The sequence below is a fragment of the Erinaceus europaeus genome, chromosome 7 (assembly GCF_950295315.1).
Source record: "Erinaceus europaeus chromosome 7, mEriEur2.1, whole genome shotgun sequence".
Lineage (NCBI taxonomy): Eukaryota > Metazoa > Chordata > Mammalia > Eulipotyphla > Erinaceidae > Erinaceus > Erinaceus europaeus.
In genome coordinates, this window is record NC_080168.1 from 76,760,883 (window position 1) to 76,905,061 (window position 144,179).

The window sequence follows — 144,179 nt, forward strand, 5'->3', positions numbered from 1 at the left end:
TGCAAGTGTCTATCTTTCTCTCCCCCTCTCTTGTCTTCCCCATCTCTCTCGACTTCTCTCTGTCCTATCCAACAACAATGACAGCAACAATAACAACAATGATAAACAAAACAAGGGCAACATAGGGGAAAACATAGCCTCTAGGAGCAGTGGATTCATAGTGTAGACTATCCCAGCAATAACCCTGGAGGCAAAAAAAAAAAAAAGACATCCAACTGGTAATAAATGCCTTTATTTATTTTTGCCATTAGAGTTATTGCTGGGGCTCTGTGCCAATACTGCAAATCTACTGATCTTAGCAGCCTTTTTTTTTTTTTCATTTTTTCTATTTTATTCAATAAGACAGAGAGGCATTAAGAATGGAGGGGAAAATGGAGAGATAGATACCTGCAGACCTGCTTCAAAGTGTCCCTGCTATAGGTGGGGGGGTGTTGGTTCAAAGCTGGGTCCTTGGACATAGTACTATGTGCATTAACTGGATGTGCCACCCAGCACCCCTAATAAATGTCTTCTTCCAGCTATTGCCCCGTTTCTCAGTTCTGTTTATAGTAAAACTCTAAATAATTATTTAATATAATTCACTAGGAAACATTCTGGTCTGAAATTTCCTACCTACTCTCAGGATCTACTCCAATCTACCTTTCTGATGTACCAAACCAGTGAAACTTCTTTTAAGTTAGCCTGATTCCTCTGAGTAGCCAAATCTACATATTGGGTTGGTTGTGGCATGTTCTTCTATGCAAAAAAGCATACTGACATTTCCAACAATCCAATACATTTTAGGTTATTTTATCTAACAGTACAACAGCAGCTATGTTCCCATGTTGAAAAAACACTTTTCTTCACTTGGTTCTCCTTTCCCAATTTCCCTACTGACCAATTTCAAAAGTTCTCAAGTGCCAGGTTTCACTCCTCACCAATATTTTGTTTCCTCTTCCTCTCAAGATCATTTTGATCTCAAATTAAATAGTATCTCTAGTCTTCCATAAATTTCAGAATAATATAACTGTCCATTCTAACTGTTTGACTTATATGTCAAACTGGCATTTCAAAGATGAACATGTCCAAAAGCAAGCGTTTGGTTTCTACTCCATATGTCTTTCATAGGCTTCATCTAAGTAAATGAAAACTCTTCCTTTTCAATGGTAGTTGAATACCTAGTGATCACCCTTAACTTTCTTTCTCTTGTACTACAGCATTTAGTCAACAAATGCTGTTTATAAAGATACTTGAGAAAAGCTGTGTGATCTAAAATGTGAAAGGTGACGTCTGAGTAATGTTCTAAGCACAAAAACATACAAAAAAAAAATGAAACTGGCAGATACCAGGAATATTTAGGGTACATGAAAAAAGAAGACCTATTATTATTATTTTTTTGTAGCTATCACTAGAGTAAAAAGCTGAAGAATAATAGTCAGAAACACTGATTTGGAGAATATAAAAGTCCAGAAGAAATCCTAGGTAAAAGATAACATGTGTTTAAATGGATGTTGCCTATAAAATTAAGGTGGCACAAAATGATTATGGTTGGCATTGAGATAATTTATTATTATTATTATTGCCTCACTAATGCACGACACTGCTGCTCCCAGGTCAAATTCTATTCTTTTAATTTCAGATAGAGAGATTAAGAGAAAGGAACAGAGAAAAAAAGATATCACAGCATCACTCTAGTGCCTATGGAGCTTCCTCCAATACTGTGATGCTCCCCTATGATACTGAGGTTTAAACCCAGGGTCTCACATATGGCAAGGTCTGTGCTCTACTGGATGAGCTATTTCTAGGTCCTATTGGAAAGGACATTTTAAAGGATGCAAATGAACAGTTAGATAAAGAGAAAAGGAGGCTGATATCAGACAGGGTCTCAAGCACAGGGGCAAGTCTTCCTGTTCTAGGAAGTTTAGAGGGTATATGTGGATTTAAAATTTTTTATTAGTAAATTAATAATGTTTTACAGAATTATAAAATCGCAGAGGTAGAGTTCCACACCACACCTACCACTAAAATTCTGTGCCCCCAGCTCCAACTATAACCACCATAGTATTCATAAGTCTTAGAGATAAGCTAATTCATACTCCTCCCTTCCCAGTTCACATATATTACAATTCTCTATATTCCATATATGAGTAAAACCAATGGCTGTGTTTTTGCTCAGCAAACTGAAGTTCTTTTTTATTTGATAGAACAGGGAGAAACTGAGAGGGAGTGGGGAGACAGACACCTGCAATACTGCTTCACTGCTCATGAAGCACCCCATCTGCAGGTGGGGACCAGAGGCTTGAACCTGGGCCCCTGCACATGGTGACATGTGTACTTCAATCAGGTGAGACCAACCACCAGTTGGTCTCCTGAAGCTCTCTAAACCTCATAGTTTAATAAAAAAATTTTTAAAAATCACTTAATTGAGTAAATGTTCATTTCTAGGACTCTTGTGGCCAGGGGACTACAGTTCCACATGTTCCCAAGACAGGTGTCTGCACACCCACAAGTATCAACTACCATAGGCATTCCAGATCTGGTAACAGTATTTTGTTCATTTGATTTTTTTTATATTTATTTATTTATTTTCTTTTTTGTTGCCCTTTTATTGTTGTCATAGTTATTACTGTTGTTGTTACTGATGTCGTCGTTGTTGGATAGGAGAGAAATGGAGAGAGGAGGGGAAGACAGAGAGGGGGAGAGAAAGATAGACACCTGCAGACCTGCTTCACCACCTGTGAAGGGACTCCCCTGCAGGTGGGGAGCCGGGGGCTCGAACCAGGATCCTTACGCAGGTCCTTGTGCTTGGCGCCATGTGTGCTTAACCCGCAGTGCTACTGCCTGACTCCCATAACAGTATTTTAAACAGTATTTTAGAGGAAACTCAAGTGACACACACACACACACACACACACACACACACTTTTCCTATGCCCTCAGGAAAAATACTTAAATCCAATAATTTATCAAATAAATATGATCACCCTTCCAGAGCCTGCCTGCCTCATGTACCTTCCTCTAAGAGATTCAGAAAAGATATCCTGAAGCCAGGCTTTCTGACAAGAAAGACACTCTACTCAAAATAAAAACATCACTCTGCTTTTTCACATATGCATTATTAAACAGCCCACAAACCAGTTGTTGTCCTGTTCAGCTTACCAGAGTCAGTGACTGCCACAACATTCGGTTGGTCTGCATTCATCACAGGTGGACCTTTAGGTTTTGAATCACACAAGTGGTGGCCTGAGCCAGTGGAAGCTTTCTGCTCAGCATGATCATTTTTCCATTTGTGATGTTTGCCGGGACTTCTGGTCTTTGCCATCTGTGAATGTCTGGACATTCCCTTCATCTTGCTAAAGTGAGTGAGAGAGACAGAGACAGAGAGAGAAAGAGAGAGAGAAGTAATTCTTAATCCAAGACACTGACCTCTCAAGAAAAAAACTGAAATATGTGGTAGATCATTAAAAGATTATAGTGTACTTTATCAATTTCAAAATGCATGTTTCATATGTTAACCTCTCTGAACTTGGACCATACCATATAAGCAATAGCTAGTGAATATAACTGGCAGTATTCTTTCTAGTGTACATGAAATTCACTTTATAAAATAGGGTGTGAATTTTTTAAAAAATATTTTATTTATTAATGAAAAAGATAAGTGGAGAAAAGAACCAGACATCACTCTGGTACATGTGCTGCGAGGGACTGAACCTGGGACCTCATGCTTGAGAGTCCAGTGCCTTACCTACTGTGCCATCTCCTGGACCATGGGTGTGAACTCTTGTCTACTCATTTTTAAGGATACTTAAATGTTGTTGTTGTCATTGGATAGGACAGGGAGAAATGGAGAGAGGAAGGGAAGATAGTGAGGGGATGAGACAGACACCTGTAGACCTGATTCACCACTTGTGAAGCGACTTCTCTGCAGGTGGGGAGCCGGGGGCTCAAACCAGGATCCTTTTGCTGGTCCTTGCGCTTTGTGCCATGTATGCCTATCCCGCTGAGCTACCACCGAAGCCCCTAGGGGCAGGTAATTTTAAAGAGACATGTCTTGATAACTTTATTTAATATAATAATAACTTTATAATAACTTTATTTAATACACACACACACACACATATGGCATTACGTACTTTCAGAATTGGAAATGTAAAGATTTTTGAAGTGTACTTTTTATTTGTAAACATTTTTGCTTAAAATAGCGTCAAGGGGCCTGGGAGATAACTCAAATTTTGACAACGGGAGTTGTAGGACTGAGGTAACAGAGGGCCTAGATTTAATCCCTGGCACCACCATATGCCAGAACTGAGTGGTGCTCTGATCAGTTTCTCTCTCAGAAAATAAATAAATAGAAATTTTAAAATAATACTTAGAATGTGAGCAATGTAAGGAAACTTACCCATACTGTGTTGTTGACAATACTGCTCCACTTTTTTCCTTTTCAATTTTTAATTTTTTTTTCCTTTCAATATTTGCTATAGTTGGGTAGTTTCTACAAAACAAACAAAACATTTTACAATTATTAATATTTTAGAATACAACTTTAATTATTAAATCAATAAACTTAGGCATTTAGCAATTTTTGTTCTACTAACAACTAAATCATTAAGTGATTCTAAACCCTTAACTGCTTCTAGAATTTTTCAAAGAGGGAAAAAGAAGACTATATAGTGCTATTACAAATGATGGGCTATCAGTCTGTGAACTTTGTTAGCATTCTGTGACTATCTAAGAGGCTGAGACTTGAATTTTAAATTATATAGTGTCCTCAAACTGATTTAATTCATCCATTTGATGTGTACCTGTAAATATTATACACTACAGGAAAAAAGATAAACTATGAAATTATTTATGCAAATATATACTAGGCAAATCCAAAGTTATCAATGTGAGGAAAAAATGGCTCTCTAAAACAGATACAGTCCACTGGAAAGGATAAAAAAAAAACCACACAAAAATAGGTATAACAAAGGTTAAGTTATAATAAGCAATCTCAAAGAGTACAAAGATTAAGAGATAGAAAGATTGTATCTCACTGGAAAAATCTAGAAAGAAAGAAATAAGAAAGAATAAGCTGTGAATAATATTAACAAAAATCAAATGGAGAAGTTTTAGAGTATTTGGAGTAGAACAAACAAATTAAGGCCTTGGAAATTGTGAGTGGTATCCAAGGAATGACAAATGGGTCATTTTTCAAAAAATATAATATAATCATATAAGAAATCAGACCAGAAAGAAAGACTGAAGCCAAAATGTCCCTTGAATGCCAGAATAAAAAGCATATATATAAGGGGCTGGACAGTAGTGCAGCAGGTTAAGTGCACATGATACGAAGTACAAGGACCCATCTAAGGATCCCGATTCGAGCCCCTGGTTCCCCACCTGCAGGGGGGTCGCTTCGCAAGAGGTGAAGCAGGTGTGCAGGTGTCTATCTTTCTCTTCCCCTCTCTGTCTTCCTCTCCTCTCTTGATTTCTCTCTTTCCTGTCCAACAACAATGGCAACGGTAATAGTTATGGCAACAATATAAAAAGGGGGGAGGACTGGCCTCCAGGAGTAGTGGATTCATGGTGCAGGCTGAGCCCTAGTGATAAGCCTGGAGGGAAATAAAAAAAAAAAAAAACCATAGTCCAGCAGTTGTGGGGAGCCACTAAAAATTATGAGCAGAAAAACATATATGCAAAGTAATGATTAAGATGAAATCTGACAGCAGTGTGCAAGATAAATTGTTCTGACAAGGCTTTCTTTGTTCTTAGCACAGTTGTGTGGAGATACAGGCCCAACTCTGGTGGTGAGGGAGAAAGAGAAGAGGGCATACAACCTCAGTACTCAGTCTGGCTGTTCACTAGTAAATTCTGAGAAATGGTAACAAACTGTATTTCTACAACACTGTTTCTGCTAGTTCTCTAGCAGAAACAGTGTTGTAGAAATGTCTGTCTGCATTAACTTGAATAGCAGGCAATATGAAGTCTATGAGTTAGCCAAACTGGATGACAACAATGGAAATGGCATTAAGTAAGTGGTGAAGCAGTCAGAAAAAAGGGCAATGAATTTCATTCAATGAGGACAGTGCAAAGCGATCTAGTCAGCCAAGAAAAATAAATTCCATAAATAAAAGATGATGCATATGCAGTTATAAATAAACATAAGAGGAAAAGAGCAAGGTCACATACATAAAAAATCTGACAGCCAACTCAATACTATATGACTATACTTTTGGAAAGCAAACAATCTAATTTTATATGAAATGAAATCTGGCATATGTATAACTCTAAAGTCCTCCTCTAATGAGACTTAAGTGTGGTAAAAAAAGAACAAACAAAAAAAGGCCTTGTGTCAAATATTGTATATTTAAACCAAAAAGGGAATGTTGAAGAAAAGTAAAGTTCTGGAGGGATCCAGAAAAAACTCAAAAGATAATTAGCAGGATGAACAACAAAAACTTCTGAAGAAAGATGAAAGGAATGGACAGTATTTATAGCTTTGAAAAGAGGAAGAAAAGTGATAATAAATGATTGTGCAGAGATGATGGCAGCCAGCTGTTCTTAGCCTGAAGATAGAAAATGCAGAAGCAGAAAAGATGAGTCAAAAGTGTTGACTGCCAGAAGCTCCACAATATCTAAGCATGTAACTCACAACTACTCAATACCTTCTACCTCTGTCACATTCATTTATTCCTATAAGTTGCATTTATTTATTCACTGAACATCTTGTACTAAGTACAGCAGAACCTTAATATGTTAGACCACGTGCTAAATATAAGACCTGACACTATATTGCGACCAAGCAGTGGCACACCTGGTTAAGCACACACATTACAGTGCACAAGGTTCTGGGTTTAAGTCCCCAGTCCTCACCTGCAGGGGGAAAGCTTCACAAACAGCAAAGCAGTGCTGTAGATGTCTTTCCCTCTCTATCCCCCTTCCTCTCAATTTATCTCTGTCTTATTAAAATTAAACAAAGTTTTTAAAAAATTAAAAAAAAAAAGATCTGACACTTTAGTGTACCATGTATAAGCAAGAAAAAGCTATATAAGTGCTTCCTTAATGGTAAAGAATAGTGACAAGTGAACTCTAGAGGGGTTGGGCAGTGGCGCACCTGGTTAAGCACACACATTACAGTGCGTAAGAATCCCATTTAAGCCTGTAGGTGAAAAGCTTCATGACTAGTGATACAGTGCTGTGGGTGTTTCTCTTTCCCTCTCAATCTCTCTGTTTCTATTCAATAAGTAAACACAAAAAATCTTAAGAATATAAAGCTATTTAAAAAAATTTTTTTTAATATTTATTTTATTTATTTATTACCTTTTGTTGCCCTTGTTGTTTTATTGTTGTAGTTATTATTGTTGTTGCTGTAGGATAGGACAGAGAGAAATGGAGAGAGGGAGGGGAAGACAGAGAGGAGGAGAGAAAGACAGACACCTGCAGACCTGCTTCACCGCCTGTGAAGCAACTCCCCTGCAGGTGGGGAGCTGGGGTTTGAACCGGGATCCTTATGCCGGTCCTTGTGCTTTGTGCCACCTGCACGTAGCCCGCTGCACTACAGCCCGACTCCCAAAGCTATTTTTTTAAAAAGTGAATTTTATGTAAAATATAAAAAGGATTTCTTATGTACGACAGCAAAGATGTGAGAGCTTCTTTGATAGAATTCTGTTGTTACAGTCCCCACATCCCTGGATTTATCACTGGAGCTCTGTGCCTGCACAATTCCACTGAGCCTAAAGGATCCTCCCCTTCTCCCTCCCTCTCCCTTTCTTTCTTTTTTCCTCCAGGGTTATTGCTGAGGCTCAGTGCCTGCACTACAAATCCACTGCTCCTAGAGGCTATTTTTCCCATTTTGTTGCACTTGTTGTAGTTGTTATTGTTGTCAAAGCTGTTGTTGTTGGGTAGGACAGAGAAACTGAGAGGAGGGGAAGACACAGAGGAGAGAAAGATAGACACCTGCAGACTTGTCTGCGAAGTGACTCTGCAGGTGGGGAGTGGGGGGCTCGAACTGGGATCCTTAAGCTGACTCTAGCGCTTTGCTCCATGTGCACTTACCCCACTGTGCTACCAGCCAGCCCCTCTTTTCTTTTTAAATAGATAAGAGACAGAGAAGGAAAGAAAGAAGGAGGGAGAAAGAGAGAGGAGACATAACAGTGCTCTGCAGCTTGTGAAGCTCTCCCCCTGCTTGCAATTGCTCCCATGTGGGCTTGATTCTGGGTCCTCTCACATGGTAAAGTGTGCAGCTCTACCAAGTGAGCTATCTCCTGGTCCCTGATGGAAATCTGTAAATTATCACAAATAAGGTCAGTCAGAAACACAATGCCAAGCTACAAATATATCACCAGTCAGGATCTGCCTTCCCCCACTCCCAGCAGTATTTACCAGGGATAAGAGGAAAGGACAAATCTGGAGCCTGAATAAAGGACACTGTTTAAATTCCTAAAGTATACTTGAAACAACAAATACAAAGGAAAAAAAAGAACAGTATTTTACAGTGCACAGTTGCATCCAGGTAAAACTTAATCCAACATCTGCTGCTATGGAATGAATGTTATGAGTGAAAAGGAAAGGTAAGTGGTATGTCCACAACTGAATTCATTGGTTTCTCTGTATCTATATCTGCCAATATTACTTTTCTCTCTATATTTCCACCTCCCTTCAATATCTCAGGGGGAAAAAAATGGCATGGGACCATATGCCCACTTTCCTTCTTTCTTCTTTCTCTTTCATTTCTTACTTCATCGGTGCTTTCCCCTTGTCTATTCTATAAGCCTTCAATGACAGTCAATGAGTTAGGAAAAACTGTGCCAACCATTCTTCAAGTACAGATCATTCTGGTTACACTGTACTTCTCTTTAATTCTTTCCTATCATCAAATCATCAACCCATTTATTGACTATTTCCTAGGCTTGCTCTTCCCTGGGGCCAGATGGTGGCACACTCAGTAGAACGCACACATTACAAAGTGCAAGGTTCAAGCCTCTAGTTCCCCTGCAGGGGGGGAAGCTTCATGAGCAGTTACTGCTGCAGCTGTCTCTTTCATTGTCTCCGTTTATCTCCCACTTCCCTCTCGAATTCTATCTCTATCCAAAATACATAAATAAAAATTAATTAAGACAAATACCTAAGTTCTCTTTACCAGCAATGAGCTACATACCACTGTTTGTACTGAAACAGTTTCAAATCTTTCTGAATTTCAAAAAGATGTAATAGCTTTCTTTAGGAGCAACTCCCCTGCAGCCCTGTTCTAAAAGAACTGGAGGCACAATTTAGAAAGTATTTCTTCTGAGCCACAATACTATTAAAACAAACACCACAAAACCACTCCACCTAGTGGACTTCCAATGTATTGTGAAATATATTTCATCATTCTTAAAATAAAGGCTTTGCAGACTTCCCTGGACAGACAATCCCACCAACGTGTCCTGGAGCTCCACTTCCCCAGAGCCCTTCCCCACTAGGGAAAGAGAGAGACAGGCTGGAAGTATGGATCGAACTGTCAACACCCATGTTCAGCAGGGAAGCAATTACAGAAGCCAGACCTTCCATCTCTGCATCCCACAATGACCTTGGGTCCATACTCCCAGAGGTTTAAAGAATAGGAAAGCTATCAGGGAAGGGAATGGGATACAGAGTTCTGGTGGTGGGAATTGTGTGGGGTTTTATACGTCTTATCCTATGGTTTAGTCAAAGTTTCCTTTTTATAAATAAAAAATTTTAAAAAAAAAGAACTACAAAAAGGGAAAAGAATAAAGGGATGGGCAAATTAAAATGAATCAATTATATAGTGAAGAATAAAAAAAATAAAAAATAAATAAAGGCTTTGCAAATAACCCCTTACTATTTATTTTCCTTAATGCCAAATCTCATAGCATTGTACTTCAATAGGAATTGAGGGGGGGAAGAGAAACCTCTATATTTGCAGGGGAAGGGGCAGTGATGTGAGGGTTTTCTTTTTTTCCTTTTTTGGCAAGTCTTAACTTTTTCATTAAACAGAGGGACACTTCTGTGAAGATAAAAGAATAGAAGTCAAGATAAATGAGCAATATACCATGAAAATGTTTAGAACTTTCTTCCAAGGGTTTCTAGTCACAGAAGCTTCCTTGCTGTGACCTAGTCAGCCCTCAACACATGAGTAAAAGAGTGAGAGAAAGCATTTACAGAAAGATTTTATACATACTTCTGCATGTCAAAGACTTATTATAGCATCCCCAGAAAGAATGTTAGACACATAAGAAAAAAATTCAAGACATAAGGACTATTCTGCAATATTAGTATGAGTTTAAATAACTACATTTTTAAGAATGAGACATATTTGTAAGTAAATATATTTTCAAAAGTCCCCTCCCAGATGGGATACGGAGTTCTAGTGGTGGGAAATGTGTGGAGTTGTACCCCTCTTATCCTACGGTTTTTGTCAGTGTTTCCTTTTTATAAATAAAAATTTTAAAAGAAAGTCCTCTCCCACACACAACCCCTACTCCAGAGAGGGAGGGAAAAACACCACAGTACTAAAGCCTCCACCAATTTTGTGGGGGTCAGGCTCGAGTCTGGGTAATGTGCATAGCAAAGCTATCCAGGTGAACTATTTTGCCCCCCTCCCCAAGTTTAAAACAAAACAAGACTGCTAGGGAATGTGTTTAAGAAACCTATCAAATGCACCAAAGGAAGTGTTTCCCATATTTTTCATTAATGAAGTTTACATATAGAAATAATGTGTAAACACTTTAAATATGTTTAAGAATTTAAAAGGAAAAGATATGGAAGAATTTCAGATAAATTCAGAAAAAAAAATAATTTCAAAATACTTTATTACAACGCAACAACAGGTATTCATCTAATACTACTATCCTCATCCAATTTCCTCATTTTAGTGACCTTGGTCATATATTATAAAATCTTTGTCTTTTCAAACACTGACTGTATACCTGAAAAAATTTAAATTAAACCATTATTTAAAAAGTTGCAGGGACCAGGCAGTAGCACACTGGGGTTAAGTGCATATGGCACAAAGTACAAGGACCAGCAATGGATCCCGGTTCGAGTCCCTGGCTCCCCACCTGCAGGGGGGTCACTTCAAAAGCAGTGAAACAGGTCTGCAGGTATCTATCTTTCTCTCTCTCACTCTGTCTTCCCCATCTCTCTTGATTTCTCTCTGTCCTATCCAACAACAATAGCAATGGCAACAATAACAATAAGGGCAACAAAATGGGAAAAAGAGCCTCCAGGAGCAGTGGATTTGTGTAGGCACTGAGCCCCAGTAATAACCCTTGAGGAAAAAAAAAAAAAAAAAAAGAAAAGAAAGTTGCTTGCATGGGTGGGAGAGAGAGCATAACGGCCATGCAAAGAGACACGCATGCCTGAGGATACAAAGTTCTTGTTTCAATACCACTCTGGGCAATGCACTAGAGTTTAGCATGTTCTGGCTAACACAAAGAAAATAAACAAAAAAGCAACACAAATGTGTGGAATCAATATGTAATTATGGGGGAAATTCTTTTTGTATTTAAAGAGCACTCATTGCTCAACAATTTGTTTGGCTTTGTATGTTAACTCTCTTTTCAGCCACCAGGTTCCAAATGCTAGCATGATGCCAACCAGACTTCCCTGGACAGACGACCCCACCAATGTGTCCTGGAGCTCCACTTCCCCAGAGCCCCACCCTACCAGGGAAAGAGAGAGATAGGCTGGGAGTATGGATCGACCAGTGTACACCCATGTTCAGCAGGGAAGCAATAACAGAAGCCAGACCTTCCACCTTCTGCATCCCACAATGACCTTGGGTCCGTGCTCCCAGGGGGAAAAAGAATAGGAAAGCTATCAGGGGAGAGGATGGGATACCTAGTTCTGGTGGTGGGAATTGTGTGGAGTTGTATCCCTCTTATCCTATGGTTTTGTTAATGTCTCCTTTTTTAAATAAGTTAAAAAATTAATAAAAATATTAAATAAATAAAGAGCACTCATTATACAAAACCACAAGAGGGCACAGTTCATATGGGGAAAGTTGCTTTTGAAAGCTGACACATTCAGCCCCAGCAATAATCCTGAAGACAAAAAAAAAAAAAAGTTGACATATTCACTGATTCCCCCCACCCGCAGAAAGCTTTGTGAGAGGTGTGGCAGTGTTGCAGGTGTTTCCCTAACTACCTCCCTCTCTATCTCCCCCTTCCCTCTCAATTTCTGGCTGTCTCTATCCAATAAATAAAGATAATAAAAACAAATTAAAAAAAGAAGAGTTAACATATTAACTTTCTTTAATAATAAAGTAAATACAGTTTAGTTTGGTTTTCTTTTTCTTTCTTTTTCTTTTTTTCTTTTGCCTCCAGGATTATCTCTAGGGCTCAGTGCCTGCACCATGAATCCACTGCTCCTGGAGGCTATTTTTCCCATTTTGTTACCCTCATTATTGCCCTTGCTATTGTTCTTGTTGAATAGGACAGAGAAATCTAGGGGTGGGAGGAGACAGAGAAGGGGAGAGAAAGACAGACACTTGCAGACCTGCTTCACCACTTGTGAAGCAACACCCTGCAGGTGGGGAGCCTGGGGCTTGAACTAGGATCCTTATGCCAGTCCTTGTGCTTAACCCACTGCACTACCACCCAGTCCCTCAGTTTGGCTTTCTCTGTAATGTTTTGTTCTATGTAGAAAGTATTTAATGATCAAAATCAAAAAAATTTAAGTATTATTACTAAGAAAAACATGGTGGTGTATACATTTTCAAGCTCCCAGTCCCCACTTGCAAGAAGGGAAGTTTCATGAGCAGTGAAACAGTACTGCATGTATATCTCTTTCTCCTCATTCCCTTTCCCTCTCAATTTCCACTTCTATCTAAAAAAAAAGAAATGTTTCAAAAATAAATAAATAAATCATGTAACAACTGGAGAAACCAAATAGGAAAAAATAGACAAGAAAAGAAAAAAGATGTGGCATATATAAATACATGCAGTGGAGCAGTGGGGGCATGGCCAGGGAGTAACAAGGACTGAACAATCATACTAGGGAACAAACCAGATAAAGCAGTAAAACAAACAACAACAACAAAAAAAAAAAACACTGGAACTTCTTATTACAACCTACAAAGTTTGAAGAAACCCATTGACAATTAGATTGGAACAAACAGGCACATGAAATGGGGCAGGAGGACACTGTGAGACAGGCAGCTCTAATAGGGAGCTATAGATGTACCCTGCAGGAAGGTAACGGGACAAACTGAAACTCTGACTCAGACTTGAGCTGCAGTAATAGCATGCAAACTTAGCTGAGACCGCAGCATAAGGCAGCCAGAAGCCAGAGTGCAGTGTGAAGCAGACAAACCCAGCTGAGGACTGAGTGAAGACAACAGCACTCCCTTGCTCCCACCATATCACCACATATAAACAATACAACCATAGTGCCACCTGCTGGTTAGACAGAAGAAACCACACTCAACTGAAAGATGGACAAATGCTCCAAATGCAAATGTCCAAAATCACAAAGACTTGGGGAAAAAAATTCACAAAGAGAACTCTGAAAGGAAATAAACTCTAGATAGCACTTGGGGCTTCTCTAAGAGGTCTTGTATCCAGAACAAATAAGCTTGAGGAAAGAACAGCAAGGCTCAAAGTTAAAAATCACCACACTCTTAAGAGTGTAAAACTGTTGAAGAAAGGTTTACAAAAAAATGAGTCATTTTTATGCAAAACAGCAGATTCCACTAGAAGAAAAAAATGTGAAAGTTATTGACATGCCTGAGGATGAAGAGAAGGAGAAAAGATGCAGAAGGCATATTTGAAGAAATTATGGCAGAAAACTTTTAACACCTGGACAATGGTGCAAATAGAGATACAGAGGAAGCTGAACAGAAACCAAAACTGCTGAATCCTAAACAGCCAATTTCAAGACATACAATAGTAACACTTTCCAAAAGTAAAGACAAGGAAGAAATATTGCAGGCTGCAAGGGAAAGGAAGAAACTGACATACAGAGGCAGAGCCATCATACTTTCACAGCACAAACCCAATAAGCAAGGGAATGGAATGACATAGCATTTAAGAGATAAGAATTGTCAGCTATGAATACTTTATCGTGACAAACTATCCTCTAAGAACGAAGGAGAAATCAAAATCTTCCCAAACACACAGAAACTGAAGGAATTCTCCATTACCAACCGCATCTTACAATAATTATTAAAAGGAGTCCTAGAGGAAAAGGAGCAAAGGAACTCTTAACTGCAAAGGAAGTAATCTGTGGTAGAACAGAAATGGGAACTCAAATAATAGCAACAAAATGAGTAAACATATAGGAAAAGGCAGGGCAAAAAGGATAGTGATATGACCAATGTTGGTGAACCCAGGGCAATTATCAAAGACCTAAACATATGAACAGAAACTCTAAAATTTTGGTCTTTGCTTCAACTTTGCTGGAAGCAGAAGGAAAAGTGTTGGGTGGGATAGATAAGGAAGAGAGGGGTGAATACCAGATGACTCCACAGGTAAGTGGAACTTGGGAGACAAGAGTTAGAAAGGGACAACACAGGATGAAACTTGAACTGAGGATAGTATACTGCACCAAAGCAAAGGACTCTGGGGAGGAATGGAATAGAGGGCCTGGGATCCTTGATGGGGAGTGGTGGTGGAAAGAAACAAGAGGATGTAGTTCTGTTCTGCAAACACAGGAAACCACACACATAAGACAAATGTGTTGTAATTAACCTCTCCCCAGAAAATAAAAAAATATACAGAAAATAAAATTAAAAAAAAAAAAAGACAAGAAAAAGAAGCCCAAATACTCAAAGAATGGAATTGTAAGGAAAAAAAGATCTGAAAAGAAGTTATCTAGCAAGGAGGTTCATATGAAATGCTTCAATTCTGGGGGTGGGGGGTGTTCGTCTAGAAATAGTAGTGCTATGATATCTCCACTCTCTGTCTCTCACTTCTTTTGCTCTCTAAAAAAAAGAATGAAAAAACTGGCTTTGGAAGTTACTTTTTTATGACCTAAATTATTATGAAGAATTTTTATTAAAGTTCCCCCAAACTACATTCACCAATAGACTCATAATACAGCTTTCATTCCTGCTTCCTACAACCAACATTATAAGGAAATTCAATGAACTAATACTAAATGAACAAAATTGCTTTTATTTTAAATTTAATTTTATTTATTTTCCCTTTTGTTGCCCTTGTTATTTTTATTGTTGTTGTAGTTATTGTTGTCGTCATTGTTAGGACAGAGAGGGAACAGCAGCAGATCGCTTTCTCTCTTCTCCTCCCCTTCCTTCCCCTCCCCTCCCCTCCTCTCCTCTCCTCTCCTCTCCTCTCCCGGATCAACTAGGAATACCAAAGGAGACCACCCAGGACCAAAACAAGAGAGGACTAGAATGACCACAGGAACCCAGTAAATCACCGGTGAGCACAAACACGTGTGGCTGGTGACAGAGAGGAGAGAGGAGTAAGGAGAGATTAAGAGACTGCTAACAGTCCAGCAGTTTATCAGTTGAGATACCACCTCCAGTCTGCTCCACCAACAAGGGGACAGCTGAAGGGAGGAGAGGACTCCCCAAGTGCAACTCTGAGTCTCCATTGCTACTACCCTGAGAATCTGGAGCAGCAACAGGGAGGGACACCAGGGGACAGAGATCTAACCAGGAAACTCAGGAGAAGACCTATACCTTGGTGGCATAGCTGAGGGGCTGTGAAAGTCTCTTTGCATAACCACTGGATTATCTCTGCCACACCCTGCTTTATCTCTTGGTCAGGAGTCAGTGATTAAGCTAAGAAGCCTATTGATAGCTTAAAAGCCCTCAGGCTCCCATAGCCTACAGGGAAGAAAAAAAAAAGGCTTTTAAACCACTGAGCTCCAACTCAGGGATTAAAATACTAGTGAAACAACTGTTAACTTCCACCACTGTGAACCCTTAAATTAACTTACTTAGACACAAGTCAATCCAGGCAATAGTGATCAGTAATTTGAAAAGTACTGAGAAAGGAAACTCATAATATATAGAATGGTTAAAACAACAAGAAGAAATATTGGAGACTCGAACCAGGACAAGAGTCCAGCTAAAAGTCCCCCAGAGGGTGAAGCACAAAATAACGAGTTCAATATCCAAATATTAGCTAAGGAAATAATCACAGGAGTGAGTAAAGAATTTGAAAAAATTGTAATCAGAAATACAGGAACAACAAATCAGACTATGAAAGAAAATACTAATTATCTCATGGTTATTAAGAGAGCTGAAAGCTGAAATCGCTGAGCTAAGAATGCAACTAGCTGAACAAGCTAAAACAGTATCAGAACAGGGCAACAAAATAGATGAACTCCAGAAAACAGTAGAAGGCAGAGAGAATAGAATCAGTGAGGCTGAAGACAGAATTAGCAAGATTGAGGATGAATTAGAGACAACTAAAAAAGAAGTAAGAGATCTCAAAAAGAGATTAAGAGATGCTGAAAACAACAACAGAGTCCTATGGGATGACTTCAAAAGAAACAATATACGCATTATTGGCATACCAGAGGAAGAAAGAGAAGGACAGGAAGAAAGCATTCTCCAGGCCATAATAGCTGAAAACTTCTCTAGTCTAGACAATATCAAAGATATAGAGATTCAAGAAGCCCAGAGGACAGAGAGAAATGGAGAGAGGAGGGGAAGACAGAGAGAGGGAGAGAAAGACATCTGCAGACCTGCTTCACCGCCTGTGAAGCAAATCCCAGGCAGGTGGGGAGCTGGGGTTTCGAACCGGGATCCTTATGCCAGTCCCTGCACTTCACACCACATGCGCTTAACCTGCTGCGCTAACGCCCAACTCCCTATTGCTTTTATTTTTATACAATCAAATTTCTTTTTCTTTCTTTTAATGCCACCAGACTTACTGACAGGGCTCAGTGCCTGCACTACAAATCCAACTCTCCTAGAGGCCTTTTTTTTTCTCCTTTTTTTTCTTTCTATTTTATTTGATAGGCAGAGAGAAACTGAGAGGGGAGATAGAAGTAGGAAGACAGAAGGGCAGATACCTGCAGACCTGCTTTACCACTCATGAAGCATCCCCCTCTCAGATAGGGAGTGGGGACTAGAACCTGGGTCCTTGCATTTGGTAATGTAAGCTTAACCTGGTGCACCACCACCTAACCCCTCTAAACCATCAATTAACAATACATATTGTTACCATATACCAATTATGATATTATATACAAATTATGAAGGACAACACAATTAAGACTAGTCATTTCAGTTGAATATTTTCTCTTTCTTTCTTTCTTTCTTTCTTTCTTTCTTTTCTTTCTTTTTTTTCATTAACTAGAGTACTGTTAAGCTCCAGCTTATGGCAGTGTTAGAGATTGAATCTGGGACCTTTGGTACCTCAAGTATGAAAAAATCTTTTTCCAGGGAGTTGGGCATTAAACAACAATGACATCAATTACAACAACAATAATAACTACAACATTAATAAAAAATGCAACAAAGGCAACAAAAAGGAAAATAAATGGAAAAAAAAGACTTAAAAAAAAAAAAAAAAGAAAATCTTTTTCTACAACCACTATGGTATTTCCCTAGTTAGCTGAACACTTGCAACATTACCAAAAGCTGTATTTCCTTTTTTCAAACTATCAACAGGGTCAAAATAGTCATCATATTGTATTATTATTATTATTATTATTATGCCTCCAGGATTATCACTGGGGCTCAGAAACTGCACTCGAATCCACTGCTCCTGGAGGCTATTTTTACCTTTTTGTTGCCGTTGTTGTTTATTATTGTTGTTGTTGTTATTGCTGTTGTTGTTGGATAGGACAGAGAGAAACCAAGAGAGGGAGGGAAGACAGAGCGGAGAGAGACAGCTAAGACACCTGTAGACCTGCTTCACTGCTTGTGAAGTGCTCCCCACTGCAGTTGGGGAGCAAAGGGCTGGAACCAGGATGCTTGAGCCAGTACTTGCGCTTTGTGCCATGTGCACTTAGCCCACTGTGCTATCGCCCGACCCACAATAGTCATTATTTTAAAGTGTTCAACCTTAAAGTAAAACAAAGTTATTTCACTAATTCTAAATTTTCTACTTACTTTTTTCTTTCTTCCCTCCATCTTGCAATATCCTCTGGTGTGTCTAACTTGATCTTCTTCATACCGGGAGCATGCATCTAGGGGGAAAAATCATCGTAAATATCAGGAAGCAGAGGATATGTTTTTGATTAATTTGAAACATGATGAGGAGTAAAAAAGACTTTGCCCAAAATAAAATTTATAAACAACGATCACTTTATTTTTCAGCTATGCAAACCTCAGTTTTAAGAATTACCTTCTTAGCTATTTATAAGTCTGGGGAGTGGCCCAGGAGGTGGCTTAGTAGTCGGTAGAGCACCTGAGTTTGATTCCTGCTATCATATGTGCCAGAGTAATGCACTAGTTCTCTTCTCTCTCCCTCTTCCCCACCCTCTCTTTTCACTTTTTATTTGCAATCAATAGTAGTTTACAAGACTGTGATACTGCAGGGTATACAGTTCCACACTATACCCATCACCAAAGTTCTGTCTCCCACTCTCCCAACATTAACCACAGAGTTCTCATAAAGTCTTAGAGAAAGTTTACTTTTTTTTTTTTTTTGCCTCCAGGGTTACCACTGGGGCTTGGTGACTGCACTATGAATCCACTGCTCCTGGAGGCCCTTTTTCCCATTTTTTGTTGCCCTTGTCGTTATTGCTGCTGTTGTTGTTGTTGGATAGAACAGAGAGAAATCAAGAGAGTAGGGGAGATAGAGAGGGGCAGAGAAAGATAAGATACCTACAGACCTGCTTCACCACCCGTGAAGTGACCCCCCCACCAAGCAGGTGGAGAGCCAGGGGCTTGAACCAGGATCCTTATGCTGGTCCCTGTGCTTCATGCCATGTGCGCTTAACCTGCTGTGCTACCACCCGCCCCGCCCCCACCCCCTTTATGTTACTTTGGTTCAGTTCTCTACATTCCACATATGAACGAAACCATCACCTCCCATTCCCATCTTTCCTCCCATCCTCCCTTCCTTTCCAAAGCACTGCTCAGTTATTGTTTATAGTATGTTGAGGATTGAACCTAGGACCTCTGTTGCCTTGGACATAAAACTCTTTTTGTATAACCACTATACTATCTCTTCAGCCCTGGACATGTCATTTCTTTTCTCATCTGACATTAATTTCTCAACTGAAACAAATATTCAAATGAATGCTCTCACAACCTAAAGAAGGTAGTGAAAGAAGTAATGAATATATGTTGTATTCAGAGAAAGCATGACATAATAAAACAGCATAAAACTTAAGAATCAAGACACTCAAGTGCAAAACTCAAGTTCTAAGGTTTTCAACAAATACTGGTTAAATATAGTCACTATTATTCTGTTTAACATGGTGGCTTGTGAGGACAAAATGGATAGATATACAAATTACAGAGTACAAATTACTCCATGAAAGTTATTTTTTTATTTTTGTTGCCTTTGGTGTTATTGCTGGGGCCTGCACTACAAATCCACTGCTTCTGGTGGCCATCTTTTTTCCATTGTTGTTATTGCTTTTATTGTTGTGCTGCTGCTGCTATTGTTGGATAGGACAGAGAGAAATTGAGAGAGGAGGGGAAGACAGAGAGGGGGAGAGAAAGATAGACACCTGCAGACCTGCTTCACTACTTGTGAAGCAACCCCAACTACAGGTGGGGAACCAGGGATCCTTGTGCTGGTCCTTCTGCTTTGGAAAGTTACTTATTATTATGTAAAGACAGAAGTATAAAGATAAGACATCAATGAAACAAAACTTAAAAAAATACTTACATTTCTCCAGTGAAACTGGACAATTTTCTCATGTGCAGTAAAAGAACAATCTGCTTCAGGACACTGTAAGAATTTTTTTAAACAGAGACTAATGTTTTCTATATTGAATTTTCCCAATACCACATATATAGACACATTCTAGTCATATTATATAGCCTTTTCATCTGTGTAGTGTTACCACTGCATAATGATATCAACAAAGTATACTCCAAAATACAGGGCTGCATTTTAAAAGAAATGCCACTTTCAAATATCCAGTACAGCAATACATATTATTTACTTCAACACTGAAGTGAAGCATGACAAGAACAATGCTGTAAAATAATCTTAATTCATAGATGAAAGACATTCCTTTTTCTTTTCTTTCTTTCTTCTTTTTTTTTTTTTTACGAGAGCACAGTTCAGCTCTGGCTTATGATGGTGTGGTCTCAGACATGAGTCACTTTGCATAATCACTATGCTATCTACCCCCACTCATGAAAGACATTCCTATCAAGTGACAGAAACATGGAACATTCTAGTTAATTTTTTTTTTTTTTTTTTACAAAACACTAATGAAGGTCCAGGGGAAAGAACTCACAAGGAGCAATAGAAAGGAAGAGGAAGCTAGTCCTCTTACACAGCTGAGGAGGTAAGTACATAGAAAGAACCAGGATGATTCTGCTCCGTCATCATACCATTTCTTAACTGAGTGGGCTTCCCATTCTAAAAACTGCAAATTCTAGGGTCATTGGCCTAATTTATCAAGTTGTCAAACAACATTTCTACAAAAACTACAAACTTTTAGTGGAAAAATTCAGAATTTCAACCAAGTATATTATATTCATTTTGCTAAATAAATTTTAGGACGGCTAAGAAAACCTACTTTTGTGTGTTCAGACATGTGTGTATCAAACTTTTCTTGATTTTTAAAACCACGGTCACAGGTATCACAAAAATAGTTAAACACTGGTTCCTTTCTTTTCTGTAAACAAAAAAGCAAAGAGGTATTAGGCATTTGGTTTTTTTTTTTAAAAAAAAAACTTTGATTACAAAAATATAACTGTTGTTTCCATAATACATACGGATATCTCACATTTCATTGGGAAAAACTACTGAATCAATCTTTCTTTTTGCTGCCAAGGTTATCACTGAGACTCAGTGCATGTACTATGAATCCACTAATCCCAGTGATCACTTTTTCCCTTTTTCTTTTCCTTTTCTTTTTATTTGATAGGAAAGAGAGAAACTGAGAGGGGAGCAGAGAAAGAAAGGGAGAGAAAAGAGAGACACCTCAAGTGCTGTTTCACATGTGTGCTCAATCAAGTGTGCCACCACTAGCCCTGAAACTGCTGACTGAATTCTAATTAAGAGATGGCTCTCTGGGGCAGATCTCTGGGGCAGATGACATCTGCCGCGCAACTCAGGCATTCAAGTTCGACATCCTCGAGGAAACACTCATGAAAGACATGTCTCTGATATCTGATTACTGTAAAAAATGGCGACTAATCCCTAGCACTGCAAAAACGGTATGTATCATCTGTTTTCCATCTACACCATGCCTTGGCCTCGCGTGAGCTTAATGTGCAGCTTGACGATACAAGAATCCGTCATGAAGCCCAGCCAGTCTATCTTGGTGTTACTCTCTATCGCACTCTGTCATTTCACAAACATCTCATAAAAACTGCAGCAAAGGTGGGCGCGAGGAATAACATCATTGCAAGACTGGCCAGCTCTTCATGAGGCGCGAGCGCTTCCACACTACAATCATCATCTCTGGCATTATGCTATTCCACTACAGAATACTGTGCCCCAGTATGGTTCTGTAGCCCCCATGTCCACTTGGTCGATTCCAAATTCTATTCCATCCGTTCCACCCCGGTTCCATGGCTGCCAGTTCTTAGCAACATCGCCCCGCCAGATATTCGTCGGGATGCGGCATCATCTAAGTTCATTTCCCACGTCTACGCTCGACCGGACCTGCCAATATACGCGGATATCTTCGCCCACCCTGTCCAATGCTTGACGTCTCTTCACCCAATCTGGCCCCCTACGCCTACACTGAACTTCTCTGTTCCAGACTCTTGGAAACAGAGTTGGCAGTCATCTGAGGTAAAGAACAAACACCTCATCACAGACCCCTGCAAGCGTCAACCCGGCTTTGACCTAGCACGTTATGATTGGGCCCTCCTCAATCGCTATCGAAGAGGCCATGGCCGGTGCGCTGCTATGTTCCATCGCTGGGGAGCCAGAGACGACCCGAACTGCCCCTGCGGCTACAGACAGGCTATGACCCACATAGTCAACGACTGCCACCTCTCCAGATTCAAAGGAGGTCTCGAAACTTTACATCAGGCTCAACCTGACGCTGTTGACTGGCTATGGAAGAAGGGCAAACGCTAGCTAGAAGAAGAAGGGGCAGATCGTGGTGCACCTGGTTGAGCATATATTACAGTGCATAAGGACCCAGGTCCCCACCTGCATGGGGGAAAGCTTTGTGAGTGGTGAAGCAGTTTTGCAGGTGTCTCTGTCTTTCTCCCTTTTTATCACCCCTTCCCTCTCAACTTGTCTGTATCCAATAAATAATTTTAAAAAATTAAAAAAAAAGAGAGATGACTCTCCCACTTTGAGCAAACATATTAGAAAAAGTCATTTGCCAATATTTAGCAAATAGTATTCTTAAATATTATTCCTTGATTTTTGACCAAAGCACTGCTCAGTTCTGGCTGATAGTGACACTGGGATTCATCTTGGAACTTTGACTCTCAGCATGAAAGTCTGTGTTCATTCCCTGGCCCTTTATGATAAAGAGTCAACTGTAAGGATAGTTCATATAAACTATGAGTAGTTCAGCTTAAGTCCTAATATAGCACATATCAAAATGACCTAAAAATAAGCACTTAATAAGCATTAAGCAAAATAAGCATTTTATTTTTATGTTTATTTATTTTGCCTCAAGGGTTATAGCTGGGGCTTGGTGCCTATACTACAAATCCACTGCTCCTACAGCCATTTTTTATTTTTTATTTTTTGGATAGGACAGAAAGAAACTGAGAAAGGAGGGGAAGATAGAGAAGGAGAAAGACAAGACACCTGTAGACCTCTTTCACTGCTTGTGAAACAACCTCCCTGCAGATAGGGAGCAGAGGGGAGCTTGCACTTAAATACTTTTAGAAAAAAGCTGTATCATATTTTTTTCAAACAACAGAGGAAAAATAAGTAAAGTCTTTTTATTGCAATTTGCCATTTTTATGCTTAAACATTAACGCAGAAAGATGACTAAAGCAATAAGCTCTATGGGAAATAGTCTCCAATTATTTAATGTTGAGATTATTTTAAAATTTATTTTAAAATATTTTAAAGCTTTATTTAGTTTGATAAAACAGAGAAATAGAGAGGGAAGGGGAATAGAGAGGCAACTGCACACTGCTTCACCACTTGTGACGCTTTTCCCTGTAGGTGGGGATGGGGGTGGGGGGTCTTGAATCTTGGTCCTTTCAAATGGTAACATGTGCACTTTACCAGGTGCACCATCACACAGCCCCCAATGTTGGAATTATTAATACATATTCTATACTAGCTGAATATTTTTTTAAAAAAATATTTATTTTCCCTTTTGTTGCCCTTGTTTCATTGTTGTAATTACTGATGTCATCATCGTTGGATAGGACAGAGAGAAATGGAGAGAGGAGGGGAAGACAGAGAGGGGGAAGAGAAAGACACCTGCAGACCTGCTTCACCGCCTGTGTAGTGACTCCCCTGCAAGTGGGGAGTCAGGGACTCGAACTGGGATCCTTATGCCAGTCCTTGAGCTTAACCCGCTGCACTACCACCTAACTCCTTAATTTTTTTTGTGTATTTTATTTATTTTCCCTTTTGTTGCCCTTGTTATTTTTTATTGTTGTTGTATTTATTATGGTTGTTATTATTGATGTTGTTGTTGTTAGATAGAACAGAGAGAAATAGAGAGGGGAGGGGAAGACAGAGAGGGAGAGAGAAAGTTAGACACCTGTAGACCTGCTTCACCGCCTGTGACGTGACACTCCTGCAGGTGGGGAGCCAGGGCTTCCAACCAGGATCCTTAGCAGGTCGTGTGCTTAACCCGCTGCGCTACTGCCGGACTCCCACTAGCTGAATATTAACTACAGTTTTCATGATGAGACAAAGGATACTAATTCTATGCTGTAGATATTCCACTAGTTCTCAGATATATATATCTGAAAATTAAAAAGACTAGATTGGTAAGCTCTTCAAAATGAGATTTGGTTTCTGAAGCATAGTTAACAGTTGCTCTTCACTTTAAAAACAAATTATTTTATTCTATCCTTGTCCCTCTAATTCACTAGTGACATATTTATATTTTCACTTTATCAAGGTTTAATAGCATTTATATTTATCTGTAACCATAATTCTCAAATACACTTATTACTCTTCACCGTACAGTGAAATGAACTGTGTTCTTTTTCTACAATTTCTTGTTAATCTCTCAAAAAGGCTGCACTTGAAGTGCTCGCTTATAGTTACGATCCTTAAAGATCCTTTTATTGCATGTTTTCCCCATTGTAAACAAAGCAAAAAAAAAATCTTTAAAAAATTTTTATTAATGGGGCCAAGTGGTGGCACACCTGGTTAAGCACACACATTACAGTGCTAAAGGACCCGGATTCAACCCCTGGTTCCCACCTGTAGGGGGAAAACTTCACAAGTGGTGAAGCAAGGCTGTAGGTGTCTCTGTTTCTTCCTCTATCTCCCTTCCCCTCTCAATTTCTCTGTCTCTATCAACGATTAATAATAAATAAAAAATAAAAATATTAAAAAAATTTTATTAGTGACTTAATATTGATTGACAAAATAACAGGTATAATTTCACACCTTTCCTCCCCACCAGTTTTGTGTCCCCAATCCTTCCATTGGAAACTATATCAGTTCTCCCAAGACCATAGATATGGGCCATTATTTCTACAACTATCTATATTTATATATATTTGCCCATTTTATTCTTTTTTTTTTTTTGCCTCCAGGGTTATGGCTGGGGCTCAGTGCCTGCACTATGAATCCACTGTTCCTGGAGGATTTTTTTTTTTTCCTTTTTGTTGCCCTTGTTGTTTATCATTGTTGTTGTTAGTGTTGTTACTGTCGTTGTTGGATAGGACAGAGTTAAATCGAGAGAGGAGAGGAAGATGGAGGGGGAGAGAAAGATAGACACCTGTAGACCTGCTTCACCACTTGTGAAGTCCCCTCCCCCTTACAGGTGGAGATCCAGAGACTTAAACCAGTCCTTGAGCTTCACTCTATGTGCACTTAACCCACTGAGCTACCCAGCCCCCTATATCTGCCCAATTTTTTCTATGGTCCTGCCTTCTCTTCCTTTCTAAATCACACCTATATCTATTATTACTTTTGAATGTCCATCCTTTTTTCCTCTTCTTTCTCTGGATTCTGATGGAATTCGAATTCAGAGCCCTCTGGTCATCTTCCCCTAACATTTTTTCCCCACTAGGAGTAAGGATCAAAATCCTTTTTGGGGTACAGGAGGGAGGTCTGGCTTCTGTAACTGCTTCTCTGTGGACATGGGTGTTGGGTTGATCCATACCCCCAATCTGTTTCTATCTTTCCCTAGTAGGGTAGGGTTCTGGAGAGGTGAAGTTCCAGGACACCTTGGTGAGGTCATCTGAAGTCAGGATGGAATCATCTGCAACTTGGTGGCTGAAAGGTGGTAAGATATGAAGCAGGACAAATGTCTAATAAATAGAAAACACAAAGTAGAAATAGAGCATATAAGAACAGAGATCTTAGGGAAGAAAGAAGCTAGGAAGTCTATTTTAGGCATATTCCATGGGACCCATGTAGTAAGCCCAGAGTAGGCTGCTATAGCTTGAAAGCTAACATGAAGGTAGAATGAAAACATTGTCTGGAGGGAGTCAGTCGGGTGGTAGTGCAGTGGGTTAAGCGAACGTGGCACAAAGCGCAAGTACCAGTGGAAAGATCCCGGTCGAGCCCCGGCTCCCCACCTGCAGGGGAGTCGCTTCACAGGTGATGGAGCAGGTCTGCAGGGGTCTATCTTTCTCTTCCCCTCTCTGTCTTCCCTTCCTCTCTCGATTTCTCTCTGTCCTGTCCAACAACGGCATCAACAACAATAATAATAACCACAACAAGGGCAACAAAGGGGGAAAAATAGGCTCCAGGAGCAGTGGATTCATGGTGTAGGCACTGAGCCCCAGCAATAACCCTGGAGGCAAAAAATATACATACATATATATATATTATATATATATTGTCTGGAAGTGGAAGGTGGTGTTAAATGTTGCGATTAGGGCTAGAAAGCTGTATTACAACAGAGTTGCTCCCAAATTTGAAGATAATATACAAACACAATTAACTCTTTACTCCATTGATCTGACCCAGAGTCCACATATATTCATATTTAGCGCAAGAGCTTGTGTAATCAATCTTTAAGTCCCTGTCAGTCTGAGCTCGCAATCCATGGTCCCAGCTGGAAACACTGTAGGCTGCACTAATTTCCAGACCAGTCTTCCTTGAGTGCAGAGTAGACTGACTCATCCTCCCTTGAGAGAATGGGGCAGTCCCTACGATCACTACTTTACAGTGAGGGTAAGGCCTTAGAGTGGCCCAGAAGAGGGCTTATGATGACGTTCCTGCTGGAAGTGACCAGTGATGATGAAGAGAGGGATCTATTAGCTAGAGAAATAACAGTCAACTCATATCTGTGATCTTGGGAGAACTAATGCAGTTTCCAATGGAGGGAATGGGGTCAAAGAACTCTGGTGGTGTGAAAGGTGTGGAATTAGGCCCCTATTATCTTATAATTCTGTAAATCAATATTAAATCATTTTTAAAAAAAAACTAGAACAAGGGGCTGGGGTGGGCACATGTTACAATGTACAAGGATACAGGTTCAAACCCTGCCTCCTCATCAGCAGGGAAGAAGCTTTACAAGTGGTAAAGCAGTGTTGCAAGTGTCTCTCTCTCTCTCCCTATTTCTCCCTTCCCTTTCAATTTCTATGTCTATCAGTAAATAAACACATATATATATTTAACAAACCAACTGACCAACCCAACACCAACACCACCAACAACAAAAATAAATTCTTAGACTTGGTGAAACACTTAGTGAGGGCTTTTTTGGCGTGATGGTACTGGAACTATGATTGTGGGTGTGGTCAGTCTTACACATGCACAGAGATGTAAAATTATATTCCCAAAATTTTGTAGCATTACAAATAAATGTTAAGTCAAATTTCAAAATCTGAACAATGAAAAAAAAAATAATAAAATACCTTTTTTTTCTGTTTTTTACCCGGAGAGTTGAAGGTAGTGAACTTAGCATCATGTTTTTGTGGAAAATAAGAATGTTTAACTAAAAGACAAAAAGAAAACCATAAACACTTGCAACTATAAAAATCAGTATTCAAGGTGTTATTTCCCACAGCATGCCACAAATACATGAGTAAAAATAGCTGTGAACTACCTCAGGAAGAATAGTAGCTCAAACAAATTAACAAAGGTTAAGATAGGCCTACCAAGTAAATATTTTTCAAATTAATGATTATTAGTAAACACACATGCTCATTGGTGACTTAGGCTTTTGAATAAAGGAATGGGCAAGTTAATCTGCTAAAATTCCTAGTAGTTATTTCCAACACTGTGAACCATAATTCCCTAGTACAGCTCTTTCAACAGCAAATTTACATCATGAAAATAAAACCTTGTTTTCAATTCTTTTCCTTATTGTTACAATTCAGCTCAAAAATCCTGGCCATCTCTTTGTATCACTGTGACAGCCACCAAATCTTCTTTCCCAACAAACACTGACACTTCCACATACTGTCAGTCTCACCAGAACAATACAGTCTTCAGAATGTATACTCAAACCTTCTTTGCCTTGACCTAAAAAATAGTTTCCCCTAAATATTAAACATCGTCCAAAAAACTTTCCCCAATTTCCTCTGTACTCTGAAATTGCCTTTTACTGTGACTAAGACCTATGGATTCATGTCACCAGACAGGGCTATCTTTTTTTTTTTTTTTTTTTGACACTAGAGCACTGCTCAGCTCTGGCTTATGGTGGTGTGAGGGACTGAACCTGGGACTTTGGAAACTCAGGCACAAGAGTCTCTTTGCATAATCATTATGCTAGCTACTGAAACCCTAGACAGGGCTGTCTTAAGCACAACCATATTCCCAGCATTTGTCACATGATAAATAGTGACTTGGAAGAAAATTTAATTTAAATTGAGTCTATTGCAAAGCTGCAGAATGGCTTTTAAGTGAGTAATCTCATGAATTTCATTGTGACCAATTATTTGGGGGGAAGGTTATTCCTTTTTTGTATCACAGCCCCCATCTGATCCTTCCTCCGATTAAACTGGCTATACCACAGCTTCAAACTAAAATTCAAGTACTCATCACTTCCTAAGCTCTATACTGGTCCAAGTTTCGCAGATCTCTCACTTAGATAATTACAACATCTTCCTCACCGGTCTTTGCTTCTAGTCAGTTTCCAGAGGGTTGGCAAATTAATCCATTCAAAACATAAATCTAATCCTGCTACTGTGTGTATCACAAAAGTACAAGTCAAAGACCAACATCTACAAAATTCTAGTAAGTGTGCCCTCTTCCCAATTTTCAACAATCTTACTTCATGTTCAGTTCTCTAGGCACACACTCACTGGCTTTCATTCGGATCTACAGCTCAAGCGTCAAGGTCCTTCTGCCTATATTCTTATAGTTCCTTCCTAATCCGCAGATGCATCCATGGCTCTCAACTCTCACTTCTCTAAAATTTCACCTTCTTTATGACTGACATCTAAAACTACACTATCATACTTTGCTTTTACTCTTTCTCCAACACCTTCTCAGACACGGATTTGTTTTGTTTCTTCCAATATAACAGGACATATCAAGTTCTATAAAAGTACATATTTTTATATGTTCTTTTCCCTGTTATATTATCCAGCTCCTGGTATACAAATGAAACTAAATAACTGAATAACTGCTAAACAGGTAGCAGTACATCTGTCAATCAAATTAGGCGATATTAATGACCAAATTGCAAAAGTGTAGAGCGGATTCTGAAACAGAAAGGAAAAAATTCGGAGAAAACGCAGATATTTAAGTTAAAAGGGGTACAGAGAAGGGTGACAACTTACCTGGAGTTTTGTGGGGCTGCTGATGCCAAGGGCGAACACCAGGAGATTGACCCCAGTACCATGATGTCGAAGCCTGGAAATGCCAGGAAGGCTGGCCATTGAATTGAGGGTGAGAGTCTTTGGGGGGCTGGGAGTCAAAGGGGGGCTGAGCACCGGGAAGAATCTGAGCGTCGAAGGGTGGCGGCGCCCCTGGGAGAGGTTGGGCCCCCGAAGAGGACTGTGCCCGCGAAGCGGATTCTGACCCAGGTGCGTGTGGAGATGGCAACGGTGGGGGTGGCGGCGGCGGCGGCATCATTGACCAGTACATCCAGTCGTTCGACAGCGGAGCACCATAACTTTGAGGTCCCACCGGGGGTCCTGGTTCCATGTTTGGAAACCACCCGGTGGAAGTCACAAAATCACCTGCTGATTCAGTCATGCCACCTTACCAGGTAAGGGAGCGTGCGTTCTGCAGTGGAACAAGATTTAAGCGTCATTTCCACTCTCGCGAAGTTTGCTTCTCAGCCAATCACAGACGAATACGTCATTGATCCGCGCCGGATAAACTTTAGTGTAGGTAGCGGCTCTCAGGCAGCCTTTTGGAGAGGCCTGTCTGTAAAACTATAGATTTGTTTATGTAACCAATTTCCGCCACTACTAATGGCGCGAGACTTAATCGGACCGGCACTACCGCCGGGCTTCAAGGCTCATGGGACAGCGGAAGACGAAGAGCGGGACTCCAGCCCAGGTAAGAGCGGCCTGAATCCTCGCCACTAGGCCCGCCCACGCTTTCCCTGGCCCGGCCCAGTTATTAGAGGAATGGTTTGAAGCCTGGGAAGCCGAAGAAAGTGGGACGTGGATGCGATTTCACTGAGTTAACTTTCCTTCCCAGGCCAAAAAAGGTAGCGAGGAGGCTGTCAGGAACTTCAGAAACGAGTTCTGACCCGACATTCATTATAAATGACGATGTAGTCCCATTTATTATTTAGTTGGCTGATTCCACGAGAAGAAAGAGAGGTCAGAGCAGCAGTGTGATCTACGTAGTACGGGGAACCGCATCCAAATGTTTCATGCGTGCAAGTCCTGGGCTTTGTCACTGAGCCATCTCCCTGACCATATCTATGCATTTTAATTTTAAGTAACTGAATTAGCTGATTAATTGCTTTGTTATCACTGGCATTTCACTGCTCCAGAACACACACAACAGCACAATAGCTTCCTTCAATGTGGTCAGGATAGAGATCAGGCTGAAACCTGAGTTATATACATGGCAGAGCAGTGCACTATTCAGGCGAGCTATTTTGCCAGCCCTAAGTAAGTTGAATTTAGAGTCCCATTTCCTTAGTGAAAGGTCTAAATAAAAATGTTCTCCACAATGCCTTAAAATTTTAACCATGCCAAAAGACAAATTATATGATTCTTTAAGCAATGGCCATAGCAAAGGAACAGAAAAATGTATTTTAGGAAGATCTTGCTTAAGAAAATCATTCTTGAACAAAAAAGAGCGGGAAAACTCTTTCTTTACTATTTAAACTCAAGAAGAAGGTGGGAAGAGTGAAATATAGTCCCCCAAATGCCTTCAAATTAAAGCTGTAATCTATTACCATTTTGGAAAAAGGAACAATTAAGGAAAGTTGTATTCTTCCCTTCTATCTGTATTCTAAAAGATGCTTTCTATGGGTGTTGAGAGTACAAAAAGAGAGACACTTGAAATGGATGATTAAGATCAGATATAATATCTACTATGTTTGGGGAACATTTGCATGAGACATTCCTTCTTCTTTTTTTTTTTTCTTTTTCCTCTCTTTTGTTGCCCTTGGTAGTTATTATTGACTTCGTCGTTCTTGGATAGAACAGAGAGAAATGGAGAGAGGAGGGGAAGAGAGGGGGAGAGAAAGACACCTGCACACCTGCTTCACCGCTTGTGAAGTGACTCCCCTACAGGTAGGGAGCCAGGGGCTCCAACTGGGATCCTTACACTGGTCCTTGCACTGCTTTACTACTCTTGAAGCTTTCCTCCTACAGGTGGGGACTGGGGGCTTGAACCTGGGTCCTTGTGCATTGTAACATATGCACTCAACCAGGTGTGCCACCACCTAGCCCCAACATACTATGTGATCAATTTTCTAATTCATACCTTTGATTCCCCCATCTATTGTCTCCACATGTTTTGTTTTGATTTGATATGTTTTGTTTTCTCTTATGGAGGTTGTAATTAAAATTCAAACTCTTTGGAACTAGGAGAATAACTCAACAGTAAGCACCTTCCTTGTATATGTGAGTCCCTAGGTTTGAGCTCCAGCACCATATGAGAGCAACAAAGACAAAAACCTCCATGGGTGGTGGAGCAGTGTTTTATTTTCTCCATCTCCATATCTCTCTCTCTCTCTCTCTCTCTCTTTCTCTCGTATATTAAAAATATAAAATGGAAGGTTGAGCCATGGAGGAGTCTCAAAGGTAGAACATACATATGAAATGCTGAGTTCACAATTTTAAAAAATAACATCCAAACTCTTTTTCATGCCTACACCAGCATTTATTGAGGGCTTATTGTATGCTCTGTTTTCTGTTAGTTGCTTTGCATTAATTTTCACAATAACCCTTTGATATATATATATTTTGTTGTTGTTGTTGTTTTTGTTTTGCCTCCTGAGTTATCGCTGGGGCTCAGTGCTTGCACCATGAATCCACTGCTTCTGGAGGCTATTTTTTTCCCTTTTGTTGCCCTGGTTGTTTTATCCTTGTTGTGGCTATTATTACTGTTGTTATTGATGTCATTTTGGATAGGACAGAGAGAATTCAAGAGAAGAGGAAAACAGAGAGAGGGAGAGAAAGATAGACACCTGCAGACCTGCTTCATCGCTTGTGAAATGAACCCCCTGCAGGTGGGGAGCTGGGGGCTTGGACTGGGATCCTGAAGCGGGTCTGAACACTTTCTGCCATGTGCACTTAACCGACTGCACTACCAGCTGACCCCCAACTCTGATTTTTCCAGCCCAAGAAAGTAATACAAGAAGGTTAAATGCATTCTAGTCATACAACTTGTAAATGGTTGAACTAGAATTCAAATCCAAAGGCTATTGTAAAGCACTCTGTGCTCTTTATACATTCAGCTTCATCTCGTCTTTCTACTTACCTTGCTTTACTCATTCAGATGCCTAGAACATCACATTTGTTCTTTTTGTATGAGTGGTGTTTTATTTATTCCTTTGTCTGCAATGTTCTTCCTTCAGTTTGGTGCTTAGTTATTGTCAGCTCATCACTTAAGTCTCCATATAGTTGTCTTCTCATAATGTCATCCCGAGTTCTGCCATTAAAATTACACTCCCTTGGCCCAAGGAGATCAGACCATCAGTAGCACAACAGACTGTCTTACCTCTGATGCCAGAGGTCACAGGTTTAACAACCAGCACCACCATAAGCCAGAGCTTATGGTGCTCTGATTAAAAAGAAAAAAATAAAAAGAAGAAAAAATTCCCTTATATGTACAGTCGCCTTTTCTTTATGTATCCCTAGATATGTTTCTCAATAAGTGTTTCTTGATAGATTTTGACTCTTTGATGAATGATATATCTAGTGTAGTGTTAAGGGTATAGGCTATAAGATGACTGGCTAAATAAGTTTTGGGATATATATTCCATGGAATACTACTCCACAATCAAAAAAGATGATATTGTGTCCTCTGGGACAAAATGGATGGAACTAGAGATGATCATGCTTAACAAAATAAGAGATGAAAGACCAGGTGGTTTTACTGTGGAATATAGAGATCTGATCCACATGAACATGCAAAACAGACAACACACAAAAAACACAGAAGCAAACAAACTGTTAAGACTTGTAAGAACTATGGTGTTTATCTTTGAAAGATGAGAATAAAGAATTTTGGTGGTGGGTGTGGTGTGGAACTATACATTGTAATCTTACAGTCTTGTAACATACTATTATTTTAATTTTTTTAATATTTATTTTCCCTTTTTTTGTCCTTGTTTTTTATTGTTGTAGTTATTATTGCTATAGATGTCGTCGTAGGACAGAGAGAAGTGGAAAGAGGAATGGAGGATAGAGAGGAGGAAAGATTGACACCGGCAGACCTGCTTCACTGCCTGTGAAGTGACTCCCCTGCAGATGGGGAGCCAGGGGTTCGAACCAGGATCCTTACGTTGGTCCTTCCACTTTGCGCCACATGTGCTTAACCCGCTGTGCTACCACCTGACTCCCACATACTATTAATAACAAATAAAAAAGTATATATGCTATGAAATCAGACTCCAGGGTTCATGTCCTAACTACTTTAAGTTTGTGGACTTAGACAAATTATTTTCTATATAATTTAAAATATATATTTTATTTATTTATTATTTGATAAAGGCAGAAGGAGATATATAGAGAAAGAGACACTTGTAGCCTTGCTTCACCCCTTGTCAAGCTTTCCCCCTGCAGGTGGGGACCAAGTGCTTAAACCTGAGTCTTTGTGCACTGTAATATGTGGGCTTAACCAGGTACACAACCGCCTGGCCCCCACAAATTATTTTCTGTACTTCACTTTATCTATAAAATACTGCCGGCCAGGTGATAGCGCAGCTGCTTAAGTGCACATGGTGCGAAGCTCAAGCACTGGTGTAAGGATCCTAGTTTGAGACCCTGGCTCCCGCCTGCAGTAGGGTCACTTCACAAGCAGTGAAGCAGGTCTGCAGGTGTCTATCTCTCTCCCCCCTTTGGATTTCTCTCTGTCTTATCCAACAATAATGACAATAATAACAACAATGACAACGACAAGGGCTTCAAAAGGGAAAAAATAGTCTCCAGAAGCAATGGATTTGGAGTGCTGGTACCTAGCCCCAGCGATAAACCTAGAGGCAAAATAATAATAATAATACTTTCTCTAACAGGGCTGTACTCAAAATTAAGTAGGTTAGTGCATGAAATATTTTTAAACAATACACAACACATCAGAATTCAAGACATATCTTTATTTGTCTTTATTATTGGATAGAGATAGAAATTGAAAAGGGAAGGGGGGCTAGAGAGTGAGAGAGACACCAGCAGCCCTTCTTTACTACTCATGAAGCTTTCTCCCTGTAGGTGAGGACCACGGGCTTGAACCTGGGTTCTTATGGACTGTAAAGTGTGCACTTAACCAGGTGTACCACCATTTGGCCCCTCTTATTTTTAAAAAGCTGCTGTTATTATTACTATTGAATGAACAGTATGCCTGGGAAGTTCTTTAGGTTAATCATGCCTCCAAGCCCTACCATAGGCCAGCTTAATTAGAATGTAGAGATGGTGCCTAGAAATCTTGTTGACATTCCTGGTACACATCCAGACTTGAGAACTCATGCAGTAGAATGTAATGTCACTACTCAGGGTTAGCAAAGACATTGTCTGTAACATCATGCAGTTCTTCTTCTAGTGTTTGCCCTTCTTCCGTAGCCAGTCAACAGCGTCAGGTTGAGCCTGATGTAAAGTTTTGAGACCTCCTTTGAATCTGGAGAGGTGGCAGTCACTGACTATGTGGGTCATAGTCTGTCTGTAGCCGCAGGGGCAGTTCGGGTCGTCTCTGGCTCCCCAGCGATGGAACATAGCGGCGCACCGGCCATGGCCTGTTCTATAGCGATTGAGGAGGGCCCAATCATAACGTGCTAGGTCAAAGCCGGGTTGACGCTTGCAGGGGTCTGTGATGAGGTGTTTGTTCTTTACCTCAGATGACTGCCAACTCTGTTTCCAAGAGTCTGGAACAGAGAAGTTCAGTGTAGGCGTAGGGGACCAGATTGGGTGACGAGACGTCAAGCGTTGGACAGGGTGGGCGAAGATATCCACATATATTGGCAGGTCCGGTCGAGCGTAGACGTGGGAAATGAACTTAGATGATGCCGCATCCCGACGAATATCTGGCGGGGCGATGTTGCTAAGAACTGGCAGCCATGGAACCGGGGTGGAACGGATGGTTCCAGAAATTATCCTCATGGAGGAATAGAATTTGGAATCAACCAAGTGGACATGGGGGCTACAGAACCATACTGGGGCACAGTATTCTGCAGTGGAATAGCATAATGCCAGAGATGATGATCGTAGTGTGGAAGCGCTCGCGCCCCATGAAGAGCTGGCCAGTCTTGCAATGATGTTATTCCTCGCGCCCACCTTTGCTGCAGTTTTTATGAGATGTTCGTGAAATGACAGGGTGCGATCGAGAGTAACGCCAAGATAGACTGGCTGGGCTTCATGCCGGATTCTCGTATCGTCAAGCTGCACATTAAGCTCACGCGAGGCCGAGGCATGGTGTAGATGGAAAACAGATGATACCGTTTTTGCAGTGCTAGGGATTAGTCGCCATTTTTTACAGTAATCAGATATCAGAGACATGTCTTTCGTGAGTGTTTCCCCGAGGATGTCGAACTTGGATGCCTGAGTTGCACAGCAGATGTTATTGGCGTAGATGAACTTCCTTGAAGAAGTTTCTGGGAGGTCATTGATGTAAATATTAAATAGCGTAGGAGCCAGAACGGAGCCCTGGGGGAGGCCACTTGAGACAAGTCTCCATCTGCTAGACTTGTCACCCAAATGCACCCAGAATCTTCTGTTTTGGAGAAGAAACGATATAGTGTTGGCCACCCATGGAGGCAGGCGTCTTGAGATCTTGACTAGGAGACCACGGTGCCAGACATCATGCAGTGACAGCAGATAAGACTTTGTAATTGTAATTGTGCTGAGATATCAAGTGAGGAACCCAGCAGGCATGCGCACACCACTGCATACTCATTTTCTTCTCTGTGTCTCTGCTAGTAAGCAGTAAATTTGGAAGTGGTGCATTTTGTTTCTCTTAAAAAAAGTAATTTTGAAAAGAAAGCTGAGAATTGTGATGGTGTCAGTAAAGATATCTTTACAAAATGGTGATTCTTAGAAACCAGAATGAAAAATTAATGTTTTTCATAGTTTGGGACAGGAAATGTTATTTGGGTAACTCTGATATATTGTCAGCAATATCCTATATGTAAGAAAAAATAGCATGAAACTTGACAGTTGCTCCAACCAAAATCACAAGTAACACAGAGATTGCTGTTGTTGTAGTTCTAAGATTGAGCATCAAAGTTTTTGTAACTCATGTTATGTGTAAAATTTGATTTCATCCTCCCTGAAGTTGGCATTGTACACATAACAGAAGCAAATAAGATTAGAGTTCATAATAAATTCACAGAAGAAGGTATAAAATTTCAATTGGGAATTTCATTAAAAACAGTTATGCTGTGGGGTGCTGGGTGGTAGCACAGCGGGTTAAGCGCACATGGCACAAAGCATAAGGACCCGGTTCGAACCGCAAGCTCCCCACCTGCAGGGGCGATCGCTTCACAGGCAGTGAAGCAGGTCTGCAAGTGTCTCTCTCCCATCTCTGTTTTACCCTATTCTCTTGATTTCTCTCTGTCCTATCCAACAACAAGAGCTATAACAACTATAAGGGCGGGAGTTGGGTGGTAGCACAGTGGGTTAAGTGCACATGGCGCAAAGCCCAAGGACCAGGATAAGAACTCGGTTAGAGCTCCTGGCTCCCCACCTGCAGGGGAGTCATTTTACAGGTGGTGAAGTAGGTCTGTAGTGTCTATCTTTCTCTCCCCCCCTCTGTCTTCCCCTCCCCTCTCCATTTCTCTCTCTCCTATCCAACAATGGCGGCATCATAACAACAATAATAACTTCAACAATAAAACAACAGGGGCAAGAAAAGGAAATAAAGAAAGAAAGAAACAGTTATGCCATCTACAAAACATTCTTCTCCAGTTGCAGGACCAGCTCTACCTCCTAATTATAAAGGCAGTAGTTCAGAGTCATCAGACAGTGATGAAGACAGTAGTTCTTCGGACGAAGGAGGAAATCAGGAATCTGAAGAAGATGACACTGGCCCAAGCTCAAGGTCAGTCACTTGAATTAAATAATAAACCAAGCTTTAAACTTAGTATACATTTATAGAAATAGACGAGTACTAAGGGGAAGTTCTTATCTCTATTTGTAGAATCCCGCTAGAAATTTCATATGGCACTTCCTCACAAACTGTTTCACAAATTTGTTCTAATAGTATTTTTTGTGGAAAGATCTTGGTTTTTAAACATATTCTCTTTAAAAAAATTATTTTTTGGTAGAGTTTTGAGCATGAATGGGTGTTGGATTTTGTCAAAGGCTTTCTCTGCATCTATTTAGATAATCATATGGTTGTTGACTTTGCTTTTATTGATGTGGTGAATGACATTGACTTATGTATGTTGAACCAGCCTAGCATTCCTGGGATAAATCCCACTTGGTCGTGATGAACAATCTTTTTGATAATACTGCTATATCCGGGGAGTCGGGTGGTAGCGCAGCGGGTTAAACGCACGTAGCGCAAAACGCAAGGACTGGCGTAAGGATCCCGGTTCGAGCCCCCGGCTCCCCACCTGCAGGGGAGTCGCTTCACAGGCGGTGAAGCAGGTCTGCAGGTGTCTATCTTTCTCCCCCCCTCTCTGTCTTCCCCTCCTCTCTCCATTTCTCTCTGTCCTAGCCAACAACAATGATGACATCAATAACCACAACAATGTTAAACAACAAGGGCAACAAAAGGGAAAATAAATAAATATTAAAAAATTTTTTTAAAAAAATACTGCTATATCTGGTTGGCCAAGATCTTGTTTAATATTTTGGCATCTGTGTTCATCAGAGATATTGTTCTGTAGTTTTCCTTTTTTGTTGTGTCCCTATTAGGCTTTTGGTATCAGGGTGATGTTGGCTTCATAAAAGGTGGAAGGGAGTGTTCTTGTTTCTTGATCTTATGGAAAAGCTTTAAAAGTATGGGTATTAACTGTTTCCTCAGGGTTTTGTAGAATTCATTTGTGAAGCCATCTGGTCCAGGACTTTTGTTGTTGGGGAGATTCTTAATAACAGTTTTGATTTCTTTGATTGGTCTGTGATTGGTGCATTTAGGTTTTGTAGTTCTTCTTGGTTTAGTTTTGGAAGGGCATATGTTTCTAGGAATTCTTCCATTTCTTCCAGATTTTCTAGCTTTGTGACATATAGTTCTTTGTAGAAGTCTCACATAATTTTCTGGATTTCTGTGGTGTCAGTTGTGATATCTGTCATTTACAATTCTATTAATTTGAGTCTTCTCCCTTTTTTTTTTTTTTTTTTTTTTTTTAGTGAGTCTGGCTAGGGGTTTGTCAATCTTGTTTAATTTTTCAAAGAACCAACATTTGGCTTAATTGATCTTTTGTATGGTTCTCTTATTTTCAATGTTGTTTATTTCTGCTCTAATTTTAGTGATTTCTGTCCTTCTGGTTGCTTTAGGGTTCCTTTGTTCCTCTTCCTTTAAGTCCTTAAGGTGTGCAGTAAGGTCATTTATTTGAACTTTTTCTTGTTGTTTAATATGTGATTGTATGACTATGAGTTTCCCTCTCAGTACTGCTTTAGCTGTGTCCCAAATATTTTGATAGCTTGTGTCTTCATTTTCATTTGTTTCCAGGAAGATTTGAATTTCTTGCTTGAGTGTCTCTCTGACCCAGTGGTTCTTTTTATTTTTTTTTAATTTTTTAATTTTTTTAATATTTATTTTATTTATTTATTCCCTTTTGTTGCCCTTGTTGTTTTATTGTTGTAGTTATTATTGCTGTTGTCGTTGTTGGATAGGACAGAGAGAAATGGAGAGAGGAGGGGAAGACAGAGAGGAGGAGAGAAAGATAGACACCTGCAGACCTGCTTCACCGCCTGTGAAGCGACTCCCCTGCAGGTGGGGAGCCGGGGTTCGAACCGGGATCCTTATGCCGGTCCTTGTGCTTTGCGCCACCTGCGCTTAACCCGCTGCGCTACAGCCCGACTCCCCGACCCAGTGGTTCTTAAGCAGTATGCTGTTTAGTTTCCAAATTCTGTGTCTTTTAGTAATTTTCTGTTTGTTAAATGTTAGCTTTACTCCACTGTGGTCTGAGAAGATACTTGGGATGATTTCAATGCTCTTGAATTTATTGATGCTGTCTTTGTGGCCTAACATGTGGTCTATTCTTTAGTATGTGTTGTGTGGATTTGAAAAGAGTGTGTATTCCAGGTTTTTGAAGAACTCTGAAACTGTCCAGGAGGTGGTCTAGTCTGTCCATCTCTTCATTTAATTCTCTTGTTTCTTTGTTGATTCTCTGCTTCGTTGATCTGTCTGAGTGTGAGAGTGGGGTGTTAAAGTCTCCCACTATTATTGTGTTACTATTGATGTATTTTTGTAGTTCTTTCAGTAGATGTTTGATGTATTTAGATGGTCCCTCATTGTGTGCATAGATGTTAATAATTGTTAAGTCTTCTTGGCTGATTGACCCTCTAATCATGTAATGGCCTTGCCTATCTTTTATTACTTTATTTAATTTAAAATCTATTGTGTCAGAGATGAGAATGTCTGTTCCTGCCTTTTTTTTGTGGTCCATTAGCCTGTATGATAGTTTTCCATCCTTTCACTTTAAGTCTGTGTTTATCTTGTTGGGTCAGATGGGATTCTTACAAGCAGCATATGGTTGGGTTATGTTTTCTGATCCATCCTCCCACTCTGTGCCTTTTGATAGGTGAGTTTAAGCCATTGACATTTATTGATATTATGGATTTAATGTATTGTAGTGCCATTACTCAATAATTTTTATTTGCTCTGATATATTGCAAGTACTATAGTGATGTTCTTGTTTATAAGAGGTTTTTTTTTAAAAATATTTATTTATATATTCCTTTTGTTGCCCTTGTTATTTTATTGTTGTAGTTATTCTTGTTGTTGTTGTTATTACTGTCATTGTTGGATAGGACAGAGAAATATGGAAAGAGGAGGGGAAGACAGGGAGAGAAAGACACCTGCAGACCTGCTTCACCACTTGTGAAGCGACTCCCTTGCAGGTGGGGACACGGGGGCTTGAACCAGGATCCTTACGTTGGTCCTTGGGCTTTTCGCCACATGTGCTTAACCCACCGTGCTACCACCCTACTCCCTGTAAGAGGTCTTTTAGAACCTCATTCAGGGTAGGCTTGGTGATGGTTTTACTGTTATCTGTCTAAGAAGGTTTTGATCCCTCCATCTAGTCTGAATTAAAGTCTAGCAGGATATAGTATCCTTGGTTGAAACCCTTTTTCATTCAGTGCTCGATAGATATCTTGTCATTCTCTTCTGGCTTTTAGAGTTTGAGCGGAGAAGTCTGCTGATAGTCTTATGGTTTTTCCACTGTATGTGACTTTTTGTTTTTCTCTTGCAGCCTTTAGGATCCTTTCTTTATCCTTGATTCTTTTCATTGTAACTATGATGCCTCTTGGTGTCTTCAGGTCTGGGTTGATTCTGTTTGGCACTCTCTGGGCCTCTTAAATCTTAATGTCCTTTCTGTTGTTCAGGTGTGGGAAGTTTTCTTCTATAATTTCCTCTAGAATGTTTACTTCCCCTTCCTCTCTTCCTCTGCCAGGCCAATTATATGAATGTTACTTCTTTTGAGATCATCTCATATGTCTCTGTTGTTGTTTTCAGTGTCTCTCAATCTCTTTTTGAGCTCCTTTATCTCTTTCTTAGTTTCCTCTAGCTCATCCTCTGTCTGGCTAATTCTGTTTTCTGCTTCTGTTAGTCCGCTTTCCCTTCCCTCAGCTTCTTTCTTCAGTTCAGCTATTTTAGCTTTCAGTTCTTTAATTACCTCGAGGTAGCTGGTATTTTCCTTGAGGGTCTCATCTGTTGTTTCCCTAATTCTCCTAGCCCTTTCCTCCATAGTTGTCTTCATTTCTGTGATTATTAAGTTTACTATTGCTTACATAGTTTTCTTATCTATGGTTACTTCTGACTGATTCGTAGTCTCTTCTGGGCTCTTGTCTTCATTCATTGTAGTAGCAGTTTTATTTGCTCTTTGTTTAACCATTTTTTTTTTATTGATATGTTTTTTATTTTTATGTTCTGTTCCTCAGTTGTTGTGTTTTGAGTACAAGCCACGCTATACTAAATACCTTTATGACAAATGCAACCACAAACCTCGGAAATTACAATAGTAACTGAAACAAGGATTGAAGCACTTTAACCAATACCAGTTAGCCAAACAATTCCTCCAGTCCAAGAAAAAATAGCCACCAAATCCAAATGAAAAAGAAAGAGGAAGGAAAAAGGAGATAGCAAGTATAGACAATTATGCAGATCTTCTGTCCACTGTAAATTCTAGGGGTAGCAAGAGGAGAAAGGGAAGTAGAGAAGAGATACACACAAAGAGAGTCCACTCTGAGTCAGATTTCTTCCCTAAAATAATTCACAAACAAATATCAGTGAATTCAGAAAGCAGAAGAAGGAGAAAGGAAGAAAGGAAGACAAGAAAAAAAAAACCAGAAGAAAAAAAAGAGCAGTGAAAGGAAAGAGTTTTTTTTTTTTTAATTTAATTAGCTAGGAGGAGGGAGAAGGGGGCGAGTGGATAGAGGAGGTAGGTAGGGTGAAACAAGTTCTTCTCACAATGGAAAGACAATCCAGTCACCTAGCAATGTAAAATACACTAAGAGTTAATTTTGGTCAACCTGGGGGGGGAGGGACACACGTATATATAATAATAATAATAAAACAGAACAGAGTAAATAACCCCTAACAGTCAGTCTGCAGCTTGGACGGCTCCTGATGGCTTGAGCACCCTAGCAAGGGTAACCAATTGTTAAAAAAAACCTCCAGGTAGTCTTTCCCCAGTGGCGGGTTGAGGTTCTGATTGGTCAGATATTTGTTACTCCAATTGGTCTTGAGCCACTTAGAAGTTAAAAAAAAAAAAAAAAGAGCAAAGGGAATCAGAAAGAAAAAGGGTTGGAATGACACCCCTGGTGATGCAGGAATCTTGGTAAAGAAAAAGGCTCAGTGGGAAGCCTGCTAGTAGCAGCTCTCCAGCCTCTGGCATCTGGTTATGTGGAGCAGGGGGTTGCGCTTCATAAATAATAAAATTGTTTTCTTTCTTTTTTATCCGTTTTCTAACCTAAATTGAGCTATAGTCACCTCCTTGGTATCACACCTAGGACCCCTTATTCACCGTCCTGCTGAAGGCCAGGTATCCTGCCATTTCCAGCAGTGTTATTGGAGTTCATGCCAGCAGCTGCTTCCAAGTCATCATCATGGCTCCGCCCCCCCAATTTTTAAATTTTATTTTTTAATTAAACCAGAGCACTACTCAGCTCTGGCTTATGGTGGTGGGAGCCTCAGGCATGAGAGTCTCTGCATAACCGTTATGCTATCTACCCCTGCCCTCAAACATATTCTTATGTAAAGGATTTTTTTAAGTATTATTAAAGTGACTAGATATTCTGAAAATACTTTACCCAGTAGAGTGTATGCCTGCCTCTTCCTACTCTAGGATCCAAGTTCAAGCCTTGGCACTACATGGGTGTACCACTGGTGTCACCAAAGATGGTGAAATGGTGGTATGACGTGTCTTCTTGGCATTTATCTCTGAAATAAAAAGAATGAAAGAGTCAGTCTAGAAGCAATGAGATCACATATGTCCCTGCATTGGAAAAGAAACATAAAGATAAATATTTTCAATACATTTTTTTTTTTTTAATTAAAGAGACCACGACACCAAAGCTTTCTTCAGTGTGGTGAGAGTTGAGCTAGAACCTAGGTTGTGTAGCATACCATCCAAATGGTAGAAGTTCTTGTAAAAACAGATTTGTGCAAGTATATTTCCATGCAAATAAGTGATTTTTCTATCCTAGCCTATGTGATATATATTCATTTGAATAAGTCAAAATTTTTTTTATTATTGCATAGCAAAGGTATTTATTTATTTATATTTTGACCAGAGCATCACTTTCTGGCTGTTGGTAATGCCTGGAACTGAAACTAGGATGTCTCTCCCATAGTTCATAGATACTACATCTGTGCTCACTTGCCACCCATTAATGATGGATTAATTTATTTTTTGAATATCCAGTAAGTCAAAATTTTAAACCTGTGAAAAGAATTATTTATTTATTTATTTATTTACTTATTTATTTATTTTACCAGAGTGCTGCCCAGTTCTGGCTTATGGTGGTGTGGGGGATTGAACCTGGTGAAAAAGAATTTTGACATATGTGCATGCTACTGTTTTGTTTTCAGAAAACAGAGGAGAACTCAAAACTGTGATGATGATGAAGGGTTTTTTGGACCAGCCCTTCCTCCTGGATTTAAAAAGCAAGATGATTCTCCTCCAAGGTGATAATGTGTATTATTTCAGGCCAATCTTGTCTAAATATATCACCTAGTATGTAGCAACTCACTAAAAAGTGAGTTGAAATTGCTTTTTAACGTATATATTTATACAACATTTGAGAGTCATATAACTTTCCACATCTCCTGCTTGCTACTTATTGCCCTACCTTTTATTAAACAAATAAGGTTGCCCGCATAGTGACAGACCTAGGGCTAGACTCCTAGTATTTAACTTCAAATTCAGATGTTTTTATAAATTACTTGTTGATAGAAGAAACAAATTTCTATGTGCTAAATTAAACAATTCAACTTAATTTTTTGAACCTCAAATTGTCTTCTGTAAAAAAGGATAATAACATGTTTCACAGAAATATTGTGATGAATGTACTTATATATTTGTATGGTTATACTTACATACCTTATGTGATACGAGTTACAGAGTAAAGAGTGTAGTAAATACTGATTCCTATCTTCTCAGAATTGTAAAGCTTCTAGATATTGAATCTAATATTTTACACCAAATTATTTGTAATTCATAGCACTATAGACAGGATGCAAGAATGTGTAGAAAGGGCTATTGCACATTTTATAAAGTCTATAGTGACATTTCTCAGATCTAATTTTTGTGTAACTTTGATCTCCCTAAAGATAGGGATGAACAGTCTACGCCTGTTTTTCTATTTTCCCCAAGTTAAAAATAATCTCCTAAACAAAGACATTGGAGTCAGAGGGTAGCATAGCGGGTTAAGCAATGGTGGCGCAATGCGCAAGGACCGGCATAAGAATCCCGGTACGAGCCCTCGGCTCCCCACCTGCAGGGGAGTTGCTACACAAGCAGTGAAGTAGGTATGCAGGTATCTTAACTGTCTCTCCCCCCTCTGTCTTCCCTTCCTCTCTCCATTTCTCTCTGCCTTATCCAACAGCAACGACATGAATAACAACTACAATACAACAACAAGGGCAACAAAAATGAATAAATAAATAAATATAAATACACCACAAAGACCCAGTTGTGACCCTGAAAATCTAAAATTTTCTCTATGATCTTTTATAAAAATCTACTGAATCAAAAAAAAAAAAAAAAAGATTGCTGGTAGGTGGGCCTATGTAGCAGTAGCATTTATGTTTCTCTCCTCTCCTCTCCCAAGTCAACTAGGAATACCAAAGGAGACCACCTGGGACCTCAACATTCTCTCCCTATCAAGATCCCAACCATATTTTTTAAGAGAATAGAGCAAATGCTACATATGTTTATCTGGAACCAGAAAAGACCTAGAATTGCCAAAACAATCTTTAGAAGAAAGAACAGAACTGGAGGCATCACACTTCCAGATCTCAAATTGTATTATAGAGCCATTGTCATCAAAACTGCTTGGTACTGGAACATGAATAGACATACTGGTCAGTGGAATAGAATTGAGAACCTAGAAGTAAGCCCCCCCCACCTATGGAAATCTAATCTTTGACAAAGGTGCCCAGACTATTACATGGGGAAAGCAAGAGTCTCTTCAACATATTGTGTTGGAAAAAAATAGGTTGAAACATGCAGAAGAATGAAACTGAACCACTATATTTCACCAAACACAAAAGTAAATTCCAAATGGATCAAGGGCCTGGATGTTAGACTAGAAACTATCAGATACTTAGAGGAAAATACTGGCAGAACTCTTTTCCACATAAATTTTAAAGATATCTTCAATAAAACGAATCCACTTACAAAGAAGACTAAGGCAAGCATAAACCTATGGGACTACATCAAATTAAATAGCTTCTTCACAGCAAAAGAAACCACTACCCAAACCAAGAGACCCCTCACAGAATGGGAGAAGATCTTTACATGCTATATATCAGAAAAGAGGCTCATAACCAAAATATATAAAGAACTCTCCAAACTCAACAACAAGAAAACAAATAACCCCATCCAAAAATGGGGGAGGACATGGACAGAATATTCACCACAGAAGAGATACAAAAGGCCGAGAAACACATGAAAAAATGCCTGACTCTTTGATTATCAGAAATGCAAATCAAGACAACAATGAGATACCACTTCACTCCTGTGAGAATGTCATACATCAGAAAAGGTAACAGCAGCAGATGCTGGAGAGGTTGTGGGGTCAAAGGAACCCTCCTTCACTGCTAGTGGGCCTGAAAAATGGTCCAACCTCTATTGAGAACAGTCTGGAGAATTCTCAGAAGACTACAAATGGACCTACTCTATGATCCTGCAATTTCTCTCCTGGGGATATAGCCTAAGAAACCCAACACTCCCATCCAAAAAGATCTGTGTACACATATGTTCATAGCAGCACGAACTGTTAATAGCCAAAACCTGGTAGCAACCCAGGTGTCCAACAATAGATGAATGGCTGAGCAAGTTGTATATATACACAATGGAATACTACTCACCTATAAAAAATGGTGAGTTCACTGTTTTCAGCCAATCTTGGATGGAGCTTGAAAAATTCATGTTGAATGAAAGAAGTCAGAAACTAAATATGGGATGATCTCACTCTCAGACAGAAGTTGACAAACAAGATCAGAAGAGAAAGCACAAGCAGAACCTGAACTTGAATTGGTGTATTGCACCAAAGTAAAAGACTCTGGGCTCGGTGGGGGGGAGAATACAGGTCCCAAAAGGACGATAGAGGACCTAGTGGGGATTATATTGTTGTATGGAAAACTGGGAAATGTTATGCATGTACAAACTATTGTATTTACTATCAACTGTAAAACATTAATTTCCCAATAAAGAAGTTTAAAAAAAAGATTGCTGACCGCTGATATGTATATTAAAAATTATAGAAGTTTTTAAAAAAAAATTATAAATGCATATTGGCAGTAATAGAATATGTATGTGAAATATATATAGGACATATACTGGAGTCAGAAACTTTTATACAGCCATAACATGCCACAGTAATCTCCCTTCACTATATTTTAAGATTTAAAGAAAAATAGATTTATTTTTCCTCTTGTTGCCCTTGTTTTTTATTGTTGTTGTTATTGATGTCGTTATTGTTGGATAGAACAGAGAGAAATGGAGGAGGGGAGGACAGAGGGGGAGAGAAAGAAAGACACCTGTAGACCTGCTTCAGTTGGGGCGCCTGGCGCTCAAATGGGGATTGTTATGCTGGTCCTTGCACTTCCTGCCACGAGCACTTAACCTACTCTGCTACTGCTTGACTCCCTATTTTAACATTTTAAGTAGCAGTACAAATTCCCTTTTACTAGGTTGTTAAGGTATAGTTGCATTTTTAGAGCTCCTAAAAATTGTACTCAGAATAAAAGAAAAAAGAACCTGTAAAGTACTTTCTTAAAACTTAGCAATAATAATTTGATCTTCCTAATAATGCCAGACTTTTTTCATATTCAAATTTGTTCAGATTTGATAAGCCAAAACTAGATTATTAGATGCTAGGACCAACACTCAGCACTTTTTTTTTTTTTTCCTCTGCCAGGACGTTTGTGAGGCTCTGTTTAATTGAATATAGAACAGCCTGGCATATTCAGCTTAGAACTTCATTGCCATCTGGATTGGTAATACTGGCGCAGTGTGACATCTTTGCAAAAATGTTGGTATGAAAGGAAAAAGTGTGGGAGAGAATAAGGATATATATTTTTTTCCTAAACAGCATAAAGATTTTTCTAATTTAGGATCTGAAGTTTAAGTAATTCTCTCTTTTATACTGATGTCAGTTCCCTCAGAATGTGGTATTAGAGCAGCTTGAAAGAAAATGAACTTTGGAATCAAGTAGAGCAGGCTTCAAATTCCAGTTTTGCCATTTCCTTGTTTATTTCATCCCTTGGCATTATTTTGCTCTTCCAGAAAATGGAGTAATTTAACAAGCCAGGAAACAGAGAGGTTGGCACAGCACCGTTTTTCTTTTTTCTGTAGGTATGAAATTAACTGGCTACATATTCGATGATTAATGAAAACAACTTTTAGATTTTTGTCCCCCCCTTTTTTTCTTTATTGGGGGGATTAGTTTTTTACAGTTGACAATAAATACAATAGTTTGTACATGCATAACATTTCTCAGTTTTCCACATAACAATTCAACCCCCACTAGGTCCTCTGCCATAATGTTTCAGGACCTGAACTCTCGATGTTCAGTTTTTGGTGTTTTTTTTTTTTTTTTTTTTTTTGGTCTCTAGGGTTATTGCTGGGGCTCAGTGCCTGTACCATGAATACACTGTTCCTGGAGGCCGTTTTTTCCCCACTTTTGTTGCCCTTGTTGTAGCCTTGTTGTTGTTATTGTTATTGTTGATGTCGTTCGTTGTTGGATAGGACAGAGAGATGGGGAAAACAGAGGGGGAGAGAAAGACAGACAGCTGCAGACCTGCTTCACCGCCTGTGAAGTGACTTCCCTGCAGATGGAGGGCTGGGGGCTCGAACTGGGATACTTAATCTGGTCCTTGCGCTTTGCACCATGTGCGCTTATCCCACTGTGCTACTGCCTGACCCCCGATTTTCAGATTTTTTAACCTCTGGTTTTATGCTGGCACTACGAATCTGCTGCTCCTAGTGACCATTTTTCCCATCTTATTGGATATGACAGAGAGATACTGAGAGCGGGGGAGATAGAGAAGGAGACAGATATTGCAAACCTGCTTCACCATTTGTGAAGCTTCTCCCCTGCATATGGGGAACTGGAGACTCGAACCCTGATCCTTGTGCTTCATATTATATGCAGTTAACTGGGTGTGCTGCCGCCTGGCCCCCAAATACCTAAATTTTATGCTTTAACTTTGTACTTGTTATTCAATGATTATATAATAAACCAGCATTTTTGTTTATATCATTGGCAGATACCTTTTTTCTGAAAGAACTATGCTGAATGGAAATGATAATGTGAAGGGGCCAGATGGTGGTGCATCTGGTTAAATGCAGTGCACATTGCAGTGCACAAAGACCTGGGCTCAAACCCCTGTACCCCATCTGCAGGGGCAAAGCTTCATGAGTGGTGAAGCAGTGCTGCAGCTGTCTCTGTCTCTTTCCCTTTCTATTTTCCCTTATCTCCCAATTTTTCTCTGTCTCTATCCAAAAATAAATTTTAAAAAATATTTTGATAAAGAAATGATAATGTCAAAAAATGAAATTCCTTATGAACTAAACCTTTGAAGATTTGTTTTCTATTTTGTATTCTGGTTTTCAACTTTGATACTCACTTTCTACTGAATAATATGTTAAGGATATTATACTATGCAGTACACGTAAACATATTATCTGTATACCATATACTGTAACTGTTGGAACTACTAAACATAAATTGAATTCTCAGGTTATGTACAGTGTATGCATGTCAACAAAAGTTAGTACATGTGCCAATATGGCATAAAAATCTAAAAATTGAGAGTTCAGGTCATGAAACATGATGGCAGAGGACCTAGTGGGGGTTGAATTGTTATGTGGAAAACTGAGAAATGTTATGAATGTACAGACTATTGTATTTACTGTCAACTGCAAAAATATTAATCCCCCAGTAAAGGAAAAAAAGGGGTCCAAACAAAACAAAAAAAAAATCAGGTATTTTTACATACATAGTAGAAAATAGGCTGTATGGTAAAATGAATATGTTCAGTTAAATCCTTATTTTCAGCATTTATTATCTGTCTTTTATTTTCTTACGAGCATTTATTCTGAAAACTGTTTCTTAAAGTTGGGGAAAATAATAATGGCACATTATATTTTTCAGGCCTATAATAGGTCCTGCATTACCACCTGGATTTATTAAATCTACACAGAAAAGTGACAAAGGCAAAGATGATCCAGGAACAGTATCATCATATTTCAACTCTGAGGTTTGACAATTTTTTTATTAAAAAATAAGTTGTAATAACAAGTTCAAAACTTTATGTATTAAAACAAGAAGTCATTTGACTCAAAGGTGATGAAAAATTCAGTTTCATTCAGATTAATTTTTAAAAAAAATTTTTAAATATATTTATTTTCCCTTTTGTTTTTTATTTTGTTGTTTTTATTGTTGTTGTTGATGTCGTCATTATTGGATAGGACAGAGAGATATGCAGAGAGGAGGGGGAAGACACCTGCAGAGAAGTGGGGAGAGAAAGACACCTGCAGACCTGCTTCACCACCTGAGAAGCAACTCCCCAGCAGGTGGGGAACCAGGGGCTGGAACCAGGATCCTTACACTAGTCCTTGTGCTTCGGCCACATGCGCTTAACCTCATTCAGATTAATTTAAGGTTGCAACATAAACTAACATTAAGAGTAAGTTGAGGATGGATCCTGATTCAAGCCCCCGGCTCCCCACCTACAGGGGAGTCGCTTCACAGGCGGTGAAGCAGGTCTGCAGGTGTCTGTCTCTCCCCCCTCTGTCTTCCCCTCCTCTCTCCATTTCTCTCTGTCCTATCCAACAACAATGACATCAATAACTACAACAATGTTAAACAACAAGAGCAACAGAAGGGAAAATAAATACAAAATAAAAATTAAATAAATTTAAAAAAAAGAGTAAGTTGAGGGATGGGAGACAGCAAAATGGTTATGCAAACAGACTCTCATGCCTCAGGCTCCTAAATCCCAGGTTCAGTCCCTCGCACCACCATAAACCAGAGCTGAGTAGTGCTTTGGTGTTTCTCTCTCTGTGTGTCTCTCTCTGCATCTCTCTAAAAAAAATAAGGGAGTCAGGTGGTAGCGCAGCGGGTTAAGCGCAGGTGGCACAAAGTGCAAGGACAGGTGAAAGGATCCCGCTTCGAGCCCCTGTGTCCCCACCTGCAGGGGAGTCACTTCACAAGTAGTGAAGCAGGTCTGCAGATGCCTCTCTTTTTCTCCCCCTCTCTGTCTTCCCCTTCTCTCTCCATTTCTCTCTGTCCTATCCAACAACAGTGACATCAATAACAACAACAATAATAACTACAATAATAAAACAACAAGGGCAACAAAAGGGAATAAATAAGATATTAAAAAATAAAATAAATAAAATTAAAAATAAAAAAAGAGCAAGTTAAGGTCTTGAAACTAAATCAGTAGCCCAAACTATAAAGCAGTAGGGCACATAATTGCTCTTGTATTTCTAGATAAAGCAACTCATAAAATAATTCTTAAAACAATTTTATTTTGTTAATGTAATATTAGTTTATATCATTTCTGATGTTTCAGGAATGCTTTAAATTTTGTAAAAAAAATTTTTAAAGAGACAAATTGAAAAGGGAGAAGGAGATAGGAGAGACTAAAAGCACTGCTTCACCAGTTGTCAGATTTCCTCCATATAAGTGGGGACTGAGGTCCTTGTGCATAATGTCTGTGGTCAACCGGATATGCCACTTCCCAGACCCCTCAGGAATGTTTTTTTACACCTCTTTAAAAAACTGAATTATTAAAAAAGTAAACTGAATTATTACACCATACACCCACCACTATAAATAAATGATTCATCCAAGAGAGACCATACTTACTTAATACCTAGGTTGGATTTGTTGGGGTATTGTTGTTGTTGTTTTCCTCTGGGGTTATTGCTGTGATGCCTACAGACTGATCCACAGTTCCCAGTAGCATTCTCTTCCTACTTTCCCAGCCCCCCACTCCCTCCATCCCGCCTTTTTTATAGTTAAATAGAGAATTAATAGTGATGGGGGTATTGAGAGGGAATGAGAGAGACACCTACAGCACTGCTTCACCACTTGTAAAGCTTCCCCCATAGGTGGAGACTTGGGAGATGAACCTGTTTTTTTGTTTTGCATAGTAACACATGTGCTCTACCAGGTACATCACTGCCTGGCCCCCTCAGTTTTTCAATTTAGTGTGTTGCATCTAATTTTCTGTTTGTTTCTCTCTCTCTAAACATGTATTTATTTTCTCCCAGCATCCTAAGCAATGCTCATTTCTTTAAAAAAATCACTCTCATCACACCCATACATGTTGAAACTCTTTTAAGACAATTTTTCACCTTTTATTAAAGTGAATTAGTGGGAGTCAGGCGCAAAATGCAAGGACCAAGGATCCCAGTTCGAGCCCCTGGCTCCCCACCTGCAGGGGAGTCACTTCACAAGCCCTGAAGCAGGTCTGCAGGTGTCTTTCTTTCTCTCCCCCTTTCTGTCTTCCCTACCTCTCTGCATTTCTCTGTGTCCTATCCAACAACAATGACATCAATAACTACAGCAATAAAACAACAAAGGCAACAAAAGGGAAAATAAATAAATATTTTTTAAAAAATTTAAAAAGTGAATTAGTTTATCATCTGTTAGATTTTAATACTGCATTTATGTCTTGTTTCTTATAAAAGCTCTTTATTCATTTTATGTCACAAAGTATGTTTGTATGAGGTTGTGTTTATACATTAAATATGTTTGATATAAAAGACAAGTACTTTTATAGAAGAAACTAAACATTTAAAATCACTAATAATTGAAACATAGAAAATAAGAGGGCCTACTGTAGTATAAGTGGGGGAAAAAAGTCTTGATTTTAGAATATTTGAGTCTCAGATGCTATTTTTACAACCCTGAACAAGTTATTTATCCCTGTTAATACTCTTCTCAAAACCTAGGTTTCCTCAGAAGAAAACATTTTATGATGATATTTTACAGTTATATTATGAGGAATAAATGAGGCACTGTATTTAGAGTGTGCCACATGTTAATATATAATTTATCTAGTTATTTGTGCCAATTTTTGCTGTAAGCCTTCAGAAAAGAAATGACGGAAAACTTAGCATTAAAATCTGAACAACACAGAAAGAACTCTTGATCCTGGTATAATGAAAAAAGTTAGAAGAGAATCTGCCTGTCAGAGCTAAAGGATAGACATGTTGTTTTTCCTTTTTCTCTTTTTTAAATTTTGTTTATATTTATTCCCTTTTGTTGCCCTTGTTTTATTGTTGTAGTTATTATTGTTATTACTGATGTTGTTGTTGTTAGATAGGACAGAGAGAGAGGGGGGAGAGAAAGATAGACACCTGCAGACCTGTTTCACTGCTTGTGAAGTGACTCCCCTGCAGGTGTGGAGCCGGGGTTTGAACTGGGATCCTTATGCCGGTCCTTGCACTTTGTACCATGTGTGCTACCGCCCGACTCCCCCATGTTGTTTTTCATAACTGATCATCTTCTTGAGGACAAGGACTGCTTTTAAAACCTAGCATATATAGCATCTACCATAGTCTTACATGAAAAACTATCATCAAAATGATATATTAAGAACCCAGTCTACAATTAGAATGCTATTTTATCATTGAGGTAAGTGAGAGACGTTGGGAACCAGATTGACTCATCAGGGTCAGTGCTTGAAAGTACTACATAGAATTTCTATTTCTATTTGAATAAAAAAAAAAAAAAACTGGTTCATTTTGTAAGAATGCTTTACTGGTACAGCCCAGTATAAAGTGTTAAAGTAAAGCATAAAGTTTTAAATTCAATCTCCAGCATTTCATGCGCCAGAGTGATGGATGCTCTGGTTCTCTCTCTGTCTACTCAATAAATAAATAAGTAAATAAAATGGTTTTTGAAAGGATTGCCCTACTTGTGTGTGTATCTTACTCTGGCAGTACTCCTCCACTGATTTATCAAGCTCCCTCCCCCTCATACATGGGTACTGGGGCCTTGAACCCAGGTCTTTGCATATGGTAATGTGTGTGCTCTGCTGCGTGTGCCCACCACCCTGCTCCTCTTATTCCAAAGACTTTTTTCTTTTCTTTTTTTTAATTATCTTTATTTGATAGGGCAGCCAGAAATCAAGAGGAAGGAGGATATTGAGAGGGAGAGAGACAGAGAGACACCTGCAGACCTGCTTTACCACTCATGAAGCTTTCCTCCTACAGGTGGGGACTGAGGGCTTGAACCTGGGTTCTTACACATTGTAACGTGTTCAGCCAGGTGCGCCACACAACCCCATGATTTTTTTTTCTATACCAGGAATTTAAATGATTCCAACTTATCACTTAAGACCAGTTAATAGTGACTACCTAGACCATTATACTTTTTAAAAGTTAATATATTTGGACTGAGGAAAAAGTATAAGCGCTATGCATCAAGTCTTTCATGCCCAGGGTGCCAAAAGGTTTCAAGTTTAGTCCCCAGCATCACTGTAAGCCAGATCTGATCAGTGCTCTGGTTTAAAAAGAAAAGAAAAGGAAATGTTAATTTTTTATGATAGACCAGAGCACCACTCCATCATATATAGTATCATAAATCAAACATAGGATCTCATGCATATAGCACATGTGTTTTAATTCTAAACCACCTCCCTAACTCTAGAATGTTGTGTTATATATCATACCAATTTAGATCATTGGGAATTATGAGGCTGTATCCTATAAATGTCTGTCAGGCAGAGAAGTAAAATAATTTAGTTCTGCCTTGGACATAGGAGAAGTGGAACATTCACCTGCCATGAATTTGACATCTCTGCATTGTGTACTCGAGGAGTACAAGGAAAAGTGCTTACTACTCAGTGATTAGTCAGTAACACAATGTTCATTTTGTTGTTTGTTTGTTTTCTGTCTAGGTAACAAGTTTCAGTTAAAATTTGGTATTTAAGATTATTTATATTACCTGTAGTCCTTAGTTTAAAGGTAGATTCTTGTTTCAAAAGGGGACAGATGGCAGTGAAGATGAAGACATTGTTGGACCCATGCCTGCAAAGGGACCAGTTAACTATAGTGTAACAACAGAGTTTGAAAAACGGGCCCAGAGAATGAAAGAAAAACTGACTAAAGGAAATGATGTAAGTTTTCAAATATACTTTACTCTGGGAAATAGTTTAACTATATTTAAAATCTAATATATATATATATATATATATATATATATATATATATATATATATATACATACACATATATATGCACACACATATATATATCTTTCACATATGTATGACTGTCATATATATCTATCTTCTATGTGTATATGAAAATTTAGGAGCTGCACAGTTCTAAAACTATAATGGTAAAGGTTGGCAAATTTACCTATTTGAGAAGTTTTGTAAAACAAAAGATAACAGAACCAGAACAGTAAATTAGATGGAAGTATTTATAGTGTATGTTGTGGAACTTTCTACTTGAGTCTGTTAATTAGCTTTAAAGTCTGTTAAGAAAACGAGTCACTTAGTATTTTATACTTTCCAGGCACCTTTTTTTTTCTTCTTCAACTTTTTAAATCTCTTAAAGGATTCAAATAAACCAATTACAAGGGAATCGTGGATGACTGAGCTTCCTCCAGAAATGAAAGACTTTGGTCTTGGGCCCAGAGCTTTTAAGAGAAGAGCAGATGACAAATCTGCAGATCGATCAATCTGGACAGATACCCCAGCTGACAGGGAAAGAAAAGCTAAGGTGAGAAACTTTGATGGTCTTTTCATCCTTTTCTCTCAGTGTTGGCTCTATTTGTAGAGCTATAAGGCACAGCTATTTTAAAGTACTGCTTTATCTTTATGATTCTTCACGTGTCCCCTAGAAGTAAAGTTTTAAGGAAGAAAAGTGATACTGGTTACTTATTACTTCTACATAAAATGTCCATTTAAAACTTGAAGAAATCCATGCTCATTTTGACAGCACAACTACTAAAATTGGAACAATGCAGATATTAGCATGGCTTCTGAACAAAGATTATATGAAAATTTGTGAAGCTTTCATATAAAAATAAATAATTTAGGGAAGGGGCAGTGGCACAAGGACCAACTCAAGGATCCCAGTTTGAGCCCCTGGCTCCCCACCTGCAGGTGCATCACTTCACAAGTGGTGAAGCAGGTCTGTAGTGTTGTGCCCAGAAATTCGAGTCCTGATCCCACACAAGGAAGACCAGAATTACATGCAATAGCAAAAGCCTTTATTAGCAAGCTTAATCTTGGGCCACCGACACCTTTCCACACAAAGGGAGAGTCTGCAATGACTCCCACAACATTCTTCATCTCTGCTTTTTATAGTACACGGAACAAGGTTTCAGTTTAACAGTCTCTAACAAGGAACCGTTGGTTTCAGTTTAACAGTCTCTAACAAGTAATAGTTGGTTTCAGTGTAATAATCTCTTAACAAGTAACAGTTGGTTTCAGTTTAACAGCTGTAACAAGGAACAGTTGGTTTTAGTTTAACGGTCTCTAACTTCCACATTCCTCCCTTGTCTTTTGTAACTTCTACGGCCCAATCTTGGGCCAATCTCTGTTTCTGACTACTGTCCCGGTATCCAGGTGAGGTTCAATGGGATGTGATGAGTAGTAGTAGCAGGAACGAAGATTAGAGTCACCAGGAGAGAAAGAGTGGGCAGAGTCACGAACAAAGCAACCAGAGCTTAAGCGGGTGTTTGGGGACAGACTTGAGTCACCATCTGGTCTTGAACTTTCCCGTCTCTGCTGCACAGACATGGGAGTGGTGGATCCACGGGCTGATACCGTCCACCTTCAAGGCCGTAGGGGTGGCTAGGATGACAGTATATGGTCTTTTCCACCGGGGCTCGAGTGTCTCTTTTTGGTGGCATCTTAACAAGACCCAGTCTCCGGGCTGGAAGGGATGAGGGTCTGGCAGAGGTGCAGCTTCATATATTGTTCTCAGTCTCAGCCACACACGCTTTTGGACTCGAGCTATTGTTTGCAAAGAGGCAAGCATTAATATCAACGAGCAAGTCTGATCTCAAGGCTGGGATTATGGGAGGGGCACAACTGAACATGATCTCGAATGGGGTCAGCTTTGCACTATAGGGGGTATTTCTTACTCTATAAAGGGCAAAGGGAAGGAGAGTTTCCCAGTCTACGCCAGTCTTTATAATTAATTTTGTTTAGGTCTCTTTTAGAGCTCTATTCATCCTTTCTACCTGTCCTGAGCTTTGGGGCCTATAGGTGCAATGTAATTTCCATTTTGCCCCAAGGACACCTACCTAGTTCAGGGTTACCTGGGAAGCGAAGACTGGACAATTATCTGAGTCCAGTTGAATGGGCATACCAAACCTGGGAAAAATCTCCTCGAGTAGTTTCTTCACTAGTCTGGGCCATCTCTCTCTTAGTAGGGAATGCTTCAGTCCATTCTGAAAAGGTATCTACAAACACTAACATATATTTATACCCATATTTTCCCAGTTTTACCTCAGTGAAGTCTATCTCCCAGTAGGCACCTGGTCTGGTTCCTTTCTCACGCACCCTGGAAGTTCTAGACTGGTTGCTAGCATTTGCAAGTCTTCAGGCTTTGCATTCTGCAACTGTTTCCTTAATCAGTTGGCTCTTGTTGTGGATTCTCAGGCTGGCTTCTTGCAAAAGTTCGGCCATTTTTCTTCGCCTCAGGTGGTTGGTTCTGTGTATATGCTGTAGCAGGTGTTTGGACACGGCTTGGGGTAAGATGAGTTTACCATCAGCTGTTACCCACCAGTTACCACGCTTGTCAGTGAGAGGTAACTTTTTTGTCTGGAGCTCATCATCTGGTGTATATTCCAGCTTATCAGGCAGGATGGACTCTCCAGGGTTTGGCAGACAAAGATCTAATTCATCAATTCTTTCTAATGTGACTTGTCTGGCTGTGGTATCTGCTAGGCGGTTGCCCCGTGCCACAGGACTTTCTTCTTTTTGGTGTCCAGGGCAGTGTATTATGGCCACCTCATCTGGCATCCAGATAGCCTCTAACAGGTCTAATATTTCTTGTTGGTTTTTGATAGCTTTACCTTCTGCTGTGAGCAGTCCACTTTCTCAATATATAGCCCTGTGGATGTGGACTGTGGCAAAAGCATAGTGGCTATCAGTGTAGATGTTAAGTCTTTTCCCTTTTCCTAGGTTGAGGGCTTTTGTGAGGGCAATTAATTCAGCTTTTGGGGCCGAAGTCCCTGCGGGCTGGGCGGCTACCCACACAATCTCATGTTCAATAGTTACCACGGCCCCAGCATACCTTACCCCATCTCTGATGAAGCTGCTCCCGTCAGTATACCAGTTCACTTCTGTTCCTTTTAAAGGTTGGTCCTTCCCGGAGGCTGGATGTGTAGCTCAGAATTTCAGAGCAGTCATGTAAGGGAGCGTCTAATTTGGGGTCAGGGAGCAAGGTAACTGGGTTCAAGGATGCTCTGGATGAGAACTGAATGACGGGTGGGTTTAGCAACAAGCTTTGATAATGAGTTAACCGGGCATTGCTGATCCACCTGTCAGGAGGTTGTCGGAGGAGTCCATCTACAGCATGAGGAGTAGTCACAGTCAATTTCTGACCAAGATTCAACTTCTGAGCATCCTTTGTCAACATAGCTGTAGCAGCTATGATGTGGAGGCACGGTGGCCATCCGGCCACCACTGAGTCTAGCTTTTTTAAGATAAGCTACCGGCCGCGTCCAGGAACCTACTGTTTGTGTTAAGACCCCTTTTGCTATCCCTTGCTTTTCATCTATGAAAAAGTGAAAGGATTTAGTCACATCAGGCAGTCCCAAGGCCAGAGCCGACAACAGGGCATACTTTAGTTGTTTGAAGACACTTTTGTGAGCCTCAGTCCATTTAAAAGGCTGCCTTTCTCAGGTCACCTCATAAAGGGGTTTTGCTATTTCAGCAAAACTGGTGATCCACAGCCGGCAAAATCCCACCGACCCCAAAAATTCTCTTAGCATCTGTCAGGTTGTGGGAGTAGGTATCTTAAGTATAGTCTCTTTTCTTGGTTCAGACAACCATCTTTGCCCATTGCTGAGGACGTATCCCTGGTAGGTCACCCTCTCCTGGCACAGCTGAGCCTTCTTTGCAGAGGTTTGGTATCCTAGATCTCCCAAGACTCAAAGGAGATCTTCAGTACTGTTACGGCAGTCTTCCATTGTTCTGGCCGCCACCAGGATATCATCAACATACTGTAAGAAGGAAATCTCAGGGTGTGCCTGCTGGTACTCACTCAGGTCCTGGCGCAGCGCCTCATCAAAGATGGTGGAAGAGTTTTTGAATCCCTTTGGTAGCCGGGTCCAAGTCAGCTGTTCGCTGAATCCTGCTTCAGGGTCTTGCCACTCAAAGGCAAATACTGGCTGGGCCTTTGGTGCTAAGGGGAGGCTAAAGAAGGCATCTTTTAGGTCCAGGACTGAGTACCATATTCGGTCAGGATCTAAGGAACTAAGGAGTGTGTAGGGGTTGGGTACTGTAGGATGTATGTCTACAACCCTCTTATTTACTTCTAGTTTCTTTTCTCCTTTCCCGTATGCACCTCTGCTCTTTTCAAACCCTTGGGGGAATAGGCCTCTTGGCCTTTCCATTGAGGGCCTTCTGCGGTAGCTGCCAACAATACCTTAGTGAGGTTGCGAGTCTGTTGCTTGCTAGCTGCTGTCATTGTCTGTAATTGGCGTTCTTCAGGGGTCTCTCAGTTGTTAAAGACTTTCTCCGCTATTGCCAGTAGTTCCTGTAAAGATTTATCTGCTAATCTATCTATTATAGTCAAGTGAAAACGAGAGGGGGAGAGAAAGACACCTGCAGACCTGCTTCACTGCTTGTGAAGTGACTCTTCTGCAGTTGGGGAACTGGGGGCTCGAACCGGGATCTTTACGCCGGTTCCTGCACTTTGCGCCACCTGCGCTTAACCCACTGCACTACCGCCCAGCTCCCTGTACCCTACATTTCTTTCACATTACCCGAGTTTGAAAATAAGTGATGTATTCCAGTTAGTTGATTTGAGTTGTTAGTTTTTTTTTTCCTTCCCTGTGTGTATGTATGTTTGTTTTTCAGGAAAGTCAGAAAGAGTATATATCTAGTGGAAAGTTCCCCAAAATCTGTCTTGTTTTGAAAGCTTTCAAAAAAATTATTGCTACCCGGGTTAGCTGGGTCTCAGTGCTGGCATTAAGAATCCCTACGGCTGCCATTTTTTTCCTTTTTTCTTTCAGTTTTATTTGATAGGACAGAGAAAAATTGTAAGGGGGGGAGGTGAAGAAGAGAGAGAAACACCTGCAGACCTGCTTTACCCCTTTGCAAAGCTTCCTCTCTGCAGGTGGTAGTGGGAGCTTGAAACTAGGTCCTTGCATATGGTAACTGCACTTAACCAGTTGCACAAAAGCCTGGCCCTCTCAGTGTCTTTAAATATTTTTACTTTATTCTTTCTGAATGAAGTCAAAATTTCAGTTCATCCAAGCAATGTAAATATACATTTTGATATGTAATTATTAAAAGTAAAATTAAATTAAATTTTGATCTCTTAATAAAAACCTTATTTTACATTTAGTTCCTAATTTTTGAATGCATGTTATTCATAAGATAGGTATCAGCATCAAATATATTCTTTCGTTGATGTGTTTTTGTAGTTAAGGAGCTGTTTACATAAGAAGTGGATGAGAGGGGGGAATCGAGCAGTAGCGCAGTGGGTTAAGCACAGGTGGACCAAAACGCAAGGACCGGCATGAAGATCCTGGTTCAAGCCCCTGGCTCCCCACCTGCAAGGAAGTCGCTTCACAATTGGTGAAGCAGGTCTGCAGCTGTCTATCTTTCTCTCCCCCTCTCTGTCTTCCCCTCCTCTCTCCATTTCTTTCTGTTCTATCCAAAAACAATGACATCAATACCAACAATAATAACTACAACAATGAAACAAGGGCAACAAAAGGGAATAAATAATTTTTTTAAGTTTTTTTTTTTTTTTTTTTTAAAAAGGTGGATGAAAGGGGACTGGGCAGTAGTACACTGGTTTAAGCACACATAGTGTGAAGCTCAAGGATTGGTGCAAGGATCCCAGTTCGAGCCTTTGGCTCTGCACCTGCAGGGGATCACTTCACAAGTCGTGAAGCAGGTCTGTAGGTGTCTTATCTTTCTCCCTCTCTGTCTTCCCCTCCTCTCTTAGTTTCTCTCTGTCCTATCCAACAACAACAAAAATGGAAAAGCTGGCCAGCAGGAGCAGTAGATATGTGGTGCTAGCACCGAGCCCCAGTGATAACCCTGAAGGCAAAAAAAAAAAAAAAAGTGGATGAGAATGGGAGACAGTTTGTTAAAGTGATACCATTCAGTTCTCTAAACCATTTCTGAATTATTTGCTTGTGATTTTATTTATTGAATTATTTCTAGTACCAGAGTACTGCTCAATTCTAGTTTATGGTAGTTCTGGGGACTGACCCTGGCACTGTGGAGCCTCAGCAATGAAAATCTTTGCATAGTTATTATTCTCTCTCCCCCTTCCCTGTATTATTTGCTTAAAGTACATAGTGATCAACTAACAAAAAGTACTAATGATTTCTAGGAAGGTGGCTGACTTAGTGGTAAAGTCACATGCCTTGTGTGCTTGAGGCCCTGGGTCTGATCTCTGAGACCACATAAAAGCAATGAGGCAATGTATATAGAACATCACAAAAGAAATGGTGAATGTTTTCTGGTCTCTTTTTCTCTCATTTCTTCCATTTAAAAGAAAAAAAAAATGCTGCTAATGATCTCCCAGATCGTTGGGACTTCCTGGTTTTTTTTTTTTTTTTTTTTAGTAAAAGTAATGCTATTTATTCCTGTTGTTGTTTTGTTTTGTCTTTACTTAATTATACAATTCAGTATTTTTTTTTTAATCTATTTCTCAGGAAGCACAGGAAGCAAGGAAGTCATTCAATAAGACGAATGAAGAACATGTATTATCTGGAAGAGATAAGAGATTGGCTGAGCAGGTATCCTCATATAATGTAAGTAATATGACAAAAGTTTGATATAATTTTTTTCTGGGGCTTCATTTTTTGGGGTCAGTTTTTATTTGTTGTTTGTTTTTAAGTAGAGAAAAAGAGCATTATAGAATGGAAGCTTCTGCCAATGCAGTGGGGGTTTGGATGAAACCTAGGTTATACACATAGCAAGCTAGCACCTTCCTAGGTAAGGTCTTAATCACCTCCCAGTTTTATTTTTCTATTTATTTCTCTCTCCCTCTTTCCTATACCTTTATTTTTGTCCCATACTTTAAAAAAAAGAATCTGTCTTGAAAAGTAACAAAGCTCTGTTATGTTTATTTTTTAATTTAAAACCATTCTGTGTAGGATTTTTTTTTTTTTCTTTTTCCTCCAGGATTATGGCTGGGGCTCAGTGCCTGCACTACAAATCCACTACTCCTGGAGGCTATTTTTTTCCTTTTGTTGCCCTTGTTTATTGTTGTTGTTATTACTCTTGTTGTTGGATAGGACAGAGAGAAATTGAGAGAGGACAGGAAGACAGGGGGAGAGAAAGACAGACACCTGCAGACTTGCTTCACTGCTTGTGAAGTCACACACACACACACACACACACACACACACACACACACACACACACACAAATGGGGAGCTGTGGGCTCGAGCCGGGATCTTTGAGCCAGTCATTAAGCTTTGCGCCATGTATGCTTAATCTGCTGTGCTACCCCCCCCCCCCCGTGTAGGATTTTTAAACGCAGTTTATGTTTTGTCTTCAGTTTTTGTTTTACTTAATTTTTACATCAGAAATATAATTCCTAGAAATTGGTTAATTGAGCATTATCAAAAAAACAGAAGCCCTACCAACTCCTAGATATCTTTAAAATTATAATCAGATTTGGAATGTTTGAGATTAAAAAAGATTTAAATCTGGAAGAAACATTTATACAGTACATTCCATTTAAATTTGTAAACTAAATCTGATGTATTATTTTGTTCTATTTTCTTACTCTCAAACAACACTAGTAAGTATTCCAACTCAAAAAACACTGCTCGGCTTTGATACATGAATTGATCAGGGACTTTCAAGCATGTAAGTCTGATGCATTATTGCTGCTCCTGGCTTCATACATAAAACATGTTTAAATTGACCAAAAACTCAATCCATATGAAATATTGATGAAGCCAACCAGTTCAAAAATCTAATCTCAACAAACTGGAAAAACCACTGTAATGGCAGGCAGTGGCACTCTTGATTTGAGCACATACATTACCTTGTGCAAGGACCTAGGTTCAAGCTCCAGACTCCTCCTGCCAGGTATCTTCTCTGTCACTCTCCCTCTCTATCTCCTCCTTCCTTCTCAGTTTCTCTCTGTCTTATCAAATATATGAAAAATAAAAAAGGGAGTCGGGTGGTAGTGCAGCGGGTTAAGCGCACATGGCGCAAAGCGTAGAACTGGCATAAGGAAATCGGTTTGAGCCCCGGCTTCCCACCTGCAGGGGAGTCGCTTCACAAGTGGTTAAGCAGGTCTGCAGGTGTCTATATCTTTCTCTCCGCCTCTCTGTGTCTTCCCCTCCTCTCCATTTCTCTCTGTCCTATCCAACAATGACGACATCAGTAACAACAACAATAACTACAACAGCGATAAAAACAAGGTCAACAAGAAGGAAATTAATTAATTTAAAGATTTTTTAAAAAGGAAAGAAAAAAAATAATAAAACACACACATACACTCAAAGAAAAAACATTGTCGTTCAGACCATATTCTCTGATTATAAGAACTTTAAGGTAAAAATAATTTAAAAGCCCAACACAACTAGAAATTAGAAAAAATTAAGCTTTGCACCAGTGAAAATGTAATAACGAAAGTTAGAAAGTACCTAGAACTGAGGGCTGGGTAGTGGCAAACAGGATTAAGCGCACATAGTACCAAGCTCAAGGTCTCGCTCAAGGATCCCTGTTCTAGTCCCCTTCCCACCTGCAGGAGTTGATGCTTTAAAAGTGGTAAAGCAGGTCTCTGTATTTCTCTCCTCCTCTCTCTCTTCCCCTCCCATCTCAACTTCTTTTTGTCCTATCTGGTAAAAATGGAAAAAAAAAATTGCCTCAGGAGCGGTGGATTTGTAGTATAGACACTGAGCCCCAGCACTAAGCCTGGAGGCAAAAAAAGAAAATACCTAGAACTGAATAACTGAATGACAATACCAATCCAGCATATAAAAATGTGTGAGATCCAATATAAAGTATTTCTTAAAAGCAAAATTTGTAACTGTAATGAATTATATAGAAAAGAATAGCTGTCATGGGAGAGGGTGGGTTATGGGGATTGGGTGGTGGGAATTGTGTGGAGTTGTACCCCTCCTACCTTATGCTTTTGTTCACTAATCCTTTCTTAAATAAAAAATTAAAAAAAAAAAAAAAAAAGAAAAGAATAGCTGTCATGTAGGATTGTACCAAATTCAAGCCAGGCGCCCACCATACCTGGGAAAACATTGATGCAGTGGTATCTTTCCTTCTCTCCCCTCTGTCTCTGTCTCTTTCTGTCTAAAAAAGTTGCCCCAGAGTGATTGAGTCCTTGCTGCAGTAGCACCAGCAACTGTAACAATAACAAGACACACACACACACACACACACTCACAAACTCTCTCTCTCTCACACACACACACACAAAAGAAAGAGCTAGAAATTAATAAGCTGAGTTTTGTTGTTTGTTTGTTTATTTTTCCAAAATGTCATTGCTCTTTTTAGTATCCCATAAGGCACTAGGCCACATGTGCAATTCTCCCAGCCTGACTTTTTTTTTTTAACTCTTTTTATCTCAGTAAGAGATAGAAAGGGAGAGATGGCATAGCACTGCTTCACCCTTCATGGAGCTTCCCCCAGGGTCATGCTCCCATGCAGTGCTGGACATCTAACCCACAATCTCATACATGTATAGAAAATGTGCTTTAGGGAGTTGGGCAGTACTGCAGCGGGTTAAACGCACGTGGCGCAGAGCACAAGGACAGGCGTAAGGATCCGGGTTCAAGCCCCTGGCTCCCCACCTACTTCACAGGCGGTGAAGCAGGTCTGCAGGTATCTGTCTTTCTCTCCCCCTCTCTGTCTTCCCCTCCTCTCTCCAGTTCTCTCTGTCCTATCCAACAACGAATGACAACAACAATAATAACCACAACAAGGGCAACAAAAGGAGGGGGGGGGAAATGGCCTCCAGGAGCAATGTATTCATGGTGCAGGCACTGAGCCCCAGCAATAACCCTGGAGGCAAAAAAAAAAAAAAAAAAAAGAAAGAAAGAAAATGTGCTTTACCTACTGAGCCTCCTCCCTGGCAAAAATGAAAGCTGCTAAAATACCATTCCATGTGAATTGGTCCAATCCCTGTGGAGAGCTGTCTGGAGTACTCTCAGAAGGCTAGAAATGGACCTACCCTATGATCCTGCAATTCCTCTCCTGGGGATATATCCTAAGGAACCCAACATACCCAACCAAAAAGATCTGTGTACACATATGTTCTTAGCAGTACACTTTGTAATAGCCAAAACCTGGAAGCAACCCAGGTGTCCAGCAACAGATGAGTGGCTGAGCAAGTTGTGGTTTATAAACACAATGGAATACTACTCAGCTATTTAAAAAGGGTAAATTCACCTTCTTCACTCCATCTTGGATAGAGCTTGAAGGAATCATGTTAAGTGAGGTAAGTCAGAAACAGAAGAAAGAATATGGAATGATCTCACCCATAGACAGAAGGTGAAAAACAAGATCAGAAGGGAAAACACTAAACAGAACTTGGACTGGAGTTGGTGTATTGCACCAAAGTAAAAGGCTTTGGTGTGGTGGAGAGGGGAGGGTTTAGGTCCTGGCACATGATGGCAGAGGAGGACCTACTTGGGGTTGTATCATTATGTGGAGCAAACTATTGTATTTTACTGTTGACTGCAAACTATTAATCCCTCAATAAAGAAATATAAAAAAATACAACACCATTCGAATATAAAGAAATTGTCCTGTGTTTTACAAATTATTACAAAACGCACACATTTTGTTCTTTTTTTATTTCCCTTTTGTTTTTTTATTGTTGTTAGGACAGAAAGAAATGGAGAGAGGAGGGGAAGACAGAGAGGGAGAGAGAAAGATAGACACCTGTGGACCTGCTTCACCACTTGTGAAGTAACATCCCCTGCAGGTGGGGAGCCAGGGGCTCGAACCAGGATCCTTATGCCGGTCCTTATGCTTGGTGCCATGTGCGCTTAACCCGCTGCGCTACTGGCCGACTCCCATTTTCTTCTTTTAAGATGTATTTATGGACTGGCAAAATAGCTCACTTGGAAAGTATGCTGTTTTGCCATATGCATGACCTAAGTTCAAGCCTGGCCCCAAAACATTGAATGAAGCTTCAGTGCTGTGATCTCTCTGTGTGTATATCTCTCTTTCCTTTTTTCTACAACTTATTTTGGGTAGAGACAAAATTTGAAAGGGAAGAGGGAGGCAGAAGGGAGAAGAGAGGAAGGGAGGGAGGGAGAGAAGGGGAGAGAGAGAGACTAGCCTGTAGCACTGTTTATGAAGCTTCTACCCTGCAGGTGGAGACAAAGCGTGTGTGTGTGTGTGTGTGTGTGTGTGTGTGTGTGTGTGTGTGTGTGTGTGTGTGTGTGTGTGTGTGAGAGAGAGAGGGAGAGGGAGAGGGAGAGGAGAGAGGAGAGAGAGAGACTAGCCTGTAGCACTGTTTATGAAGCTTCTACCCTGCAGGTGGAGACAAAGCGCGCGTGTGTGTGTGTGTGTGTGTGTGTGTGTGTGTGTGTGTGTGTGTGAGAGAGAGAGAGAGAGAGAGAGGGAGAGGGAGAGGAGAGAGAGAGACTAGCCTGTAGCACTGTTTATGAAGCTTCCACCCTGCAGGTGGAGACAAAGCGATTGAACCCCAGGTCCATGTGTACTCTACCAGGTGTGCCACCACCTGGCTCCCTGTCTCTTTGTCTCTATCTGGAAAAAAAAAAAAAAAAAAAACTATCCTAGAGTGTGATTTCACCAAACTCTAGTGATGGAAAAAAAAAATTACTTATAAAAAGTGAGAGAAAAACAAGAATTATCTCTCAGCCACATACAATGTTGTGGATCAACATGACAAAAGCATAGAATAAGAGGGGTACATTTCCACACACTTATGGAGCCCACCCCCAGAGCTCCATATCCAATCCCCTCCCTTGAAAGCTTTCCTATTCTTTATCCCTCTGGGATTATGGACCCAGGGTCATTATGGGGTGCAGAAGGTGGAAGGTCTGGCTTCTGTAACTGCTTTTCTGCTGAACATGGGATTTATTTATTTTTAAAATAAATAAAGAGCAGTGCTTCACCATTTTATGTGGTGCTGAGAACCCAGGTCTTATGTATAGACAACATGCGCTCTACCACTGAATCACCTCCCTGGCCCTCAGTGGATTTACTTCTTTTTTTTTTTTGTCTCCAGGGTTATCGTTGGGGTTCTGCGCCTGCACTATACATCCACTGCTCCTGGAGACCATTTTCCCCTCTTTTATTGCCCTTGTTTTTTTTTTTTTATTTTATCCTAGTTGTTGTTGTTATTGTTGTCATTCCTGTTGCTATTGTGGTATAGGACACAGAGAAGTCAAGAGAGGACTGGAAGACAGAGAGGAGGACAGAAAGATAGACACCTGCAGACCTGCTTCACCGCTTGTGAAGTGACCCCCCTGCAGGTGCAGAGCCAGGGGCTCGAACCAGGATCCTTATGCCGGTCCTTGTGCTTCATGCCATGTGCGCTTAACCCATTGCGCTACTGCCCAGCTCCCCAGATTTACTTCTTATAGGCATTATATTCTTCTAGTACTAGTTTGTTCATGTGCATCCCAATGTGAAAATTATAGTAGAACAGATGGATAGTAGTGCTCTTGAAACCACTGGTAGTATAGTTTGTTTTATTATAACAAATTTGAGCTCTTGAATTGATTATAATAACCCAGTGCCTTAATGTATAATATATTCCTTTGCCTTTATCAGTGGTTAACTTATTAATATAAGGATCCATAAATAGAAGACTACCACCTTTATTTCTTCTTTTTTTTTTTACGTATCCTCAGTAGTGATACTCTGTGAATTAGGATCTCTATGAAGACCCCCCCCCTTTTAAGGCACTGTGAACCTCATGCATTCTCTTATTTATTTATTTATTTATTTATTTATTTATTTATTTATTTGATAGAGAAGTAAAGAGGGGTGGGGAGGATAGTGAGGAAGACAGATACACCTGCATCACTGCTTCACTATTTGCGAAGCTTTCCCCCTGCAGGTGGGGGAGCAGATGTTTGAATCTTGGTGCTTGCACACTGTAACATTTGCACTCAACCACTCAACCCCACCTCATGCATTCTCAATTCTATAGCTGACTTTTCTTTTCTTCCTGCCAGGATTATCATTAGGTTTCAGTTCCTGCAGAAATCCATTGCTTCTAGCAGCTGGCTGTGTTTTCCTTTTTTTCTTTTTATTTTATTAGAGGGATTAATGGTTTACAGTCAACAATAAAATACAGTAGTTTGTACATGTATAACATTTCTCAGTTTTCCACATAACAATTCAACCCCCTCTAGGTCCTCTGACATCATGTTCCAGGACTTGAACCCTCCCCCCACTTCAGAGTCCTTTACTTTGGTGCAATACACCATTTTTTTTCTTTCCTTCTCTCCTCCCCTGCCCTCCCCTGCCTTCCGCTCTCCTCTCTTCTCCTCTCTCCTTTCCTTCCCTTGTCTTCTCTATCTCTTCTCTTCTCTTCCCCTCTTTCATTCTTTTTCTTTATTTTGATAGGACAGAGATAAACTGAGAGGGAAGGGAGAAATAGTAAAAGAGAGGTATCTGCAGCACTGCTCCACCTCTTGTGGAGCTTCCCCCCTGCAAGTGGGATCCAGATCTTGAACTGGGTCCCTGCACATGGTAATGTTTGCTCTCTACTGGGTGTGCCACTACCCAGCCGCCTCTCGCCGCCTTTTTATAAATATTGAAGAAAAGATACCACAGCACTGCTCCTTATATAGAGCTTCCCTAGATGTTGTGCTGCTCCCATATGGTGCTAAGGCTTGAACCCACGCCTCATGTGTGTTAAGGCTCATGTTCTACTGGGCCCTTCCACTTTATTCTGTCTCATACAACCTTATCTCCAAACATTGGTTTGCTTCTCTAGCTTTTATATGTTCAGTCCTTTGCCTTTCACCTTTTGGTAACCTGTCTTCCTTAATCATTAAAGGAGGGAAGAAAAAATGTAGAGAAACACCACTGAAAGACCAAGTTTTTATACTTCTTCACATTTACACATTCATTTGTAATTTTTTTAACACCAGGGTTATCAGTAGGACCCAGTGCCTACATGACTCCACCTTTTCCAGTAGTCATTTAATTAATTAATTAACTATTGATAGAGACTGAGAGGTAAAGAGATATACCTGTAGCACTGCTCCACCATTTCTGAAGTTTCCCCTCTGCAGGTGGGAACTGAGCAGGGGCTTGAACCCAAGTCCTTGCTTATGGTAATATATGCACTTTACTGAGTGAGCCTCACCTGGCCCCAGGGGTTCTGTATGTTTTTTTAGATTTTTTAATGGTGGTACTGGGAATTGAAGCTGGGACCTCAGAGGCCTTAAGCATTCAAGTCTATTTCACTGTGCTATTTCCCCAGAGTAATTTATTGAAATTACTCATTGTTTTAAAATCAATTCTATGCCACTTCTCCTTTGTCACAATCCTCTTTTCTCTTTGTTAATACCAAACTGAGAAAGAATGATCTGTTCAGAAGGTTGCATATCAGATAGTTCCACCTGTATAACCTTAGTGGTTTTTAAAGACATGGATTCCTGAAATCCATAGTTGGCAAATTTGATTCACTCTACCTATGACGGGACTCAGGAATCTGTATTCCTTCTCAACTAGTCTTCAAGTAATTTTGCTTTGTATTCCCTAAAGGACATTTTAAAAGATGAATCATTGCTCCTGGTGACCTTTTTTTTTTTTTTTAATTGGATAGAGACAGAAAAAAATTGAGAGGGATTGGGGCTATAGACAGGGGTAAGAGACACCTATAGCCCTACTTCACCGCTCCTGAAGCCTCCCCCCTGCAGGTGGGGACCGGGGTCTTGAACCTGGGTCCTTGCAGGCTATAATGGGTCTGCTCAGCTAGGTGTGCCACCAACTGTCCCCTTAAAAGGCACTTTTTACTTGATATTTTAAATGGTTCTTTTTATATTTAAATGATATTTATATTTATATAAAATTATTTAATATAAATTTTTGTTTATATTTTATATTTACTTGATATTTAAAATGTGGGCCAGGCGGTGGCACACCGGGTTAAGTGCACATAGTACCAAGCGTAAGGACCTGTGCAAGGATCCTGGTTTGAGCCCCTGGCTCCCCACCTTCAGGGGGTCACCTCATGAGCAGTAAAGTACATCTGCAGGTGTCTCTCTGTCTCTCTCACTCTCTATTTTCCATCCCCTCTCAATTTCTCTCTGTCCTATACAATAACAATAATAATAATAATAATAATAAAAAGGTCACCAGGAGCAGTGGTGCTGATACTGTGCCCCAGCAATAACACTGGAGGCAAAAAAAGAAAAATGTTTCTTTGTGAGTTTCAAAAGTTACTAAAGATGTGATTTATAGCTTAGTATATTGCTTTACATTTTAATGGTTTCTAAATGGCATAGCAATTCAATTATTTGTTGCTGTCTATTAAAAAATATATGAATAAGCACTTCCTCAACATTTTGGAATTTTCCTTCATAATTTAATTTTTTCTCTGCTATCAAGTTACATCCAAATGGAATTCATTTTTATGCTTGAAAGACTTTTATAATTATATTTGATGCCATCTTTTTCTGTAGCAAAAATATTCACATAAATTGAAAAGTGTTTTTTTAAATCTACGTGATAACATCTATAAATGGTTGTACTTTTTCCTTTCTGTATTAAATCATAATCTCAGTTCATCAAAACAGTGTAAACATATTATAAGTTTTATAGATCATTATTTTTTTTCTTTTTTTTCCTCCTCCAGGGTTATTGCTGGGCTCGGTGCCTGCACCATGAATCCACCGCTCCTGGAGGCCATTTTTTTTTCCCCCTTTTGTTGCCCTGGTTGTAGCTTCGTTGTGGTTATTATTATTGCCCTTGTTGACACAATTCGTTGTTGGATAGGACAGAGAGAAATGGAGAGAGGAGGGGAAGACAGAGAGGGGGAGAGAAAGACACCTGCAGACCTGCTTCACCGCCTGTGAAGCGACTCCCCTGCAGGTGGGGAGCCGGGGGCTCGAACCGGGATCCTTACGCCTGTCCCTGCACTTTGCGCCACATGCGCTTAACCTATAGATCATTATTAAAGGTAAAATATAAATTAATTTCTATATGAAAAACCTTTATTCCTTTTTAGTTCATGATCTTTGGATGAATGTTATTTAATAGGATAAGCAACCAGCATCAAATGTGTTCTTTTGTTGTTGTTTTTTTTTTTAGCGTTTTTTTTTTTTTTAATATTTATTTCCTTTTGTTGCCCTTGTTATTGTTGTAGTTACTATTGTTGTCATCGTTGTTGGATAGGACAGAGAGAAATGGAGAGAGGAGGAGAGAAAGACAGACACCAGCAGACCTGCTTCACCGCCTGTGAAGCGACCCCCCCCCCCCCCCCGCAGGTGGGGAGCTGGGGGCTTGAACCGGTATCCTTAAGCTGGTCCTTGCGCTTTGTGCCATGTGCGCTTAACCCACTGCACGACCGCCCGACTCCCTGTTGTTGTGTTTTAAGAAGTGGGTGAGAATGGAACACAGTTGGTTAAAGTGATGTCATTCAATTCTTTGAACAGTTGGGAGTTATTTTCTTAAAGAGCATAGTAATCAACAGAAATTATTGTTAATGAGTGGCTTTTTTTCCAGATTAGTTACATAAATTTATTGGATTGTTGAGAGAGTCATAACATAATGTTTCTTTTTTTGTTTTATTTAAGAAAGGATTAATTAACAAAACCATAGGGTAGGAGGGGTATAACTCCATACAATTCCCACCGCCCAATCTCCATATCCCACCCCCGCCCCTGATAGCTTTCCCATTCTCTATCCCTCTGGGAGCATGGACCCAGGGTCATTGTGGGTTGCAGAAGGTAGAAGGTCTGGCTTCTGTAATTGCTTCCCCGCTGAACATGGGCGTTGACTGGTCGGTCCATACTCCCAGTCTGCCTTTCTCTTTCCCTAGTAGGGTGGGTCTAGTTTATCTATCTCTTCATTTAGCTCCCTTATGTCTTTACTGATTTTCTGCCTGGATGATCTGTCAAGTTGAGATAGTGGGGTATTGAAGTCCCCTACTATGATTGTGTTACTGTTAATATATTGCTGTAGCTCTTTCAGTAGAAGTTTGATGTATTTAGATGGCTTCTCATTGGGTGCATAGATATTAATAATTGTTAAGTCCTCTTGATTGACTGATCCTCTGAGCATTAAGTAGTGTCCATTCCTATCTTTTTTAATCTTATCTGTTTTAAAGTCTATCATGTCAGATATGAGAATAGCTGTTCCTGCCCTTTTTTGTGGGCCATTGGCTTGAATGATAGTTTTCCATCCTTTCACTTTAAGTCTGTGTTTGTCTTGTTGCGTTAGGTGAGTTTCCTGTAGACAACATATTGTTGGGTTGTGTTTTCTGATCCATCTTCCTACTCTGTGTCTTTTAATAGGTGAATTCAGGCCATTGACATTTATTGATATCAAAGATTGAAGATATTTTAACGCCATTCTTGTAGAGTTTTAGAGTGTTTTGATATATGTCCTATTTGTGGTGGTCTGGTTGTTTATAGGAGACCTTTCAGAACTTCTTTCAGGGCAGGCTTGGTGATGGTTGCTTCCTTCAACTGTTGCTTGTCTGAGAAGGTTTTGATGCTTCCATCTAGTCTGAATGACAGTCTAGCAGGATATAGTATTCTTGGCTGAAAGCCTTTCTCATTGAGCACTCGATAGATATCTTGCCATTCTCTTCTGGCCTGTAGTGTTTGTATGGAGAAGTCTGCTGCTAATCTTATGGGTTTTCCTTTGTAGGTGACTCTTTGTTTTTCTCTTGCAGCCTTGAGGATCCTTTCTTTATCCTTATTCCTTTCCAATCTAAGTATGACATGTCTTGGTGTCTTTAGGTCTGGGTTAATTCTGTTTGGGACCCTCTGGGCTTCTTGAATCTTTATGTCTTTGGTGTTGTCTAGACTAGAGAAATTTTCAGCTATTATGGCCTGGAGAACGCTTTCTTCCTCCCATTCTCTTTCTTCCTCTGGTAAGCCAATAATGCATATATTGTTTCTTTTGAAGTCATCCCATAGGACTCTGTTGTTGTTTTCAGCATCTCTTAATCTCTTTTTGAGATCTCTTACTTCTTTTTTAGTTGTCTCTAATTCATCCTCAATCTTGCTAATTCTGTCTTCAGCCTCATTGATTCTATTCTCTCTGCCCTCTACTGCTTTCTGGAGTTCATCTATTTTGTTGCCCTGCTCTGATACTGTTTTAGCTTGTTCAGCTAGTTGCCTTCTTAGCTCAGCAATTTCAGCTTTCAGCTCTCTAATAACCATGAGATAATTAGAATTTTCTTCCATATTCTCATTTGTTGTAACTGCATTTCTGATTACAATTTTTTCAAATTCTTTACTCACTCCTGTTATTATTTCCTTAGCTAATGTTTGGATGTTGAACTCGTTGTTTTGTGCTTCACCCTCTGGAGGACTTTTTGCTGGACTCTTGTCCTGGTTCGAGTCTCCAATATTTTTTCTTGTTGTTTTAACCATTTTATATAAGTTAACAGTTTTTTCAATCCCTGAGTTGGAGTTCAGTGGTGTAAAAGCCTTTTTTTTTTTTTCCCCTGTAGGCTATGGGAGCCTGAGGGCTTTTAAACTATCAATAGGCTTCTTAGCTTAATCACTGACTCCTGACCAAGAGATAAAGCAGGTTGTGGCAGAGATAATCCAGTGTTTATGCAAAGAGACTTTCACAGCCCCTCAGCTATGCCACCGAGTTATAGGTCTTCTCCTGAGTTTCCCGGTTAGATCTCTGTACCCTGGTGTCCCTCCCTGTTGCTGCTCCAGATTCTGAGGATAGTAGCAATGGAGACTCAGAGTTGCACTTGGTGAGTCTCTGGGGAGTCCTTTCCTCCCTTCAGCTGTCCCCTTGTTGGTGGAGCAGACTGGAGGTGGTGTCTCCACTGACAAACTGTTGAACTGTTAGCAGTCACTTAATCTCTCCTTAGGCCCCTCTCTCCTCTCTGTCACCAGCCACGCGTGTTTGTACTCACGGGTGATTTACTGGGTTTCTGTGGTCATTCTAGTCCTGTCTTGTTTCGGTCCAGGTGGTCTCCTTTGGTATTCCTAGTTGATCCGGGAGAGGAGAGGAGAGGAGAGAAAGCGATCTGCTGCTCGTAGCTCCGCCTCCGGAAGTCGAATCCTCAACATAATGTTTCTGTTTTTATGCAAAAATGCATCATGACTTCTCTGGCCACCCAATATTTTTTCTTAATTTTTTTCTCTTTCCTGTACTTTGTGTGGGGGGGGTGTGGTTAATGGATTATAGTAAAGTTGTCAACACATAGATACTAATTTTCATCTCTCCATGATAGGTGTCTGCAGGACACCCCCACTTTAGGTCCCCTTACACCATTTTGTTTTCCATTTCTGTCCTTGTTTCTTAAGTTCCAACTGTGAGTGAGATGATCCAGTGTTCATACTTCTCATTTCCATCAGACTCCACCCAGATTTGTGTAATGGGCTTAATAACACTTAACTTACAGAAGTATTGTGAAGTCTATTAGTATAGTAATAACTAAATGAATAGCACGTAGAATTTGTTGAATAATTCTTACGTAGCCAACATTGTAGTAGATCCCTCATTTTTATTAGATAATTTAACTCCTCGCTTACCCAAATCTTGGGAAATTATTACTGTCATTTTATTGGTTAAAAAATTTCAACTTAAATCATTTGTTCAAGTTCACCAGTGTTGAAAGCAGTAAAGGCCCAGGGAAATAACACAGAGGTAACACAACAGAGTTCCATGCCTGAGACCCCAGAGGACCCAAGTTCAGTCCCAGGCAACCATATGTTAAAGCTGAGTGGTGCTCTGGTCTCTTCCTTAACCCCACCCCCCATGGCCCCTTTATTGCTCATGAAAATAGGTAAACTCAGAGGGGAAGGAAGGAAGGGGGGAGGGAGGGGAAGGAAAGGGAAGAAAAAGGGAAGGAGAAGGGAAGGGAGGAAGGAAGAGAGAGGGTGGAAGAAGGAGGAAAGGAGGGGAGGGAAGAAGGAAGGGGCAAGCAAACAGGATCATCTTGCAAACCAAAGTTTTCTGACTTTGGAACTTAAGTTCCTATTTCTTCATTCAGTATGTATTGATAGCTTATTTTTCTCATAACAATAATTGATGAATTTTTAACTTTAATTTTATTAAAAATAAAGAATTGAAAAATCACTTGAATTACAAATCTGTTTCTAAAAGACTTCACCAATAGGTATGAAATGATCGAGGGAGATTGGAAAAATGTACGTAGTGCTCATATAAATATGTACTTAACATATTACCCTTTTTTATTGGGGGAACTATAAATAAAGTCATTGGTACATGTATAAAATTTCAGTTTTCTGCAAAACACTCTACACTCCCCCACACCTAGGTCCTCCTCCACCATAGAGCAGCATAATCAGCCTTTCTTTCAGAAAGTCTGAATTTAGGCCAGAGGATAACTCACCTTGTAGGCTACATGCCTTGCCTTGCACCTAGACTATATTCAAGCCCCAGAACCACATGGTAGTGCCACAGCACTGGAGCAAGCTCCATCACTCTGTATGATATTTCTCTGTCTCCACCACCCCCACATATATAGTCTAAAATACAAAGAATTGAAACAAAATCGGCCTTGGAGTAATGAGATCTCACATGCATAAGGCCCTGGTACCTCCACCACCACCACAACAAAGGGGGGTGGGGGAAAGGGAATGAAGGGGAGGGGGAGTTAGATTTCATTTTTCCATTCAGATAGATACGTAAATAAACACTCTTGTGACTAAATACCTAGGGTATGTTTGCTGAGTGAAAGTTTATGTTTCCATCTTCAAGATTTTGAACTAGTGCCTTGGTATTTTACTTTCAATGAGTTCTCTTCTCACCTTGCTCTCACATATATTGCTTGAGTGGAAGCAGAACCTGGAAGAGATGTGGTTGTTAAGCTAAAATTGCCCTTTCTTTCCATTGCACCACTCTTCAATATATCTGAATTCAGAACATTCAACATGAGCCACTCATTTCTTTTTTTTTTCTTTTTTATTTAAGAAAGGATTAATTAACAAAACCATAGGGTAGGAGGGGTACAACTCCATACAATTTCCACCACCCAGTCTCCATATCCCACCCCCTCCCCTGATAGCTTTCCCACTCTCTATCCCTCTGGGAGCATGGACCCAGGGTCGTTGTGGGATGCAGAAGGTAGAAGGTCTGGCTTCTGTAATTGCTTCCCCGCTGAACATGGGCGTTGACTGGTTGGTCCATACTCCCAGTCTGCCTCTCTCTTTCCCTAGTAGGGAGGGTCTCTGGGGAAACTGAGCTCCAGGACACATTGGTGGGGTCTTCAGTCCAGGGAAGCCTGGCCGGCATCCTGATGACATCTGGAACCTGATGACTGAAAAGAGTTAACATACGAAGCCAAACAAATTGTTGAGCAATCATGGACCCAAAGGTTGGAATAGTGGAGAGGAAGTGTTAGGGGGGTACTCACTGCAAACTCTAGTGTACTTCTGCTTTCAGGTATATATTTTGCAGTAGTTTATGGATACGTGTGAACATACGCTCTCTCTCACAGAAACAGGTGTATATCTAGGTTTTGGGACTTTGTTAGAAAGTGAACCACCTGACATGGAATTAGAGTATACTATGAAAGGAAAGGTCTCACCCGAGTAATGAAGCTGAAGGGTTGTCATTCCACACGTGAAGTCTCTGAACACAGTCTGAAGTGAAGCATGTTGAGGTGGCAATCGTTGCGTTGGTTAGGTTGTGATTGGCAGATCAGACACTCATTTCTAAAGGCAAGTTCACTTTAAAGTTTTATTTATAGCGCCCCTCAGCTCTGGCTTGTGGTGGTGCTAGAGATTTAGCCTGAGATAGAGCACATGTTGTGTTAACTCCCTGCCCCAGCCTTAAAATTGCCCATGCTGGGGTCAGGAGGTAGTGCAGCGAGCGGGTTAAGCGCACATGGTGCAAAGCACAGGGACCCAGTTCAAACTCTGACTCCCCACCTGCAGGGAAGTTGCTTCACAGGTGGTGTAGCAGGTCTGCAAGTGTCTCTCTTTCTTTCCCACTCTGTCTTCCCATCCTCTCTCTATTTCTCTCTGTTCTATCCAACAACGATGCCATCAATAACAACAACAATAATAACTACAAGAACAATAAAACAACAAGGGCAACAAAAGGGAAAATAAATAATAATAATAATAATTTTTTTTTTTTAACTCCACTTTGAAGGCTGCTGGTCTGACCTGCCAATATGAATATATTCCACTCCTTTTATAAGTGAGAGCTTTTCTTCTACTTGAAGCTATATGTAAAAAGTCTACAATTGCCGGGATAGCCTGAGGGTACTTCTTCCCGAGCTAGTGCTCTCTGGGTTGGAGAGAACTCAACTGGAGCTGTGGGAGAGGGATCAGGAACTCGTGCCGCACTAACTTCGCAGGAGATACACTCTGGAACTCTCGGAGCCGGAAAGCAATTTCCAAGTGTCTTTTTTTTTCCCAAGTGTCTTTTTCTCTTTTTTTTCTTTTTTTGCCTTGGAGGGAGTGCTTTATGTAAATGTAAAAGTGATTTATGTAAATAGACCAAAGCTTTGAATGGGATTAAATCTATCCCTATATAGGCATATGGTTAGGCAGAAGCCAGGGGGAGCTGGCATACTATCCAACATACAATGAACTTCTAATTTGTCTTTAAGATGCATTTGAATATGTCAACACCTATCCCAACAAGGAATAACAGTAACGAGGGAGGTAGAGTATAAAAACAGAAAAGTGAAACAAACAAACTTCTCTTAGCATATTCTTAACATGGACTTGGGTTAAGTCACCTTTGCCATGTTTCCCTGTTTTCCCCAGGTTTTTGCTTCAAGTGCCCTTGCCTTTCTGTCCACCCACTTGGATTCCAAGGAACAACAAATTCATGGAGTTTTTTTCCCCCTTCCCCTTATTGGGGGATTAATCGGATTACAGTATAGTTGTTAACACATGAATGCAGTTTCTCATCTGCCTGTTGATGAGGATAAGGTGTCTACAAAACACCCCCCGCCAATTTAGATATATTGATGAAGTTTTAACTGAGTTCCTCTTTCTCTTTCTCTATTTTTAAGTTCATGCTTTAGTCTTGACAGATCACACAATGCTTTTGTTGTGGCTATTTAAGTACTTTTTGTCTATTTTTCTTTAATAGATGGCATGTAGATAGTAGACACCTTCATTTTGGTTAAACTGAATTTGCCTCTGATACATTATTGATAATGCATATGTTGTCTTAAATTTGGGAAAAACTATTGGGGCTTGTAAGTAACCCTCTTTAAGTTCACCATTACTATATTAACTACATTGTTTTGTAATGATTTACTGTCAATAATCTATACAATCTATAATTTTTAACTTTTATCCTCCTCAGGAATCAAAAAGATCAGAATCTCTTATGGACATTCATCATAGAAAATTAAAGAATAAGGCTGCTGAAGATAAAAATAAGCCCCAAGAAAGACTGCCATTTGACCGTGACAGGGATCTCAAGGTTAATCGGTTTGATGAAGCTCAGAAAAAAGCCCTAGTAAAAAAATCTAGAGAACTAAACAGCAGATTTTCACATGGCAAAGGCAATATGTTTTTATAAGTAAGTATATTTCATTGAGGTATATTTTCACACTGGTAAATTTGAACTTTTCTTACATACTCTTATCTACAAATAATTGTGTGCAAGAATCCATTTCCTTGTATAATAAAGTAGACTTTAAACTTGTAAATATTTTTCATAAGTAAAGTGATGTTTGAAAAATATGTTTAATAGGATAAAAAATATGGCTTGTTGGAAAAGGAACTTTTTAAAAAATATTGATTTGATAATGATTAACAAAATTATAAGACAACAGGGGTACAATTCCACCCAGTTGCCATTACCAGAGTTCCATGTCCCATCCCCTCCATTGGAAGCTTCCTATTCTTTTTTGTATAATCAAACAGAGCATTTAACTATTAAAAGTGCTAAATAAATGCTTAGTTTGTGAGAACTGGTGAAGGAAAGTATTGATTGAAGCCTGGGTAAATGCATACCTCATTAAACAATAAGGAAGTGAAATTTAGGGACCAGGTGGTGGCATAACTGCTTAAGTGCACATGCTATTATGTACAAGGACCCAGGTTCAAGTCTCTGGTCCCCACCTGCAGGGGAAAAGCTTCACAAGTGATGAAAGTAGTGCTGTATATATCTCTCTGTCTCTCTCTCCCTCTCTCCTTTCTCAGCTTCTCTCAGTCATAGCAAATTAAAGTTTTAAAATCTTTTTTAAAATGACAGAAAAAAGAAGTAAAATTTACTGGTTTTTTTTTATGTCAAACAAGATCACAATTAGAAAATACTGGTTCAGGGGAAGGGAGATGGTATAGTGGTTATTCAGAGAAACTCTGTAGCCTGAGGTTTCAAAGTCCCAGGTTCAGTTTTTCTCACCACCATAAGCCAGAGCTGAAAAGTGCTGCTCTGGTAAAGAAGGAAGGGAGGGAGGGAGGGAAGAAATGTTGGTTTCTTTGAAAGGATCTCTATAATTTAAGGTTTATAAACTACTGCATCATTCAGCCAGTCAAGGGTCAACTGATAGTTCATACTGGTGATTAAGGCATTAATAAAAAGTGAGTTCTCTTCTTAATATCTTCAGGTTGGGACCAGGCAGTAGTGCTGTGGAATAAGCCCACATGGCACAAAGCGCAAGGACTGGCTTAAGGATCCTGGTTAGAGCCCCTGGCTCCCCACCTGCAGGGGGGGGTCACTTCATGGACAGTGAAGCAGGTCTGCAGGTGTCTATCTTTCTCTTCCCCCTCTCAGTCTTCCCCTCCTCTCTGTCCTATTCAACAACAGCAATGGCAACAATAACTTTAACAACAACAAGGGTAACAACAAATGCAACAAAATGGGAAAAATGGCCTCCAGGAGCAGTGGATTTGTAGTGTAGGCCTGGAGCCCTAGCAGTAACCCTGGAGGCAAATAAATAAATAAATAAATAATCTTCATGTCTTTTAGTTGTAGGAAACCTACATCAGTATAAAATGTAGCTCTAAAAGAAAATACAGTTAAAGTTAGACATTTTTCCAGCTTACTGAATTTCCTTGCTCTTCAGGAAGCTTTTCCTGTACAATGAAGAGTCAAAGGTCTTTCAACCTTTATTCTTTTCTTTTCTGGTGCTTAAGATTAGAGATTACTTTAGTTTGGGGCCAGGCAGTGGCACACCTGGTTAAGTGCATGTGTTACCATGTATAAGGACTTGGGTTCGAGCCCCCAGTCCCCACCTATAGGTAGGATGCTTCGTGAGTAGCCAAGCAGTATTGCACGTGTCTTTCTGTCTCTCCTTTATTTGCTTTCCCTCTCAGTTTCTCTATCCTATCTAATTAAATAGTTTAAAAAAAAATTTTTTTAAAGAAATGAATTTTAAAAACCATACAAATGTACCTTGTTCTACAGGCATTTTGAATCATGTATGAAAATAAAATCAGTGGTGTGTACATGTGTTTAATGCTTTATGTTGTTACCTTCTGAAGAGGCATGAACTATTTTTTAGATGATTTCCACTCATTTTTTGAGAGTCTAACAAGTATCCTTTAACATGGGTCAGGAATAACTGCTAAATACCTACCAGAACCTAGATCTCCATCATGTGTTACTAATCAGTCCTGAATAAGTGTTTCAGGTTCTTGCAGTAAATTCATGAATTTGAACTTGGTCTTTTTTTTTTTCTCTTCTAAGCTACAGGCAGTGCGTATGTACTATTTTGTTATCAGTTTGTTTATTTTGGTACTCAGGGAGTTTGATTTTTTTGGATTTTTTTATTTCTTCATAAATCAGAAAGAGAATCTCTGTGTTATGTGCTAAGAGAAAACTTAATTTTTCTAATTATAGTAAGTGTTCCTATGGGAGGTATCTGAAGGACAAGATACACTATTAACTGTTTTAGTGGGATTAACTCTAAGACTCAGACTCTGATCTTAGCCAAAGTTTTCTATATTTAAACTTTGCTTTTGGGATAGATAGATAGATAGATAGATAGTCTTTAGATAATTTGTGAAGGACAGAACTTGTTTGTCCATCATGAGTAGTATTTTTCTTGAACCACAGACTCTTAGTTCTTAATGCAGAAATGTAAATAAAACCTCATTAATTACAACCATCCTAATGAGAATATTATATATTTGTAATGCTTTAATCACAGCCCCTATTAAAGTTGTTAAACAGAATTTTTTTTAACTTTATTTAATTTGATTGGACAGAGATAAATTTAGGGAGCCATAGGAGAGAGACAGACATCTGCAGACCTGCTTTATCACTTGTGAAGCTTTTCTCTTGCAGGTGGAGACTGGGGGCTTAAACCGAGGACCTTGTACATTGTAATGTGTGTACTTAACCAGGTACGCCACCACCCAGCCACTAAACAAAACCTTTTAAAAAAATTTTATTTATAAAAAGGAAACACTAACAAAAAACATAGGATAAGAGGGGTGCAACTCCACACAATTTCCACCACCAGATCTCCATATCCCACTCCCTCCCCTGATGGCTTTCTATTCTTTATCCCTCTGGGAGTATGGACCCAGGTTCATTATAGGATGCAAAAGGTAGAAGGTCTGGCTTCTGTAATTGCTTCCCTGCTGAACAGGGGTGTTGGCAGGTCAATCCATTCTCCTAGCCTGTATCTCTCTTTTAGTGGGCCGGGGCTCTGGGGAAGCGGGACTCCAGGACACGTTGGTGGGGTCGTCTGCCCAGGGAAGTCCAGTTGGCATCATGGTAGCATCTGGAACCTGGTGGATGAAAGAAGAGTTAACATATAAAGCCAAACAAATTGTTGACTAATCATGAACCTAAAGGCTGGAATATTACAGATGAAGATTTGGGGGTCTCTGTTTTATAGATAGAAATTTTTAAATAATTAAAGCCTATGTTCAAATTCTGTGAGATATTTTCTTATGTTAATCTCAGTTCTGCTAATTCTCTGTTCTTGTTTTGAAAAGGCACAAAGTTTTAATGGAAAAAGAATCTGAGTCATAGTTCATTTAAGCTTTATTATAACTGAGTAAACCATCTAGTCATCTTTGCAAAATGTTCTTCTAATCATAAATAGGATATTTGCCACAACATCAATGTAAACAGTAGCTTTCTCAAGGAATGTTACTATAGTGACTAAACAGACTTTAAAAACTTCTTATCTAAGTAGAATTGAATTAAGTTACCTTTTTGAATATTTTTAGATTGACATTTTAGTAAGTAATATATTTTGATAAAAATTTTTTATGCAAGGGCACTCACTGCTTTTACCTAATTTTGTCTTGATATTTTTCTCCAATGAAAGGAAGAAATGTTTTAAATTCCTCATGCTTATGTAAAATCCTTACATACAGTTTTGGGAAATTTGGTATTTTTAATGTAAAGATACCCACTTTGGAAACTGGTTTTTCTTTGTTTTCTTTTATCTTAGGGGATAGAAAGATATTTGGAGTTATATATTTAATTGTTTTCCTGTCACTCTTGGCATATCCATGTACTTAGCAAAAAGGGAAAAAGCCTCTTCCTTTTACCTTATTCTTTTCATGAGTTAGTTCCCTACCACCTTACTAGCAGTCTTGAATCTATTGATAACAATTTTTTAGTGCCAGCTATAGAGCTGTTTTATAAAACTGAAGGTCGAACTAAAGTGTTTTGACCCATAGAGGAACTAAAGCCAACATAGTAGCAGTGTCATTAAAAGCATAGAGTAACTATTTGCACAAACTGGAAAAGTGTTTATTTGTCCTTTTCCCTCTTCCAGGTTTGCAAAAGACCTAATTAGATCTAGTTCCAATCAGAAGATTGACACTGTGGACACTTTCTAATATGCCAACTTTTTTGTTTCTTAGATTTCTTGGCCAAGTTTTACAAGACTGTGACCTCTTTTTGAAACTTAAAAACGAAAAAGAAGGGGCCAGGTGGTGGCACACTTAGCTGACTGCAGATACTGCAGTGCTCAAGAACCTGGGTTCAAGCCCCCAGTCCTCACCTGCAAGGGGAATGCTTGCAGGTTGTTGAAACAGTGCTGCAGGTGTCTCTATAACTCTCTCTTTCCCTTCCTACCTCCTCCTCCAACAAATGCTGAGGTGGTGCTGTTGTTTCTGGGTCCTCTGTGTTCTCCTCTAAGCCTCTTACCCTCTATCTGGGTGGTGGGGTTGGAGGGAAGTCTACCAGGAACCATGGAATTATGCTGGTGCAGAACCCCAGTGCCAAAAAAAAAGAAGAAGAAGAAGAAGAAGAAGAAGAAAGAAACCAAGAATGTCAAAGGCCCCAAAATGTCAAAGTGTTGTCATTCCATGTCTACTGAGCCTCTTTACTCAGAGAGTGAAAGATAACACTCATTTTCCCAGCATCTGTTACTGATCAAACATAGGTATGTGACCTGGACTGTGCCAATTGGGTGCGCCCATGTGGAGCTGGAATTCCACAAGGAGAAAGGTGAAGTTGGCTTCTGTTAGACCTGCCATCAGGTGGTATTTCTGTAACCTATTCCAAGTACCACTAGTGTGACCATTGTCTTGAAGATCATGGTGTGGTGTGAAGTAGTGACATGAAAAGTTCACTAGAAGAACACTGCACTGTGGTTGGACAGAATCCTGGTTGAATACCATCTGGACTTGTTGAAGGTGACCAGATAAAATGTACTTTGTTTTGCAATGAGAAGTCCTAAATAGCATTAAGAAGTTATACTGTTCCAGTTAAGCAGTCTGGAACCAAACCTTTGCTCTGCCTGTGACTCTCTAAAATTCAAACTATTTCTTTACCAATATTAGTTGTAATTTGCCTTAAAATGGGGACATCACAAGAACCAGAAGATATCTCACCCAGTTGAGTGCATGCTTTGCCCTGAGTTTGTGTTCCAGTACCAGATAGGAGCATCATGAACAGTGTTGTGGTATCTCTGCCTCTGTCCTCCACTCTAAATAATAGATAATTAGACTGGCTGGCAGTTTCTCTCCTAAGGATCTATCCAAAGAACATTAAAATACCTATTCAAAGAGATCTATGTATAACTATGTTCATAGCAGCACAGTTTGTAATAGCCCAAATCTGGAAGCAACCCAGATACTTGATGACAGATGGGTGGTTAAGAAAGTTGTGAAATACATACAATGGATTGCTACTCAACTGTAAGAAATGATGAAGTCGTTTCCATGTCTTGGATGGAACATGAAGGAATGATATTAAGTGAGATAATCCAGAAGGAGAAGGACAGACCCTAGATGGTCTCACCTATAGGTGTACATATAAGGAGGTACATAAGCAAGGCAAGGGGGTCAGGTGGTGGCACACTTGGTAGAGTACACACTTCGTTGTGCGTTAGGACCAGGGTTCAAGCCCCTAGACCCCATCTGCAGGGAGGAAGCTTCACAAACAGTTAAACAATGCTGCAGGTATTTATCTTTCTTTCTAGTTCCCCCTTCCCTCTCAATTTCTCTGTCTCTCTACAAATATATATAAATAAATTTAATTTTTAAAAAATCAAAAGGTTTCACAGGGTAAAACTTGGTCTGAGTGGGGTAGGTTGAAACAAAGCAAAGGACTTTGGAAAAGGATATGAGGACCATGATGGATGATGACAAAGATTTGGGTTACTGGTGGGAGTGGTTTGTAGTCACCTGTTATGGGTGTACTCATGTCAATAACTGTCCTATAAACCATTATTCTCCTCCTCCTATAACATGCTTTGGAGGGAAAAAAAAGAATTAGATCAGCAAGGTCATTCAATTATGTTAACACACATGAACAAGACCCTTAGTTTACTGGCACCCATTAAATGGGAAGAGGCTGTATAAATACCTCACCAGGAGTTAAAGAGGACTGCGTGAGGTGAAACACTGAAGCTATAGTCACTGATGGTTGTTATTATTATTTTAGGCCCTGAATATTAGGCCCAGTCAGATAACTTTTATAGAGTAGCCCATTCATTGCTTATAACCTCAGAAAATGTAATTTTTCAGTTGGTGGCAATTGACAAAGTGACTAACGCAAAATAAATGAATAAATAAATAGAACCATTCACTCATGTAATGAATGTAGCCCTGGCTCTTGGTATACCTGAATCTAGATATCCATTTTATATCCGCAGGATTCTGTCCCTACTCCTCAGCCTGCTTTCCTTTGACTGGACTTCATTCTTAGGACTTCCTAGATGATGACAAATGTGGATAGCAACACCTCTAATGTGACCTACCAGCTTAACAACTCAACAAAAAGATGACTCCTACATCAGCCAAAACCCAAGGTTTGATAATACTTAGTTCTAAGGACCAGTTTTGGTCAGTTTATTCCATCTTCAGGAAACACAATACCCAATAGCCCAGGCTGGTTCATGTCCACACCCTTGGAGCCAAAGGATGGAGGGTAATTTCCTAAAAGAAAATGAAAGTTGTGTAACTGGGAACACCATAAACACATGGTACAAAGACAGAACTGAACCATCTGATACTTGCTGTGGTCTCCATCCAATAGTTGATTCCCACCAGTTTCTGATGAGAATGTATTTTGTTTGCCAAAATGGGATATCACCCGCCTACTCGTCAGCTCATCCCAGTTTGCCAGTGCTTGTGTTTGAGCATTGTAGATCCTCTCTCAGTATCTTTGATTCATTCTCCATGGTTATGAATCTGGGTGCAGATATGAAAAGAAGAAGCACATATGCACTGAGGTGCTTTGGAGATGGCTTAACCAGGGTAGGGTCTAGTAATGCCACATTTGCCGAGCTGGGAAGATAAATGGCTATGCAAAAGACTTTGATGCCTGATGCTCCAAGGCCCTAGGTTCAAGCCCCAGCACTACCATAAGCCAGAGCTGAGCAGTGCTCTGGTATACTAATAATAACAACAGTAGTAATAATAATGCCACTACCATACTTGTCATCTGCTTAACCTGCGTCCATGAAACCCTCTGATAACAAGAAATACATCTAGTACAAAAAAGATGAGCAATGAAACTGTCACAGCCTATTCGCATTCTGCTGCAATTTATAAATTACACTATAATCTAAAATCACCTATTTAGCCTTTTCATTTGCAAAAAAAAAAGAAACATGGAAAAATGTGAAGAATTGCCACCACCTTCAACCCAATCAATAGCAAGTAAGTTTGCTTGACGTTATCAATTCATCACATTCTTGGATAGATGTTCAATGTCTGAGTCAGCCCTGCAGAGAGGTTACTCACAGTTGGAGCCATAAACCTCCAAATCACAAAACTAGCTAAAAGCAGTAAAGGGAGTGTTTCTCACAGGGGGTAGATAGCATAATAGTTATGCAAAGAGACACTCATGCTTAAGGCTTTGAAGTCCACTGAGGTTCAATCTCTTGCACTACCATAAGCCTGAGCTGAGTAGTACTCTAGTAAAAAACAAAAAAATTTTAAGTGGTCCTCTCCTTTATTTCCTCAACATCTGTAGACTTGAGTCTGAGGGAGCACCAAAGCCAAGTCCACCAAGAACTTCTTAATATTGCCTTAATTGAAATAAAGGTCTTTGTAAATTGAAATTATGATTTTTAAAATTATCTTTATTTATTTATTTATTTATTGGATAGAGACAGCCAGAAATTGAGAGGGAAGGGGGTCATAGGGAGGAGACAGACACCTGCAACACTGCTTCACCACTCGAAAAGCTTTCCCCTTGCAGGTGGGCGCTGGAGGCTTGAACCCGGGTCCTTGTGCGTTGTAACGTGCCCTCAACCAGATGTGCCAGCACCTGGCCCTCTTGAAATTAAGATTTATTTATTTATTTGCCTCCTGGGTTATTGCTGGGGCTTGGTGCCTACACTATGAATCCACTGCTCCTGGAAGCCATCTTTCTCCATTGTTGTTGCTGTTGGATAGGACAGAGAGTAATTGAGAGAGGAAGAGAAGATGGGGGTGGGGGGAGAAAGACACCTGCACACCTGCTTCACTTGTGAAGCGACCCCTCTGCAGGGGAGCTGGAGGCTCACCTGTCCTTGCACTTTGTACTATGTGCACTTAACCCTGTGTGTTACTGCCAGTCCCCTGACATTATGATTTAAGAATAAGATCATGTTGATAAGTTTAGGGTGGATCTTAACAGGCAATGACTGGCATCCTTATAAGTGAGAAAGAAAAGGAAGATTTAACACAGACAAACAAGGAGGGAAGCTTTGAGAAATTGAAAGTAGAGGTTCAAGTTAAGCTGCCACAAGCCAATAGACTACAGGCCACCAGAAGCTGGAAGAGGTGAAGAAAGATTCTCTGCTGGGGTGTTAGGAGAATGTGGGCCTGATAACACCTTGACTTTGGGATGCCACAACTAAGAGAATAAAATGCTATTGTTTTAAGCTGTCTGTGTGTGTGTGTTTTGAAGTCCCAGAAATATAACACTGAAGATAGGAACTACACCTGGAGTTAAAGAACATTTGTAATGAAATGCATACTTCAGTTTTCATGTTTTATTCTAGAAACATGATGCCTAGTGTTATATGTGCTGAGTTGTGCAGTCCCAATACAATGTGGGAGTCTTTCTTATTCTGATACAGCTTTAAGTTATTCACATAAATTGGAAGCACTAAAATAAAACTGCTTTGGTGCTTTTTCACACAGATCTCTTAAAAATGATAAGAATTAGATTTGCATTTGCTTCTTCTACCTCCCTCAGCTGAGGCTAGCTAGTATTAGCAACTTCTAGTTGCCTGTTGTCATTAATTGAGAGCACTGTGGTGTCACTGGATTTTTTTTTATTTATAAAATGGAAACACTGACAAGACCATAGGATAAGAGGGGTACAGTTCCCACCACCAGAGCTCCATATCCCATCCCCTCCCCTAATATCTTTCTTTTTCTTTATCCCTCTGGGCGTATGGACCCAGGGTCATTATGAGATGCAGAAGGTGGAAGGTCTGGCTTCTGTAATTGCTTCCCTGCTGAACATGGGCATTGACAGGTTGATCCATACTCCCAGCCTGCCTCTCTCTTTCCCTAGTGGGGCAGGTCTCCAGGGAAGTCATCTATCTATTGGTGGGGTCATCTATCCAGGGAAGTCCGGTTGGCATCATGGTAGGATCTGAAACCTGGTGGCCCAAGCAAGACTGAGGCCCTGATTGGTCAGGTATTCTGTCACTCAGATTGTCACAGGATTTTTTTAGGTGCTCTGCAAATTTCTGGTCTCTGCCATATTCCATAAAAGAAGTTGGAGGTGTTGTTACCAAAGAATTCTGGACAGGCAAATATTTGAAAAAACAACAGAAACACTAAGATCAGTAAAAAGCCTGGCATGTAGTAATTAGAAATAGATTTTTATTTTTTTAATTTTTAATCTTTTAATTTTATTATTTATTTCCCTTTTGTTGCCCTTGTTGTTTTGTTGTTTTAGTTATTATTATTGTTGTTGATGATGTCATTGTTGTTGGATAGGACAGAGATAAATGGAGAGAGGAGGGGAAGACAGAGGGGGAGAGAAAGATAGACACTTGCAGATCTGCTTCACCGCCTGTGAAGTGACTCCCCTGCAGGTGGGGAGCCGGGGCTCGAACCAGGATTCTTATGCCGGTCCTTGCGCTTTGTACTACCTGCGCTTAACCTGCTGTGCTACCGCCTGACTCCTTTTTAATTTTTATTTATAAAAAGGAAACACTGACAAAAACCATAGAAATAGATTTTAAAGTGTTGTCAAGTGGATGCAGTTCTTTAAGATCAGCAGTCAAATATGTTGCTATAGGCGGGGATAAATAGCATAGTAGCTATGCAAAGAGACTCTCATGCCTAAGGCTCTAAAGTCCCAGGTTCAGTTCCCTGTACCATCATAAACTAGAGCTGGGCAATGCTCTGGATATATATATTTTTTGCTATAATGCTGCTGACTATGCTGGACAATTAGATAATTTGTTTATGGATCATTCTAAAGAGAATAAAAGGTGATTTCTCCCTTTCATAAGTAAACTATTATAAAATAAGCTTTGTACTGCCAGTAAGCAATTATTGCTCTTCATTTTAGGCAGTAATAACTTAAGTTCAGGTGTTAATAATACAAGTTATACTTACTAGAGCATGAGCTTTGAGTTCTGAGCTATAATACAAAAAACAAAAAAGGTTAAGGGGTCATTTGTGCTAGCACAGTGTGTTGCTATAGCCAATAAAGAAATAACTAGTAGTGTGTCTAGCATTGGGTAATGTAAGAGAGAAGAGAAATATAAGAAAAAAATATGGTTGTGCTATATTTGAACAAACCTATAATATGTCTACCTGTTTCCCATTCTGGTTTCTATACTTTAAGGAAAGATCTAGTGCAGAAGTAGTTCTAAAGAACTAAACTGATTAGTTCGTTTTTCTAAAGCTATTATTGATTTGTATTTATTGGATAAGGAGAGAATATGTATGTACACACAGACACACACACACACACACGGAGAGAAAGAGACAAGAGAGACCAACCATCAGCACTGTTTACTGCTCGTGAAGCTTTCCCCTTGAAATTGAGGACTGGGGGTTTGAACCTGGGTCCTTCAGCATGCTGAGGTGCAACACAACCTGGCCCCCTCATTAACTCTTGACTATGTATTAAGCTGTCATGATATTTGAGACACTTTTCTAGAGGTATAAAAATAAGTGAGACGTGTTCCTTAAATTCACCATCTAGTGGGAGTGACAAATACATAAAAATAGCAGTAATGATGTACTGTGACAGCCACAGACATCAAATCCAGAGGAGGGGGCATCAAGTGCAAGAGGAACTAAGAACAAAACGGTGGGGTTGTCTTATTTTCCTACATTTAGGAGTGAGGGAGACCAGTTTGAAAAGAAGGAGCAATAGAGCATGGAAGAGCTAAAAGTAATGAAAGAAAATAGTATAGCCATAAGGATGGACTCAAAGGATGAGGTATAGGGTAGATGTTGGATAACAGGAGGACACCTACATCCCCCCCAAAAGCAGAGAAAAAGAAATCAGGATGATCACATTACAGTGTACAAGGACCCAGGTTTAAGCCCCTGGTCCCCACCTGCAGGGGGAAGGCTTTACGAGTGGTGAAGTAGGGCTGCAGTTGTCTCTCTGTCTCTTTCCTTCTCACTCTCCCTCCCTCCTCAATGCCTCTGTCTTTATCCAATAATAAAATGAAAATATTTTAAAAATAAAAAAAAACAAGAATGGGATTGTTGTGGCTAAATTCTGAGGTCAAGAGTGAAAAGTTAAAGGGGATTAATACTGGCATACTCAGTTGTTGATTATGCTCAACATAACTCGATTTTTCATTGTTGCATTTGAGAGGTGAAGAATTTGATGACCACTGTAGATGTTTTACCCCTCATAAGAGTACATCACCCAAAGTTTTACATATAATTTCAGCTTCTCAACCTCTTGAATCCCAAATATGGACTCCAGATAGAGGACCTGCATTCCTTACCCCCCCACACCCCCCATGAGGCAGGTCACCTGCCTGGAGAGAGGAAGGCAGCAGAGGTGAGAGAGGAATAAACATTAAGGGCAACCCAGGGGGCCTAATGAAGACCAGCCGAAGCTAAGAGGAGTCAGAGCACAGATTCAGCTTGGAGAGTTAACTCAAGAGAAGTGGAATGCTTATGAGAGGACACAGTTGACGCAGATTCCAGATGGGGTGTGGAAGACAGGCCGAGAGAAGACTGACAAATTGTGAGGGAGAGTAATTAGAACTAGAAGGGAAGTCTCCTCACATTATGCAAAAAAGCTGCTAGGGAAATTCACCACTTCGACTTGCATCTGTCATTAATTGGACTCTTTTTTGCTTCTTGGTCCTGTTTGTGTCCCTCTGTACTTCTCCTTCACCATCTGCTCTTCTCCCTGCACATACAAACACACTCAAGTCTCTCCCATATTTTAATACAAAGCGACAATGTACCTATCTTAAAGGATGAGGGCCAGAGTGGGAATAAAGCTCATCTAGCTCTCAAAGCTCTGGAACACATACAAAGAATTCACATCTGTGGAGGGGGTGGGCAGGTGAAGTAGATTACTTAGTCTCTGGCATTGGGACTGTTGGGTAGGCATGTGGGGGAACAAAGGTTGGGTCCTGCCTCACACTCCAGCTCAAAATAAAATTTCATCTGGGGGCCAGACAGTAGCGTAGCTGGCTAAGCGCACATGGCACAAAGTAGAAGGACCAACGTAAGGATCCCAGTACAAGCCACTGCCTCCCCACCTACAGGGGAGTCACTTCGCAAGTTGTGAAGTAGATCTGCAGGTGTTGGTCTTTCTCTCCCCTTCTCCGTCTTCCCCAACTCTCTCCATTTCTCTCTGTCCTATCCAACAACAAAGACATCAATAACAATAACTACAACAACAATAAAAAACAAGGGCAACAAAAGGGAAAATAATTTTTAAAAATGTATATAAAAAAAGCTCAACCTTGGGGGTAGGGCGTTAGCACAGCGGGTTAAGCACAGGTGGTGCAAAAGCGCAAAGACTGGTTCCTGGTTGGAGCCCCGGGCTCCCCACCTTTGGGGGAGGGTAGCTTCACAAGCAATAACAATAATAACAAGGGCAACAAAATGGGAAAAATGGCCTCTAGGAGCAGTGGGTTCATAGTACAGGCACCGAGCCCGAGCGATAACCCTGGAGACAATAAATTTCATCCTCTATCTGGAATAAGCCATTGGGAAAGGTACAGTCATACAGATGCAAAGTTCCAGTGAAGCTCTGGTGGAAAAACAATGCTAGATGGAATAAATATTTTACTGTAGAAACTGAAACCATAAAATGTAGGATATTTTTATTTTTTAGTATTATGAGAGACCCAAATCATCACATGCAATGCTGGGGATCAAACTCAGGATCTCATACTTTTGAGTCCAATGCTTTGTCCACTGTACCACCTCCCAGCTGTGGAAAACTAAAAAAAAAAAAAAAAAAAAATCTCATAGGGGTAGATAGCATAATGGTTATGCAAAGAGACTCTCAAGCCTAACTCTCCAAAGTCCCAGGTTCAATCCCCTGCACCAACATAAGCCAGAGCTGAGCAGTGCTCTGGTAAATAATAATAATAACCTCAGAATGAGAAATAATTGCCTGGAGGTAATGTAACACTTAGAAGTCTAAAATAAAAGTATTGGGAGTCAGGTGGTAGCACAGCGGGTTAAGTACATGTGGCGCAAAGCGCAAGGACCGGAGTAAGGATCCCAGTTCAAGCCCCTGGCTCCCCACCTGCAGGGGAGTCACTTCACAGGTGGTGAAGCAGGTCTGCAGGTGTCTATCTTTCTCTCCCCCTCATTGTCTTCCCCTCCTCTCTCCATTTCTCTCTGTCCTATTGAACAATGATGACATCAATAATAACTACAACAACAATAAAAAAGGGCAACAAAAGGGAAAAAAACTTAAAAGTATTAATATATTGAACTCAATTAAAGAAAAATTCTGCACAGCCAAAGAAACAAAAGCATATTTGCAACTTATATAACAAATAAAGGCCTAATTTCTGGGGTGAGGAGATAGTTCTTCACCCAGTAGAACTCATGCCTTATGAATGAGATATCAGTTTTGAGCCCTGGTACCACATGGTACTGGATGTAACTCCATGGGTGATAGAGTGGTGCTGTGGTGTCTCTCCCCACCCCTTTCTATCTGAAATAAAAGTTAACTTTTAAGAAGTCATCATGAGAACACTGAAATTGCATGTGTCACAAAAATGCCTAGTTTCCTTTGCATTTGAATGATATGAAAAATTCAACCAGAAAAAAAAATCATCACTCTAGTAGATGGAAGGGCAAAGGATATGAACACACAATTGATAGAAATGAAATAGTTCTTAAATATATTAAAAGAAGCTCAACAGGGAGTCGGGCCGTAGTGCAGTGGGTTAAGTGCAGGTGGCACAAAGCACAAGGACTGGTGTAAGGATCCCGGTTCGAGCCCCTGGCTCCCCACATACAGCGGAGTCGCTTCACAAGTGGTGAAGCAGGTCTGCAGGTGTCTGTCTTACTCTCCCCTTCTCTGTCTTCCTGTCCTCTCTCCATTTCTCTCTGTCCTATCCAACAATGATGACATCAATAACAACAATAAAAAAACAAGGGCAACAAAAGAGAAAATTAATTAATTTTTTTTAATATTAAAAAAAGAAGCTCAACCTTGTGGGTTGGGCGTTGGCGCAGCGGGTTAAGCACAGGTGGTGCAAAAGCGCAAAGACTGATGTAAGGATCCCGGTTGGAGCCCTGGGCTCCCCACCTGTGGGGGAGTAGCTTCATAAGTGCTGAAGCAAGTCTATAGGTGTCTATCTTTGTCTCCCCTCCTTTCTCAATCAACCAGGCCAACAAAATGGGAAAGATGGCCTCTAGGAGTAGTGAATTCGTAGTGCAAGCACATAGCCCCAGTGATAACCTTGGAGGCAAAAAAAACCACATGTATATCTAAACACCATACTAATTATACATAAAAAAGCTCAACCTTACTCATAAAAATGCAAATTAAACTAGAACTATATAACAATACTTCTCACCTGACAGATTAGTAGGAATAAAAAAAAAAATTTAAACTACACACTGGTAGCAGTATGGGAAATGCTTGATGGTTGAGGATGTGAATTGATCCCTGGAGGGCAATTTTTCAAGACCCATAAAAATTGCAACAGAAGTATAATTCCATTGGTAGGAATTTAATGTGCACACATACTCGATGTGTAAAATGCATCATTTAATTGAGCTTTGTTTGGCAAGAGGTTGGGAATAAATGTCCATCCTGGGAGGGAGACTGGTTAAATGAAATGTGTGGAACAGAGCTTTGCTGTTTTAAAGAATGAATCAATCTATATATCCGTATATATAATCATCTTCAAAATATATTAAGTAGAAATATCAAAGTAGAGGATTGTGTTACCAAAGAGTGGGGGGAAATGGCAGAGATCTCTTTTTTTTTTTTTTTTGCCTTCAGGATTATCACTGGGACTCAGTGCTTGCACTACAAATCCACTGCTCTTGGAGGCTATTTTTTTTCCCTTTTGTTGCCCTTGTTGTTTATCACTGCTGTTATTATTGTTGCTGTTAACTGCTGCTGTTGTTGTTGAATAGGACAGAGAGAAATTCAGAGAGGAAGGGAAGACAGAAGGGGAGAGAAAGATACCTATAGACCTGCTTCATCGTCTGTGAAGCGGCCCCCTCCCCCATGCAAGCTGGGGTTGTCGGGGACACGAACCAGATTCTTGCGCCAGTCCTTGTGCTTTGCACCATGTGCACTTAACCTGCTGCACCACCGCCTAGCCCCCAAGAATCATCTTCAAAATATATTAAGTAGAAATATTGAAGTAGAGAATAGTGTTACAAGGAGGGGGTAGTGGCTGAGATCTCACCTGGTAGAGCATGCATTTTACCTTGCACAAGGACACAGGTGCAAGTCCTTGGAACTATTGTGCTATTGGAAAAATCATGACATATTTTCTCTGTTTTTCACTTTCTTTTTTTAAAATCATACCATTTATTTGTATATTTTTTCATAGAGATAGAAAGACAATGAAAGGGGAGGAGGAGCTAGAGAGGGAGAGAAACAGACACCTACAGCCCTACTTTACCACTTGTGAAACTGTCTCCCTGCAGGTAGGGACCAGGGGCTTGAACCTGGGGCCTTGCACACTATAATGTGTGCACTTAACTAGGTGTACCACAACCTGGTTCATTTTCTGTGTTCTTCGCAAAAATGTGGCATGACTTTTCTGACAGCCCAGTGTATGGGAGTATGCACAGGGGAAGCTTCACAAGTGGTGGAGCAGTGCTGTGGTGCTGCAGTGTCTCTCCTCTGTCTCTGTCTTCATTATCTTATATGAAGGAGGGGTATGTAAAAAACATCTCTGACCAGAAAAAATAAGCAAAATGAATGATAGCAAATTTTTTTTGCTTAATGTCATTTTATTGGTGGTTGGATGATGGTTTACGTACAGTACAGTTGTTGACACGTGTATAATTTTTCATTTCCCCATGATAGATGTCTAAAAAAAACACTCTCGTCCCCAAGTTAGGTCCATTTCTGTCATCATGCACCAGAACCCTAACGTCCTCCTCATTCTGTCCTCCTGAGTCTTTTGCTTTGGTGCAGTAGATAGCCTCAAATCTTTTAAAAATGAAAAGGTAAACTAAAGGTAAGAAGAGCATAGGTGTGGGAGGCCAGGTGGTAGCGCACCTGCTTAAGCGCTTTCATTACAGGTCACAATGACCCAGGTTCAAGCCCCTGGTCCTCAGCTGCATGGGGAAAGCTTCATGAGTGCTGAGGCATGGCTGCAGGTGTCTCTATCTTTTTTCTTCTCTACCTCCTTCATCCTTCTCAATGTCTTTCTGTCTCTATCCAATAATAAATAATTATGAAGAAATAAAAATAAAGTTTAAAAACACTTTTTTAAAAGAAAAAAATCAAGTGTGTGTGTGTGTATGTATGACAGAAGATCTCTATATGTATAATCAAGAAACCAGTGAAAGTTGAAACCCCCAGAGGTCTCTAGAGAAAATTGAAGAACTGAGGTTCTTTTCAGAGCCAGAGCAGAGAGTGTGTGTCTGTACCTTTTCCCAGCCTGTATTTGTTTTTGAGGGGATGAGGTTAAGGTAGCTGTCAATATGCAGTTTCACTACTCCTAGGCTGCTTTTATTTTTCATTCAGAGAAGAGCACACAAAGAGGGAGCCAGGTGGTGGCACACCCAGTTGAATGCACACCTTACCATGTACAAAGACCCAGGTTCAAGCCCCTGCTCTCCACCTGCAGGGAGGACGCTTCATGAGCAGTGAAGCAGATCTGCAAGTGTCTGTCTTTCTATTTTCTCCCATCCCAAGTACTAACCAGGCCTGACCCTGCTTAGCTTCCACGATCAGACAAGATTGGGCATGTTCAGGGTGGTATGGCCGTAGACTGTCTTTCTATTTTTTATCCCCCCATTCTCTCATTTTTCTCTCTGTGAAGCACACACATCAACTTGTACAAGGTCTTGGATTAAAGTCCCTGGTCACCACCTCTGCAGGAGAGAAGTTTCACAAGATGTGGAGCATTGCTTGAAATGTCTCTCCTCTCTGCTTCTCACTTCTATGAGAAAGGAAGAAAAATGTCCGCTGGAAACAGTGAAATTTGCAGTGATAACCTTGGTGGAAAAACAAAAACCAAAAAGGCTACAGCTTGCACAGCTTCCCTAGTAATGGGTCCCTGCTGCTATCATTCTCCCTTAGCTCTTTGTTCTATTAAGAATTGTTTACCAAGACCAGAAGAGAAAACACAAGTAGAACCTGAACTGGGGTTGGTGTAAAAGACTCTGGGGTGGGGTGGAGGGGAGTAGAGGTCCAAAAAGGATGACAGAGGACCTAGTGGGGGTTGTATTATTATGTGGAAGACTGAGAAATGTTATGTACAAACTATTATATTTACTGTCGAACGTAAAACATTAATCCCCCAATAAAGAAATTAAAGAAAGGAAAAAAAAAGAGTTTATTTGTTTTTTTCTCTCCACAGACTCAGGTTGTGAAGGCTATCTTTGTTGTTATTTCTGGAACCTAATGAAATTTAATAGATACTCTGTAAAGTTTGTTGGGTTGTGGGTGGATAGCTACATTAATATTCATGGAGAAAAACTATTTTTGCTTCCTAAACACTTGATAGTAAAACTTACTTTTCCCCCCTTAGAGAATGAGTAAAGCTGAAACTATTAGAAATCCCACAAGAGGGCACTAGAATTCCACACAACTTCCCTCTTCCAAGGAAGGTCAGGGGAATCTTCCTTGTGTGTCTTGACTCTGGGCTCTTGCCTTGTAGCTGATGTTGAAATGGTCAACAGAGGTAATTTGAAGTGAAGTCTGTGCATGAAATTAATGCAAAGAGACTAGAGGGATTTTATGGAAGAAGTGAGATCTCACCTTAACGGGATTCCACTGTGAAAGAATTCCTAGGAACACCACCCAGCCCCTGTCCAGAGAGCCATATCCAAACAAAGCATATTGTTCCCTCAGGCCAGCTCTCTGCAGAGAGTAAGTCAGATACTCTGGTTCATGATAGAGGGAGCTCATTCCACTGACACGATCTATCCCCATTTCCTCATTCAGTGAGCTATCACCAATATTATTGCCACTGCCCCCCCCCCCCGGAACAAAGAAAACAATATCCTTTGAATTTTCTAAAAAAAAAAAAAAAAAAAAAAAAGAACCATATATCCATATACCCAACTCCTCTGAAAGACTGAGGATTGTAACCATGGAAACATAGAGCATGTCTGTAACCATGGAGACCCATTTAAACCAGCTGGGCCATCACCATGAAGATGCTAGTAGGACAGTTAATATTGTTGGGTGATTCCACTTGTGTGAAGTGAGTGTTTTATAGCATTTCAGTTATTTCTTGGTGCTGTCAATATTTACTGTTAAAGAGAAAGTCTTTTTTTTACAACACTAATCTCACTAAAGTCTTTTTTTCACAACACTAATCTCCCGTTAGTGTTGTAGGGACTGACTTGAATCTGGATCATGCCATGGCAAAGCAAGTATACTATCCAAGTGAGCTATTCAGTCAGCCCTTGCCTTCTTTCATACCTTCAGAGTCATTTAACATTTAGCAAACCTTACTAGATCCCCTTATATGTGTGTGTGTGTGTGTCCACCCCTGATAATATACATTATAAGTTTCATCAGGTTTTTTTTTTTTAAATGTTATAGTCGTTGCTGTTTTACCAAAGCACTGTTCAGCTCTGACTTATGGTGATGCAGGGGATTGAACCTGGTACCTCAGAACATCAGGAATAAGTCTTTTTGTGTAGTCATTATGCTATGTTCTCCGCTCTCATCTTTCATTTCTTTTTCCTCCTGAGTTATCACTGGGGCTCAGTGCCTGCACTATGAATCCACTGCTCCTGGAGGCTATTTTGCCCCTTTTGTTGCCCTTGTTATTTATCATTGTTATTATTATTGTTATTGCTGTTGTTGTTGGATAGGACAGAGAGGGGGGAGAGAAAGATAGACACCTGCAGACCTGCTTCACTGCCTGTGTAGCAACCCCCTGCAGGTGGGGAGCCAGGGGCTCAAAATGGGATCCTTGCATCTGTGCTTGCACTATGTCCCATGTGCACTTAATCTGCTGTGCTACCCCCCAGCACCCAGCTTTTTTAAAAATTATTTTATTTTATTTTATTTTATTTTGCCTCCATGATTATTGCTGGGGCTCGGTGCCTGCACTACAAATCCACTGCTCCTGGGGGCCATTTTTCCCCATTTTGTTGCCCTTGTTTTGTTGCCCTTATTGTTGTCGTTATTGTTATTGTTGCTATTGATGTTGTTGAATAGGACATAGAGAAATGGAGAGAGAAGGGAAGATAGAGAGGGGGAGAGAAAGACACCTGCAGACCTGCTTCACCGCTTGTGAGGCAACCACCCTGAATGTGGGGAGCCGGAGGCTCGAATCAGTATACTTACTCTGGTCCTTGTGCTTTGCACCACCAGCGCTTAACCCACTGCGCTACCGCCCAACCCCCAAATTTTTTTATTTTCAATGAAATGTCCACTAGCCAGTGTTACAGAAGTGCTCCATAATTTTCATTTTCTTTCTTTGTAAGAGGTACAACACAGTCGTCGCCATCACCACCACTGCAACCACAGCTTTAAATTTCTTGATGAGACTTTGGTCTGTGAGCTGCTTTGTGGTCAAAAGATAGAGCACTGGAGTCCAATCAGTTATACCTGCCAACTAATTAGACCTCTCTAAACCTCAAGTTTCTTATCTCTAAAGGGAAATAAAACCCATCTATTTAGGCAATTCAGCAATAATATCACTGGGATGTGAAGACTGACACTGCTACAGAGTTTAATCTTCTGGCCTTATCTACCTCCCTCAGCATCACTCAGTAATCTTGTATGATCTTAGTGCATTCTCCTGTTACACTTATCAACTGCCCCCAGTCTTTACAACCCTCAGCTGTAAAACTTCTGGCATAGCAGAGGATGGTGCTGGAAATTGTATTAATAACAGCTGTTATTCTACAGTGTGTATGATACACCAGGCACTGTTGTAAGCCTGTCACATATTTTCACTCATTTGATTGTCAAAATAACCGACTGAGAGTTCTTGTCATCTCCATTCAACGGAGGATATATGGAGGCACATATTAAAATTAAGTTCCTCAAGTTCATAAGCCAGTGAAAGGTAGAAAGAGAAAGTGGTCCCCAACAGTGGTCAGGAATCTGACTTCTCTATCATTGCAAGAGAGTTACTCCCTATCAAACAATGGTGATGTCTGGCTCACTATGAATACAGAGCCCATCAGTATGGATTCACTCCTTTTCAACTGCTACACTTACTGTCACTAACAAGTATCTTCATCAGCACCTGTCGCAACAACCCTTCCTCCATGTTTCACAAAAAAAGGGCCAGCCTTCCTCCATGTTCCACTTCCCTTCCTCACTCTCCACACACACCCTCCAGTCTCTTAAGGTTCCTTGCTCCCTCTCTTCCCCCTTTCCTCCTGGTCATCTTCAGAGCCAGATTCCTGATATAATAATTTCACTGCAACTACTCTTGCAGTGGCCCTCCCACAACTGCTAAAATCAATGCCCAGTAAAATATCTTCCAAATAGCAGACATTTATAAATAGTAGAGAAGACAATGGCCTTCACAATGTTGATTGAAATAATCACCTCTGTGTGAGTACAACTGAAATTACTGATAAAGTATTTATTTATGACAAAGAGGGGAAGGAGATGGTGATGGAGAAGGACGAGGGAAAGCCAGAGCATCGCTGTACCACATGTGAACTTGGGGTCTTATTTTTGAGAATTTCGTGCTTGTCCATACAAGAAGAGGTGGGAGTTGTGTGTAAGAGAGAATGACAAAGAATCACTCTGGCTCAGGAGATGCTAGGGATCAAACTTGGGACCTCATGCTTCCAAGTTCATTGCCCTACTCATTGTGCCACCTTTCAGGCAAATTTCAGAGCTTTTCTGAGAATGTGAACCTAGGGTAAAAGTTTTCAAAACATGTATGATAAGCTACACCTCCTTTCCAGAGTTCAGGTTTTGATTTATATACCTTTGTACAGAGAAAGCTCTGTGCAGGAAATAGTGCATTAGTCATTCTACAATGTGGGCATCAGGTTATTCTCTTGAGACTCTTGGTTACAGATAGGGGTAGATTGTATGTTGTATACCTTAAGAAATGTTTTATCTTTGTGGCCTGATCTAATTTATGTGTGAGCGAAAGCTACTGAATCTTTGTCCATTTTGTTTTTTCCTTACCAGAGTACTGCTCAGCTCTGGCTTATGATGGTACAGGGGGTTGAACTTGGCATCTGGGAGCCTTAGGTATGAAAGTCTATTTCCATAACCATTATGCTATCTCCCCTGCCCAGAATCTTTCTATCCTAAAGATATCTCTGACACCCAGCTGAGTGCACATATTACCATGCTTGAGGACCCAGGTTTAAGCCCTTGGTCCCCACCTACAGATGGGGGAAGCTTCACAAGTGGTGGAGCAGTACTGCAAGTGTCTCCAGTTCTCTATCCCATTTTCTCTCTGTTTCTCTGTTTATCCCTCAGGCTCTATTAACAAAATGGCCACTAGATACACAGTAATAACCCTGGTCAGGGAAAAAGATATGAAAAAAAAATATTATCTCTAGAGACATATTATGTCAAACTGGCCTGATCACTCTAGGTCTTCACATTCCATCGTGCTTTTTCTTCCTGTAGCCATAATATGGCACTAGTGGGGTATCCTGCTTAGTTGAGTCTTTTTGGAAGGCCATCACAAGGCATCTTCACAGCTGTTTAGCTGACTTCTGGCTTCTGTAATATTCTCAGTGCCCTTGGCTATTTGATTCTCTGCTTATTTCTCAGCTAAGATTTTTCTTTTCGTTTTTAATTTTTATTATTATATTTATTTATTGAATAGAGACAGCCAGAATTCAAGAAGGGGGGGTGATAGAGAGGGAGAGAGACAGAGAGACACCTGCAGCCCTGCTTTACCACTCATAAAGCTTTCCCCCTGCAGCTGGGGATGGGGGGCTCAAACCTGGATCCTTGCGTATTGTAATACATATGCTCAACCAGTTGTGCCACGACCCAGCCCCATTTCAGCTAAGATTTTTCAACAGAAATACCAAATGTGTTAATTGAACAAGAGTTGGCAATGAAGCAGTGTAGAATCAAAGGAAGGTATTCCACACTTCAGAATAGAAACCCACCAGCACACATACACGTGCAAGAGGTTGCGCTAGATGACTTCAAAGACCTACTCAAACTCTTTTTTGTGGATGAAGGCATTAAACCAAGACATCTAGTCAAATCAACCACTGTGTGTGTGTGTCTGTTATGAATGTGCTTTTTCAACACCAAATGCTGTTGTGAATGGATAGGAATGAAAATGTACCGGTATATAGATCAAGCAGGAATGTATCTGAAACCTATTGAGATGTGCTGTTGGGTTATGAAGTGGGATGAGACAAAGAAGAGTACTCATTCAATTTGTCCACTTTTTTTGTTGTTGCTAAATATTTATTTCTTTTTGTTGCCCTTGTTATTTTATTGTTATAGTTATTATTGTTGTTGGCTAGGACAGAGCGAAATGGAGAGAGGAGGGGAAGACAGAGGGGGAGAGAAAGATAGACACCTGCAGACCTGCTTCACCACTTGTGAAGTGACTCCTCTGCAGGTGGGGAGCTGGCGGCTCCAACCGGGATCCTTACGCTGGTTCTTGTGCTTTGCGCCACCTGCACTTAACCCACTGCACTACCACCTGACTCCCCCACTTTTTTTTGAGCCCAGCTCTGCCAGGTCCTGTGTCAAGTGGTGATATAATAATGAACCTATGGGCTTTCTGCAGCCACTGTGCTCAAGAGCAGGCAAGGAAGACAGATAGATACAAACTGTCTAATGCAAAAGCAAGGCTGGGGGAGGGTTGTGGGAAGAGTTGTGATTAATTCTGCATCTAGAAGAACAGAGAGTGAAGTATATGTTCTAGTTGTGACATTTTGTCTGGCTCTTGAGTGTAAGGTGCCGGGGGTGGGAGTGGGGGGAGGTCGCTAATGGGCTTTTTCAAGTGAAGCAGAGAGAGTTCTGCACCAAAGGCACAGAATGAATAGAAGCACGCTGGCTTTGAAATGGAGGCACCTTGGAAACCATTGATTTTCTCCCGGACACAGAGCAGCAGCTGAGCTGCCTGCTCGGAACTCCATAGGGATCTCAGCATGGCTTTGGAGGGTGACGTGCAGTCAGGTGTAGCTGGAAAACAGTGTGGGTTGGCAAGTGGGAAAAAAGAACAAGATCATGAAATGTTAAATCATCCTCAGGTTGTGCAGGAGACAAAAAATTAATTGGTTGCAGATCTGGTCTTTGTTCATTCTCTGCCCTACTCACACTTTTGCTACGAAAGGGAGGGGATTAACAAGCTAGACCAATCATTAGTTCACCCAGTAGCCATGTGTCTCTCCAATAGCTCACTTAGCTTTCATGAGAGTGTTGAGGATTGTGGTTCTTTTATGACCTGATAGCAGCCACCAAACACTGTGGAGTTTAAGAAGTAGCACATTCTGGGCTGGGTGGTAGTGCACTGGGTTAAGCACACATAGTATGAAGCACAAGGAATGGTGCAAGGATCCCGGTTTTAGCCTCTGGCTCCCCACCTGCGGGGATGGAGGGTTGCTTTGCAAGCAGTGAAGCAGGTCTACAGGTGTCTGTCTCTCTCTCCCCCTCTCTGTCTTCCCCTCCTCTCTCAATTTCTGTCCTGTCCAACAACAACAATGGGAAAAATGGCCTATAGAGGCAGTAGATTCGTAGTGCAGGCACCGAGCCCCAGCGATAACCCTGGAGGCAAATAAATAAATAACTAGCACAGTATCTCTCGCCCACACAGTCTTTTCCCTGTCAGTCCACCTGTTGGCATTTGAAGTTGAAAGTCTATGACTGGGGGCTGGGTGGTGGCGCACCTGGTTGAGCACACAAGTTACAATGTGCAGGGACCTTGGTTTAAGCTCCTGGTCCCTACCTGTAGAGGGAAAACTTCCAAGTGGTGAAGCAGTACTGCAGTTGTTTCTGTTTCTCTCTCCTTCTCTATCTCCACCTTCCCCTCAATTTCTGGGTGTTTCTATCCAATAAATACAGATAATTAAAAAATTAAGTCTATGACTATTCTGAGCTAGTTCCCAGACTGTGACACTACCTGAATCAGCCCTGTGACACTCCTGGACTTAATATCTCACTGGTTCTGACCCCTGCTTATGACTTTTTTTCCTTTGTTCCCCTTGTTATTGTCATTGCTGTTATTGTTGTTGTTGTCATTGCTATTGGACAGGACAGAGAGAAATCGAGAGAGGAGGGGAAGACAGAGAGAGGGTGAGAAAGATAGATACCTGCAGACCTGCTTCACTGCCTGTGAAGCGACCTCCCCTGCAGGTGAGGATCCAGAGGCCCGAACCAGGATCCTTGAGCCAGTCCATTGCATTTTGTGCCATGTGTGCTTAACCCACCGTGCTATCGCCCACCCCCCATGACTGTTTTTTGTTGTGTTGTTGCCACCACCATTATCTCTGGGACTTGGTGCCTACATGATAAATCTGCAACTCCCTGCAGCCATTGTTTCCTCTTTTTTCCTTTTTATGTGCTAAGCCAGAGAGAAATTGTGAGGGGGAAAAGAAAGTAGAGGGGAAGAGAGAGAGAGAGAGATCTGCAGCACTGCTTCTCTGTTCATGAAGCGTCCCCATTGTAGATAGGGATGCAAGACTTGAGCCTGGGTCCTTGTACATGATAACGTGTCCATTCAACTGGGTGTACCACCATCTAGCTTCCTGCCAGTGACTCTCAACTAACCCTAGTTTGTGGGCTCTTGCCTGCACAGGCCATTGCTGTACAATCTACTTCACCATTTAAAACTTCCCCCACAACATTCCAGATTTTATCTGTACTAAATGAGAGCTGAGGCAGGCTTTGGGCAGCTAGACCTCAGAGATTCTCTCTCTCTCTCTCTCTCTGATTCTCCCTTAGAGATTCCCTTCATGAGGACATGATTGCAGCCAAGAAAGACTCAAAATAGTTTAAATCCATTGAAGAGATATATACATTCCCATGTTAATAGAAGCATTATTCACAGGCAAGATGTAGAAGCAAACCAAGTGTCCACTGATGGATGAATGGATGATAAGTAGAACATGGTATAGTAAACATGTGCAATGGGCCATTATTCCACTTCAGGAAGGAAAGAAATTCTGTCACATGTGACAACAGGCATAGACTTTGAGGCCTTTATGTTGAGTGAAATAAATCAGACATAGATAAATACTGTATAATATCATTTAAATGTAGAATGTAAACAAACAAACAAGCCAGGCTGATGGAAACAGAAACTAGAATGATACCAGAGGCTGGAGGAGGTGGAGCAAAAGGAGAGTTTTACTTAGAGCTTCAGATTTGCAGATTAGCTCTGGAGATTCATTGTAATGCAATGCAAGTGTTATTTTATCTTATTTACTTAATTATTGTGGCACTGGGATTGAATCCAGGGATTCACATGTGTGCTAAGCCACTGAGCCAATATATTAAAGATAGAAACAGATAATGAGAGTAAGGCATCAAAGTACCACACCACCATTCAAGGAATTCCATCTGGTTCTTTCTTTGATCCATCCTCTTGTGTGGTGCTGGAACTTGAGCTCAGATTCTGAGGCATGGTAAGGCATGCACCCTACCCACAGAGCCACCTCCCAGGTGCCCAGCAATGATGGTGATGATGATTTTACTAGAGTACTGCTAAGCTCTGGTTTCTGGTGGTGCTGGGGATTGAAGCTGGGACCTTTGGTGCCTTAGAAATAAAAATATTTTTTTGTATAACCACTATGTTATTTCCCCAGCCCTGTGAATGTTCTTAATACTAATGAACTGAACTTAGCATAGTTAAGATGATAAATTTTATATATCTTATCACAACTTAAGAATATTAAAAATAGGGGGGACCAGGTGGTAGTGAAGCAGGTTAAGTGCACATGGCATGAAGTGTAGGGACTGGTGTAAGGATCCCAGTTTGAGGTCCTGGCTCCCCACCTGTAGGTGGGTCACTTCACAAGTGGTGAAGCAGGTCTGCTGGTGTCCATCTTTCTCTCCCCCCTCTCTGTTTTCACCTCCTCCCTCTGTCCAACAACAACAGCAATAACAAGGGCAACAAAAATGGAAAAGATGGCCTCCAGGAACAGTGGATTCATAGTGCAGGCACCAACCCCCAGCAATAACTCTAGAGGCAAATATATATATATAGGGCTGGGTGGTGGCACACCCAGTTAGGCACACATAGTATTAAGTACAAGGGTCTGGGTTCAAGCCCTCAGCTCCCCACCTGCAGGGGTTCGCTTCACGAACAACAAAGCAGGTCTGCAGATGTCTGTCTTTCTCTCTCCCCTTTACATCCCCCTACTCTCTCAATTTATCTCTGTCCTATCCAATAAAATTGAAAAAAATGGCTGTCAGGAAGCAGTAGATTCATAGTACTGGCACCAAGTCCCAGCGATAACCCTGGAGAAAAAAAAAGAAGAAAATTAAAAATAAAGCCAAGACATTTCAGAGTTAGCAGGGCACACACACCAAGAAGTCCTGATGAATACTAATCCTCTCAAGCCCCATCAAGCAGTAAGAACTGCTTTGAGCTCCCAGACTGGTTCTCTGAGGGCAGACTGCACTGCACTCCATCCTCCCAGCTTATCTTCTGTTTCCTCTCCAGACACATGCTTGCCCATTCTGTTCTATCTCTTGCTTCTCTCCACAGTTCATGCCTCTGCAGACTTTGACTTCATGTACCACTGATAATTTTGCTTTTTGTTGTACTAAAGACTCACACATGCACAATTTCACTGTACCCAGGCCAACACTGTTTTTTCCAAAGACAGAGAGAAACAGAGAAGAGATACTGCAGCACAGCTCCACCATCTGTGGAGCTTTTCCAAATGCTCTCATGCTCCCATGTGGTGTTGGAGCTTGAGCATGGGGTCACCTACATGGTAAGATGGGCACTCGACCAGATGGGCTATCTCCTGCCTTGCTCATAGTTTTTAGAATTAAGGAAGAGGATTGAGTAGTGAAGGAAAGGAGCAAAGAAATTCATTGCAAGGATATTGGCTAGTTTGCAGGGTCACTAGGAGAGCCAGAATCAGGTATGAAGGCTCTGCACTCAGGAACCATGGCCATTGTAACACCTTAGAGGCACTATTGTTGCTATGACCACTGACCCACACAGCTTCTGCTGCTGACAACCCCGCATCCTGGATGCTGCCAAGATTGTTGTTGTCACCTATCACTGGCACCTGCTCCTTCCAAGTGTCAGCTTTTTTGTCAAAATCAAAGTTGATGTATCTGTGTCCTCATTTATATTCAGGAAAGGCACAGTAAACAAGTACTTGGTACTTTCTGTTTCTGCAGTGAAAGGGCTTCAGTGTTTGGGTAGGAAGTATGACTAGAAAGATCTCCATTTCCCTCACATCTTATTTTCCCACTGTATTGTTCTATTCACCTAACTGTCCTAGAACCTAGCTGTCAAGTTTATTGAATCCTTCTTTTAAATTTTTTTATTTATTGATTGATTTATGCCTCCAAGGTTATTGCTGGGACTTGATGCCTGCACTAAAATCCACTACTCTTGAAGGCTATTTTTTTTTCTGCTTTGTTGCCCTTGTTGCTTATCGTTGTTGTTGCCATTGCTGTCGTTTTGGATAGGACAGAAAGATATTGAAAGAGGAGGGGAAGATAGAGAGGGGGTGAGAAAGACAGACATCTGCAGACCTGCTTCACTGCCTGTGAGGCGACTCCCCTGCAGGTGGGGAGCCTGGGGCTCAAACTGGGATCCTTATGCTGGTCCTTGCACTTTGTGCCACCTGCGCTTAACCTGATACACCACCACTCAGTCCCCTCAAGTTTATTGAATCCTTAAGACTTATTTCATATAAAAGAGAGAGAGTGAGATAGATAGAGAGAGAGAGAGAGAGAGAAATAGACCAGAGTATCACTCTAGTTCACATAGCACTGGAAATGGAACAAGGAGGGATTCTCAGGCATGCAAGTTCCCTGGGCACTAGAATGGCCAGACTTACCAAATAAAAATACAGTGTGTTCAATGAAACCTTAATTTCAGATAAACTGTGATATCCCATGCAGTATTTGGAATACATTTTACTAAAAACATTGATTGTTTAACTAAAATTCAAATTTAACTGGTCATTCTTTATCTGACAACCTTCCTTAAATGTACCTTTTCCTGTACTGCACTACACTTTTTTTTTCCTTTTTTTTTACAGTGAGTTACTCAAAAGGGATAAAGTTCTTAAAAGCAGGGACATTCACCTTTTGAGTGAATAAGAAGTTGAGGGAGTTGGGTGGTAGTGCAGCAGGTTAAGCACAGGTGACGCAAAGCTCAAGGACCAGCGTAAAGATCCTGGTTCGAGCCCCAAGTTTCCCACCTACAGGGGAGTCGCTTCACAGGCAGTGAAACAGGTCTGCAGGTGTCTATCTTTCTCTCCCCCCTCTGTCTTCCCCTCCTCTCTCCATTTCTCTCTGTTCTATCCAACAACAACAACATCAGTAATAACTACAACAATAAAAAATAAGGGCAACAAAAGGGAACAAATAAATAAGAAAGAATAAAGTTGATTTTAGAGATGGTCATAATAACTTAAGCAAATAGTATGGTGTAGCATTAGTCCCAGGCAGTAGCAATGAGTAAGAGAAAGCTAAGAATTTGAGGTGGTATTGGTATATTGGACTGCACTACACTTTTGTAAACTGTACAGTGTCCACTTCTGAAAATCCTTACAACAACAGTCTAGCAGTCTAATACTGACTTTGAATACTATAAATTGATCTCACCTGGCCTTTCATTCTGCATTCCTCCCATCACAGATTGTTATCCTCTCTACACATGTCTAGGGCCAACCAAGGTGAAGGTTATATATCCATGAAAAAGCAAAGGAAAGAAGCACATTAAAATTTAAAAAATGATCACCCCATTGCAATAAAAAAAGAAATGGAGTAAGCAGTGCAGACATATTTCATGAATTTTTTATACTGGGTTCTCTCAAATTCTGGGACCTCTAGTTTACTATGACTCATACTTACCACAGCTCTATGAAGAGGTAAAACTGGAAAGTACTGAAACTGATTTTTTTTTTTGTGAAACTTATTTTCATGTGCAATCTATGGAAATGAGTTCCTGCAAGTCCATTTCAAATTTATGTATTTAATACAAATGAAAACAAAATTGTATAACAATACATTATAGGAAAAAAATACAGGACTATTTTTTCATGTGATTTAAAATTGTAGCTAATGCCAGTGAGGCATACCAGATGAACCAATTCTTCTAAGGCTACACACTTAAAGACTTGCCTCCTTTATCCAGGTCTTATATGGAATAATTGGACCCTCCTAAGCCATTGTGAGCCTTCTTTAGGCTGTCAGACCAATTGCAGTGGGATATGATATTGGAAAATAGGTAGTGTCCTTTGAAACTAATTGGTGTTAGTTCCACTTAGATTATATTTCACAACCAGCCTCAGGTCCCTGAGAAAAGAACAAACTGATTAATGTGTTTACTTAAGTTAAAAATGTATTCAGTTCCTCAAGCATGCCTCTTTCCTCCTCATCCTTGTATCATCTATTTTACTTGGTTAAATCCCTACTCCAAATCATTTTTTAAGGAAGGCAATTCCTTGATCCCCCAGGCTAGATCAGAGTTCCATTTTTCTGTTTTTAGAACTCAAGTATCATTCTTTCAGGCTTTAGCATTCCACACAAGGATACAAATGTGTGATTTGGGAGTTAATTTCTGTCTTCTCATCTTTGTTAGTAATAGAAGTCACAGCTGGGCACATGCCAACCAGAGATCACATTCCTTGAAGCTAGGTGTGGCCATATGATTGGAGTCTGGCCAAAAAAATTAAATAGTTCTTCTGTACGCCATTTTATTGTGCCTCTTGTTAAAGTTACTTATATCAGGGCCAAGAGGTGGTGCACCAGCACAAATGCTACCATGCATAGGGACTCGGGCTTAAGCCCCCATTCCCTACCTAAATGGGGGAAGCTTCCTAAGTAGTGAAGCAGTGTTGAAGGTATCTCTCTGTCTCTCTCCCATTGTATCTCCTCATCCCCCTCTCTCAATTTCTCTTTGCCCTGTTAAATAAAAGGAAAAGGAAAAAATAGAAAAGAAAAGGAAAGGTTGGCCACCAGAGTGTGGTAGATTTGTCATGTAGTCACTGAGGCCCAGCAATAACCCTGGTGGCAATAAAAACTATAGTGAGTGCAGATTTGAACCAAAGGCTACCTGAACCCAGATTCCAAGCACTGAGTGACCATGACATACTAATTGTCCACACCATCCAGCTCTTGTTCTACTGTGCAGCTGATAGCATATGCCACCTATCACATGTGGACTTGGACGAAAAATGGTTATTGCTTCCTAGACCTCTGTTAGATCCTCCCATAATCAAAAGGTGGTACTTGCCAACCATTGTCCCCATACTTCTGTCCTCTCATTCAATTTTCACTTCTGTTTTTAACCTCTGGGAATCTCTCATAAAGTTCTCAGGACCAGCTTAACCCTAGTATATTAATAAGTAATGTGGTTCCTCATACACCAGACATCAGGCCCTTCTCCCATCATAGTCCAAAGAAATCAAAAGTCAGGCATGATCAAGAGGTCAGTATAGAATAAGACTGTCTTGTTCTTCCATTAAGAGGAATATTTCAGAGGAAGTGAAATCCCAGAGAGGGGAGCCTTCAGCTGAGGAAGAAAGTAGTCAATTTTTTCTGCATACATTTTTTAAATATTTTTTTCTACATCACCTATGATTTAGGACATATAATAATAGGACAGAGAGAAAGAGAGAGAGGAAGGGAAGACAGACAGAGGGAGAGAAAGATAGACATCTGCAGAACTGCTTCACCATTTGTGAAGTGACCCCCCTGCAGGTGAGGAGCCAGGGGCTCAAACCAGGAAACCTATGCCAGTCCTTGCACTTTGTGACATATGTGCTTAACCTGGTGTGCTACCATCTGTCCCTCAGAAGATTTCCTATTCTTTATCCTTCTGGGGTCATGGACCCAAGATCATTATGGGGTGCAGATGGTGGAAGGTCTGGCTTCTGTAATTGTTTCTCCTCTGGACATGGGCCTTAGCAGGTCTATCCATATTCCCAGCCTGTTTTTTTTTTAAATATTTATTTATTCCCTTTTATTGCCCTTGGTTTTTGTTATTGTTATTGATGTCATTGTTGTTGGATAAGACAGAGAGAAATGGAGAGGAGAAGATAGAAGGAGAGAGAAAGATAGACACCTGCATAACTGCTTCACCGCCTGTGAAGCAACTCCCCTGTAGATGGGGAGTTGGGAGCTCAAACCGGGATCCTTATGTCAGTCCTTGCACTTTGTGCCACCTGCGCTTAACCCACTTTGCTTACTTTCCCTCCAGCCTGTTCTTATCTTTCCCTAGTAGTGCCAGGAGAGCCTGAGGGTGCTTCTTCCCAAGCAAGCACTCTCTGGGTTGGAGAGGACTCAACTGGAGCCAACCTAGGCTGCTGTATGGGAGAGAGATCAGGAACTCGTGCCGAGCTAGCATCACAGGAGCTAGACTCTGGAACTCTTGGAGCCGGAAGGCAATCCCAAGTGTGTTAAACAGAAGAGCAGCTGTATTTATACTCGCCAAGTAGGGTGGATACAGGATGTGTTGTAGAGAGGGTGGAGTGAAAAGAGACTGGTGGAAATCAGGGTGACTACGAGAGGGGGCGGAGCAAAAAGACATTGTGAACCAGTGGGGATTAAACCAATGCCCTGTAGGCAGGGCGGTTCCTAGATAACTGGTTATGTAAATAGACTGCAGGGATAAGCAGGGGGAAGCTGGCATACTGCCCAACATCTCCCCCTTTCTTTTTAACTAATGGCCATAGTATCAGAAGTGTGGGACACTTTGTGAGGCAGGGAGACTGACAGGAGGAGGCACACCTTTGGGGTTCTACTGCCCCTTGTTGCTCAACCTCTTGGTAGAGAGAGAGAGACTAACAGGATTGACACACCCCTCAGGCTCAAACCCTTCCAAGCTCAACCACATCCTCACAATTTCCCAACATCTCACTCTTACTTATTGGCCATATATAAATGGGTCAGTGTCTGTAAAAGGCTCCATCTCTGTCAGGGGAATAGCAGTGTAGGGGTGAATAGAAACCTGTTGGGAAGAAACCTGAATGATAGCATGTAAGCGTCTTCAAAAGAACTAGCACAAGACAGAGAGGGATAAGTAAGAGTAGCAAGGGACAGAATGAGACTGAAGAGAGGTCTGGTAGGTGGAGAGGAGGGCTGCCTGATGCGTGGAGGAGTGGGGGCCTGATAAGCCTGAGGGGCGAGAGGGATGATCTGGCGTTGCAAAGTCCCGAGACAGCTGGTGGAAAGGTCCATGGACTGCTACAGTCAGTCCTCGAGAAGTCCAGCAGTGTAAAGGGAGTGTCCAAAGGTGTACCAGCAAGTCCGATAGAAGCGTCAGTCCAATGTCAATGACCAGGGAAGAAATGCCACATGTCTATCTCGATGGAGGAGGACAGCCACTGGAACTTTTCTTCTCTGTAGAGAGTGAGCTGGAACTGCCAAAACATGACAGGCAAAGCAGAAGCAAGAAGAGCAAACAGCGATGGGTGAGAGAAAGGCGGTAAGAAAGTCTTGCTTCATTCCCTCTTGGGGGAGGGGCTAAGGGAAGCCCCACATCTAGTTTAAATTCCTGTTTACATTTGGCAGGGGCATGCCATTCCTATGGAACCTTAACCAACAATCTCTCCTCCAGTGAAACCCTTTCTGGCATCTGGGACAAGGCATTCGTGGTATCTGGTTCCCTGACTGGAGGCGGGGTTGCCCTGACTGGAGGCGGGGTCACAGTCTATTTTCTGGACATTGGTTACACCAATGCCTTTGGCAACCGCACTGAAAACAAGCCCCTTTTTGCTTATGTAGGGTAGCTGCATAGGCCTGCATTGTAGGGGCCCGACAAAAGCTTGATCTAAGATCCTGTGTAGCTAAAATCCAGCTATCTGAATGTTCATTCTTAAGACTGATACATGCCTGTCGGAATTCCAGAAGCATGCCATCCCAGACAGTGGATCGCAGGAGGAGAAAATGGGTGTCAGGATTATAAATCTTTCTTTCCAAACTTGATTGGACCCTGGCAATGAATTTAGCCAGGGATTCATCCGCTTCTTGGTGAAGGGAGAGAATGGGGCCAGAGGCTGCTCCTGTGGGTGGTGTCAGCCTCTTCTATGCTCTTAATGCGCAGAGACATACCTAATCAAAGTAGCCGGGTGGTAACTTGGCCTCTACCTGTTGAATTCCTGTTTCCAAATGACCTGTTCCGAACAATACGTCAAAATTCCCCTCTGGCTGATTTTGACTATTTTTCCGCGATTGCTGTAAACACTTGTCATGAAAAAAATGCCTCCCATTGCAGAAAGAGGGGGCCTGGGAGCGTAGTGCGAGTTACGTCCCTCCGATCTTGGGGGGTATTAAGGTTCTGAAGCAGGCCTTGTAAAATGGACCTGGTCCATGGAGCATGAATACCATCATCCTTAATAGCCTGGCGTAGTTTCTTCAAGTCTGTGGCAGAATACGGATACCAGGCCTGAGGTTTTTGTCTATTGGGACAACATTGACTGGGAATGTGTGGACTTGCTCTGATAACTGTGTAGCAGCGGGGGGAGGAGTCACAGAAGTGGAAGCTGCTGGATAAGCTGCTGCCGAAGAAGTGGTTTTGGAGGCTACAGGAGAATCTGGACATGTGTCTGCCAAAATGGGGGCGGCTGAAGAAGCGGCTTTGGAGGCTGCAGGAGGTTCCGGACACGTGTCTGCCAAAACGAGGGTGGCCGAAGAAGTGGCTGTGGAGACTGCAGGAGAATTCAGACATGTGTCTGCCAAAACGGGGGTGGCCAAAGAAGCGGCTGTGGAGTCCGAAGGAAAATTCAGACACGTGTCTGCCAAAATGGGGTGCGGGAAGCCGCCCCCTCAGGGACCTTGGTTTTGAGGAACAGGCTACTCCATCTTGTGTAAAATCTCCATCAACCATAAGCCTGCCTGACATGTACGCAGGCAAGACCACCCCTCACCCACCTCCTAGAGATGTTTACTTAACCTCTGTAGCTGCATTCCTTCCTGGGATAGCTCCACAATTAGCAGGACAGGCATGACCATAGATGGCAAGGGAAAGAGCATTCTAAGGTTAGGTAACCATAGCAACCCCGTTTACTGGAGACCCTCCCCAACCTTAGCCATCCTAAATACACGTGAAATTTTTCAATAAACGAGCCTTGATCAGACTCCTGTCTTGTCTCCATTTCTCGCATCTCTTGTCCTACCCCATTCCCACTCCCCCTCCTAGGGTCTCCATTTGACAACCCCACGGGCCGGGGCAATGGGGGCCTCAGGGTAAGATGCAGAGGGCTTAGGGTGGGTCAGGATCAGGACAGTCCTTTGCTTCTTCTTGTTTTTAAGGTGCTGGTTAAGTTCTATGATCACTTCCTTTATCTCTTAGACCTCAGCATCTAGGTCCCTTAGCCTTTTGGGAGGTTGCCCTATATGTCCCTTAAAAGCTGCGACGATGATCAACAGGATATAAGGTGCGGCCCTGAGAAAAATGTCCCAGAGATATAAAAACTGTATAAAGAAAAAGGAGTACAGTATTTGGAAAAGATCGTCCATGGCGGAGAGGTCTCAGGAAAATAATAAAAAAGAAAAAAAAGAAGGAAAAAAGAATCACAGTGCCTTAACACAAGGTTTCAGATACCCAAATGGAGTATACTTATCTGGGATGTCTTCTCGTAAGTCTGTGGCTGATGGGTTCCTGTTCGGGTGCCAAATGCTGGGAGAGCCTGAGGGTGCTTCTTCCCGAACAATCACTCTCTGGGTTGGAGAGGACTCAACTGGAGCCAACCTAGGCTGCTGCATGGGAGAGGGATCAGGAATTTGTGACGAGCTACCGTCACAGGAGATGGTCTCTGGAACTCTCGGAGCCGGAAGGCAATCCCAAGTGTGTTAAACAGAAGAGCAGCTGTATTTATACTCGCCAAGTAGGGTGGATACAGGATGTGTTGTAGAGAGGGTGGAGCGAAAAGAGACTGGTGGAAATCAGGGTGACTACGAGAGGGGGCGGAGCAAAAAGACATTGTGAACCAGTGGGGATTAAACCAATGCCCTGTAGGCAGGGCGGTTCCTAGATAACTGGTTATGTAAATAGACCGCAGGGATAAGCAGGGTGTACTGCCCAACATAGTAGGCCAGGACTCTGGAGAGGTGGGATTCCAGGATACGTTTGTGAGGTCATCTGTCTGATGAAGTCAGGTTGGTGTCATGGTAGCATCTGGAACTTGGCTGAAAAAAAATTAAGATATAAAGCAGATCAAATTGTTTAATAATCAAGAACCTAAAGATAAGACTATAACAGATAAGATTTGGGGTCTCCACTTTGGAAAAAGCTAGTAGGTCTATTTTAAGTATATTCCAAGGGGCCCATACTTTACTAATTCTTGCCTGAGCCTAACAGCTAACATGCTGGTGGGCTAAAGGTATTGTCTGGGGAGATGGTGTCAGAGTTGGAAATAGGACTAGAAAGTTGATTTGGGAAGAGAGTAGCTCCCAAACATGGGGAAAATATATAAATATTGTTAACTGTAAACACCATCAACTTGATCTGGGGCCCATATTCAGTATAGAAACCTGTGTAACCTCTGCATCCCTATATGTCTGTGTTTGAATTCTGTGGTCATAGCTAGGAACCTTCTAGGCTGCACTCATCTTCCTCAAGAGGCAGAATACATTCACCCAACTTCCCTTCAGAGAATGGGGCAGTCCCTACCAATGTTGACCCACATTGAGGGCAAGGTCCTGTAGAAGCACACAAGAGGGTCCACTATGTTGTTCTGATGAGATGACCAGTGACAGTGGAGAGAATAATCTGTTAGAGGTCTAGGCCCATCATGTCTATGTAGGAATCATTCCCTGACTAGGGCCCTAGATGATGGGGTGGCCTGGTTGTGACCAAAGGAACCATCAATAAAGTATGCCAGTCTCTTGCCCTTATCTGGTCATCTCCATCAGCTTTTGTAGTCCTTACTTTGTCTGACATGGTTAGCCTTAGAGTGATTGAGGGGATTGAAATAGGAAGTAGGTGAGGAGAGTATCTATGTCTAAGTAGAAACTATTTGATTAAGTACTTATGTTGCTTTTTAAAAAAATATTTATTCCCTTTTGTTGCCCTAGTTGTCTTCTTGTTGTAGTTATTATTGTTGTCATCATTGTTGGATAGGACAGAGAGAAATGGAGAGAGGAGGAGGGCAAGACAGAGAGGGGGAGAGAAAGATAGACACCTGCAGACCTGCTTCACCACCTGTGAGGCGACTCCTCTGCAGGTGGGGAGTGGGGCTGGAACTGGGATCCTTATGCTGATCCTTGCGCTTTGCACCATGTGCGCTTAACCCGCTGCGCTACCACCTGACTCCCCTTATGTTGCTTTTTTAAAAGTGCCTTTTTTTTTTTTTAAGGTCTTTCTACTTCTTGCTGCACTTACCGAGTCATTGCAAACTATTGTGTAGATTTACATTAAGGTATATATTTTCCCCTAACTTATGGATACATGTGCACATGTGTTCTATCTCATGGGCCTGCCCCCAGTTTCTTTCTTTCTTTCTTTCTTCCTTTCTCTCTCTCTCTCTTTCTTTCTTTTTTCTTTCTTTCCTTCTTTTCTTTCTCTTTTTGTGAGAGTAAGCCATGGAGACAGCGAAAGCAGTCAAAGTACTGCTTCACCATCCATAGAATTCCACTTGTTGGTGGGGGAGACAACATAATGGTTATGCAAAGAGACTCTCAGGCCTGAGGCTCCAAAATCCCAGCTTCAATCCTTCACACCACCATAAAGCAGAGCTAAGTAGTTCTCTGGTAAAAAAAAAAAAAAAAAAAAAAAAGCCACTTGTTTTGGCTTTATTGAGTCTTATGTTGGCAAGCATCAAGGATCAGTCCAAGGCCTCATACATGCAAAATTCAAGTCAACCTCCTCACCCTTTTTTTGTGTGTGCTTTTAGTACTTTGGCATAGTGCTTTTCTTTTCACAATGTTGTTCCCCCTTTCTTTCCACCATTTCCTACCCCTACAACACAAGCCAGTCTCACAGCACACCAGATCATGCCAGTAATCATGTATGCATCTTACCATTTCCTTTCCTCTCCCTCTTTTTTTTTCTTTCTCCAGAACACTGCTCAGCTTTTGGCTTATGATGATGCAGGGGATTAAACCTGGAACATCAGAACCTCAATCTTTTGTTTTTCCTTTTTGATAGAGAGTGAATGACACACAGAGAAGAGACACTTGTAGCAGCATCACCTCACCTGCTTATGAAGCTTACCCCTGGCAGGTTTGTGGCCTAGGGCATAAACCCAGATCATGCATGGTAACATATCCACTCTACTGATAAGCTACCTATAGGCCCCCTGAAAGTTGTTTTGCATAACTAGTTGCTAATAGATGCCTACCATATTCTCATTACACACAAAATAGTATAAAGAGGTTGGGGTCTCTCTCTCTTTCTCTCTCTCTGGCTTACAAAAGTAAGATCATGTTATATACAATTTTCTTCATCTTTCTCCTCATTCAAAAATAGCATATAGAAACCTCTCCAAGTCTGTTGGTAGGGAGGTAATTCAGTCGTTTTAATGGTACTGATGTACCGTGCCTTATTCAACCATGAGTTTTATCTTCAGCTTTATATCACGAGAAATAATGCTGCAATAATACCCACATACACTGTCCTTTTATGATCAAGAGGTTTATCTCTGTGGTATCAATTCCCAGGTTTGGGCTTACTGTATCAAGAGGCATATGAATTTTTTACTTTAACATTATCGCCATCTGTGATTGTTTTCTTCCTTAGAGTCATCCTTCTCCCTTCCCTACAATTCTCTTTCTTCAGCACCTTACTGTCTTTTGTTTTCTATATTTAAAAAGGCTGACAATGTATATGCTAAAATGTAAGTTAGTTGAGATAATGTATGAAAATACAGTAAATATTTTAAAACTTAAAGGTCATCATTTAAAAATACTCAACAGTAAGAAGCCCTCTTCTGCAGGACAATGCAGATTAAAATTGTAAGTATTGAGGACTGAGGAGATAGCATAATAACTATGCAAGTAGACTTTTATGCCTGAGACACTAAAGGTTCAGTCCCCATCACCATCATAACCCAGAGCTGAGCTGAGCAGTGCTCTGGGTAAAAGAAAAATTGTCTAGTTCAGTGGCATTAAGTACATCTACTTTGTTATATAACAATAGACATCCTTTTCATGTCCTTTTCACCTTGCATGACTGACTATATCAGTTAACACAAACTCCCCCTTCCCTTCTCCGTCAACTTCTGACAGCCATTCTATTTTGTCTTTATGAATATGATTAAGTACTTCATGTGAATGGAATAACCTCATGTGAAATAACATTTTTCCTTTTATGTCTGACTTATTTCACTTATAATGTCCTTACGTTTCATTCATGTTGCAGCATGTGATAGAACTTCTTTCCTTGTTAAGGCTAATAATTATTTATAAACCAGACTTTATTAATATATATTAATGGGCACTTGATTTGATACCCCCTTTGGATAATAATTTTATTTTGCCCTGGTTCAATCCCTGGCACTATTATAAGCCGAAACTGAGCAGTGCTCTGGTAATAAAATAAAATAAATAGAATCTTAAAAAGAGAGAGAGAAAAATTTAAACTTCCACACTAGACATTGAGCTGGTAAGAAATGACAAGTGATCTCCTACATAAACTCCCCCTACACATTCCTGACACAGTAAATATATGTTTGAATTACTATTTAAAAATATTCACCAAGGGAAAACACTAAGCAGAACTTGGACTGGAGTTGGTGTATTGCACCAAAGTAAAAGACTCTGGAGGCTCAGGTCCTGGAACATGATGACAGAGGAGGACATAGTGGGGCAATGTTGAACTGTTATGTGGAAAACAGAGAAATGTTACACATGTACAAACTATTGTATTTTACTGTCAACTGTAAACAATCCCCCAGTAAAGAAATTAAAATATATATTCACTGGGGTTTTCCCTGTAGCTTCTTGCCTTCTCCCTATTGAAATAGTGACTCAGTTCATTGCTTTAGAAGGATTATGGCACAATATAAAGATTTTTCAAAGGTTTCCCTAGATGCTGTTGTCTGATAGCCTAGGTGCTTAAGGAACTATGACTAGATAAGAATTTAGGGATCTTGATAATAACTTCCTGGACCTTTAACACTAAAGACAATGTGGTCAACACTAATATATTCTTTACTCCAGCTACAAAATGTTAGTTCCACATAACTATGCAACCCTTTCAAGTTGACTGAAATTATTTTCTAACACCATGACTAAATGGACGTTTTAAGTATAAATTGAGTTCTAGGACTAGAGACAGAGCCACCCGGTAGGGCATATATCTTGTCCTGGTGCTATAATGTCATTCCCTCCCCTTCCCTCCCCTTCTTTCTCTGTCTGAATATGGAAAAAAATGTTTGTCTGGGAGCAGTGAAATTGTACATGCATGAGGCTCCAGCTCTTGGGGGAAATATTAATTAAATCTGGGATTGGAATACAGCATAATGGTTTTGCAAATGACTTTCATGCCTAGGGCTCTGAACTCCGTAGTTCAATACCTAATACTACCATAAGCCAGAGCTGAGCAGATTAATTAATTAGTCAAGCAAATCTAACCTGGCTTGGGGAAGAAGGCAGTGGGTAAATAGCATTGAATTTAGCTGATCTCTGATGGGTGAATATGATTGACAAGGACTGTGGGCCATCATAAATCCATCATAAATCCTAGAGGCAAGAAGGGAGTGGAACAACTTATTCAAAGTATTAAATCTTTTTTTTTAAATTTATTGTGGAGTTAATGGTTTACAGCACAGTTGTCTACAGTGGGCATTATTTCCCAGTTCTGCATCATAAGTGAAATGCTTTCACCCCCAACCTAGGATCCCAAGGCCCCTTTTTCTAATTCTTCCCTACAGTTCCTTTCTTTGGTCAGTATACCACCCTCAGTCCAAATTTCACCCTATGTTCTCTCTTTCTGACTGTCTCCCAAGTTCTACTTACATGTGAGTTCATCCAATATTAATCCATCTATCCCTGACTTATCCCACCCAACACTTTTCACATAGATTCCAGCCATAGTGAGGCAAAGATTGGGATTTTAGAGTTTCTGATTTAATAACTAGGTTTTTGAAAGTTGGTGCTGGTTCACCAACATTGGTCATCTCATTCTCCCTATGCATGTTTCTTTTCTTGCTCTTGTTTGTGTTCCCAATTCTATTATATAACCTGCTGACCTCATTTAGAGTTGGAGTTCCTTTGCCTCTTTTCATGTAAGACTCCTTTATGTAGTTCTTCCAAAGCAGGACTGATGGTGTTGAATTCCTTCAGTTTCTGTATGGTTGGGAAGATTTTAATTTCTCCGTCATACTTGAAAGATAATTTGACAGGATAGAGTATTTGTGGCTCGCAAATTTTACATTTTAATACTTTGAATAAATTGTTCCACTCCCTTCTTGCCTCTAGGACTTATGATAGGAAATCGGATGAAAGCTTGATGGTTCTACCTCTCTACATCAGTTTCTTTCTTTCCCTAGAAGCCTGCAAAGTTTCTTCCTGTCTTTGATTTTGGATAGTTTTATTATGTTGTGTCATGGTGTGGGCCTTTTTAGATTCAGGAACTTAGGTATTTGTTCACCTTTCTGTATATCTATGTTTTGAATGTTACCCATGTATGGATAATTTCTTTGAATATGGTCTCTTCTTCTGTTTCTCTTCATGCTCAGGCATCCCAATAAAACTTAAATGTTTTTTTTACTGCCATTAGGGTTATTACTGGGGTTCAGTGCCCACATTATGAATCTACTGCTCCCAGAAGCCATTTTCTCCCTTTTTTGCTTTCCTTTTTTTATCTTATAGGACAGAGAGAAATTGAGAAGGAGGGAGGGAAGGAGTGATGGAGGGGGGAAGAGAAAGAGAGAGAGGGAGAGAGAGAGAGAATAAAGAGAAATAATAATAAAAAAATACCTTTAGACCTGCTTCACTGTTCATGAAGCATCCCTGCCCCTGCTCCAACCCGGATCCTTACACTGGTCCTTGTGCTTCACGCCACCTGTGCTTAACCCGCTGAGCTACTGCCCGACTCCCATAAGCCTTCTTTTTTTTTTTTTTTAAGTTTTTTAATATTTATTTATTTCCTTTTTGTTGCCCTTGTTTTTATTGTTGTTGTAGTTATTATTGTTGTTGATGTCATTGTTGGCTAGGACAGAGAGAAATGGAGAGAGGAGGGGAAGACAGGGAGAGAGAAAGACACCTTCAGACTTACTTCACAGCCTGTGAAAAAGACTTGCAATGCAGGCAGGGAGCCGGGAGCTCAAACCGGGATCCTTAGTCGGGTCCTTTCTCATTGCGCCATGTGCGCTTAGCCGCTGCACTACTGCCCGACTCCTCGGTAAGCCTTAATTCCGTCCAAACTGTCCTTCACAATGTGTAAATCTGTTCAGAATTTTCTCTGTGTGTTTTGTAGCTTTTTGATGAAATTATCTCCAAGATCCTGAATTTGTATCTACATGTTATGGCTAGAATCTTACATTACCTTCATGAGAAGCTTTATGAATTCCAACTCAGATATTTTGCCTAAGTCCCGCCCCCCCCCACATGTTTTGGTTAAATATGGTTTCAACTATTAAGCCAGTAGATGGTGGTGTGGCTATATCGTTTCTGTGTTGTGAGTTGGGGGAGGGAAGAGTCTTCCAAATTACCTTGGGCAGGCAGAATAGGTTCTTTCTGCCTTGTTTCTGCCTTTACTCTGACCTCCAGCAGCCTACTGCTGCAGTCTGAGCAGGCCACACAGTTTTAGTGTCTGGCCATGTTTATTCCACCTTTCCTGCCATCTTGGGGCCAAGCCTATGTGTTCGTCTGTCTAACGATCAAAATGGGACCATCTGCTACTGCGTGCTTCCAGCTCCAGGTTAAAGCTGTTTTTGTCTTGAAAGGTTCATTGCATGCCTGCACTTACTTGTGGCTCAGCAAATTTCTTCAAATGATGCGTTTGGGATATTGAAATTCTGGGTGCTTTCTCATTTCTTTTTTCCTTTTTTTTTTCTTCCACGGTTATTGCTGGGGCTCGGTGCCTGAACCATGAATCCTCTAATCCTGGAGGCTATCTTTCCCCCTTTTGTTGCCCTTGTTTTATCGTTATTGTGGTTATTATGATTGTTGTGATTGCTGTCGTTGTTGGTTAGGACAGAGAGAAATTGAGAGAGGAGAAGAAGACAGAGAGGGGGAGAGAAAGATAGACACCTGCAGACCTACTTAACTGCTTGTGAAGCGACCCTCCTCTGCAGCTGGGGAGTCGGGGGCTCAAACCGGGATCCTTAAGCCCATCCTTGCGCTTTGCACCATGTGCACATAACCCGCTGTGCTACCCGCCCCCACCCCCCTGCTTTTTCATTTCTTTATCTGGTTGTTCCTGGGCATGATCTTTTAGTTGCTGCTACTCCATGGCCATGCCACTTTCCACCCCCAGAACTCCAGGCCAGTCACATCTCCAGTACTGCTAGACCTGACATCTCTATCACTGCCACCTCAACTATTTCTGTCATTGCATTATTACCAGGAAAGTTTATTCATTTCACCGTGTTGCAATACTTGCTCATTCCAGTCCTTATTAGCATTATACAGATGCCTAAAATCTTGTGGAAGTTTGAATATGCCATCTTATATCTGCAGCAAATCTGTTAGACATCTGAGCATTCTTCATTCAATACAGACATAGCGATTCACATATTTTTCCTTGTCATATTCATATTTAATTCTAGCATTTTATCCTTCATCATTCAAAGCCATCATGTTGAGAAGCAAATAAAGGAAAAATATTTTCCCCACATCATTAATTACTCCATTTTTAAGCATACACAAACACTTTTCCTCTTTGGCTTTGAAACTCCTACTATGGCTGCCAGCTGGGACTCCCAGGGGCTTTAAGAGCATTAATCACCAGACTAAGCTTTGTTCTTTTTTAAGGAAAATAGGACTAAATTAAAGACAAACTCAAATATTCTCCACCAGTGGGTTTTTCCCCCTCCATTTTCAGTTACTGTAATATCACAAAATTTTATTGTAATAGAGGCAAATTATCATTTAGTTATTTAGTCAACCCATTTACTGAGCTCAAAATTCAAATTCATATCTGATTACCTACTACATCTCCCAGTAATTTTTTTTTTGCCTCCAGGGTTATTCCTGGGGATCAGTGTCTGCACTACGAATCCACTGTTCCTGGAGGCTGTTTTTCCCATTTTGTTGCCCTTGTTGTTGTGCTTGTTGTAGTTGTTATTGTTATCATAGCTGTTGTTGTTGTTGGATAAGATAGAGAGAAATGGAGAGAGGAGGGGAAGACAAAGAGGAGGAGAGAAAGATAGACACCTGCAGACCTGCTTCACCACTTGTGAAGCGACCTTCTGTAGGTGGGGAGCCGGGATCCTTACATCGGCCCTTGTGCTTTGTGCCACGTGTGCTTAACTCACTACCGCCTGACTCCCCCCAGTAAGTATTTTATGGGTATCCTAAATGGACAGATACCTTTGGGACTCATGATAATTCTGACATCAAATATATGAATTTTTTTTCTGATACCAAGAAATCTGGACCCCCTGAGGTCGCTTACTGGGTAGCCTGGACTTTCCATGCATGCATGTGGGCCAGGAGTGAGCTCAGCACAACATAGGAGGTGCTATGGCAACAGAGGAAACTCTGGTACCATCATATCTCTCTGTGTTTCTCTGAGTGAAAAAAGTAAATGTGCATGCATGAGACCTCAGTTTTAACCCCTCTCTCTCTAGACATCAGGTAGGTGTCTATATATGTATATATATATATATATATATATATATATATTTTTTTTTTTTTTGCCTCCAGGGTTATCACTGGGACTCGATGCTTGTACCATAAATCCACTGCTCCTGACAACCATCCTTTTTTTTTTTTCTTTTTCATTGATGTTGCTGCTGCTGCTGTTGTTGGATAGGACAGAGAAATTGAGAGAGGAGGGGAAGACAGAGGGGGAGAGAAAGACAGCTGCAGACCTACTTCACTGCCTGTGAAGCAACCTCCTTGCAGGTGGGAAGCTGGGGGCTGTAACCGGGATCCTTGCTTGGGTCTCTGTGCTTTACACTATGTACACTTAACCCGGTGTACTACCAGCTGCACCCCTGGTGTCATATAATTTAACTCAATTTTGGTTCTATCTACTTGGAATAGATCTGATGCTACAAGCTGAGGGTTAGTTCCACAAGATTGTGCCTAATCCAGATACCAGTTACAAGTCCTAGGTACTTCTGACCCAATGGCTAGAATTTAAGAATTCTCAGAACCCCCATGTCAAATTCAATAATTTGCTAGAATGGTTCACAAAACTCAGGAAACCATTTTACTCAGTATAACTGGTTTGGGATAAAGGATACAGCTCAACCAAATAGAGGAAGTGTGCAGATGAGATGTGGAGGAGGGGTGTATGTATGTAGAGCTTCTGTGGTCTCTTAGGGTGCTGTCACCCTACCAGCACCTCTGTGTATTCATGAGCATGAGCTTGAAAGCTCTCCCAAAACAATTGCTTGTGTCCAACCCCACCCCAGATTATCTCTAGGGCTCAGTGTCTGCACTTTTATAAATCCACTGCTCCTTTTGTTGCCCTTGTTGTATATCGTTGTTATTATTATTATTGTTATTGCTATCATTGTTGTTGGATAGGACAGAGAGAAATCGAGAGAGGAAGGGAAGATATAGACGAGGAGAGAAATATAGATATCTGCAGACCTGCTGCACCAGTTGTGAAGCCAGCCCCTGCAGGTGGGGAGCCGGGGGCTCGAACTGGGATCCTTGTGCCAGTCCCTGAGCTTTGCACTATGTGTGCTTAACTCGCCGCACTACCACCTGTCCCCTGCTTATGTATTTTATGAAGGTTTTCTTACATAGAAAAGGTTAGTGAATGCATTGGCCATTGATGAGTAAGTCTATCACCTGTCCAGTGGGGCTTTGAAAGTTTGAATCCCATTGTAGCAAGGCTGATTCTTCTGGCAACCAACCTCCATCTTCCAAAGGTCACTTTATTAGCATAAATTCAGCCATGATTGAAAAAGGCTTATAAATCACAAATCATGTTCCTCTCATCCCTATTATTCAACAATTTGTAGGAGTTTTAGATGCTCTGCATTGGAACCAGGAGATCAATTTTTTTTAGTATTTTTTAATATTTTAAAAATATTTTTTAGTATGTCTCAACATACTCAAAACAGAATCCTTCATCTTTCTACCCATATTAATATTGTCAATACCCACCTCTCATTTGGCATATGTGAGCTCTGGAAGATTTTTACCCATTTACTTACTGCCTAGAATGTTTCTTCCCAGTTAGTACATAGAATTATAGTCTTTCAGACTTCAGGTTAAACATTCCTTTTTCCTTTCTTATTTTGTGAAGTCATGGCATGGGCATGTGCATTTCCACTGTTCCCCATGCCAGCTTTTTTATTCATATATAAAGACAGAGAGAGAGAAGGGGAAAGATAATGCAGTACCAGAGTTTCCCACAGTGCAGCTTTGATATTCCCATGTTTTGTTTTTTGTCTTATTTTTTTTCCACTTTTTTTTTATTGGGGAATTAATGTTTTACATTCAACAGTAAGTACAATAGTTTGTACATGCATAACATTCCCCCGTTTCCCATATAACAATACAACCCCCACTAGGTCCTCTGAATCCTTCCTGGACCTGTATTCTCCCCACCCACCCACCCCAGAGTCTTTTACTTTGGTGTGGGCTCTTTATATATGTTGGTTATTAAACTATTGTCTGATATATGGCATGTAAAGATATTCTCCCATTCTGTGAGAGGTCTCTTGGTTTGGGTAGTGGTTTCTTTTGCTGTAAAGAAGCTTTTTAATTTGATGTAGTCCCATAGGTTTATACTTGTCTTAGTCTTCTTTGTAATTGGATTCATTTCATTGAAGATGTCTTTAAAATTTATGCGGAAAAAGAGTTCTGCCAATATTTTCCTCTAAGTGTCTGATGGTTTCTGGTCTAACAGCCAAGTCCTTGATCCACTTGGAATTTACTTTTGTATTTGGTGAAATACAGTGGTTCAGTTTCATTCTTCTGCATGTTTCAACCCATTGTTTCCAACACCATTTGTTGAAGAGACTCTGCTTTCCCCAAGTAATAGTCTGAGCCCCTTTGTCAAAGATTAGATGTCCATAGGTGTGGGGACTCACTTCTGGGCTCTCAATTCTATTCCACTGGTCAGTGTGTCTGTTCATGTTCCAGTACCAAGCAGTTTTGATGACAATGGCCCTATAATACAGTTTGAAATCTGGGAGTGTGATGCCTCTGGTTCTGTTCTTTTTTCTCAAGATTGTTTTGGCAATTCTAGATCTTTTCTGGTTCCAGATAAACATTTGTAGCATTTGTTCTATTCTCCTAAAAATGTGCTTGGGATATTGATGGGGATAGCATTAAATTTGTAGATGGCTCTGGGTAGTATATTCATTTTGATGATGTTAATTCTACCAACCCATGAATTTTTTTATTATCTTTATTTATTTATTGGATAGAGACAGAAATTGAGAGGGAAGGGGGAGATAGAGAGGATGAGAGACAGAGAGATAACTGCAGCCCTGTTTCACCACTTGTGAAGCTTTCCCCCTGCAGGTGGGGACTGGGGGCTCAAACCTGGGTCCTTGCACATTGTAACATGTATGCTCAACCAGGTGCGCAACCACCCAGCCCCAATACTCCCATGTTTTGCCTGGGCTCAAACCTGGCCCAAATAAATGGCAAAGCATGTGCCCTACCCAGAGAGGTATCTCTAACCTATAAGTTTTAACTTTTGATTATAATATCTTTCTTCTTCTTAGAAAGAGCTGGGAAGAGAGAGAGAGAGAGAGAGAGACCCCAGAGCACTGCTCACCTCTAGATAATGGTGGTGCTGAGGTTTGAACCTGGGATATCAGAGCCTCAGGCATGAAAAGTCTTTTTGCATAATCATTTTCTGTCTCCACAGCCCAAATGTCGCTTTTTCAAAGAAACCTTTTTGACCCTTTTCTAGTCTACATGATATATTTCCATGTTTCCTACAGCTCTCCTTCAGAGCACTTGTCACAGTTTTTAGTGATGTCTTTGATAATCACTTGTATATTGTGTGGCTCCACAGCTGTATAGAAGCAGGAGTCCAGACTCTCTCCAAGGACCCAACACCGTGTCAATGAGTGGATGCTTAATGAAGCAATGGCTGTGTCTTCATTTTTGTTTCTTAGCTTTGCATATTTTTTTCTCCTGGATGATGACATGTTTCCTGATGGAAAGATTCCAAGATCAAATAGTGTGATAAATAATTAGGTTAAAGTCAAGCAGGTTTCTGAACTGTGGGGTTTCTCAAAGGCTATCATGTATTAGGGAGCACTGAAAATATGGTACTTAAGAGAACCTAGGAAATGGAAGAGTACCTAGTGGGGGTTGTACTGTAGTGTGGAAAACTGAAAAATGCTATACATGTACAAACTATTGTATTTATTAAAACATTAATCCCCCACAGTCAACAAGGTGTATTTACACACCTTTCCCATATTTGGGAGCTACTCTCTTCCTTGATCCAGCTTTTTGGTCCTTTTTCCAGCCATGATATCATCTCCCCAGACAATAGCTTGGATCCACCTGCATATCAGATTTCAGGCTCAGGGAAAAAAAAAAAAAAAAAAACTAGTATGGCCACAGGCTCTTTGGAATATAACTAAAATATGCCTACTAGCTATCTACAAAATGGAGAACCCTCTCAACTCTTCATCTGCATTATTTCAGCCTTTAGGTTTATCATTAGTCAATAATTTGTTTGGCTTTTTATGTTAACTCTCTTTTCAACCACCAGGTTCCAGATGCTAGCATGATGCCAACCAGACTTCCCTGGACAGACATCCCCACCAGTGTGTCTTGGAGCTCCTATTCCCCAAAGCCCTGCCCCACTAGGGAAAGAGAGAGGCAGGGTGGGAGTATGGATTGACCTGTCAACACCCATGTTCAGCAGGGAAACAATTACAGAAGCCAGACCTTCCCTGCATCCCACAATGATCTTGGGTCCATACTCCCAGAGGGATAAAGAATAGGAAAGCAATCAAGGGAAGGGATGGGATATAGAGTTCTGGTGGTGGGAATTGTGTGGAGTTGTACCTCTACTATCCTATGGTTTTGTCAGTGTTTCCTTTTTATAAATAATTAAAAAAATATTAGTCCCTAATGAAGAAATTTTAAAAAGAACGAAAGAAAGAGATGTTTCTCAAATAAACTATAGGAACCTCATATCACAGACTATCTTTCAAGATGAATGTTTTATGGACCATATTGGAGGAAGTTCTAGAAAGTAGCACTTATTTAGCATATAACTTGATATTTATTAAATTACTTCTTCAGTATAAATATGTGTATATAGATATATAGATATATAGGATATATAGGTACATAAATAGATAAAATTAGATAAATTAGATATATAGGTACATAAATACTTATTTTATGGTCACTAGCTAAGTCTTTGAAAGCATTATTTAATTTTAGAGATCTTATTTAAAAAAAAACAGGTTTAGATTTACAAGTAATTCAAAGGAATGTACAGTTTTCTACTTACTCCCATCCCTAAGCAGTCTCCCTAGTTATCAAAATCAGTCACCAGAATAGGTACATTTAAAGAAAGAGATCTACATACTGTGGTATGAGAAAGAAAAAGAAGCTGAGAAACAGAACCAGAGCACTGCTCAGCTTTAGCATAATGTGATGGAGATTGTTCCTGGGGTTCCTAGAAATTAGTGCTCTAGCAGACTGAGCTCTCTCTCCAACCCATCAGAATAGAACATTTCCTACCAAGGAAGGACCTACATTGACACATCACCCAAAATCCTGTATTTACCTTAGTGATTCTTGGTGGTGTATGTTTTGTAGGTTTAGACAAATGCATACTGGTATTACCATTATACATATCATTATATATGTGTGTGATTATAATTATAAAAACCATGGAGTATTTTCAGTGCTTCAAGAAGTTTCTGTGTTTTATTTACACTCTCCTTTTCCACCCTGACAGGTAGCAGGTGTGTGTGTGTGTGTGTGTGTGTGTGTGTGTGTGTGTATAGTCTTGCCATACAGCTGTAATCATACAGTTTATAACTTTTTTTTCCAGATTGACTTTTTCCACTTAGTAATATGCATTTAAGGCTCTTGCATGTCTTTTCATAACTTGACAGCACATTTCTTCATTATTCAGGAATAATATTCCATTGCCTGCAAGTACCACTCATTCACCAGCTGAAGGATATTTTATCTTGGGTGGAGAGCAGATAGCATAATGGTTATGCAAAGAGACTCTCATGTCTGAGACTCCAAAGTCCCAGATTTACTCCCCCACAGCACTGTAAGCCAGAGTTGAGCAGCGCTCTGGTAAAAAAAAAATAAATAATAATAAAGAATATCTTGTCTTCTCAGTTTAGATACCTAATAAAAAACTGGTGTCAATGTCTTTCTGCAAGATATTGTCTGTATATTCAAGTTTTAAGCTCATTGGGTATTCTTAGATAGATGCTAGAGGGTAAAAATGATTATCAGATGATGTAAAAAAGAAAAAAGATGTTTCATTTTGTAAGAAACTACCAAGCATCTCCTAAAGTTACTGTATCAGATTACATTCCCACTAGTAATGAGGGAGTTCCTACTGATCTACATCTTTGTCAGATTTTTCTCGTCTCACTGGTCTGGTCCTTCACTATTCTATTAAGTGTGTCAATTTTTCACATATTTTTCACACTACCTAGATGCTATTGTGAGAAGTGGTCAGGATTTAATTCTGGCCACTTAGACTGAAAAACCTGCTACACTCTTAACTCTGCAATAACACATTCTCAGAAATGTCTCTCAGAATTTTCCAGATTGTTTCTTTTCTTTAAAAATGTTTTTATTATATTTATTTATTTATTTATTGGATAGAGACAGCCAGAATTTGAGGGGAAGGGGGAAGTAGAGAGGGGAGGTGGACAGAGAGACACCTGCAGTACTGTTTCACTATTCGTGAAGCCTTCCCCATGCAAGTGGGGACGAGGGCTTGAACCTGGGTCCTTGGGCATTGTAACACATGCGCGCAACCAGGTGTGCCACCAACCAGCCCCTCTTTTCTTTTTCTTTTAATATTTATTTATTCCCTTTTATTGCCCTTGTTTTATTGTTGTACTATTATTGTTGTTCTTGATGTCGTTGTTGTTGGATAGGACAGAGAGAAATCGAGAGAGGAGGGGAAGACAGAGAGGGGGAGAGAAAGACAGAGACCTACAGACCTGCTTCACCACTTGTGAAGTGGTTCCCCTGTAGGTGGGGAGCCAAGGGCTTGAACCAGGATCCTTAACGCCAGTCCTTGTGCTTTGCACCACCTCTACTTAACCCGCTATGCTACTGCCGGACTCCCAAGATGGTTTATTTTCTTCATATTATTCATGCCAGTGCCTCGTATAGAAAAGGGACTCACTTAGCAGTTTTCAATGGTTGTCACTACCCTGTCATCATCAAGTATATGATCCTCATGATAATTTTTTTGTACTTAAACTAAATTTATTATTTTTCTGTGAGTTATGCATTTATTTTATTTTAATTAAATTTATTTATTTATTCACATTTCTTTTCTTACCAGAGCACTACTGAGCCCTGGCTTATGGTGGTGTTAGGGATTGATTGAACTTGGGATTTTGGAGCTTCAGGCATGAAAATCTTCAATATAACCACTATGCTACCTCTTCAGTTACATTTTTAAATTTTTAATAATTTTTTGAGTTAGGAAGACCAGAACACTAGTTAACTTGTGTCTGCAACCTTGGGAGAACTGCAGTATTTTACAATGGAAGGATTGGGGATTCAGAACTCTGATGGTGGGAATGATGTGGAATTATACCCCTATGGCCATGTGATTTTGTAAATCAATATTGAATCACTAAATCACTAAATCACTAAATAAATAAATAAATAAATAAGGAAGACCAGAACACTGCTCATCTCTTTCAATGGCAGTGCTAATCATTGAACGTGGAGCCTCTGGGGTCCCAGGCACTCAGGTCCCATGATAAAGAAAACCAATGAAATTGAAAGTTGATTATCTGGGGAAAAAATTTACAATTTTTAATTATCTTTATTTATTTATTGCATAGAGACAGCCAGATATTGAGAGAAAGGGGGGATAGAGAGGGAAAAAGACACCTACAGCTCTGCTTCACCACTCATGAAGCTTCCCCCCTGCAGGTGGGGACAGGGGGCTTGACCCTGATTTCTTACAAAAATTTACGAATCTTTAGCAGAACTGACCAAGGAAAGGGGAAGAAAAAATTAAATTATAAGAATCAGAAATGAAAAATGTGACTGCGTTTCTAGGAATGTTTCTAGCATTATAAGAGAATACAGGGAGTGGGGCGGTAGCGCAGCGGGTTAAGCGCACCAGGTTAAGCACACGTGGTGCAAAGAGCAAGGACCCGGGTAAATATACCGGTTGGAGCCCCCAGCTCCCCACTTACAGGGGAGTCGCTTCTCAAGTGTTGAAGCAGGTCTGCAGGTGTCTATCTTTCTCTCCCCCTCTCTGTCTTCCCCTCCTCTCTCCATTTCTCTTTGTCCTGTCCAACAACAACAATAATAACTACAACAATAAAACAGCAAGGGCAACAAAAGACGATAAATAATTTTTTAAAAAATTTAAAAAAAGAATACAATGAGCAACAGTATGGGAACAACATATAATAGATGAAATAAATGCAGAGCCAGTAGAGTGCACCTGTTACAATGCTTAAGGACCCAGCACACAGGGGTGTCTGCAAGGGGGATGTTTCATGATTGGCTGAGCAGTGCTGTGATGTCACTTCCACTCTATCACTCACTATTTCTTTCTGTTTCTCTCTGTCTCGCACCCTCTATCTAGAGGAAGGTTAATAGAGCTACACTTGGGTCTCATATACATGGAAGTCAAGCTGAGCTGTATTTTATTTCAACTCTGGACGGAACACTGCACCCCCACTGATCTTTCTTGTTCGCCAATACCTAGAGTGGGCTAAGCGACCCTTGCCTACAGAGAGAGTGCCCTGTGATACTTCTATTACAGAAGTTAATTGCATTGTGTCTTAATTGCATGTTGCCTATCTCTACTACTTGGTCATGACAGTAATTAGTATAGCCTTTACATAAACAGTTTTTGCAGTTTGTTTTTCTCACTTATTTTTTTTAGACCTCCAAGTCAGTAATTATAAAGAGCAACTTAAAAAAACACAAATGGGGGCCGGGCAGTAGCACAGCGGATTAAGCACACTTAGTGCAAAACACAAGGGCGGCATAAGGATACTGGTTCAAGGAGGGGGAGTCGCTTCACAAGCGGTGAAGCAGATATGCAGCTATCTATCTTTCTGTCCCTCTCTCTGTCTTCCCCTTCTCTCTCAACTTCTCTCTGTCCTATCCAACAATAACAACAACAAGGGCAACAAAAATAGGGGCAGGCACCGAGTCCAGTGATAACCCTGGAGGCGAAAGGAAGGAAGGAAGACCACAATTATGGAAAATTTTAAACATAGAAAAGTATAGGGGATACTATCATGATTCTCAAGGTGCTTGCTCATCATGTAGGTTCACTAACGACCAGTTTGTGACAGTTCTCCCTTCGTTTAGACTCCTACATACTCCTCCACTCTGATTCTTTTCACCTGAAACCTAAAAACTTAACCACGGGCTGAGAAGGTGACTCAGTGACAGAATTCATGCTTTGTATGCCTAAGAACCTTAGTTCCATCCTAGTTACTGCATAAATTAACAAAGCAGTTCTAAAATCTCAGTCTCTGTTTCTCTCTCTCTCTCTCTCTCTATATATATATATATATGTGTGTGTGTGTGTGTGTGTGTGCATGTATATACATATACATAATTGTTTAAAATAAAAACATAACCACATACAATCATTAATATTAAAAATTTAACAAATTTTCCCTTTTATGCCTCCAGGGTTATTTCTGGGGCTCAGTGATGTCACTATGAATCCTTATGGGCATTTTTTCCATTTTATTGGATAGGACAAAGAAATTGAGAGGGGAGGGGGAGATATAAGAAGAAAGAAAGACACCTGCAGTCCTGTTTTGCCACTTGTAAAGCATCCCTCCTGCAAGTGGGGAGTGGGGTCCAAACCAGGATCCTTGTGTGGGTCCTTGTGTTTCATACTTTGTGCACTTAACTGGGTGTGCTACCGCTGAGCCCCCTAAAATTTAGCAGATTCTTAACATCATAAATTATCAACTCAAAGTTCAGATGTCCACAGTTGGCTCTAATATCTTTTTTTTTTTTGAGGAGGTTAATGCTTTAAAATTTAGTCATTGTCATATACATATAATTTCATTATGCACCCAGACCTCACAGTTTTCTTCCACCCTTCCCTCCATCCTTTTCCCCAGAGTTCCTTGCTTTGATGGGATACACCCTGCCCAGTTAACTTTTTACTTCCATTTTCTCCCTCCCCGTCCCTAATTACTAGGTCCCACTTATAATTGAGATATATATATATTTTTTCTAATATCTTTTTTTTCAATTATTATTTCCGTTGGTTGGTGCAGTTTTTACATCTCTAGGTTTCCTCTTCCTTTCAATATTTCACAATGCCATTTTCTTTAAACTGGACCATGTCCCTAAAGTGTTACCTGCATTATGGATTTTGGTTATTCCACTATGGTAATTTGTCTATTCCTAAAGAAGATTTTTATAAATATAGTTTACCATGCTGAAATATATAGTGTGCTCCTCATATTCAATTACTGACATATTATATTAGGATTCTGCACAGATATCAAAAACTTACTTGTTATCTGAGCAAAAATATGAAACTTGTGGGGATATAGTAAAGTAGTTATACAAAAGACTTTCATGTCTGAGGGTCTGATATCCTAGACTAAATTCCCAGTCCCACCACAAGGCAGAAGTGAGCAATGCTCTGGTTAAAAACTACAGCAGAGGACAGGGGTAGATAGCACAATGGTTATGCAAAGAAACTCTCATGTCTGATGGTTCAAAGTCCCAGGTTCAGTCCCCTGCACCACCATAAGCCAGAGGTGGGCATTGCTCTAGTTAAACAACAACAACAACAACAACAACAAAACAGAGACCAGAGTACAGCTTAGATTTCTGGGAATGTGATGCATAGCATAGTTACTATAGTTATTGTGTATAGTTAAAAGTTGCTAAGAGAGTAAATCTGAAAATTTTTCATTGCAAAAAATAATAATAACCAAAACAAATTAAAAACAAGCAATCATTTTCATTCAAAGAAAGCAATACAAATAAAGTTAGAAAATAGAGGCCATCATTAGTAGTTACAGAAGAGAGAATATCAATGCAATTAAAAGAACTTTTGCAGTTCCAGTCACCTAATAAGTATGGCCCAGTTCTTCCCAATTCCAATGAAAGTTTCCTAAAGGAAAGAATCCTACAGGATTAGGATTATCAATATTATCCTAAAGACTCTGGATGCTGTGATACAGATACAACCACTTACAATCTACTTTTTAGATATGTGAAACAGGTAGCAAGCCTCAGGAGAAGGGAAACAATCTTTCTGAGCTGAGCAGGCATCTACTTGCAGATGATCAAAGCAAGGATCAAGCTGAACACTCAAGTCAAACGGCATGGACATTGACTGACTCCCAAAATCTGGGTTTCCAGTCATAGTCATTGTACCCCCCAACAACTTTATTATTTAAAGTGGTCTGGAGAGAGTCAGGTGGTAGTGCAGTGGGTTAAGCGCATGTGGCACAAAGCACAAGGACCAGCATAAGGATCCTGGTTTAAGCCCTTGGCTCCCCACCTGTAGGGGAGTTGCTTCACAGGCAGTGAAGCAAGTCTGCAGGTGTCTTTCTCTCCCCCTCTCTGTCTTCCCCTCCTCTCTCCATTTCTCTCTGTCCTATTTGACAGTGTCATCAATAACACAATAATAATTACAACACTAAAACAAGGGCAACAAAGGGGAATAAATAAATCTTTCTAAAAATTAAAATAAATAAATAAATAAATAAATAAATAAATAAAAGTGGTCTGGAGACCTTTTCCAGGGAAAGTTGTAGGCTAGTCTGGACAACTACTAGAGAGCAGGAACCATTGTAACAGGCATTAGAAGTGAGGAGGAGGGGGCTGGGTGGTAGTGAACCTGGTTAAATGCACTTGGTACAAAGTGCAAGGACCAGAGCAATGATCCCAGTTTGAGCCCCTGGTTCCACACCTGCAGGGGAGTCGCTGCGCAAGTGGTGAAGCAGGTCTGCAGGTGTCTTTCTCTCCCCCTCTCTATTCTCCCCTTCTCTCTGTCTTCTCTTTTGGTGCAATTTCTCTCTGTCCTATCCAACAACAACAATAACACCAACAACAATGGGGAAAATAAAAGGGGAAAAAAAAGATTGCCGCCAGGAGCAATGGATGCATAGTGCAGGCACAGAGCCCCAGCGATAACCCTGGAGGCAAAAAAAAGAGGAAGGATGTGAATAAGGTATCTCAGGTGGCCTCTGCTTATCTCAGGATCCCAGGTGAGGGAATGAAAGCCAACAGAGTAACTGCCAGTAATTCGTCCTTCACATTCTTTTCAATTTAAATAGGAAATGACCCACAACACTCTAGAATCTTCAGTAGTTCCCTCAGTTTTCAAAACAAGTTCTGGCACACAAAGACTTTCACAGCATGTTAAGTGATAAAAAACAATCATGACTGCGGATAGAAATGATTTCTTTAATGTCTTTTGGTCTTCAACTTAATTTGTATTTATTGGCAGATATCTCCCAGATAAATCAGATAAGTTATTAAGCAGTCTGTGACCTGGGCTAGTAAATAATTCAATTTGTTCACAGAATCCTCCTCCTCACCACCTGCAGAACAGAAGGCAAAACTACGGTACCTTCGCCTGCAGTGTGGTTGGAGAACACCACAAATAAAGAGCTCTGGAGAAGGTTCATTGTGCCCCCATGAAGTCAGCACACTGAGATTTCAAGGCAGTCTGTTTGTGAACTGTGAATTGATGATGTTCTGAAAGAAAGTGCCATGAATGAACTAACCTTCAAGCAAGATGTTTCAAATACTCTCCTTTTAACAGAACTGAATTAGTATTCCATGCTACACCATTTACTAAGGCAGCTTGTCCTCTCTATGCTGGTTATCTTTTCACACTTACTTATCTAATCAGCATCTAGTTTCAGTTAGGCTTTGTGAAACTATACTCCTGTAGTGCTATTGTTACTTGTGAATATGTGAGCTCTTCTAAACATTTATATGGCTATTAATACCACTGTGCACTACAACTTCACCATGTAGACAGTCGATAGAGCAGAGCTTGATATAGTGTGTGATTCTAAGTAGCTGGTGCAGAGTCAAGGTTCATCCGAGGGAAGACAAACAGCACAAGAATAACACATTGGTGGCAGTCAGTGGACAAACAAGCTAAGTTAGTACCTTTTCTGCACATTATTGTCACTTGTACACACAAAAGACAAGAAAAGCTCTCTTCTTTTCCCTTCCCTTTTGGCTGGCATTTCCCTCTGTCACAGTTCATACGGACAGTTTATATTTCATTATATAATGAAGAAAGCAAAACAAATAAAATACAGATGTATTTTTGAAAATGTTTTATTTTATTTTAGTAGAGAGATTCAGAGAAAAATACACACACACACACACGTTTATACATGGGGAGAGAGACCCCAGAGCACTGCTGAGCTCTGCCTTATAGTGGTGCTGTGGATTGAATTTGGGGTCCTGAGAGCCTCGACACGAAAGTCCTTTTGCATAACCATTGTGCTATCTCCCCAGCTCCAGCTATATTTTTAAAATAGAAGTAATAACAGATCCCCTTTCTTGCTGAGCCACTGTGATAATCCAATAAGAAATAGTTGAAATTAGAGTATACAAAACTTGTCCTCTCTATGGCCTTGTCTGACCTCCTCAACTGTCTCCCTCTGGACCTTGAAGTGCAGTCCAGATCTGCACAGCTTAAACAATCTTCCTAATGGGACTTAGCTGGCCCCAGAGACTCCTGTCTCTGATCTGCCTCCCCCCTGGGCTGTACCAGTCAGATCCTTCAACAATTAATGATAACTTCTCTAAGATACTGCTTATATTGGTACCGGTTATGTTCCAGATATTATGTTCAGATGCTCCAAAGGGAAGAAAAACAGAATTTGATTTATTTGCCAGTAGCCCTTTGATCCCTCATTCAGGCACTACTGCACTACTGAGAGAAGATATTTAGTCTTCCTAATTAAAGGTAGCCTGTTCTCTTCTAGTTAGAAACCAGCTCTTATTCTGTGAAAAGTGAAGAGTCCTCTGATATGTGATTTTATTGTTACCCGTTTATTGCAGCTGCTCACAAAAAAGTGTGCACTTTTGAGTACATTTTAAGTTTTCCTCTTAGCCATAGACATCCTAAAATCTAGTTTGTTTTGTCTCAGCAATAGAAGGGACTGGATGAGTGGCTGCTGAAAGGCTGCAGACTTGGGGCTGAGGGCTGGGCATATGAAGGAAAGAAAAGGGAGTGTGGGGAGTCGGGCTGTAGCGCAGAGGGTTAAGCGCAGGTGGCGCAAAGCACAAGGACCGGCATAAGGATCCTGGTTCGAACCCCGGCTCCCCACCTGCAGGGGAGTCGCTTCACAGGCGGTGAAGCAGGTCTGCAGGTGTCTATCTTTCTCTCCTCTTCTCTGTCTTCCCCTCCTCTCTCCATTTCTCTCTGTCCTATCCAACAATGACAACAACAATAATAACTACAACAATAAAAACAACAACAAGGGCAACAAAAGGGAATAAATAAAATTAAAAAAAAAAAAAAAGAAAAGGGAGTGTGCTGTTTCTAGACTTTCTTCTACATAGATCCATTTACAGCCCAAGCAGAGTCTTGCTGGACTTGGCACATCTCTAAGGGAACTTGAAAACTTTCTGGAACATTATGGCATAGGGGGACCTAGTGGGGGTTTATTGTTATGTGGAAAACTAGGAAATGTTATGTACGTACAAATTATTGTATTTTACTGTTGACTGTAAACCACTAATCCCCCAGTAAAGAAATTAACAAAACAAAACAAAAAAAAGAAAACTTCCTAGTAAGAGGGGGAAGAGTTGGGGAGTGGGCGATGGCACACTCAGTTAAACATACATAGTACAATGTGGTGGTTGGGGGCTTGAACCCAGGTCCTTGTGCATGGTAAAGTGTGCACTCTACTGAGTGAGCTATCTCCTGGCCCCCAAACATTCACACAGTCTCTCTCTCCATATATATATTGCCTCCAGGGTCATTGCTGGAGCTTGGTGCCTACACTATGAATCCACTGCTTCTGGAGGCCATTTTTTCCCATTTTGTTGCCCTTATTGTTGCCATTGATGTTGTTGTTGGATAGGACAGAGAGAAATCGAGAGAGGAGGGGAGACAGGGAGAGAGAAAGATAGGCACCTGCAGACCTGCTTCACCACTTGTGAAGTGATTCCCACCCCCTGCAGGTGGGGAGCTAGGGGCTCAAACCGGGGTCCTTGTGCTGGTCCTTGGGCTTTGTGCCATGTGCGCTTAACCCATTGTGCTACTACCCAACCCCCAAAAAACATTCACTCTTCAACTCAGTCCTGTCACCTGTCTCTGTCCAGACCCCTGGCACAAGTGGATTCTTTTCTGCTTCCCTTCATGTGACTAAAGGGAGCCATGAGGTGGAGAGACCCAGGACCAGGTCACTATTCATCCTCCTCACAAATGGAATCCTTAGACACTGGGCTTCCTTCCCCTCAACAGGCTCCAGGAAGCCAGTCCAGAAAGATCTGTTAGTTCCTGCCTTAAAGGCTATGCCTAGGCCTGGCGGCCTGTAGTTCTCACTGTTCCAACACCATCTAAGGACGGAGAAGGGGAAGCTGTGAGTCATATTTTCTTTTCTTTTCTTTTCTTTTTTTTTTTTTGCCTCCAGAGATATCACTGGCACTTGGTGCCTGCACTATGAACCCACTGCTCCTGGAGGCCATTTTTCCCATTTTTTATTGCCCTTGTTGTTGTTATTGTTGCCACTGCTGTTGGATAGAACATAGACAAATTGAGAGAGGAAGGGAAGACAGCAATGGGGGAGAAAGATAGACACCTGCAAGTCTGCACTGCTTGTGAAGAGACACCCCCCCACACACAAGTGGTTGGTGCTTGGGCCTGGATCCTTGCACCAGTCCTTGGGCTAAATGTGTGCTTAATCTGCTAAGCTACTGCCTGGCCCTGGAATCATATTTTCTTTACTCCCTCTGCCCTTCAGAATGCCCAGTAAGCTGTGCCTCTTTGCTTAAGTGTGTTGGGGTATAAACAGTGGTCCAGAACAGAGAAAAACAAGAACCCTGGGAAACCTTGTGAAAGGTTATGAGACCAGTGTGGACCATGGTAATGTTTTCTGTTCGTTTCAGAAAAATTGTGTAAAAACAGTAACAGATTGGATTCCTTCTTTGATCTATTTCCCAGTCATTCTCCATCTCCTTTAAATCTTGGACCAGATATTAATCCATCTGGTGTCTGGTGGTGGTGCACCACACATAGGACCAAGTGAATGACCCATGCAAGGATCAAGTACCCGGCTCACACCTGCAGGGGGGGTCGATTCACAAGCGGTAAAGTAAGTCTGAAGGTGTCTATCTTTCTCTCTCCCTATCTTCCCCTCCCCTCTAAATTTCTCTCTGTCCTATCAAAAAATATATATCAAAGAAAAAAAATGGCCACAGGAGCAGTAGATTTATAGTGCAGGCACCGAGCCCCAGTGATAACCAGGAGGCAAAAAAAAAAAAAAAAGATACTTACCCATTTCTATGTCTAACTCATTCTGGATTCTTTTTCCTCCCTGCCTCTTAATTATTTATTTATTTATTTATTTATTTTTGCCTCCAGGGGTTTTGCTGGGGCTTGGTGCCTACACTACGAATCCACTGCTCCTGGGGGCCTTTTTTTTTTTCATTTTTGTTGCCCTTGTTGTTATTGCTGTTGTTGTTATTGGACAGGACAGAGAAAAATTAAGAGAAGAGAGGAAGACAGTAGCTGCGCTACTGCCTGGCCCCTTAATTTTTATTTTTAAAAATTTATTATTACTACAACAATAAAACAACATGGGCAACAAAAGGCAATAAATAAATATTTTTAAAATTATTATTTCAACTTTATTCATTTTATTTGTTAGAACAGAGAGAAATTGAGCGGGAGGGGGAGGTATAGAGGAGAGCTAGAGAGACACCTTCTGGCCTCCTTTACCACTCATGAAGCTTCCCCCTCACAGGTGGGAGCTGGAGGTTTGAACCCAGGTTCTTGTGCATGGTAATACATGTACTTAACCAGGTGCATCACCACCCAGCCCCCTTTAGTTTCTTTTTTTTTTTCTCCAGGGTTATTGCTGGGCTCGGTGCCTGCACCATGAATCCACCGCTCCTGGAGGCCATTTTTCCCCCCTTTTGTTGCCCTTGTTGTTGTAGCCTCATTGTGGTTATTATTATTGCCATTGTTGATGTTGTTCATTGTTGGATAGGACAGAGAGAAATGGAGAGAGGCGGGGAAGACAGAGAGGGGGAGAGAAAGATAGACACCTGCAGACCTGCTTCACCACCTGTGAAGCGACTCCCCTGCAGGTGGGGAGCCAGGAGCTCCAACCGGGATTCTTACGCTGGTCCTTGCGCTTTGCACCACATGTGCCATCGCCCGACCCCCCCTTAATTTCTTTTATTGGGATCTTCAATAACAATAGTCTTTTCACCCTCCTTTGTGTTGATAAACTTACATTTTGATCACATGAAAGCCCCATACTACACATTAAATTCTTTCTGTTAATTGTATAATTTGTATAATGCATAGGCAGTCATATCCCACTACAATTTCACAGCATGTTAGGCAAAATGCAAAGCAGAAGATATTTGTTTGAGTATTTCCATAATCCATGTTAGGCTTTACTTTCAATGAGGCAATAGAGGAAAGTTATGAGTACATTGATCTTGTGGCTGGCATCTAAGCCATTCACTTCGTGCTGACTGTAACATTAAAATTCAAGCCTTGCTCTTCAACTGCTAAAAAAATTGTCTACAGCCTTATGAGGATTCAGTTTCTTCTGTTCCACTTACTTCTCCTGACACACACACACCCCAAACCTTAGGATATTTATGTGTTCATAAACAAACATAATTTTCTCAGATGTGAAGAACTTTTTCAAACTGCTACTATTCATGAATAAACATGCAATCGAAAAAAGGAACCTTATGCATTTCACACAAGACAGATAAAATAGGAGTCAGAACATAACTAGGTTATCCAAAGGAAGCTTTTAATGATGACATGTGCACATTTGGAACCAGTCTGTTGGATTCACTCCCTAAGCATGGTCTCAACCACCATCTTGTGCTGTTGATTTTTCCTCCCAGCATCCAACTTGATTAATTAAAAAAGAGGAACTTCATTTTTGAAAAAAGCATAGAGGCATGGGAAAACTGTTAATTTGTGGAAATGAAAGCAGTTAATCACACTCTGAGGTCAGGATCATAGTGAATGATAAGATTAAAAAGATAACTGTGGGGCTGGGAGGTGGTTCACTAGGTACAGTGCACACATTACCAAGTGCAAGGACCCTGGTTCAGTCTCACATTTAATTCACCCCTTCCACCTCTTCACTTTTCTCACACAGATTTCGAAAGAAGGGTAGGTACCTAGAGCAAGTAAGTCTTCTGGCATGCTTTCTTATCCCTCAGTGGCAGCCTTCCCTGGCCTTCTTCCACTCTTGCCATCAGAAGTTGGCTTCCCTAGCTTCTCATCACTGTGTTGAAACAGGGCATGAAAGCTATAACAGCTGCCTTCCTGGGAGAAAGGCCAGAACTCATCAACTCACAAACTCTCTAATAAGAGGTTAAATATGTATGCTGAGACAGAACTGACCCCCAAAGAATGGATCTTATGGACTCTAGGAAATGCTGTGCTTGCTTCCAAAATCCCTCTCAGAGGCTTCCCTCCTCACACCCTTCCCTATCCCAGCTCCACTGTCACTGGCTTCTGGGCCTTCTTTTAGGAGTCCTCATCTGTCTGCCAGCCTCAGAGTCTCCCCTTTGAAGTATGTCATTCTGCGCAATGGAGAAGGGAGAGGGGAGGTCCGGAGCAAAGAGGGAACACAAATCTTTATTTGCGCTGGCACCTCAGAGTTGGGTGCGAGAGAAGCAGGTTGGGCCACGTGGAGGTAGCGAAAATGGCCGCCTCAAGCAGTGACCTTTCCTGCTTCTCTCGCACCCAACTCTGAAGTGCCAGCGCAAATAAAGATTTGTGTTCCCTCTTAGCTCCGGACCTCCTCTCTCTCTTCTCCTCGGCACAGAATGACAGAAGTATACAAGATTCAGTTCTGCCATTGGGATGATTTTGAAATGCAAACTCAGTTACACACTGAACATCCCAGGCACGAGTCACACAAATGGCTTCCCATGTTTCTAGTTCAAACACGTACAGTGTTCCCCTTGATAAGCCTTCTGAAAGAAGCATTTTCATTCTCCACCTCTTAAGGTATATCTAATTTTCATAGTCAGAAAAACAAACCTCTACCAAAAAATAAATAAATAAAAGACTATTTATGAAAGAGCAATATCTGTCAGACCCGGGTAGAAATAAGTATTGTAGGAGTTGGGCGGTAGCAAAGCCTAAGTACTGGCCTAAGGATCCCAGTTCGAGCCCCTGGTTCCCCACCTGCAGGGGAGTTGCTTCACAGGTGGTGAAGCAGGTCTGCAGGTGTCTTATCTTTCTCTCTCCCTCTCTGTCTTTCCCTCCTCTCTCCATTTCTCTCTGTCCTATCCAACAATGATGACAACAACAACAATAATAACTAAACAATAAAAAACAAAAGCAACAAAAGGGAATTAATAATTTTTTTTTAAAAAAAGGAAAGAAATAAGTGTTACGGGGTCTGGATGGTAGTGCAGCAGGTTAAGTGCACATGGCACTAAGTTCACCAACTAGAGTAAGGATCCTGGTTCAAGTCCCTGGCTCCCCACCTGCAGGGGGTCGCTTCACAAGAGGGAGAGAGAGAGAGAGAGAGAGAGAGAGAGGGAGAAAATTGCACTGAGAGCACTACTCTGTACTCTGATTAGGTTTATGGTGGGTGCTAGATATCGAACTTAAACCTCAGAATCTCAGGCATAAAAGCTCTTTACATAATCATTATGCTGTCTCCCCAGCCCCAGAGTGATCTTTTTCAAACATGTAAATCTATTCATATCACTTCTTTTTTAGAGCAAACCTTAATACCTTCTCATTACTCATGTGAGAAAGATACAAAGCTGAATTTCAGCTAGGAGCCCTCATCCATATTACCCCTGAGTTTCTCCAACTTTATCTGCATTAACTGTGGCCCCAACCAAATGCACAAGGGCCTTTCACTTTCATGAAGATGTCTGGCTTCTGTACCTGGCATCTATTTTCTTCTTCCTTTTATGAATACTTGTACTTCTCTCCTTCTCTCTGTCTTCCCTCCTCTCCTATCACCACCAGCTGGGGCTCAGCACCTGCAAACAAATCCATTGCTTATGTCTGTCCTTTTCTCCCTCTCTCCCTCTCTCTCTCTCTCTTTCTTTCTTCCTGATAAAGACAGAGAAATTGAAGGGGATGGGAGAAATAGACAGATAGAAAGAAAAGCCTGTAGCACTACTTCACTGCTCATTAAGTTTACCCCCTGCATGTGAGGACCAGGGGCTTGAACGCAGGTCCTTGCATACTTTAATGTGTGCACTCTACTGGGTGTGCCATCACTCAACCTCTAACATCTATGACTTTTTAAAATCCTTTCTTTAGGTTCATCTTCCTTGATCTCCTTTATGTCCCTAATTCCTCTGACTAAGTGTTACAGTATATCTCTCTTCAAGGCGTTCATCACAGTTGTGATTTTATATTTATATGTGATACATATGGTACTTGAAACATATCATATGCTTGATTAATATTAGTTTCTCCTTCTTCTTAATTTATAGTTTAGGCCACTGTACCAGCTTGGTGCTTCCTGAGGGAACATCTGCTGCCCTGCAGCCATTTTCCACTGCATATTGATACAATGAATTTTGAGTTTATAAGACAGCAGGTGAATTTTGGGTAGGATGAGTCAGTTCCCCAAAGCCCAGTTGCACATCACATTATAATGTTCTATTAGTTTTATGAAGGCATTAAAGCAAATTAGAACCAACTTGGGTTACTTAAAAACAATCCCTATCTTATTTGGACTGTATAAAGGAAAACCAAAGCATTGAGAGCTAGTGTGCCTTGGTTAGAGCGTGACCTACCTGAAGACCAGGGTTCTGGGTCTTATGTGCTGCTGGTCTACAGTGGTGAGGGCTCTCACTGCTCACATGGGAATGACCTCAGTGTCCTTGGAATGTCATTCAAACATTTCTTGGCCAAGTCCCAAGGCCAACCTTAGAGACTGATACTTGCCTTCTGTATTGTTTCTTATTATTCAACTTTATGGACATTTTGGGATAAAAAGAGCTAAAGGCCATAGCAACCATGATTCTGATTCTGAATTGAATCTTGCTTTGAAAAAATTAGCTGTTAAGGACATAAGCTGTTAAGTTGTCTATGACAACTAAGGAAAACTGAATGTGAACTACATGTTAGATAATATTAAAGAATTATTACTAATTTTAAGTAAATTACATTATGTAAACCACATAGGAAAAATGCTCTTAAATTTAACAACACATTGAAATAACATTTCTTTTTCTTTCTTTCTTTCTTTTTTTTTTCACCAAAGCACTGCACAGCCCTGGTGTATGGTGGTGCTAGAGATTGAACCTGGGACTTGAGAGCCTCAGGCATATAATTCTTTTTGCATAACCCTGAAATTATTTCCAAGCAGCATCAAAAAAATTCTAAAAGTCAAATTAATGTCCACTGTAAAAGGCAAGTCTTGCTTTCTATTTTGCATACTTCTCTATTTGAATTTTTGCAATATACATGTAATTTTTATTTAAAGCTGCCCTTTCCAGAAACAATCAGATAAATCCAGATTGAGGAATGTTTAAAAAATAACTGACTTCAAAAACATGTTATGACATATAAACAGACTGAGGAATTGTTGCAGTTAAGGGAGACTAAATTGGTTTGGCAACTAAATGTACCTTGTGAGTCTGAATTCTATCCTGGACTAGAAGGAAATGTTACTATTTTATGCTATAAAGGGGATTAATTGAAAGTAGACAAAATATAAATTCTATAATCTAGAGGCTAGTATAGTATTGGTAAGTTCTTGATTGTCTTCTTGGTAGTGTAGTTACATAATCAATGTCTTTGTTCTTAAAAATTACCCACTGGGGGTGGGGGGTAGGTAGCATAATGATTATGCCAAGAGACTTTCATTCCTGAGGCTCCAAAGCCCCAGGTTCCCAGGTCCCTGGCACCATCATAAACCAAAGCTGAGCAGTGGACTGGTAGAAAGAAAAAAGAAAAAAAACTAAATGCACATAGTGCAAAGTGCAGGACTGCTGTAGAGATCCTAATTCGAGCCCTCGGCTTCCCACCAGGAGGATCACTTCACAAGCAGTGAAGCAGGTTTGCAGATATCTTTTTCTCTCCCCCTCTCTGTCTTCCCCTCCTCTCTCAATTTTCCCTCTGTCCTAACCAACAGCAACAACAATGGAAAAAAGATGGCCTCCAGGAACAGTGGATTGGTGCAGGCACCGAGCCCCAGCAATAACCTTGGAGGCAAGCAAAACAAAACAAAACAATAACAACAACAACAACAAAAAGAAACCACCAACGGGGGGCATCATGTCTACAATCTTCTCTTAAATTACTCTGTGTGTGTGTGTGTGTGTGTGTGTGTGTGTGTGTGTGTGTATGTGTGTGTGTTTATTTATTACCAGAGCACTGCTCAACTCTGATTTGTGTTGGTCTAGGGGATTGAATCTGGGACTTTGGATTCTCAGGCATGAGAGTGTTTGCATAACCACTATGCTATCTACCCCTGCCCTGTGTGTGTTTAGAGAAAGACTGAGGATAAAGCAAATGTGGTAAAGTATTTTAACAATTGAGAATTCTTAATGGAGAATCCATGTGAATTAATTGGACTAGTCTTGCAATTTTCTATAAGAAAATAGTGTGTGGCCTCACCACCATCACCAACTCCTGCCCAAATCTCCTTTCTACCTTCAGGAAAGACTGAAAAGTTGGGTTGTCGGAAAAAATCACGACACATTTTTGCTTAGAAAAACATAGAAAAGTACATCATGACTTTTCTGACACTCCCAATAGTTTCTCCTCTGTTAGGCAGAAGTAATAGTACTTACCTC

At 40.6% G+C, this 144,179-nt stretch overlaps 2 protein-coding genes across 3 annotated transcripts; one reads left to right on the top strand and one right to left on the bottom strand.

Annotated features, from left to right (window-relative positions):
• Positions 1-1,114: 1,114 nt before the first annotated feature.
• On the bottom strand, positions 1,115-29,352 carry NUFIP1 (nuclear FMR1 interacting protein 1). Its single transcript, XM_060193513.1, has 8 exons — positions 28,877-29,352; positions 27,005-27,084; positions 20,593-20,691; positions 19,728-19,790; positions 17,996-18,072; positions 4,379-4,471; positions 3,139-3,332; positions 1,115-1,281 (listed from the first exon to the last, which is right to left on the bottom strand). Exons 1-8 carry the CDS (start codon positions 29,292-29,294, stop codon positions 1,115-1,117), a joined length of 1,191 nt encoding a protein of 396 aa, XP_060049496.1. The 5' UTR covers positions 29,295-29,352.
• A 63-nt stretch (positions 29,353-29,415) lies between these two features.
• Positions 29,416-84,869, top strand: GPALPP1 (GPALPP motifs containing 1). Of its 2 annotated transcripts, none has more exons than XM_007526609.3 (9): positions 29,416-29,603; positions 36,626-36,758; positions 42,921-43,016; positions 48,713-48,818; positions 53,565-53,696; positions 54,142-54,306; positions 60,443-60,541; positions 77,196-77,414; positions 83,911-84,869. In XM_007526609.3, exons 1-8 carry the CDS (start codon positions 29,516-29,518, stop codon positions 77,412-77,414), a joined length of 1,038 nt encoding a protein of 345 aa, XP_007526671.1. In that variant the 5' UTR covers positions 29,416-29,515; the 3' UTR covers positions 83,911-84,869. The 2 variants fall into 2 exon arrangements, with proteins under 2 accessions (XP_007526671.1, XP_060050788.1); XM_060194805.1 differs by lacking the exon at positions 83,911-84,869 and adding an exon at positions 78,448-79,288.
• The last annotated feature ends 59,310 nt before the right edge of the window (positions 84,870-144,179 follow it).

What these genes read in the sequence shown, in the direction of transcription:
- NUFIP1 (XM_060193513.1), bottom strand. Translation starts at nt 29,294, where the DNA reads ATGACTGAATCAGCAGGTGATTTTGTGACTTCCACCGGGTGGTTTCCA. An exon ending in GCAGCCCCACAAAACTCCAG is followed by an intron (nt 27,085 to 28,876) that starts GTAAGTTGTCAC and finishes TTTGTCTTTTAG; the next exon opens with TTAAACATTCTTATTTTCCA. An exon ending in TCCAGTTTCACTGGAGAAAT is followed by an intron (nt 18,073 to 19,727) that starts GTAAGTATTTTT and finishes TTTTCCCCCTAG; the next exon opens with ATGCATGCTCCCGGTATGAA.
- GPALPP1 (XM_007526609.3), top strand. Translation starts at nt 29,516, where the DNA reads ATGGCGCGAGACTTAATCGGACCGGCACTACCGCCGGGCTTCAAGGCT. An exon ending in AACTGACTAAAGGAAATGAT is followed by an intron (nt 53,697 to 54,141) that starts GTAAGTTTTCAA and finishes AATCTCTTAAAG; the next exon opens with GATTCAAATAAACCAATTAC. An exon ending in ACAGGGAAAGAAAAGCTAAG is followed by an intron (nt 54,307 to 60,442) that starts GTGAGAAACTTT and finishes TCTATTTCTCAG; the next exon opens with GAAGCACAGGAAGCAAGGAA.